The following is a 131,438-nucleotide window of genomic DNA, read 5'->3' on the forward strand; positions in this document are numbered from 1 at the left end:
GTAAAATATTACCTGTGAACTATAGCTTCATCGGTGACGTCAGCAAACCATTGCAATGCTCAATTAGGCCAGGAGCTTTTGGGTGGTGCGATGCAAGATAGGACCAATAAACTCGATGATCCTGGATCTACTCCCATACCCCTTCCTGGGAAATTGGGGCCCCTGCTCTGGCATGACGTGCCAGTTCATCAAACTCTGTAAGTTCTCAGATAGCGGTGCTGGTGAAGCTTACAGACAGGAAGGGCAAACCCACACCTAAAATATGTGTCTAGTCCTATCAGAGCAAGTTGCTGGCTTTTCCCAAACCCAAGATACCAACTAGATTTGACTGCCCACCTGGTGATGGTTTGGTTCTCTCAGGGAATGCCTGCCATGTTGGGCACTCAGCATTGGTCTCTGTTACTGGAAGGCTGGGTACTTGGTGGCAACAGTGGCTAGATTAGCCTTGATAAGGAGGGGCCCAATTGGGTTGATGCCCCTGAGAACCCAAGACACATGTATCAAGGTCTCATTCTTTCCCAATCACAGCCCTACCCTGGGTAAAGAAGACCTGCCTTGGTTGGGAATTCAATCTTGGGAGCTGGACTACTCGGATGATGAAGTCCTGGGCCTGGGCCTCAGCTCTCTCTGCCATGCACTGCAGAGATGAGTCCTTCTTTGTGGTCTGCTGAGGAGGCCCTCTGGCTTTCACAACAGGCTTTCAATTGCCTGTTAATAACCCTTAGCCTTTTATTAATAGTCTCTTCTAGAGCTGTAATAGAGTTTAGCAATAGCCATCCCATTCCATTTCCTTGGGATTACTTCCTCCACATTTTTCAAATGCATAATATGTTATACCACATAGTGCATTCACTTCCATGGTTTTTTCAATGGAACGGAAACCTTGTGCCAGGTGTCTGGCTCAATGTAGACCATGTCTTAGTCCCTTTACCTTTTTATTTCATCCTGCCTGGAATGCAGTCATCACACTTGAAGGCAACCAACTTGTGACAAGCCAGTTACAAGCATACAGTACATGACTAAGCAGAAAGACAAAGGAATCTAGTCCCAAGTGGCATTGTGGGGCTATATAACCACCCTGGACAGCCAGCCATTGAGCTTATCATTACACGAGAAAAATAAAACCTGCTTAAAGCTACTAGATTTTGCATTTCTGTTATAGGCAAATGTAATTCTGAACTGTACGGTTACAAAAATGTTATGTTAATAAATTTGGAAATTAAATGACATGAACAAATTTATAATAAAAACTACTTGCCAAAGATATCAAAACCAACTTATGGAAAGAAATTTAATCTATAGTTAAAATTTGTTTAACTTTTTTTCATAGCAAAAAGAAATTTTTTTTCATAGCACACAAAAATCTCAAAAGGTTTTAATCACCAAATCTTATCAATCACTTAAGGAATAGATAATTTCAAGGTTACATATATTTTTCCAGAGAAAAGAAGGCAAGTGTTTACTCTCTACTTCATTTTTTTAAGTTGCTAAACCTTGATTGCAAAAGCAGGCAACAAGAATAGAGTAAGAAAACTGGCAAGCCAATCTTGCTCATGGGTTTCATAAACTCAATCTGCAGTAGTCGATACTATTGTTTTTTAAAAAGAATGATAGATTATGACCCAATTGGATTAATCCCAACAACACAAAGTTAGTTTAACATTAAATAATTTATTAATGTTAATTTTACCAAATCACAGATTAGTGAAGAAAAACCATATGATCATCACAGATATGGGAAAGCATTCAGTGAAATTTAATATTCATTCATGATAAAACTCTTCATAAACTAGGAATAGAAGAAGAGAGTTTTTCTTTTTGTTTTAAGTAATCTCTACCCCCAACATGAGGCTTCAACTCACCAACCTGAAGATCAAGAGTCACATACTCCACCAACTGAGCCAGCCAGGTGCCCTAGAAGGAGAGTTTTTAACCTGATAAAAAATATCTTCAATAACCCTATAGTGAATATCACATTTATAAGAGAAATGTTACAGTATCTCTTTTAAAATCAAAAGTCAGGGCAGCCTGGGTGGCTCAGTGGTTTAGCACTGCCTTCAGCCCAGGGTGTGATCCTGGAGACCCAGGATCAAGTCCCACATCAGGCTCCCTGCATGGAATGGAGCCTGCTTCTCCCTCTGCCTGTGTCTGTCTGTCTGTCTGTCTGTCTATCTCATGAATAAATAAATTAAATCTTTAAAAAAAGTAAATAAATAATAAATAAAATCAAAAAGTCATGAATGCCTGCTATTACCTCTTTTACATAACATTGTTCTTAAGATCCTAGTCATAATGATTAGAAAAAAAGAAAATTTGACTGTCTACATGCAAAATTCAAAACAACTTACAGGTAAATCATTAGAGTTAATGTATGTTTAATAATGTTGCTACATATATATAGCAATAATTGTGTTTTATGGTAATAACAAGAAATGTAAATTTTATTTATTTATTTTTTAAATTTTATTTATTTATGATAGTCACATAGAGAGAGAGAGAGAGAGAGGCAGAGACATAGGCAGAGGGAGAAGCAGGCTCCATGCACCGGGAGCCTGACGTGGGATTCAATCCGGGGTCTCCAGGATCGCGCCCTGGGCCAAAGGCAGGCGCCAAACCGCTGCGCCACCCAGGGATCCCAAGAAATGTAAATTTTAAATAATACTTTGACAATAGCAACAATGAGAAACAATCAATACTGAACCTAGAGCTCAGAAAATATGGAGAAAATGATAAAACTCTTTTGGAAAACCATTAAAGAAGTCCCAAGTAATTGGAGAGAAACAACATATTGTAGGCAGGAAAACCTAGTAGTAGAATCATACCAACTGCCTCCAATAGACCCATGGGTTCTATACAATTTTAACCTCAACAGCATTTTTCTTAGAATTTAATTAAAATAATTGCAAAATGCACATAGTAAAACAAAGGACCAGAATAACATTGACACTTGCAAAGAAGGATACAGAGACATTATTATGAGGTTAGAATACTTAAGACAATTGTTATTGGTACAAGAATACACAACTGGAATAATGAAACACAAGACAGAGCCCAGACACAGACACATCCCTCATGGAAACTTGATGGTATCAGAGATAGCTTTGCAGATCCTTGGGAACTGGGTGGACCACTGAACATGGTACCTGTTCAGGGTTATCCATCTGAAAAATTATGAAACTGGATGTTTTTATCCAATTAGTGGATACCTTATATCATACTTATACCAAAAAAATTCATTTCAGTTGGAATAGACTTAAATGTGAGTCTTCTTAAAGCATTAAGAAGAAAATGCAGGAGAAAGTCTTTACAAACTAGTGGGAGTAAAATATTTTCTTAAGCAAGACACCAAAAGTGCACATTATACAGGAAATGATTGATAAATTAGACTACATTAAACTTTTAAATCTCTTTTCCTTAAAATACTTCAAAAAGAATGAAAAGATCATCCAAAAACTAGAAGAATAAATTTACAACACACATAACTGACAAGGTATAATATCAGAATAGATAAAGAACTCCTGTGAATCAATCAAAGACTAACCCAATAAAAACCTGGACAAGAGTCATATAAATAAGCAATGCACAGGAGAATAAAACCTAACATGCAAGAAGTATGTGAAATAATGTTCATCTTAGAAATAATTAGGAAACTGCAAGTAAAAATCACAAGATAGGGGCCCCGAAGTGGCTCAGTGGGTTAAGTGTCTGCCTTTCACTCAGGTCATGATCCCGGCTGGGGTCCTGGGATAGAGCCCCATGTTGGGCTCCCTGCTCAGCCTGCTTCTCCTTCACTCTCTGCCCCTCTTCCACCCCACTCATGCTCACTCTCTCTCTCTCTCTCTGTCTCTCAAATAAATAAAATCTTAAAAAAAAATCACAAGATGTCATTTTACAACCATTAAAAAGGCAAAAATGAGTAAATCAGATCATTTCAAGTGAATGTAAACAAAGGAATTTTTTTTTTTTTTTTTTTTTTTTAGGAATTCTTATACACTCTAGCTGAGGACATGACATGGTACCATAATTTTGGGGAGAAAAATTGCACTATATATAGAGTTGAAGATGGTTGCACTATATAAGTTGGAAAGTCCACTCCTCGGCGTATAACCCATAGAAATCCTGACTCACGTGTTCCAAGACTCATGCAAAAGAATGTTCATTGGAGCCTGGTTGCAATAGCAAAACACTGAAAACATTCTAAGTGTCCCAGGATAGGAGAACAGAGAAATGCACATCAGTGAAAATGAGTGAGCCATGTGACCAACAGGGCTCCATCTCAGGAACTTAATTTTGAATCACAGAAGCAAATCACAGAAGCATATATATGGTACAATTCTGTTGACATAAAGTTCAAAAACCTGCAAAGTCGGGGCCCCTGGGTGGCTCAGTGGGTTAAGTGTATGCCCTCTGCTCAGGTCACGATCCCGGGATCCTGGGATGGAGCCCTGTGTCGGGCTCCCTGCTCAGCGGGGAGCCTGCTTCTCCCTCTCCCTGCCCCCCCACCCCTGCTCATGCTCTCTCTCAATATCTCACTCTCTCAAAGAAATATATAAAATCTTTAGGAAAAAACCCTGCGACGTCAACAAAATTTGCTTAGGTAAACTTAGATGTGGTAAAAATCAAACCATTTTCTCAAGCAATGTCATGACAAAAACTCTGGGTAGAGGTTACGTCCAGCAGGAGGAAGGGGTTTGGGTGGGATGGGGAAAGGCACACAGGAGGCTTTGAAGGAAACAAGGCTTCCTCGAGCAGCTGCTGGGTCAGATGATTTTCACAGGTTTTCTCATCTATCACTGCAAAACAAATTACCGCAAAATTTAGTAACTTAAAGCAACAAATATTTATCATCTCCGTTTCTACGGGTCTGAATCCTCCACCTGGGGGATGCTCAGAGGCTGCAAGGTGTCAGCTGGGGCTGCAATCAGCCCCAGGCTCACCCACACGATTGCTGGCAAGATCCACGTTCCCGCTGGTCTGTGGACGGAGCGCCTTCGACCCTTGACAGCTGTTGGCCGGAGCCCACCCTGGGCTCCTCGGCACCTGGGCCTCTCCCTAGGGCGGCAGCTGGCTTCCCCAGAGGGAGAGGAGCGAGAGGTGAGCGGGAAGGAGGCCGGTCTTTCTAAACGAACCTCAGAAGTGACAGCCCACTCTTTGCCATGTCCTCGTCATCGCCCTGTTGTACACCTGTGCCAGGCACGGGGCAGCCGCCTGGAGGGGAGTGTGCAAGACTGTGACCCTCAGGAGGCAGGAGCCACCGACGGCCACGTAAAAAGCTACTGACAACACACATGGGGGGAGGGGTGTTCTCTATTAAATACCCTGTAATAGGCGGATCCCAGGGTGGCTCAGCGGTTGAGCACCTGCCTTCAGCCCAGAGCATGATCCTGGGGTCAGGGGATCGAGTCCCCCATCCGGCTCCCCACAGGGAGCCTGCCTCTCCCTCTGCCTCTCTCTCTTTCTCTCTCTCTCTGGCTGTCATGAATAAATAACTACTTTAAAAAAGAAAAAGACAAGAATGATTGGCTTGGGTTTCTCAAACCCACCGTGCTATCAGGTCTCTGAGCCTTCGCCACGCTTCTCCCACTCAGGTGTCTTCCTCGTGGACTTTCTCTACTCACTTACCAACGTGCCCCACTTCCTGCCAGAGCCCATCTCTGCTCTGGCTCTCCTCCAGGCCCAAGTGGGGTTCTGCTGATCTCACTGCAGCACAGCTCGGGATCGCCCCATTGTCTCTGGGCCCTCAGAGGGCAGTGCCCTGGCCAGCCCACCAGGCACCCTGGAGAAACAGTGGGGACAGAGTGAAGGGACACTGAGGAGCAGTCACAGCAAGGGGTGAATAGACGCTGTGAAGAGCCTCATTACAGTTCAGGTGAGGCTTTGGAGCCATAGGAATTATGAAAATACTGTCAGTTTTCAGAACTTTTACATTTCAGATAAAGGATTGTGGGTTTGTGTTTCCTTGAAATACCAGGCACTTTTAAAAAATATTTTATTTATTTATTCATTAGAGACACACAGAGAGAGAGAGGCAGACACAGGCAGAGGGAGAAGCAGGCTCCATGCAGGGAGCCCGATGCGGGACTCGATCCAGGGACTCCAGGGTCATGCCCTGAGCCAAAGGCAGACGCTCAACTGCCTAGCCACCCAGGCGTCCCATATCAGGCACTTTTATAAGTTGGGGGTTTTTTTTAATTAATTTTTTTATTTTGAAAAAAATTTCAAACCCACTAAAAGTTGCAAGAGTATTGCAATTAACTTCCATATACTCTTCATTTATTGTTGTCTTGTTAACATCTTAACACATTTGCTTGCTTTCTCATTGTGTGTGTGTGTATTAGTCAGAATAATGGCCCCGAAGATGTCCACGTTCTAATTCTTGGAACCCATGAACATATACACAGCAAGGAGTAATTAAGGTTGAAAACGAAATTAAAATTGCAAAATCAGCTGACTTTAAAATAAAGAGATGAACCTGAGTTATCCAAGTGGGCCCAATGCAATCACAGCAGTTCTTTTTTTTTTTTTTTTTTTAAGATTTTATTTATTCATGAGAGACAGAGAGAGAGAGAGAGAGAGAGAGGCAGAGACACAGGCAGAGGGAGAAGCAGGCCCCACACAGGGAGCCCGATGTGGGACTCGATCCCCAGTCCCCAGGATCACACCCTAGGCTGAAGGTGACGCTAAACCACTGAGCCACCCGGGCTGCCCCACAGCAGTTCTTATAAAAGGGGAAAAGGAAGGCCAAAGAGTCAGAACCAAAAAGATGTCATGAGGATTAAAGACCCGACCAGCCATCCAGCGCTTTGAAGAAGGAAGGGTGGAGCCAAGGAGTGTGGGCAACTTCTAGAAGCTGAAAGAGGCAAGAAAACACAGTCTCCCCTAAATTCTCCAAAAAACAAGACAGCCCTGCAGACACCTTGACATTAGCCCAGTAAGACATACTTCAGACTTCGGACTTCCAGAACAGTAAGATAATACATTTGTGTTATTTAAAGCCACTAAGTTTGCGGTAATTTGTTAAAGCAGCAGTAGGAAACTAGTATAATGTGTATATCACATACACATGCTCATTCCATTTTTTTGTTTAGTTTTTATTTTTCCAGTTAAGTTTCAGAGATCAAGGACATTCTCATACAATGGAGTACAATGATCAAATTTGGTAAAAATAATATTTACACAATACAACTTTTTTAACGTACAAGCACATGCTCAGACATTGCTAGCTGCCCCATTAGTGTGATTTATTTTATTTTTATTTTTATTTTTTTTATTTATGATAGTCACACAGAGAGAGAGAGAGAGAGGCAGAGACACAGGCAGAGAGAGAAGCAGGCTCCATGCACCGGGAGCCTGACGTGGGATTCGATCCCGGGTCTCCAGGTTCACGCCCTAGGCCAAAGGCAGGCGCTAAACCGCTGTGCCACCCAGGGATCCCCATTAGTGCCGTTTATAGCAAAAAGCTCCAGTTCAAGCGTCACACCTTGCATGTGGCTGTCAAGTCTCTTTGGACTCTTTTGCTCTGAAGCAGTTCTCACCTTTTCACTCAAGACCCAAGTATTTTTCAAAGTACAGCCCAATTCTTTTGTAGGATGATTCATACTTTGACTTTGTCTTTTTTTTTTTTTTAAGATTTTATTTATTTATTCATGAGAGACACAGAGAGAGAGAGAGAGAGAGGCAGAGACACAGGCAGAGGGAGAAGCAGGCCCCATGCAGGGAGCCCGATGTGGGACTCGATCCAGGGTCTCCAGGATCAGGGCCTGGGCTGAAGGCGGCACTAAACCGCTGAGCCACCCAGGGATCCCTGACTTTGTCTTAATTTATCCTTAATGATTACATTCAGTTTCTGTATACTTTGGGAAGGAAGACTGTACACACTGAAAGGGCTGACCATTCTATTCCTGAAGCAACTGGAAAATGATCACCAATGCCATCCACTTTTTAATTTACATGAAAAAATAGCTTAGGGAAAAAAAATCCGCTCCAACATTCCTCTCAATCCAAACTTTTCCTAATTGAAAGGCTTTAGGAATAGAATTAGTGTAAGACTTGCAAGGAAATGAGGCTTTTTACCCCTTCGGAAGCCCTAGGGGGCGCCCGGCAGCTGCTGTGGGGCCTGCAGCCGGCCTGTCTCCCATCGGAGCCCAGGAGCTGGCGTCCAGAACCCTCGAACTTGGAAACAGCATCCACCCACAGAGGCGTACCCCTGAAAGTTCGTTATATTAATAATTTAGGAAAGTCTGGGAGATGCCGAAGGGCCTGATAAATTACAAACATTAAAACACGGAGAGAAATAAAGAATGGTTTTATTGTCTTCTGTGATGATAGAAGGCAAATTAAACGTAATTTGAATATATTCACCATTAGGTATTTGTCCTCTAAAATACTATTTGGTACTGGTGTGTATGTGCAAACGTGGGTTGCATATTAATAATTTTATGGTTTAATGGGATAATTTAGCCAGGATGAGATTATGAAGTTGCAAACAGCAGCTGGGTGCTCCCACATTCTCTGTCCCATAGGGGAAGAGCCTGCAAAATATTGACATCGTAGCTTTAACACAGCCCGGCCCTGATTCTAATTGCACTGGTGGCAAATGCGCTCTTTTATCTTCCTCTAGCCCCTCTCCCTTTTGGGGATGGGATTTCACTTTGCCCTCGGTGGGCATTTAAATACTTGGTTATGCCACACAGGAAACCAAGGATTTAAAGTCATATTGTGTTTATTGGTGCAATTTCCTCTTGGTTCCCAGAGGGTTTCACTTTAAAGCAGGTGGGCAGCAGGGGAGCGTCTACGCGGACCCACGGGCCCTGGGCTGTCCCAGCCCCACCTTCTGTCTCCCCCGGGAGTGTGTTCTCAGCCTGCGGAAGCACAGAATCCGCTCATCAGTTTTCTTGTTTATTCGTTTGTTCATATTCAGCAAATGCTTACTGAGTTCCAGAGAAATCCTGGCACCGCTCGCTGGAATTTAGAACCTCCTTCAACAGCTCTTCATTGTGTACAGTGAAACCAATATAATTGTCCTTTCTATTCGTGGGAGAGAGAACTGGAAGGAGAGCGAGCTGCTTTCCAGAGGACTTTGTAGGTAGAACCTGAATTCTCAATTGCACACCTGGATCTTCAGGTTTGGGGACTGAGGCAGATTCCAAGGGCAGAAGGTCCGGCTCACCGTGCCCGTGATTCTGCCCAAGGGGGCAGTGAACACCCTGCCTGCGCGGGAGGGAAAGTTTGTTTGAACAGGTGATTATCACAGGATGTCATAGAATCTCCATGGGTTCCTGGTTCACGCAGATCTGGGTTCAAATCCTGAGTCTGGCACCTGCTCTGGGAAGTTGAGCAAATCATCGTCTCTGATTTTTCCCATCTATAAAATGAGAATCATGATACCTACCCCAGCAGGGCAGGCTGCTTGGAGCATTACACTTGGTAAACACTTGTGAAAGTCCCGGGCACTAAAGGCCAGAACGTGCAGTATCTGTTGGGCCCTCGTGTCTCACAGTCAGAGGAGATCGGTCAGCTGCACTTCCATTTAGACCTGTGCTGTGTCTGACCTATGCTTCGAGAAATTTCTGCCAGCTTAAATCTGCACTGTTTCTAGGCGCGGGGGTGGGGTGGGGGGGGGGCAGCCAAAACTTATGTTGCAAAGGGAAGAATTGGATAAAGAAAGCATCTTTCCTTCTTTTTTTTTTTAAGATTGTATTTATTTATTCATGAGACCCAGAGAAAGAGAGGCAGAGACATAGGCAGAGGGAGAAGCAGGCTCCCTGTGGGAAGCCCAATGGGGGACTCAATCCCAGGACCCCAGGATCACACCCTGAGCCAAAGGCAGATACTCAACCAGTGAATGACCCACGTGCCCCTTTCTTTATTTCAAAATGAAAAAAAAATATGAAAGCAACAAGAAGGGAATATGTCAGTAAACAGAGTGTTCACCCACCCAGTGCCTACTGACAGGAGAGAAATCACGATGTAGAGGCACCAGGTGCAAAGTTCTGTGAAATGAAGCTGGGGTTGGAAGAGAAAAAAAAGTTGGTCAACTTTTTTGTACAGGAAACATGAATTTTTGTGTATTTCATATTGATACTTCTCATGTCATTGTTTTTGGGAACTGCTATAATAAGTTCCCTCTTGCAACTGAGTATCAGCCAAGGGCTGGCTCTAGGACTGCATCTAAAGGGAGATCCCGCTCATTCACGTTGCCTTTCAGGCCGAATGGCTGTAAAAATGTGCCACAAAAGCGTTTTCTCTCTATTCTTATGATGCCAGCAGAGCATCCTTACATTATAATCTCGTATCATCCAAGGACTAATTAATCAACCCAAGTTTAAGTGGCAAGTGTCTTAGAAGAAAAATGTGCAGTATTGGCTAAGTGTTTGTTCATAAAACAGGAAGAGTTGTCTCTGTGGGGACGCCTGGGTGGCTCAGTGGTTGAGAGTCTGCCTTTGGCTCAGGTCATGATCCCAGGGTCCTGGGATCGAGTCCCACATGGGGTTCCCTGCAGGGAGCCTGCTTCTCCCTCTGCCTATGTCTCTGCCTCTCTCTGTGTGTCTCTCATGAATAAATAAATTTTAAAAATCTTTTTTTAAAAAAGAAAGAGCTGTATCAATAATTGTATTTCCTTATTCTTAGATCTCTTAACAATTTGGAATTTAAGTCATTGGGGGGCTCAAGGCGCAACCCTTTTAGTGCTAGTAATTTCTTCACGTCTTCTGCTTACTCATCTGATGAATGGGGACAATGATACCCATGCTCCAGAGTCGCCCCTGGAATCCAGAAGGATCATGAATTAGAAGGCACCACTGTCATTGTGGTGACTTTGCCCTCCTTCTGGAGCTACAGAGTAGATGCCTGCCTTTCAGGGAGCTGCATCCCACCAGCAGTTTCCAGCCAGGACAGTCCCGCTCACTAGGGGCACGGAGGAAGCCTGAGCCATGCTCAGTGCTTGGGTTGACTGGAGAGGAGTGATGGTGGATGTGGCTCCAGGTGCATCGTCCCCTTGGGTGGGACAGCCCCACCTACAACAGAGCTGTCTACACCCCACACAAATTCTCAGTGTCCTACCAGAAATTGATGTAGAGGAAAACGCTGTTTGTAATTAGCTCACCCAAGAACTCCTGTTTTATTTATAAAGTACTTTTGTGTGGTTTTAATATTGTGTTTTCTGGAAATGCATCTAACTATGTAAATCAGGGTAAGATTAGGCTTTGTTTCATTATTATTGAAACCTTACCTAGAGATGTTTGCCATTTTAGAAAGTCTCAACAGCAACGACAACTCCATTCCTGTATTTGAGTCACAAAGAAAACACTCAGGTTAACCCACATTGGAAGCCACCACACCCGTGATTTTACATCAGGTGCTGGCACCTGACCACCTCATTGTGTCTGCTGGTGTAAGTGCGCCCACACATTTATATATGGAAATACATGTTTTTACAAATTTCTTTTCATTTCTCCTTTATATTAGAATTGGAACATTATATTGTTTGGATATATTACATGTGATTTTTAATTCAAAATGATAAAGGGGACTTTGCAAAATATTTGTCATGGAAAGAGGAAGTTTTATCCAGAGGCTTGGAGCCTCCAATCTGAAAATCCAGATGGTGCACTGCTTCTGCTTTCAATGTTGTTGTTTGCGCTAGGTGGATGAGGCTTATCTGCCTTGAACAAAATGCCCAAATAAATGGCTTCAACAAGACAGAACTCTATGTCTCTGTCCCCTAAATGAATTCCAAAGATAAGTGTCAAAGAAAAAAATTACTGTTTTTTTAAAGATTTTATTTATGTATTCATGAGAGACACGGAGAGAGGCAGAGACACAGAAGAGAAGCAGGCTCCATGCAGGGAGCCCAACGTGGGACTTGATCCCGGGACTCCAGGGTCACACCCTGGGCGGAAGGCAGGCGCTAAACCACTGAGCCACTCAGGGATCCCCCCAAAATTACTTTTGATGCCCTAGTTAAAGATGGTAAGGAGGACTTTATTGAAGGAAGGGTGGCAGGGGGAGGGGGATTACTGCAATGGGATCTTGTTGTGGGGGAGAAAGACCAGGCCCAGCTCTGAATGCAATGAGGACAAGTGGGCCTTTCCAGCCAAGGAGCGAGGTGGCGGTCAGTGGATGGGAAACTGCTACGAGCACACATCGAGGGTGAGGAGGACTCTGCTTACACTGGCCTAACAGGATTCTGGCTGAAGGCAGGCCAGGGTGACCCGACGGGGGGGGGGGGTGGGAATGAGGAAGCTGATCAGATATTGAGGATGGGGGGGTGGGGGTTGGGTTCAGCCAAACTGACTTAGGATCCTTGCTAAAATTGGAGGATGCTGAGATGAACACGGGAGCTCGAAAGTCAGGGCCTGGTTGGAAAGAGCACAGGGCTTAGCGATTAGTGTCAGAGCCAGGAGAGAATTGTGGTTGCAGGCAGGCAGGCTGGCAATTTCGCAGCCCTGAGGGACCCAGTCTCCTGTCCTTCTGTTCCTTTATCGTTGGTGCCAGCCTTCCATTTTCAGACCTGTTCTATGATCCGAGATGACACCAGAGCTCCAGTCGTCTTGGCCACAGCATAGGCAGGGAGCTAGGAATGAGACCAAGGCAGTGGGGTACCCCCAAAGAAGCCTGTTCCCTGACAAGGAGCACCCAGAAGGGCCATCAGACAACTTCTGCTTCCATCTCATGGGCTGCCCCCAGCTGTGGGGCCCTGGGGAGCTGGGAAACATAGTCTTCCAGCTGTGTGTGCATCATTCTCCAGAATAAAACCGAGAATTCTGATAGAAAGAAAAAGAGAATGGACCTCGGCGTGGCATTTAGCAACTTCCTTTGCTGCTGCTGCTAGTGATTTTGACTGTAGGAGGTACCTCCCTCCCCAGGCTTAGAGAGCTTCACTACTGTAAAGTCCAAGACACTTGGTTTTGTGCCGTGTGTCCACTTATTGTGCGGTGACCTTAGCCGAGTGACTTAACCTCTACAGGCCTCATTTTCCTCATCTGTACAATGGGGACACAAATGGTACTGAGCTCCTTGGGTAGTCGTGAGGCTTAAATTGTTTGTGAAAACCTTACCAAAAGCCCATAGGACCGACCAACTCTCTTCTTCCTCCTCCTCCTCCTCCCCACACTGCCCAGCCACACACCAAGCAGTAGCAGCAGGGGAGGAAGCCGGCACACACTTCTCTCCAGATACTCGCTTGGTCAGCAGAGGACCCAGGTCTCAGGAAAACAGTCGCCTCCCACCTGCCAGCTCTTGGCCAGTTGCTCTGCGGGAAGGATGCGAAGACAGCTGGGCTGGGTTTTTCTGGGCTTTTCTCCATGGTCCTTTCCGGCAGGGCCAGCCAGAGGCCAAAGTCTTGAATGCAGTGAGGTTGCTGTGCAGCATCTGTCTCTCCTGGCTGCTCCAGAAAAGATCTGACCAGTGATTATGGGAACTGCTTGTCTGCTTCACTTCCACAGGGAAGGGCTTTTTAAATGATTGTGTTCTTTTAAGCACCATTTACCACCAAAGGATCCAAGGATCCTTGGAGAAATGACTGACTCCAGGGCTGTGGCTCTGGATCTGGGCAAGATAAGCTTGGGACATCTTGTAACTAAAAAGCGAGGAAGCTGTCAGGGCTACCAGGTCTCGTGGAAAGGAAATGGAGTCCAATTTGAAGGGACTCGCTGTGACCAAAGAGGAGACTGTTTAAGCATCAAACAGAAGAATGGTTACAATTCTTTGACATACCACATATATTTTAAATCCCCTTTAAACGAAACTCATGAAAATTTTATTTATTTTTTTTATTTATTTTTTTTTAATTTTATTTATTTATGATAGGCACACAGCGAGAGAGAGAGAGAGAGAGAGAGAGAGAGGCAGAGACACAGGCAGAGGGAGAAGCAGGCTCCATGCAGGGAGCCCGACGTGGGATTCGATCCCAGGTCTCCAGGATCGCGCCCTGGGCCAAAGGCAGGCGCTAAACCACTGCGCCACCCAGGGATCCCTCATGAAAATTTTATTGTGGGTTTTTGTTTGTTTGGTAGGGAATAAATCATTATTCTGAAAACTGATAAATAAGAGGAGAGAAATAACCATCTGTCTGTCTTTACTGGATAGACTATGGTTCAGAGTGATCAAATAGTTGATGGAGAAAAGTTTATCTTTCTAGAAGAATCGTGGCTAATAAAAGCAAGAAACGTGATTGAAATAAAAAAACCGCCATTTCCCAACCTAGACTGGGATTGTGGATCTAAGCCATAGTCATCAATGCTGCTAAAACTATAAAGTGGATAAGTCAGGTTGATACCTGAGCCCCCAGATTGACTTTAACATCACCCAAAGTGCAGCACCCACAGGTGATGTGCCTCCAGGTGTGGTGCCGTAGAAAATACACGTGCCTCTCTGAAGTATGCTTGTCCCCCCAAATTCACCCTGAATCAAACCACGCCTGGAGATCTTCCAGCTACCTGACAGAAAACCAAAGGATAGAAGAACGTATTAAGAAACACGGCGAGGGACATCTGGGTGGCTCAGTGGTTGAGCATCTGCCTTCGGCTCAGGGTGTGATGATCCTGGGGTCTTGGGATCGAGTCCCACATTGGGCTCCCTGCAGGGAGCCTGCTTCTCTCTCTGTTTCTGCCTCTCTCTGTGTGTCTCTCATGAATAAATAAATAAAACTTTAAATAAAAGAAAGAAACAGTGTGAGGGGCGCCTGGGTGGCTCAGCCAGTGAGGGGTCTGACTTTGGCTCAGGTCATGATCTCAGGGTCCTGGGATCCACCTCATGTTGGCTGCATTGCATCAGGCTCGGTGCTCAGCAGGGAGTCTCTCCCTCTCCCTCTCTCTCCTTCTTCCTCTGCCCCTACCCCTGCTCATTCTGTCTCTCCAATAAATAAAATAAAATCTTAGAAGAAGAAGAAGAAGAAGAAGAAGAAGAAGAAGAAGAAGAAGAAGAAGAAGAAGAAGAAGAAGAAGAAGAAGAAGAAGAAGAAGAAGAAGAAGAAGAAGAAGAAGAAGAAGAAGAAGAAAGAAACACTGTGAGGATATAATCCACCAAAACCAGAATGTTGGAAATTCTACTGGATAAGTGACTCGGTTTCTCCAGTAAATGATGTGGGATAAAGAATGAAAGAATAAAATAAAATTAAAAGACATTAAGAGACATGAGCCATATGCAAAAGGAACATAACTGGATTCTGATTTGGACAAAGCAACTATAAAAAGACATCTGAACGTAACTGAGAAAACATGAGCATGGACTGGGTATTACATGAGTCTAAGGAATGACTCTCATTTTTGTGCGTGTGATAATGGTATTGTGGTAATGTTTTTAAAACTCCTTACCTGAGGGCAAAATGATAAGATGGCTAGAATTTAATTTAGAATGATGGAAGGCGGGGGAAAAGGTGAGTGGATAAAGATAGGACAGGAGAAAGAAGCATGGCCAGAACTCAGTCACATGCTCTACCCACTGCAAGGAGGCTGGGAAGTACGTCTTCCCAAGTGCCCATCCTCTGCCCCCCGGGGCTGTCCAGTGACTGATGACCATGGGTTATGACTGAGGAGGGTAATTAGCCCCACCATCTGTACTTGAGGTTAAGAAGAAGAGCAAGAGAGCTAAGGAAGTAAAGGGAAATAAGCAGGAAAAGAAAACCAATGGGCTTGGTCAAAATTGGTGTTGCTTTGCTCCCATCCCTGAAAGGCTTCGGGCAACAATTCTGAGGCCCATGCGGCTGGATCTCGCTCACGTGCTGCGACTCTGGATGGTTCAGTCTCTGGAAGGCTCTTATTTCACAGGATGCCCGTGACCTCTTAAGGCCAACTACCCACCCAACTTTTCTGCCATTCCAGCGGACAGAGGACTCTGCTTGTCCACGAGGCCAATAGAACCCCCTGGACTGAATCTCCTTGGCTGACTCGGGTCCCCTGCACACCCCTGAGCCAGTCACCGCGTCCTAGGGATTGAACACAGTGAGGGGCCTGGCTAAATCAGGTGCGCATCCTGGGAGCCCAGCAGCCTCACCCGAATCCCAGTAGACTGCGAGTGGGCAAGGGGAAACTGGGTTGCTATAGCCAGAAGGGGGACATGACCCTTGGCAGGGAACACCATACAGATATCCCTTCATCACGTCACCATCTCCAGCCTCCATTGGTCACCCGTAGAACAGAGCTGATGCTGCCCACCCGGGGAGTCAGTGAGCTCGGCACAGTCCGACACTCAGTAATACAGGACAAATGCCATTGTTCTCCTCTCTACTAATGGACCCCTCTACTCTGAGGGGTCCATTTCCACTCCTTTCCATGGAGACAGAGTGACAGGCACCCCTTCAGTCACCATGTGTGTGCTGAATGACAGCCGCCTTGTGTCTTCATCCATCCTTCTCGGTGGTACTAGGGAGCCCTAGAATTTTGCCTAGAATTAGCAAAACCCCTGGGGAGGAGCACCTCATGGCAATGGGTCAGGCCACCTTTACATGGTTGCATGATATGTTTCATGGGGCCAGTAGTTGTTCAGACTGGTTGTGCTTCAGCACAACTGTGTGTGGTCCGAAACTCTCCTTTTAAAAAACAATTGTTCTAAACATCTTGAAAACACACACTTCTTGTGATACGAATGTCTCTAAGTCAAGCAATCTGGCAGCTTGGTTCATTTGCCCCCACTGGGAATTCTGATGTTTCCTGGGTTTTGAGAACACAGGTTAAGGAATTTTCAGTGTTTTGTCTTTGGGATCTTGGAGAGAAGCTGCGTGCAGAAGGCCAAGAGCACAAAATTCACCATACAGAGAGAATCGGTGAAGAAGATCAAAAGTACAGGCTTGGGAAACAGACTGCTTGGTTGGAATCCTGCTGTGTGACCTCAGACAAGCCTCCCTTAGACCCAGTTTCCTCATCTGTAAACCGGGAGTTAGAATTTGGCTGTGAAATTGAAATGAGGAAACTGGTTTGTTACCAGCTCCCACAGGCAAGTGCAAAAGGCACCCCCAGCCCCTCCTCTCCGCTGTGTCGAACCCGTTTGAGGTCCAGGCCCTGGGTGGAGACCGCCCTGGTGCCTTTGCATCTTTTGTGTGACCACCCCCCCCTTTGGCCATCTGTCTGGACAGGGGGTGCCGCCTGCCATCTGAGCCCAGCCTGCTCCCCTTCCTCCCAGCCCCTCCCCGGCCCCAGGGCCTCTCTCAGAACAATGCAGGGACACCTTCTGGGCCCCAGGTCAGGCCCCTGCTTTGTGTCTGCCTGGCAGCCTCTCTCCCTCCCAGCCCAGCCCAGATGGGCCTGGGGCCAGGCCCCTACAGAGGACATTGAAGGGGGTGGGGGGCTGTAGGGACCGGACTGGGGCGGGGAGGAAAGAGGACAGGATGGCCATAGGGACTTGCAGCCTCCTAAACTCCCTCGCTGTTCACTCGGGCCTTGGCAGTGTTTCCTCAACAGGGTGAGTTCTGAGTTTGTGGGAGAGCCGACCAGGCCAAGAGGCACAAGTGCTTCCAGGTTTATGAGAACTTTATGCAAAGCTAATTCTGTCTCCTGTGAATTATTCTCCTTCTTTCTCCTTTGTGGACATCAGTCTGTGTAATACACTTAGGTGGCCTTTGTTAATCAAGTTCTCTTGGATAGAATTTTCTTGTGATGACTCCATGGATTTCTTCTTTTTTCCTCAGCTTTATTGAGTTTTGTGGGTTTTTTTTTAAGATTTTATTTATTCATGAGAGATACACAGAGAGAGAGGCAGAGACATAGGCAGAGGGAGAGGCAGGCTCCCTGCCGGGAGCCCGACGCGGGACTCGATCCCGGGACCCTGAGATCAGGAGATCACGACCTGAGCTGCAGGCAGATGCTCAACCGCTGAGCCACCCAGGTGACCCAGTTTTACTGAGATATTGACAAGAAAGCAATACCAAGTTTCAGGTGTACGATGTGATGATTTGATACACTTGTATATTCAAAATGATTTCACAATAAGCTTAGTTAACACCTCTATCCTTTCACGATTGCCATATTTTGTGGGTGGTGATAACATTTAAAATCTACTCTCTTAACAATTACCCATCATACAACACGTCACTGTTCATTACAGCCGCCCTGCCGTGCATTATATCCCTGGAACTAACTCTCTTATACAGCTGGGCGTTTGTACCCTTGGACCAACATACCCCCATTTCCCCCACCCCCAGCCCCTGATAACTACCAGCCTACTCCCTATTTTATGTGAGTTCAGCTTTATAAATTTTTTCTAATTTTAATTTTTACACTGAAGCCTCATAAACATACAGTGTTATCTTAGTTTCAGGTGTACAGTACAGTGACTTAACATTACTCAGTGCTCATCACCATGGTGTACTCTTAATCCCAACCCTCCCCATGAGCTTTTTTATATTCCACATAGAAATGAGATCATACACTATTGTCTTTCTCTATCTGACTTGATACTCAGCATAATGATCTCAAGGTTCATCCATGTTGCAAATGACAGGATTTCCTTCTTTGGCTGAATAGTATTCCATTGTGTGCTTATACACCACATTTTCTTTATTCACCTGTTGATGGACACTTAGGTTGTTTCTATGTCTTGTAAATCATGCTGCAATGAAGACAGGGGGTGCAGGGATCTTTGATATAGTGTCTTCTCTCCCTTTGGATAAATATCCAGAGGTGGAGTTGGTGGGTTGTATGGTAGTTCTATTGTTAATTTTTTGAGGAACCTCCATGCTGTTGTCCTAGTGGCTGCTCCAATTTGCATCCCCCCACAGGGTACCAGCGTTCCCTTCTGCGGATTCTTCCCAGTTAGACTCAACCATGGGGAGAACTCATGGACTGAGGGTGGGTGGTCATAGAGGAAGGAAAGCAGGAAAAATGGAGGAGGAGGAGAATAGTTTTAAATAATTGGGAAGAAATAGTTCTATTTGTATTTATTATATACATAACACGAGGCTTTGAATATTCAGGTTTTAATGTTTCAAAATAAAATGAGGAAAGATATTCAGAAAGAAAAATCACCAATAGGCAGATCTGTCTTCACAGCTAAAGAAATCAAATGAGTTCCTTGTAGAAGAATTTTACCTTTGTTGTGCATTTGATCATCATTAATAACCCTGGGAGGCAGGAAATATTATCATAGCAGGGCCCAGGAAATGCAAGCTCAGAGAAGGCAAGTGATTTGCCTACAGTCACACAGCTGGCAAGTGGCAAAGGCCAACTCACCAGTCTCCTGTGAGACATCAAGGGTCCTGTGAGCAAGGTGCTGTCTTTCTTGCTCGCTGAAGGGCAGTGGGGAAGGCCCTCTGGGCCCAAGTGTCCTTCCCTATGAAGGGGGGATACCACACATGCCATTGTACAGGTGGTGCTAGGCCTTCAGTGAGAGACGAGGTAGGGAGGAATTGTTCAAAGTGGCAAGAGGAGCTGGTCTCTGCACAGGTAGGTGCTGCTGTTTAGCCTCAGCCTGGGGGCCCGGTTACATGTTTTAATTGGGCATGCCCCACCGTTGCCCTGGGATCTCCCACACAGAGAAGGGGAGAGAACTGTGACCAAATGTGACCACTCTGGTGGAGAGCTGGTGGCTGACCATGATGGCTCTGCAGAGGAGGAAGAGGAAGAGGTAAGATGCATTGGCTGAGGTAGCCACAGACAAGGGCAGAAGTGTCTCGCACCCTGAGGCAGAGCCAGGGAAGAGACCTGAGAGAGGAAGGGGAAACAGACACATGGGGAAAGCCAGCCACAGCAAAGACGCTTTCTCAGCATCTTGACCTTCCCACAACTCTGGATGCCCCACAACACACACACACACACACACACACGCACGCACGCACACACACACACACACGGTGCTCCCACCTAACCTACAGCCCATTGCTTTTCCCAGCCCACCCCCCAAAACAATTTATAGCAAATGTTCTTCTGGTCTAGGATCCAGTCCAGGCTCTTATATTACACTTAGTTGTCAGGTCTCTGTAGCTCTGTAGTCTCCTTTAATCTAGAACAATTTCTCATCCTTTCTTTTTCTTTCATAACTTTGGCATTTTGAAGAGTACAGTCATGCCAGTTGTTTTATAGAATGTCCCTCAGTTTGGGTTTGATATTTCCTCATTAATCGCTTTAGACGATACTTTTGGCCACAATGCCACGAAGTGATGTTGTGTTCTTCTCAGGGCAACATATCAGGAGGCAATGATATTGATTTGTCCCATTACTGGTGAAGTTAACATTGATCATTGTATTAAAATGGTGCCTGCCAAGTTTCTATCTTCCTTTTCTAATTAATAATTATTTTTGTGGAGAGATTTGTTGAGACTGTAAATATCTTGATCCTCAAGAGACTTTCAATCACATGGTTTTATAATCCTTAATGACTCTTGCCGGGCTCCATTATAGGATGGTGATCTGCATTTATGTTGTATGTTGGCATTCTACAGTAAGGAAGAGCTGTCCTGGGCAGCCTGGGTAGCTCAGCGGTTTAGCGCTGCCTTCAGCCCAGGGTGTGATCCTGGAGACCCAGGATCAAGTCCCACATCGGGCTGCCTGCATGGGGCCTGCTTCTCCCTCTGCCTGTGTCTCTACCTCTCCCTGTTTCTCATGAATAAATAAAATCTTAAAAAAAAAAAAAAAAAAAAAAAAAAAGAAGGAAGAGCTGCCTTTGGGTATGGATGTGTATGTTTGTATCGACTTATGGATTTTCATTCTACTCAGCTGATTATAACCCATAATTGGCATCTATTTGGAGGCTTCAGGGGTTTCCTGTGTACTTTTGATATATTCTTATTATTTCTTATTCTGTCACTGTCCAATTTCCAGACTCATCTTGCACTTGCCCTGGCCCTCAAATCAGCTATTTCTTCAAGGATTTCTGGTTCCTTTTAGCAGAGAATGCTTTTTAGGAACCAAAAATATGTACTATGGTATGCTCATTGCCAACTGCGTTGGTGTTTCTAGGCCTTTTCCATGGACAGAGCTAGAAATGCTGGTGTCTCTAATTCCAATGTGACTCTGTAGGGTTTGCTTGCTTTGCTCCATTTCATGGTTGTTTCTCCTTTCTTGGAGGGTGAGAACTCTGATTCCCAACATTAGTATATCCACTTATTTGTTTGGACTTAAAACGTAGAAAGTAGCTCCAAAAGACTTATACTCACACTACTACAGAAAACCAAATCTGTTAAGTAAAATATAAGACTTATGTATTTATTTATGCAGTTGCCAGGAGTGGCTAAAACCTGTCAGGATTTGTCTCTGAGGCTGGATATATTGCCACTGAATGAAAATTACTGTAATATAAATCTAAAAAGGACAGGGAAGGCATTTTGGTGAGCAACCAATAATAATTACTAGTAGTCACTCTGGGTGTTGTTTGGTGAACACCGTGGGAAGGGAGTGAGGTGAGGGAGAGGAAACTGGACTGTCAAGATCCAGGGGAGAGATAATAAAGGCCTGAACCAGGGAAGCCTACTAGGGGCATGTTGCGCATGAAATCCGCTGAGCCCTTCTAGAATCTTACATACTCTAGTCTGTACCAGCTCCCTGGGTAATACATATCAAATGTGCACTCTCCAGTGTCAGGAGAGTACTAGCTGTGTGATCCTGGACAAGTTATTAACCTATCTGAGCCTCACACAGGTCACCTTGGCTCTTGGAGAAACAGTGTGAGCCTGTCCATGAGGTTGCTCAGAAAATGTTTCCAAATTTACTTCTAATCAATGGTTTTGGCCAATAGCATGCTTTTCTTTAATTGGCAATTACATGTTCCTTTTAACACTACAGGAATCCCAAATCCTTTTAATAGATGGCATTGTAATTGCAGTTTTCATCTTAAACCACTTTATTTTCAGAGGGAATGAGAGACTATGCCAAGAACACAATAAGATAATTCAATGAAAAAGATCAAATGCTTGACTACTACCCAGGTAATAGCTGATAAAACCAAAAAACAAAAACTTCAAGCAGCACTATAGATCAGGTAATGTGGAGTAGGCATCTTTCAGCAGGGTAGGCGGGATATATTCTAAGTTATTAATTCGTCATGTGCTCAGGGCTAGCCATCCTCAGTGATGGCCTGACCTAGCTTCCACTCAGCAGAAGGGGTGCTCTTCATGTTAGTAGTGGGGGGTAGTGGCACCAACCAGGGCTTTGGAGTCACCCACACCTGTATTCAAGTTTCAGCTTTGTTGTTTCTTTCTTTTTTTTTTTTTAAGATTTTGTTTATTTATTTATTCATGAGAGAGAGAGAGAGAGAGAGAGAGAGAGAGGCAGAGACACGGGCAGAGGGAGAAGCAGGCTCCATGCAGGGAGCTCAATGTGGGACTTGATCCCAGGACTCCAGGACCACACCCTGGGCCGAAGGCAGGTGCTAAACCACTGAACCACCCAAGGATCTCCTCTTTTGTTTATTTCTGCATAAGGCTGGGCTGTAAACATAAGAAATCCTGGGAATAGACGATATTATACACCTTTGATAAGATAGCAAGTAATGAAAGCTGTGCACACAGACACACAGTGAGAGTTCCCTTTGCAGCTTTCACGGGTTTACTTTTGTGCCCCAGCAAAGCCCTATTTAACCACCATTATCCTCACGGCCACACAGTGGCCTCAGCCTAGTGTACCAACAGCCAGCTTTGAGCATTAGACACCAGAGAAATGAGAGCCCAGAGGACCCATGAAGAGTAAATATTGGCCAAATCCTTCTAAATGTTACCTCCCTTAGCGTGTACAACTCTCTGTGTTAGTTATTATTGTCCCATTTTATATAAGAATAAATGAGGATTGTAGAAATCAGTTAAAAAGCTTAAAGTTCTGTGATGTGACCCTGCTGTGATCTGCCTTCTATCCCACCACCTCATCCCAGTGTACCAAGATGCTTTATGATGATGGAACTCTCTAGATCTCTGGTGCAGGTGTGCATTTATGTGTGTGTGTGTGTGTGTGTGTGTGTGTGTGTCCTTATTATCTTGTCCTGCACCAAGTTCAGTGTTCATTGGATAGGTTTGGCATGTCTGTCACTAAGTATCACCTTTTCTTACAGTAACTCAGGTGTGTTCCAGAGTGTCTTGGGTGCTGAGACCTCTGGGCCCCACTAGTTCTAATTATCTAAGAAGTAAAGGGCAATAGGATGCAGCATGGAATGGCCTGGGATCTGTAGCTATGTCAGTATGCAAATCATCTATTTCTATGCAAATTAGTCCAAGGAAATGGTGTTTGGGATCCTGGGATGAATCTTTTTCTCCTGTACATGATATAAAATATTTCTAGTGCATGTGACCCTCTGCAGCTAGATTGAAACAGTTTTTGAAAAATTAGACTTCACTTTTTAGAGCAGTTTTAGGGATACAGCAAAATTGAGCAGATTTTGCCTGTACCCTCTGCTCCAACACATGCATACCTTCCCTCATTGTTGACATCCCCCACTGAGGGGTGCATTTGTTGCAACTGATAAACCTACATTGACACAGCAGTGTCACCCAAAGTCCAGTTTCCCCTAGGGTCATTCTTGCTGATGTTCCAAGTAAGATGAACTTAAAGAGATCTACATGAAGACGCATTATAATTTAAATGTCAGAAGTTAAAAACAAGGAGAGAATATTGAAAGTAGCAAGAGAAAAACAATTTGTAATGTGCAAAGGAACCTCCATAAAACTATCAGGAGATTATTCAGAAATTTTGCAGGGCAGAAAGAAGTGGTCTGCAATATATTCAAAGCACTGAAAGAAAAACTTCCAACCAAGAATACTCCATCTGATAAAGTTATCAGTAATTGTACTGCTGGGAATTTACCCCAAAGATACAGATGCAGTGAAACGCCAGGACACCTGCACCCCGATGTTTCTAGCAGCGATGTCCACAATAGCCAAGCTGTGGAAGGAGTCTCGGTGTCCATCGAAAGATGAATGGATAAAGAAGCTGTGGTTTATGTATACAATGGAATATTCCTCAGCCATTAGAAACGACAAATACCCACCATTTGCTTCAACGTGGATGGAACTGGAGGGTATTATGCTGAGTGAAATAAGTCAATCGGAGAAGGACAATCATTATATGGTCTCATTCATTTGGGGAATATAAAAAATAGTGAAAGGGAATAAAGGGGAAAGGAGAAAAAATGAGTGGGAAATATCAGAAAGGGAGACAGAACATGAGAGACTCCTAACTCTGGGAAATGAACAAGGGGTAGTGGAAAGGGAGGTGGGTGGGGGTTGGGGGTGACTGGGTGACGGGCACTGAGGGGGGCACTTGATGGGATGAGCACTGGGTGTTATTCTATATGTTGGCAAATTGAACACCAATAAAAAAAAGAACCATGGGAAAGAAACAAAAAAAGAATTGGAGGAAAGAATGAGTTTCTTCAGACAAACAGAAGATAAAAGAGTTCATAGTCACTAGGCTGGCCTTTTAAGAAATGTTGAAGGGACTTCTTTCAACTGGAAAGAAAGGGTACTAATTAGTCACAAGTAAATATAGGAAAGAATAAATCTCACTGGAAAGATACGTATATAGTAAAGGTAGTGGATTAACCACTTACAATGCTAATATGAAAGTTACATTCAAAAGTATTAAAAATAACTATATAATAATTAGTTAAGGGGTACACAAGATAAAAAGATGTAAAATGTGACATCAAAAACATAAAATGGGGGGAGTCAAAATGTTGAGCTTTAGAAAGGGATCAGACTTAAGTTATTATGAACTTAAAATAGACTTTTACAGATAGAAGCTGTAAGCTTTTATAACTTACATATAACTTACATATAACTGCTTTTACATATAAGCAGTTATATGTAAGCCTCATGGTAACAACAAAGCAAAACCTATACTAAATATACAGAAGGTAAAGAGAAAGAATTATAAGCATACCACTAAAGAAAGTCATCAAACCACAAAGGAAGAGAACAAGAGAAGAAAGAAGCTGAGAGGAACTAGAAAGAAAATTGATAAACAATTAACAATATGGCAATCACTACATACCTGTCAATAATTATTTTAAATATAAGTGGACTAAATTTTCCAAACAAAAGATGTATAGTTGCTGAATGGATAAAAACCAAGACTCATCTATATCCTGCCTACCAGATATACACTATAGATGCAAGGACACACATGGAATGAAAGTGAAGGGATGGGAAAAGGCATCCTATGCAGATGGAAACCAAAAGAAAGTTGGAGTAGCTACACTTAAATCAGACAAAATAGCCTTTAAAACAAAAGTTTAATAAGAGACAAAGATGGGTGTCACATAACGATGAAGGGGTCAAACCAACAATATTTACAACCAACATTTGTAAATATTTATGTACCCAACATAGGCGCACCTAAATATATGAGGTGAATATTATCAGACCTAAAAGGAGAGCTAGACAGCAACCCAATAATAGTAGAGGGTTTTAATATCCTACTTACACCAATGGGTAGATCACTCAGCCAGAAAATCAATTAGGAAACATTAGCTTTAAATGACATGTAGGACCAGATGGACTGGCAGACAATATACAGAACTTTGCATCCAAAAAAACACAAAATACACATTCTTAAGTGCAAATGAAACGTTTTCCTAGATAGATTATATGTTAGGGCACAAAACAAGTCTTAATGCATTTAAAAGGACTGAAATCATAGGAAGCAATTTTTACCACAATGGTATGAAATAAAATAATTATGTGACGAAAACTGGAAAATTCATAAATATGCTGAGATTAAACACAAGTTACTGAAAAATCAATGGGTCAAAGAAGAAACCAAAAGAGAAAGAAAAAATATCTTAAGACAAATAAATATAGAAATATACCAAAATCTGTGGGATGTAGCAAAAGCAGTTCTAAGAGGGAAGTTCATAGTGATAAATGCCTACCTCAAAAAAAGAAAAGTCTTTTTTTTTTTAAGATTTTAAAAATTATTTATTTGATAGAAAAAAGAGCATACAACTAGGGGAGGGGCAGAGGGAGAGAGAGAAACAGACTCCTCAGTGAGTGGAGAGCCAGAGGCAGGGCTCAATCCCAGGGCCCTCAGTTCAGGACCCAAGCTGAAATCAAGAGTTGGACACTCAACCAACTCAGCCACCCAGGCACCCCTAGAAAAAATAAAAGTTTTAAATAACCTAACTTTGTACCTCAAGGGACTAGAAAAATAAGAATAAATTAAGCCAAAAGTTAGTAGGAGGGAAATAACAAGATTAGAGCAGAAATAAATGAAAGAGAGACTAAGAAGACAATAGAAAAGATCAGTGAAACTAAGCTGGTTATTTGAAAAGATAAACAAAATTGATTAGCATATAGCTGGACTCACCAAGAAAAAAAAGAAAGAGGACTCAAATAAGCAAAATCAGATTTGAAAGAGAAGATGTTACAACTGATACCACAGAAATACAAAGTTCGTAATTATATGCTAACAAATTGGGTAATCTAGAAGAAATGGATAAATTCCTAGAAACATACAACCTAGCAAGACTGAATCATGATGAAATAAAAAAATTGGGGCAGACCAATTACTAACACGGAAATTGAATCAGTAATCAAAAGCCTTCCAACAAATAAAAGCCCAGCCGCAGATGGATTCACTGGCAAATTCTACCAAACATTCAGAACATTCTCAAACTCTTTCAAAAACAGACCGACTCTTGATTTTGGCTTGGGTCATGATCTCAGGGTCATGAGATCTAGACCTGTGGGGGCTCTGTGCTGGGCATTGAACCTGCTTAAGATTCTGTATCTCCCTCTCCCTTTGCCCTCCCCTCCTCCTCTCGCGTACTCAATCTGTCTCTAAAAAATAAAAACACAAAAAGCACAAAAAACAACCAACAACAACAAAAGAAGAGGCGAGAACTCTTCTAAATTTATTTTATGAGGCCAGCATTATCTTGATAACAAAACCAGACATGACACCACAAGAAAAGAAAATTATAGGCCAATATCCCTGATGAACATAGATGCAAAAATCCTTGACAAAATATTAGCAAACTGAATTCAATAATACATTAAAAGGACCATACATCATCATCAAGTGGGATTTGTTTCCGGGAGATGAGGATATGAGTTGTGATGCACCACATTAACAAAATGAAAGACGAAAACCATATGATCATCTTAATAGATGCAGAAAAAAATCATTTGACAAAATTCAAGATCCATTTTTTAAAAAGATTTTATCTATTTATTTGAGAGAGACTGAGAGCATGAGCCAGGAAGGAGGGGCAGAGAAAGAAGGAGAAACTGACTCCCAGGACCCTGAGATTATGACCTGAGCCAAAGACAGATGCTTAACCAGCTGAGCCACCCAGGTGCCCCTCAACATCTATTTATGATAAAAATTCTTAACCAAGAGTAGGTATAGAAGGAACATACCTCGACATAATAAAGGCCATATATGATAAACAGCTTCACACTCAGTGATAAAAAGTTGAAAGCTTTTCCTCTAAGATCAGTAACAAGACAAGGATGCCCACTCTTGACACTTTTATTCAATGTAGTATTGGAAGTCCTAGCTACAGCAAATAGGCAAGAAAAAAAAAAGGCACCCAAATTGGAAAAGAAAAAATAAAACTGTCACTATTTGCAAATGACATATTATATAGAGAAAATCCTAAAGACTGCATAAAAAAGCTGTTAGAACTGATAAGTGAACTCAGTATAGTTGCAGGATACAAAAGCAATATACAAAAATCTATTACATTTCTATACACTAATAAACCATCAGAGAAGTTAAGAAAAATTCAATTACAATTGCATCAAAAAGAATGAGATACCTAGGAATAAATTTAACCAAAGAGATGAAAGACCTATATATTGAAAACTTTAAGACATTAATGAAAGAAAATGAAGAAGACACAAATAAATGGAAAGATATTCTGTGCTCCTGGACGGGAGAAATCAATATTGGTAAAAAGCAATCTAAAGATTTAATGCAATCTCTACCAAAATTCCAATGGCATTTTTCACAGAAATAGAACAAATGATCCTAAAATGTGTAAGGAACCACAAAAGATCCTGAAAAGCCAAAGCAATCTTGAGAAAGAAAAACAAAGCTAGAGGTATCACACTCCCTGATTTCAAACTATATTACAAAGCTATAGTAATTAAAGCAGTATGGTATTGGCGTAAAAACAGACACCTAAATTAAAAGAACAGAATAGAGTGCCAAGAAGTAGACCGATGCATATATGGTCAATTAATTTACAACAAAGGAGCCAAAAATACACAATGGGGAAAGGACAGTCTCTTTAATAAATGGTGCTGGGAAAACTGGACAGCCACATGTAAAGGAATGAAACTTGATCACTATCTTACAGTATACACACAAAAATCACTCAAAATGGATTAATGACTTGAATGTAAGACATGAAACCATAAAACTCCTAGAAGAGAATATAGGCAGTAAGCTCCTCAACATACATCTTGGTGGTGATTTTCTGAATCTGACATCAAAAAGTAAAAGCAACAAAAGTAAATTAAATATGTGGGAATCATACTAGAAATCATGCCTAGCAATGGAAACCACTGACAAAATGAAAAGGCAACCTACAGAGTGGGAGATAATATTGACAAATCCTGTATTTGTTAAAGGGCTAATTTCAAAATCTATAAAGAATTCATTCAACTCAACAGCAAAAACCAATCCTATTTAAAAATAGGCAGGAGTTAAAAAAAAATCTTAAAAATTAAAAAAAAATAGCTAGAAGATCTGGATAGACATTTCCCTCAAAGAAGACAAACAGATGGCCAACAGGCATGTGAGAAGATGCTCAACATCACTAATAATCAGGGAAATGCAAACCAAAATCACAATGAGGTATCTCCTCACACCTGTTAGAATGCCTAGAATTAAAAAGATAAGAGATAGGTATTCATTGGCGATAATGTTGATAAAAGGGAACCCTTGTGCAATGTTCATGGGATATAAATTGGTGCAGCCACAACAGAAAACAGTACGGAGGTTCTTCAAAAAATTAAAAATAGGAGTACCACATGATCCAGGAATTCCAATTCTGGGTATTTATCTGAAGAAAATGAAAACACTCAAAAAGATAGCTGCACCCCATATTCACAGCAGCATTATCTGCAATAGTCAAGATATGGAAATAACCCATGCCCACTGATGAATGAATAAAGAAATTGTGATTTATTTATATATATATATATATATGTATGTATATATCTGTATATATATACAGAATGGGAAATTATTCAGCCATAAAAAAATGAAATCTTGCAATTTATGACAACATGGATGGACGTAAAGGGCATTCTGCTAAGTGAAATAAGTCAAAGACGAATACCCTATGATCGTTTTTAAACATGGAACCTAAAAAATAAGAACAAAAATAAAACAAGCTCTAGAAAGAGAGAGGTGGTTGCCAGAAGTGGTGGTTGCCAGAAGTGGTGGATGGGGGTGGAAGAAACAGGTGAAAGGGGTAAAAAAGAGAGAAAAATAGATTTCCAGCCAAGGACAGTGCCCATGTTCTATTTTACTACTTTTAATATTAAATCTACCATTGTATCCTCAGTACATGAGCGTATATTTTCCAAGTTGTCTAAACTCCAATATGTAGTAACCAAAATAAATATATATATTTTTGTGCATAGCGTACACACCATAGACTGATAGTCAATATAAAATAGTACTTTAGGTCATTTCTGAGGTCCCCAAAAGGCTCATCATTAAATACACTGGATTGGGCTCTGTAGGAATCATGTTATTGAGTCTGAAAAAAAAATGTTGTAATGGAATGTGGTAGATGTAGTGTAGTCCCTTAAATCAGTTATTAAAAAAATACTTTTTAAAAACAGATGCTTTGAAACTAGTAGAAATTATTGGTGCTGAGAATACATTTGATTTAAAAAATCCTGTTTTCAATGCAAAGCTAAACTTCTAAACAGATACTATTTTCACAGACTCTGAGTTATGATTAAATATATAGTTGGGCTGACACAGTGTAGCAGTTGAAATAGAATCTGGGAAGGTAGGAAGGAAGGCAGGAAAGAAGGGAGGGAAGGAGGGGAAAAAAGAAAGAAAATGAATGAATTAATTAATTTTGCTAAGTCAGTGAAAAATCTCCCACTCCAGTATCTGACCACCTTCAATATCTGAACTAATTCCCCATCCCTCACCCTGGTCTGCCTTCAGCAAGAACTCTGTGGAGTCTGTCCAGGAAGAATCCTCCTCACCCCTGATGTGTGCTCTTAGTAATTTTCTACCCACTGCCCCCGACCCAGCTCCTTGGCTATAAATTCCCCCTTGTCCATGTATTCAGAGTTGAGCCTAATCTCTCTCCCCTACAACAAACTCCCCTTGTAGTAGCCCCCCCAGGACAAAGTCTTCCTTACCGTCTTTAACAGGTGTCAAGATTATTTTTTTAACATTGTGTTTGTTCACCCAATGAATTATCATAAGCCGTGAAAATGAAGGAACTATAATTGCATGTCGATGCAGATGAATCTTGTTGATTCTAAAGAGCAAGTTGTAGAAAACATGATACAGGGGCAGCCCAGGTGGCTCAGCGGTTTAGCCCTTGCCTTTGGCCCAGGGTGTGATCCTGGAGTCTTGGGATCAAGTCCCACATCGGGCTCCATGCATGGGGCCTGCTTCTCCCTCTGCCTCTTTCTTTCTCTAGCTCTCAAGAATAAATAAATAAAATCTTAAAAAACAACAACAACAAGATATAGTATAGCATTAACAAAGTTCCAAAAACAAGAACATAAAACTAAACAAAATAATGACAATGTTTAGGTATATATAATAAAACTTTTTTCAAATGTCTGCATGTGTGTGTTTATACACACACACATATATATTATATATATATTATATATATATTATATATATATTTCATATATATTGTATATATATACACACACACACATATATTATTATATATATATATTTCCTTGGAAATTATATTATATATATATTATATATATATTATAATTATATTATTATATATATTATAATATATATATAATTTCCAAGGAAATGATAAACCTTAACAATCAGGAAAGTGGTTTTATGTGATGCAGAGGCAAAAGGATGTGCTAGGAAAGGAGCACATGGGGAGATGTAGGTGCCTGGGGTTGGATGGCGGGATCATGGGTGTTTATTATATTGTGAATAAATACAGAAATAAATTTAGGATGCCAGGAAGACTCCCTGGAGCAGATGGTGGGGAGTACAGGCAGAGAGCTGAAGGGTGAATCCGAGTTACCTGGGGTCAGGCTGTACCAAGGACAAAGGTCAGTGTGTGCAAAGGCCTGTGTCTGGGAGAGAGAGCTTGACTTGCTGGAGCTGCCTCGGGGTGGGGTGGGGGGGTGGGTGTCCCAGTGAGGCCGGGTCCACAGCAAAGCTGCAGAAGAGTGAGACTAAAGGACGGGAGTCCTAGTGAGGTAGGAAGTGGGAAGCGATCCCGATCCCGTAGGCCAGGCAGTCCCCTGAAGGGGTGGAGGAGGGAGCCGTCATGCTGGTTTTATGAAGACACCTCTGGCAGGCAGTGCAGGGGAAGTAAGTGGGCCGCCCCCAAGCAGCCTAACCACTGTCTGTGCCGCCAGCTTGGTCACCACCTTGGGCTCCACTCCAGTCCAGTGGGCTGGGCCCTGTGCTGGGGTAGCTACCTAGCCAGGCGACCATCCTGCCCCAGGGGCTAACTGGCCTAACCACCTCCACCTGGAGTCATTCCCAGACATGCCCTTCCCCGTCCGGGAAGGGAGCCCCAGAACCTCCATCCAAACATTTCCCTCCCCGGTTTGAGTTGTCTTCACCAGTCTGTGTCCTTGGCGACCCGGGCGCTCTGCATTTAGGCTCCTAGGCGCCTGGCCCCGAGAGGAGAGGCCCGGGGACAGACCCAGTGATTGTGGAATGGGACTGAAGTCAACCCCGGGAGCGCGCGCGGACACCCGGACCCGGGACTTTTGATTTCCCAGAGGAGGCCCAGAAGCTTCGAAGCAACCTCCCGGGGGCCCCCCTACCCCAGCCCAGCCCACCCCACCCACCCCACCCCCGCTCTGGCCACGCCCTCTTCCTTCCCTCGGGCTGGGGCGGGCCACCCAGCGCCCGCCGTCCGCTCCGGGAGCCCGCGGAGCCGAGACCCACCTCCCCGCGCCTCGGGCGGGCGGGAAGGCCCCGTGAAGCAGGTGCAGTATGAAATTGGAATTTGAAAGATGAGTTGGAGCCTGCTCTTTAAAAATAAAGTGTGGACACGTGTCCAAGGAAGAGGCTATTAAACCATCCTCTCTCCCCGGCGGCTGGCTTCCCACGTGCGTTGGGAAGAAGCCCCAGAGCCGCCGAGTGACCGTGGGTGTCTCCTCCCCCGCGGGGCACCCCCCCCGGCTCCCCGCGCGCCTGAATGAAGGGGGGAGCACCCGTGCGCATGAATGGGTGCGGGGGGAGGGAGCGCGGCGAGCGCGCGGGTGAATGGCGACCGGCGCAGGGGCGCGGGCGCGGGCTCCACTTCCCTCTCCCGCCAGCTGGTGGCCTCGGGAAGGTGGCGGCGCCGGCGGCCCGGGCTGGGACGGGCCGGGGCGCGGGATGGCGGGGGAAGGGGCGTTCCCGGCGGCCGCGCCTTCCGCGGCTATTGGATTAGTGGCCTTCGGGGATGAGCTCAGCCGGATCGGCTTTCAGCTGCAGCCTCCGGGCCGGCGGGGCAGGCGGGGAGCGGGCGGCGCAGGGGGAGGCGGCGGCTGCAGCATCCAGGGCTGGCCGCGGCGGCCGGCGCGCCCCGCGCACAAAGGCGCGCAGCCCCCGGGGAGGGCGATGAGCGCCCCGCCGCGCGGGCCCGGACCCCGGCTCCAACTACCGCTGCGCGCGCCCGGGGCGCCGGGGGCGGGGGCCGGGGGCCGAGGCGCGGCCCGCGAGCCCTGAGCCCGGGACTCGCCGCCCTCCGGGGCCGGCGCGGAGCTTCGGCACGGCGGGAGCGCGGGCCTCGGCGCGCCCCGGGACCCGCGCGGGGAGGCGCTGCCCCGCTCGCCGCCGACCCCTCGCCCTCCCGCCGTGCCCGCGCGCCAACTTCCCCAAGAACGCCCAACTCCAGGCCGCCGTGCCGGGCGCCGGCGGGGAGGACGCGCCCCTGGCCCCGCGGAGCCGGCCGGCATCTCCGGGGTGGCTCGGGCGCCCCTGAGCGGGCGGCGGCGGCCCCGCGACCCCCCCGGCAGCCGCTCGCCCTCTCTTTTATGGTGAGTATCGTCCGGCTCCTGGCGAGGGGCGCCCTCGGGCGCGCGGGAGCTCCGGGCGCGGGTCCTGCCCGGGTTCCCGGGAATTCCTGTCCGCGGGCTGTGGCCGTGCGGACCCGCTGGTTTGCGTCCAGGCTTGGGGCATTCGGGGCTTTGGGGCTGGCCCCCGATGCCGTAGGTTCGAAGCTTGTGCTTCTCGGGGTGATGGAGACGGCACGGAAAACTGCTCCCCGAGCCTCCCAGCCCGGGTCTGGGCGCAAGATCCGTCATCCATTTGCGGGGTGACCTTGGGCCAGGCGCCAAACCTCAGTTTCCTCATCTGTGGGATGGGGCTGATCATGGTACCCGCTTTATAGGGGCATTGGCAGATGTATGAGGTGATGCTCCTAGCGTACGTAGAGCTGTGCCTGGCACATAGGAAGTGCTCGGCCAGACGCTAGCCGGCATTATTATTAGCGGTGCGAGCCCAAGCGTGTCACAACTTTCCGGAGCTGTAGCCGCTCCCTCGTCTGTATAATGGGGACCGAGTAAATTCCGGGGGTCTGTTCGTCGGGGTGCGTGTGGGGGGAGGGGATTCCGAGCTCTGGAAATCAAGGGCCTGGCACGCAGGAGGCTGTGATGAAGGGTGGCTGTGGTTACCGGTTACTCTAGACGCCGGCGTGGGGAGGCTGGTGGCCCGGCCTGAGCGCCGCCGGGGCCAGTTTCTGGCCTCGCTTGGAGACAAACTTGGTGATGCTCCGGAAGGGAGGGGTCGCGAGCTCCGCGAGCCACGGGCAGGGGTAGGAGGTGGGGTCCGGGGAGGAGGGAGGAGGGCAGAGCCTGGAGCGCGGCAGGGGTGTCCGCCGGGGGTGGGGGGTGCGCAGGACGCGCCACCGGCTCGCAGCCAGGAGGGGACACCGAGCCCAGGACCTCACCGGGCTGGGGTAAACTGAGGAAGCGCCCCCCCCCCCCCCCAGCCTCCCTAAGGGCTGAGCGTGGACGATTGCGGACTGGAAGGGAGGGGAGGGCACCTCGGTGCCGCTGTCACCAGGAGGTGGAGAGCTCTGGGCTCTGGAGTCAGGCTAGAGTTCGAATTCTGCCTCCTCCGGCAGCCCTCGCTGTGACCTTGGGCCGGTACTCTAATCTGTCCCAGCTCGGTTTCCTCCTCTGCCCTATCTTCCCCAGGCGGGGGGGGGAGGGGGGCTGCGGGGTGAAGATAGGAGTTCTCTCCTCTCTAGGAATCCGAGCCCCCATTCCTCCACCCACCTTCTGGCCCTCCCCGCAATCTGATGAGCCTAAATCTGGAAGACGTGAAATGTTATGCTTGAGCCTCAGGGAAACGCTATTAAAAGGAGACTCCGGGATCTGCCCACCCTCTTCCCCGCCGGTCAGGCACCATCAGAAGAGATCAGAGCACTGACTCTCTCCCAGTCTCTCCACCTTCTCCCCTCTAGCCTCCAACCAAATCCTGCAGCTTCTGTCGCTCAGGCTGGTAGGGGACTCCCCCCCCCCCCCAACCTTCATCTGTTTCTAAAGGTCTGCAGATTAATGGAGTTCGTAGAAAGACAAAAGTGTCAATAGCATGCTATAAGCATGCTTTACACGAGGGCCTATCCCTCTGAAGTACATACCCTCCAACTGATTCAATTTTTAAAACTTCCTTAAAAAAGTAGTCCTAAAAAGAATTTAAACTACATCTGGCAAACAACAACGTTCAACCTGCTGGCCATGTCACTCCAGTATCTCTCAAATGTCTTGTATTTCTGTTTCCTTTCAAAGACTGATACATTCGATTATATAAAAAGAAAATCTACAGGGAAAAGAAACCACCAGCAATAGTCAAGAGACATAGGACAGACTGGGGGTAGAATTGTCACTCCTATCACAAAGGGCTCGTTTCTTTCATATGTAAAAGGTTCCTCAAGTCAATAAGCAGAAGGTCAAAACTGGACAAAGACCATAAACAGTCCACACAAGACGAAATTGAAATGATACTTAAACGTATGACAGGATGCTCTACCTCCCTCAATAAGAAGAGTGCAAGTTAAAACTACAATAAGATACATTTTTTTTCACGTATCAGATTAGCAGGCAGTAGCAATAAGCATTTATCAGAAACATCTTTTATTTATTTATTTTTAAAGATTTTATTTATTTATTCATGAGAAGGAGAGACATAGGCAGAGGGAGAAGCAGGCTCCTCACAGGGAGCCCAATGTGGGACTTGTTCCTGGACCCTGGGATCACACCCTGGGCTGAAGGTGGCGCTAAACCGCTGAGCCACCGGGGCTGCCCCCCAGCAACATCTTTTAAAAATATAAGTGCACTGGGGCACCTGAGTGGCTTAGTTGGGTTAAGCATCGGAGCCTTGATCTCAGGTCAGGTCTTGATTTCAGGGTTGTGCATTCAAGCCCCACACTGGGCTCCAATCTGGCCTACCTGAAAAAAAATCCATCAGTCAAAGCCCTCTCTATCTTAGAACCTCCTCAAGGCTGCCCTGCACTAGGATCAATGGACTCCAGGGTCTTCCAGGCCTGGTTACTGTCCCCTTCTCCCTTTGTCATCATTTTCTTCTCTCATTGCCTTCCACCCCCTGGCCTGTCTGGTTTTGCTGTTCTCCCTGCCTTGACTACTTTTTCTCTTTCTCCTCATCTATTTTGCTTGCTTGCTTCCTTCCCCCCCTCCTTTTTCTTTTGAGAGAGAGAGAGAGAGAAAGAGTGTGAGTGGGTAGGGGGTGGAGACGGAGAGAGAGATACTCTCAAGTAGACTCTGCAGCGGAGCCCAACACAGGGCTTGATCTCACAACCCCGAGATCACAACCTGAGCCAAAATCAATCACCACCTTGGGCTCACACTTCACTTAAGACTCGCTTCTTCTGACTTGGGTAGGCCTGTCCTTGGGGGACTTTACTCTTCTCCCAGAGTTTCTCATTCCTTTGTGAAGAGACTCAGTTTAACTTACCATATGGGGGCTACTTAATTCCCCCTGAGTTGCCTGGCCTGTTGTCCCATAGCTCCTGAAAGGTCTCTTCTCTGTTGATATAAGAATGAAGGGTCTCCGGCAACTCCCTGGCTAGACTCGGGTCATTTGTGTGGAAAATCAGGGCGGTGGTGGGACCTGGAGTGAAGTGATCCGAAGTTTCTGCTTCACAGTCATTAAAAAAAAGTAAGTACATAAGGACTCCTGAGTGACTCAGTTGGTTGAGCTTCCAACTTGGTTTTGGCTCGGGTTGTGATCTCGAGGTTGTGGGATTGAGCCCCATGTGGGGCTCTGTGCTCAGCATGGAGTCTGCTTGAGATTCTCTCTCTCTCTCTCCCTCTCTCCCTCTGCCCTTCCCCCTGCTGGCTCTCTAAATCACACTCTCTCCCTCAAATAAATAAGTAGAATCTTAAAAAAAAAAATAGGTACATAAATGTGTGCACTTATGTAAACATAACCATACATATTTGGTAAAGAAGATCAATAGCAAAAAATACATAAGATATCAACACATATTAAAATAAAACACGGTTCCTAAATAAGTCAGCTAGTTTATCTGCTGCTGCTCAGCTCAGGAAATAAGAATCTGGAGGCTGTGAGAAAAACACTTGTCTGTGCTGAACCCTTTGGGAAAGAGGATGGTGAACCCAAATCAGGTATCGTGGGCCCTGTGGGCCTTTCCAGGGCAGTGTTGACAACATGTGATTTTTGCTTCACATTATTGAGTTTAGAACTTAATCCCCATTGAAGATGTGTACTTTAATTATGAGAAAAAAATGTTTGTTGTTAAAAATCCAAACTACACAAGAGATGTGGAGTAGATATTCCTTCTTCAGCCCCACTAGTAGTTTCTCACCTAGCCAGAGGTAGCAGGTGCTAGCTAGATGCTGGCAGGAGGTAGAGGAGAGCTGGGTGCTGGGTGCTGGCTCTGCCAACAAGAAATGCAGCATGTGGTGCAGAAGACAACAAGGACGAGGATGCAGGGAGATGGAGGGCTGGCACAGAGGCTGCCCGGCCTGCTTGCAGGGAGAAATCAGCCAGCCAAGGGAAAGTGGGAAGGCACCCAGAGAACGTATGGACGAGATGTAGTGCTCCAGGGAGTCTGACATGGCTGCTCTGAGCTGGGCCATGCTGGGAGGCAGTGTGGGAGAAACAAATGTGAGCAGACCTTGGGGACTGTTGTGCCAAGCTCTGGGGTGCAGCTTCCCCCTGAGAAGGCACCTGGAGAGATGAATGACAAGATGGATGATGGCTTGGTCAGACTGACCCCTTGGCAGCATGGGACGGGGGTTAGGAGACACAGACTGGAGTCAAGGAGCCCCGTTAAGGAGACCATTGCCGTAACTGGAGCAACAGCAGAGCTAAGGGAGAGCTGAAGTTGCTGAGAGAGCTGGAGAGATGGAGGGACCCCCAGCAGAAACTAGGCTGTACAGAGAGGAACTTGGTATACTGGAGAGGGATGAAACTGTGGCTCAGCCCTGGACATGTAGGTTATGAGGTGCCAGTGGGTCCCCAGATGTCTGACATCTGGAGAGGGTGAGCATGCCCCCAACCCCCGGCGGGGAGGCTTATGGTAGAAAGAGGCCAGCTGGCTTTACAAGGTTGTTGGAAGGAGCACCTAATCTGGTGATGGTCAGAGGCTTCCAGAAAGAGGGATCTGGTGCTGAGGGGAGAAGGCAGGGCCGGAGACCCAGTTTGGAAGAATCAGCAAGAAGCCAGAAATGAGAGAGGAGGAGCAGAACCTGAAGATGTGACCTGGGGGGACCCCATTTGTTTATGGGGTAGGGAAGATGCATCCTAGAGCCCGGAGGTGACCGGAAGCTGCCCTGAGCTCTGTACCTACATGCGTGTGCAGAGAGAGAAGCCCAGAGCAGCTCCAGAGTCACCCACCTGGCTTAGTGCTGTGAAGGGTCATTGCTGGTGAACCCGGAGCCCTGCCTTCTCCAGGAAGGAGCTGAGATTGTTCCAGTCAGTCTGGCCACAGAGATGGCTCCCCTGTCAGCCATATACTATGAGATAAGTCAGTCACACAGATTCCTGGGGCCAAGGGCTCCCTCCCACCTGGCCCTCTTCTCCTCTCTCTGTCTCTCCTAGGTCTCTGTGTTTCTCTGCTTCCTCATAAGCCCCCTTTCCTCTCTCATACTCTCCCTGGTCTCTCAAAAATGCTCCTAGAGACACCTCAGGCTTCACAGAGGGACCTTCAGAAATCCCAGCAGGTGCCTATCGTGATCCCCTGGATCAAGCCCGAAGCATGAATAAATTTGCTTTTCTTTCAGGCATCCTGAGTTTTCCCACAACCAGTCACGCCAAATAAATGGGAGATAAATGAGGGGCTGGACATGAAGATTATTGTGTTTCCCTCACAGAATGTTCCCCAGGAGGGTCCCAATGTGTAGCACCCTCCCCCACCACTTTGCTCTAGCCTGAGCCACGCCAGGCCTCACAGAGGCCAGCTGCCCCCCGGAACAACCCGCATGTGCCTGCGGCCGCCCTCTGCACACAGGGGCAGCTGCAGGGTGACCAGGCCTGCCTGCCAGGGCTGCATGGGCCTTGCCGTAGGGCCTCTGGCCTCACTGCCTCAGAAGTGTGTCTCTTTCAAATGACCTTGTAGATAGAGCATGCTGGCCTGGTCTCTGACCGGCAACCTCCTTCATCCCATCCTCTGCTCCCCTTGCTGGCTGACAGCCTGAGCTTCTGCCTCGGGGGCTCCTGGCTCAGTCACGCGTGGGAGGATTCCCATGGAAACCCCACAAGAAGGAGAGGCTGGGGGAAGCCTCATTGATTTGCACTCTAGGAAGACAGGCGTGAGACGGTTCCACCTGGAACTGGACAGATGGCTCTCTTTGTGAGCGCTGGGGAAGAAAGGACTTGCCCAGCCAGTTGTAGTGTGAATTCCATGCATGTATATAGACGGGAAAAAGATAATGGGCGTCTGTGGATAAAACCCTGGAGGTTCTTTAGTTCATTCATCATTGGTGGTTTCATCCTGAATGAGCATCTTTTAATAAAACAGCCCCTCTACTTAATATTTGTGCTAAGAAAATCTTTAAAACATCCCCGTCAAACCAGGTTCAGCTAGGTATTATTGGCACCATTTGTTGTAAAAATGCAGGAATGGAGATGACAGATGAGCTCATGGAGCTCTGTACTTCCAGCTCATGCCTCTGTGGAGGTTCTTTTGCTCATTTGCTCAGGCCTGTACGTTGTGTAGATAGATGTTCACCTAGCACTTGCTCTGAGGCAGAGCCACTCGGAGTCCTGGGGCCTGCAATGAGGAGGCCCAGACCTGCTCTCAAATGGTTCCCTAGCTGGTGGGAGGGAGGCAGCTAAGGAGACTCATGGACAAGTCCAGGGGCTCTGCGGGTAGGGGCGGGGGCTCCCCAGAGGTGTTGATACCGAGCCGAACTACCCAGATGTATGCATGGTTGGGGGGGTGGTGTGCAGGGAGAGGGAAGGAAGGGAGGCAGCGGCGGGTTGGGACAGGGATGTGTGGGCTGCCGTGTGCCTGTTGGGAAGTTCGGCAGGGGGATGGGGGTGCAGTGGAGGGGTTTAGTGGAGGGGCACTTGGGGAGGTTAGGGTTAGGAGTCTGCACTTCATCCTGCCGTGAAAGACTGTAAGCAGGGGCATGATTAGATTAGCTTGGCTTTTTTTTTTTTTTTTTTTACAAATGCCATAGCAGATACTTGAAAGCAGTACGAGTCTGTTAAAGGAACTCGAATGGTATCCGAGCTCACTGTTTTTCATAGTCCTTGTCATAATTCAGACCTGTCACTGGGTGTGACCCCTTTGGGGCGAGCTCTCCCTAGAGGGAAGCCATCCGGTGTTAGACTTTCCTGTAGCCTCCCAGATCCCCAGGGAGGCAGCATTTTTGTTGGTTAAAAGCAGGAATGAAATCCATACTCACCCCTAAGTCTGAAGCCAAAGGCCGCCCTGAGGGCCTTTGCCAAGTCCTGCAGCGTGGGGCTCGTGGGGCTCGTGGGGCTCGTGGGGCTCGTGGGGCTCGTGGGGGCGCCGTGCCCGGGCGAGCCGGCGGACAGGCCTCTGACAGTGGCAGTTCTGGTCCTGTGCCTCTGGAGACTGCGTGTCACATCTGCAGACCGCTGCGGCTCCTTGAGCGTCGCGGCCTCCACGCTTCATGTTTCCTCATTTCTCTGTCAGGTTGCGACACCCACCAGGGTCCCGGGAGGGGCGACTGGCAGTTTGGGGTTTGTCTCCTCGCTCAGCATCATTGAAGGGCCGGGCGGAGCGTCCCGGGACGTCAGTAAGCAGCCCATGCAAGCAGCGACTAGGAAATGAAGTCTGGTTTGCGGGGAGTGCGGCAGAGGCGTCGCTAGGCCCCGTGCAGTGTGCCCTCTGCCGCCTGGGTTCAGAGGCGACCCGATTCCTAGCAGGAAGTTGGACTTTGTTGTAGCGCCTGTGTGCCTGGCCCAGGGCCAAGTTCTGTGGTGGAGACGAGAAGAGAAATGTGACAGGCGCCCGCTCCTTCTGGCTGAGGGGAGAAGGCAGGGACGGAGTCTGACGGGGCTACTGCTCTATCCCCGGCTCCCAGCACCACGGGGCCCGGCACGTGGCAGCTATCCTCCAAGTGTTTGTTGAGTGAATAAATGAGGACCGGGGCAGGAAGCGTGCCCCGGCTGTATCTAACAAAGGGCAGACTGGAGATGGCCAAGCGTCAGCTGCTCAGAGGAGATGACAGTGTTAGTGGCAGAATGAGGCCCCAAGTCCCCATCTCCTGACTACATCCTCTAAAAAGAGCAGAAAGCGAGACCCCCCTGAAGCTCAGTGTCACCTCCCCACACTCCTACGTGTACTCTACCCTGTGTTTGAAGCACGGTGCCTGTGTCTGTGCCCTGGGGAGCAGAGAAGCCCAGGTGAAAGCTTCCTGCCCTCAGAGGAACACTCCTGGAGTTAGAAAAAAAGAAAAGAAAAGAAAAGAAAAAGCAGATCAACAGGATCGGAGAGCCCAGGCTGGCTCTGGATGGACAGAGTTGCAGGGCAGGTGCCTGGAGGCCTGGTGGATCAGGGCAGGCTTCCTGGAGAAGGTGGAGCTGTCAGGCAGGACTGGGGAGATGAAGCAGGAAGGACTAGAAGCCCCACCCACCACTGACCTATAGCCGGGGTTTAGGATCTGGGACTCTGTTCCGAGCTTCCTTTCTCCCAGCTCTGACCTTGAGTCAGCCGGTCACCCTGTCCCTGGATTCTGGTCCTGACCATTGCCCTTGACAGTTTCCACAGGGCCAAAACCAAATGATTTAGCCCCTCTTTCCTGCATTCGTTATTCAGTTACCAGTTGCAGGAGGCCATAGGAGCTGGGACCTCCCTGGGGTGAGGACTGCTGAGGCAGGGAGTCCCGCTGGGGTGCAGGGTTGCTGAGAGCAGGATAGAGCCCCCACTGCAGCCGGGCATCTGGGCTGGAAGCTAAGACGTAATCCCCTGTTGCTGAGCGTGTGCACTGACGTCCGTTCTTTGCTCCTATGAACCATCCTGCCCTCTGCTCTTTAGCTGAATCCTAGCGCACTCCCGTGGTCGTTTCCTTAGGATACGTTCAGGCACCGAAATGGCAAGGTCGGAGAACGTACACACTTTGAAGGAGCTCTTCCCATTTCCTGGGCAGCTCCTGGGTGCCCTGTGCCGTTCCAGACTCTACAGACATCCTTGCAGAGGCAGGCAAGGTTAGCACTGAGTTAGCGGCACTTTGCAGGTGAGTGTCAGAGAGGTTACGTCCCGGCCTGGGGCCCAGTGGGCAGCCGGGCATTCAGACCTGCCCTTTGTTACGTTGCGAGGTCGCTAGTTTTCCAGGAGCAGATGGACCTGAGCACTCTGGTCAGGCCCTGCCCTGGGGGGCGCAGCAGAGGGGCTGACTGTCATACGTCTGCCTTGCCTCCCCGCCCGCCTTTGGGATCCCCACCTGCCACTGATGGGGCAGTGGCTTGAGGCCCTCAGTGACCCCACGGGAGTCTCCTCTGGGGATGTGGCTTGGCCATTGCTTTCGGACACACAGCAACAACTCCAAAGTTGGCCTGGTTGTGTACAGGGATAAAGTAGTTTCCTTAGACACGTCCTGTGCAGGCCACACAGCACTGATTACAGCTGGCATCGCGCACAGGCCCTTTCCTCACAGTGTAGAAGATGGAAGAGCACGGGCTTGTCCTACCGTGGCCCGCGGGTCCATCTCATTCCTGCCACTTGCCGGGAGCCTCTCTCAGCCTGTTTCTCCTTTTGAATAAAGGGGCACATGCCTTCCCGTGAAGCAGCTGTCATGCCACCTGTGAGTGCAGATGCTCACGGTCAGTGATGGAGACAGCGCCGAGGAGCACATGTAGTGGGGACTTTGGGTTCAGCGTGGGATCAGCTCTGCTGTGGTTTAGCCATGTCACTTTGCTCAGGCTGCTTCCTCTTGGCGCCTCAGTTTTCCGATCTGTTAGAATGGGACTATAAGGTGCCTTTAAGTGAATTATAAAAGGGGCAGATTCCAGCCCCCTCGCAGTCAGATGCGCTAGGCAGAGAGTATAGACTTAGGGAGGTGACCCTGGAGGAGTGTTGGTTCTATTAATTGAATCTCCCCTGAACCTTTCACGTGCAATTTTGCTTATTCCTCATAATCTGGTTGAGGCTCAAGGGCTGGGTGAAAGTTGCTATGAAGTTCCAAGATGACTAGAGAAAAGATAGAGAAAAAAGCAAGTTGTCTTGTTAACTGAACTACAGTGTCCAGTTTTCTTGTAGACACAACTGCTCTTCATTTCCATTTGGGCCCTTTGGGTTAAATACCCGCCTCACTCCTCTACTTCTGCCCTCTTCCTCCTCTCCCTTCCCTCCACAGTAAATGGCAGTGTACTGCACAGAATACTCTGCACTTTTGTTTCTGGAGCTTCATCTCTGTCGAATCTTCCATGTCAGTATGTTCTTTTCTCCAGCTGCATAGTATTCCATCATATGAATTATCACAATTTATTTAGCCTGTCTTTAGTTGTTTTTTTCCCCAATATTTTGCTATTACAAACAATGCTGCCTATGTGTATATGTAATATATATATTTGATTTACAAGTGTACTATACATAATACATATGTGTACATAATACATATCATGTGTATTATACATACGTATGTAGTTCTGCGTATTTAATACTAAATAAATAACTAGAAGTAGAACTGCTAGGTCAAGGGGAACACACATTTGCAATTCTGAGAGATGGTGCTAATTCGTCATCCACTGAGGTTACATACAGCATTTTACCTTTGGTTTAGCAATGTCTGAGCCTGTCTGCTTCTCCAAGAAGCTGTTATCCGGTTTTTTGAGCTTTGCTAATCTGATAAACAAAACTGGCATTTCATTGTAGTTCTAGCTTGTTTTTCTTTTATTATGCATTTGGTAGAGCATCTTTTCAAAAGAGCCATTTGTTTTTCTTTTTGTGTGAACTATTTGTTGTATCTTTCACATTCCGTGTGTGGGTTGGTCTTCTCACCAATTTACAGTAGTTTGTCATATATTTGTAATTTGTGTCATAAATGTTTCCCCACATTGAAACAACAAGCTAGTTTAACCTTTTTTATGAGTGCTTTTGGTTTTTTCTCATTTTCATTTCTTATTTCTTATGTTTGTGTCTTCTCCCTCCCTTAAATGATCAGATTAAGTGGTTGGTATATTTTATTGCTTATTTTAGTCATCAAAGCCCCACATTTAAAATATATTTAGTTATATGTGAAAATGTTAATTATTTAAGTGAAATAATGTGAATAAAAGTCTACGATGCCAATATTTAAAAAGAAAATTCACTAATATTTTGTAGATTAAAAAAAAGATAAAATTATATAATCCATATGCTAATAGTGTTTACATCTGGTTACCAAGACAGGTGGTGATTTTTACGTTTTGTGCATGTTTTTGAATTTTCTAGAATTTAAAAATTGATTTAATGTTTTCTAATTAATAGTCTTTAATTTTTAGAATAGTTTTAGAGTTATAGAAGAACTATGTAGAAAGTAGGTAGAGGGCAGCCCAGGTGGCTCAGCGGTTTAGCGCCGCCTTCAGCTCAGTGTGTGATCTTGGAGAACCGGGATCGAGTCCCATGTCGGGCTCCCTACATGGAGCCTGCTTCTCCCTCTGCCTGTGTCTCTGCCTCTTTCTTTCTCTCTCTCTCTCTGTGTTTCATGAATAAATAAATAATTAAAAAAAAAAAAAAGAAAGTAGGTAGAGTTCCCATATACTCACACCCAGTTCTCTCTATTATTAACATCTTACATTAGTATGGTACATTTATCACAGCTAATGAACCAGTATTGGTACATTGTTACCTGAAGGCCAGGCTTTATTCAGATTTCCTTAGTTTTCACTTGGTATTGTTTCTCTGTTCCAGGCCACCGTATTAAATTTAGTTATCATTGGGCTTCTCTTGGCTGTGACAGTTTCTCAGATGTTCCTTCTCTTCAATGGCCTTAACTGTGTTGAGGAGTATTGGTCAGGTATTTTGTAGGATGCCCCCTACTGGAATCTGTCCTATGTTTTTGGCATGATAAGACTGGGGTTATGGGTTTGTGGAAGACCATAGAGATAAAGTACTATTATGCATTACGTTACGTCATTTCATTACATACTATCAACATGATAATGATATAATAATAACATTATAATAGATAATATAATATGGTTTTATTGCTTTGGTTTTGTTTTAGTGGTATTTTTTCCCAAAGAACTAGTTCTCAGTTTTTTATTAGTTCTATTATTTTTCTATTTTATGATGCTTAATTCATGTATTTTAATTTTTTAATACTTATTAGTATAAGTACACCAGCTATGATTTCTACTTTAGTAGGATCCTACGGGCTTTAAGATATGGAATGTGTTTTGTTATTCTTACTCTCTCCATAGTCTGCAAATTCTATATAGATTTCTTTTTCTGAGTTGTTTAGAAGAGAGTTTTTAAAAATATCTAAGTGGTAGGGTTCTGTATCATAGTTTTGTGATGAGTTTTTAGTTTTTATTTTGTGTTGTTAGATTCTGTATTATCTCTGCTTTTTTTGCGTGGTTTATTTGCGGCCTAATAAATGGGAAATGACCTGTTTTATTAATTATGCAATTTTGTTTTTTTTTATGTCTTTGCTTAATTTGTTTTTTTTTTTTTTTTCTTTGCTTAATTTGGTTCATTGACCTGTCATAAGCTAAAAAAGGTAAAGTTAGCTGCCCCTACTGTGTATCTGTCTGTTCTTATGTTTACTGTAGCTTTTGTAGTGAATTTTGGGGCTATTACTTGGTATGTTAGATCTTTAATACTGTTGAGTCTCTTTGCTTTGGAGATGTCTCTTCTAAGTAGCATACAGTGAGAGTCTTGTCTTGATTTCCAATCTTAGATTTTTTTTTTTTTTTTTTTTTTTTGGTAGTTTACCATGGCCATTCATTGACATAGCTAGTGTTTCAGGCTTAGTTTTACTATCCTATTCAGGCTTAGTTTTACTATCCTATTTTATGTCTTTGTGTTATTGTTTCCATTGCTTCTTACAGCAAAATCTTTCACTGTGTGGTCTGTTTTATTTTGTGTTCTTTCTGACAATTTGGAAAGTTTGTATTTTATTTTCAGTTCTTCCGATGGTTGCCTTTATAACTATGTAAGATGCATTTTGTCTTTTTTTTTTTTTTAGACTGTGCTAATTGTCTCCCTTCTGAAATGAGTGATCACAAAATTAGTTTACACGTTTAATCACAATTTTCATATGCTTCACGGCAGCCTTTTTCTGGTGAATTTTCTTGGTTTGCCTTTTTTTTTTTTTTTTTTCTTTTCCTCCTTTATTTCTCCTGGAAGCATCTTTGACTCTATTGTGTGCTTGTTCCTCTCTGAAAGAGGCGAGGCTTCTCTAGGTCAACATTTTGCAATGGATTTATGTAGAGGAGAGGCCAGGAAGTATCCTAGGAGAGCAGGAGTGCTCCCTGGTCTGTTGTAATTTTGTTCCCAGGACCGTGGCCATGATTTCTTTTGGCCTTGCTTCTACCCAGGCAGCAGAGATCTGGAAGCCCTGGGCTCCCCCCCGCCCAGGCCCTCCTTTCGCTCTGCCTCAGTGACACACTGCTTCCTGTGATGATGGCGCCCTGGGTTTCCTTTGCCAGCCCTGCCCTCCTCTATCCTCAGGGTGTCCTAGGCAGCTCCTGCTGTTCTGTTTAGGAACCCTTGGTTTTTTCCATCAGGGACTGCCAGCTACTGGTCGGCTCTGCCAGCTTTTTCCGAGATCTGCGGCCACAGGTGCTCTCTCGCCCCCGTCGGATCTTCACTGTTTCTGGCAGCCCTTTACTGTTCTTGGCAGTCTTTCCTTTGAAGTTGTGGTTCGGGTTACAAATGTGTTCTAGTTTCGCTGAAGATAACATTTACATTTCTCTTTCTCTTTCTCCTTTATTTTAGGTGATTTGGGATAGGAAAAGGAGTAACTGTATTCTGCTATCTTAGAACTGTCTAGTGTTGCACATTTTTACGCGCTCTGGTTTCCACCAGATTAAACATTAGCCAGGGCTCTCGGGATAGGATTGGCATGTGCTGAAGCGGGGGTCTGCAAATAGAAAGGAAAGAAAATGGGAGTTGAGAGTAAAATAGGAGAGTTAAAAAGGAATCCATAGTCTACTTGCTATGCTGTGTGGCAGCGGAGTTCTCTTCTTTTCCACTTGGACTGTGGCTGGCTGTGTGCCACTGTTTGGGTGGGAGGTTGTGGCCAGGCAGGGCAGGGCATGAAAAATGCCTACCTCTTGGTCTGTCTCAGGGGAAGTTGTTTCAGCCCAGCAGCTCTTAGGCTGGAGGGGAGGGTACATGCCTCTGCTCTGAGCTAGTTGCAAGGCTCACTTCTCCATCTTTCCCCACATCCAAGCAGTCCAAGCATCCGGGATTCTGGCTGGCCTCCTCGAGATGGTAGCCAAGTCCTCCTCCCTGAAAACCAGGATCCTGCCTCAGAGGAGGTTGTCCGGGGTCAGTGTTGTTGACCTTGTCTATGTGCCCAAAGAAAGAACATGTCCATCCAAAGGGAAGGGGTACTTGTGGGATATCCAGAGGATAGAGCAGGAGAGGAAAATCTTGCCCATAGAGTCTCAGGTTTGGCCCTTTATATTATTGTCTCTCAGGTTACCACACTACCCAGAGGGTGCTATTTGTCCCCATTTTACAGATGAGGAAACTAGAATCTGAGAGAGGCTCAGAGACCTTTCTTTGGACACACGGCTTAGAGAGTAAGACAGGGATTTGGATGCAGTTCTATTTGGCTCCAGAGCCTGGACACTAGCCCCCTTATTCCCCTGCCTCCACTCACCCTCCCAAGACCTTCCCTTGTCTTCCCTGAGACACTACACATCCTCAGATAGTTGTCCTGTATCCATGTTCATGTCCCTGGGTGATTTTGTTGGATCCTCACTCTGTGTAGCCAGAAAAGAGCCTGGCTACATTTTAGATACAGGAAAGCCAGGCTTGAGAACCAATGCGCCACACCCTATATTTCTGCATCCCCTGTGTCTTGGCTCAGGCCTAGTCCCCTGGGACCAAATACACCTGGGCTCTTCTCTAGGCTCTGTGTGGTCTTGGGTCAGTCCCTTTACTCCTCTAGGCTCCGTCCTTACTTCTAAAATAAAATTGTCTGTGATCACTAGAAGAGCAGAACATGGACTCTGGAGCCAGATGATCTCAATGTGAATCTGAGCTCAGCACCTGTTCAGCCATGGGACGCCAGTTAATTAGTTACCCTTTCTGTAATCTAGTTTTCTCAACTATAAAAGGGGAATAATACCGTACACGTCTTACAGGGAGGGCCTAAGGATTAAATGGGCTCATAGATGTAAACTGTTCGGAACAGTGTCTGGCACATGGCAAGTACTAGATAAGTGCCAGATGATATTATGTTAATTGTTATGATTAATGCAGGCAAAGGGGCCCGGCCCCTGGGCACAGTGGCTGTCGTAACCCATGCCCTCTGCTTTCTTCCAGGAGCTTGGGCCCCTGCCCCAGCCCGGTAGAGGCTGCGGAGGTGTGCGGTCCAGAAGTCTGGTACCCAGCCCGGAGGCCCCCGCGAGGTAGCGGTGGCCCGCGGCGGCCCCCTCCCGGCAGCGCACCATGGGCCAGAAGCTGTCGGGGGGCCTCAAGTCGGTGGAGGTGCGCGAGCCGGCGCTGCGGCCGGCCAAGCGGGAGCTGCAGGGGCCGGAGCCGGGGCGGCCGGCGCGGCTGGACCAGCTGTTGGACATGCCCGCCGCGGGGCTGGCGGTGCAGCTGCGGCACGCCTGGAACCCCGAGGACCGCTCGCTCAACGTCTTCGTCAAGGACGACGACCGGCTCACCTTCCACCGGCACCCGGTGGCCCAGAGCACGGATGGCATCCGGGGCAAGGTGGGCCACGCGCGCGGCCTGCACGCCTGGCAGATCAACTGGCCGGCCCGGCAGCGTGGCACCCACGCCGTAGTCGGCGTGGCCACTGCTCGGGCACCTCTGCACTCGGTGGGCTACACGGCCCTGGTGGGCAGTGACGCCGAGTCGTGGGGCTGGGACCTGGGCCGCAGCCGCCTCTACCACGATGGGAAGAACAGGCCCGGAGTGGCCTACCCCGCCTTCCTGGGGCCCGAGGAGGCCTTCGCGCTGCCGGACTCGCTGCTCGTGGTGCTCGACATGGACGAGGGCACGCTCAGCTTCGTCGTGGATGGCCAGTACCTGGGCGTGGCCTTCCGCGGCCTCAAGGGCAAGAAGCTGTACCCGGTGGTCAGTGCCGTGTGGGGCCACTGCGAAGTCACCATGCGCTACATCAACGGCCTTGACCGTAAGTGCCCAGGGGGGCGGCGGGGGGTGGGGAGCGGAGGCTGCCTGGCGCTGGAGGCTTCCGGGAGGGTGGCGGGAGCAGGTGAGGTCCTGTCCTCCGTGGTCGCTTGGGATGACCCTGCCCGTGCAGAGGACACGGACTCTGGGATGCTCTCATTTACTGGCTTGGTGATCTTAGGCTGTGCCTCAGTTTCCCCACGTGCAAAAGTGGCCCAGGGATAGGAATCTGGGTCAGGGCTGTTGCCAGGGCTCGACTAAGATAATAATGTAGGCAGAGTGCTTAGAACAGTGAGTGGCACCTAATAAGGATTTCCTGTGCTGCTGCTAATCATGAATCTTGCTGCCTGCATAAGGGTCGTGCAAAATGATGTCTCCTGTGTGCCAGGCCTCAAGCCCGCAGCAGGGGGAGAGTGACAGTAGAAGATACAGTTCCTGTACTTGAATGCCATGCACTCTGAGTTACTGATAAGTAACAAGTAGTGATAATAACAACTATCATTTATTGACCGCCTGCTGAAGGCAGGGACCAAACACCCAATTTCCAGCTCTTGCTGGTGAATTGCCTGTTAAAAGGGGTCACCTGCCCCTCCTCTATAGCTGATCATTGCCTCCTAGGACCGAGCGCCAGAAGTTGTAGAGTCTTTTGATTTTTCCAAGAGGACCCAGGAATCTAGACTTGTGTGAAAGAGCCCAATTTTTGAAGTTGGCAGCTGTTGAAATCACCATGTTGGCAAACAAAACACCCTTGCAGGCTGCAGACAAGCCCCCAGGCTACTGGGGGGTGATCCTTGGCAGCTCTTCGGCCTCCTCTCATTTAACATGCACCATCATGCTGTGAAGCAGCTTAAAAATCATTGCAACAAAATTGGTTATGATGTTAGGAGGGAGTCACTCAGGGAGGCAGGGTGGCCTCTGCACAGAAGGCATGTGTGGCCGCCAGCTGAGTGGAGCCTTGCGGGCTTATACACTTCTCATCCACACATGACACTTCCTGCCGCAGCCCGGATGAAGCTCATGGAGGCAGGTGCTTGCAGCCAGAATTCCCGTTTATTCACATCAGATGAGAGCTGTAATTGCCCCCTTTTCAGAGATGAGAAAACTGAAGAGTAGAGCTATAGAGAATCAGGCCTTACGTAGGTCTATCGGCCTTCGAAGCCTATTCTTTTCCCCTGCTCCCCCCTCCCTTTCAGTTGAGGGACTGAGAATAAAATCCCAGAAAAGAAGTCAAGAAGAAGATTTTACTCAAGAAAAATTAGTATTTCCTTGAGTGTAGGGTAGGTTGACTGATTTCAAGGGGGGAGGGCCAACAGAAAGTGGCCAGCCAGTGTGCTCAGCTCTCTGGTGTAATAGGCGACATTCTTGCTCAGATTTCATTTTCACGGATGTTAGACAAAGATTACCATCGATGGCAAAGTGTTCTGTATTCTCTGATTAACTGGTTAGATCTAGGACCAGATGAATGTGTCCTGAGAAAGGCTAGTTTAGTCATCCCAGTGCCTTGTGGAGAATGTGGTAGACATGAGGACTGGCCAAACCCAGTACTGAGAAAACCAACAGCAACAACAAACACTCCTTTCAAGCAGAATTGGAAAACTTACTTGCCAGGATTTATCATGGGTGGAGGAGTGGACTTGGCATACAAGGCTTTGGAGTCTGACACGCTATAGTTCCAACTGCATCCCCAATGCTCAATGGTTTTGTGTCCCCGGTGAGCCATTCTAATGCCTTACAACTCATTCTGCTTATCAGTAGAATGGGACAGTATCAGGCCCCTTTCACAGCTGCTGTGAGGTTGGTATGGTGGTACCAATAATATGGTAGCTGAGATTAGGGGCTGACATGGATACCCAGTAGGAGCTCCCTGAGCCAATGGTTGGGCCCCCAAGGTGGGCTTCCTCTTGGGTATTAGTTCATGCTCAGCTATTTGTTGCTTCGTTTTCAGGTTCAAAGCTAAGGTGCTAATGAGGTTGTAGCCAGTGGCACGCCCATGCATGTTAGGCTCAGGAGCAGTCAAGCCACGATATCCTCCTTGGTGTAATGTTGGTGGGGAGCTGGATGAGAGAGGACAGCTGTTTGGGGGGCACTTTGAGCTCTTGGATCCTTCAGGTGGCTAGAGAAGCTTGGTGAGGCTGAAACTTGGTCTGTTCCATCCTCCTCCTCATTGACAGGGACTTTTGAGGTTGGCTGGAGCTGGAATGCTCATCAGAAGGCAAGGGAAGGCCAAGATGTCATGTGATGCAAACCTGTAGCATCTGTTGTCCCATGTCAGGATTGGCTTGTCTGCTATGACACTGGCCTGTTCTCCAGACAGGAGTGATATTCTCTCTTATGGGCAGGGTATGATGCAGAAAGGGGGAGCCTGAGCTGTTCTGGGCTTTGAAAGGCCATGGTCAGCCTAGGATAAGCCCTGACTATAGAACGGGCCATAGGACATGCTGCAGTGGAGTCTGATAGGGGCTGGTTGGGAGGGGACTGTGTGATGCCTGTAGCTGGTGACCTGAGCTGATGTCCACCAGGGGTAGCCCTGGATACCGGGAAGGATTTGGTTCTAGGGAGTCCCTGGACAGGGACGGTGACCCAAGGTGGGCTTTTGTACGTGAGAATTCTGAGCCAACATTGGTTGTGGACATGATGTCAAGTCCCCACACTCAGACCTGACGGGGAAAAGGGGGAGCACAGTCAGAGACAGGCTCTGGAGCAGAAAGGCAGGGCTGCTCTCTGGAGTGGCTTCCCCAGAAGATCATCGGGGAGAGAACTGTGCCCAGGGCCCCTCACAGACCATGATCAGCTCTGGCCTCATCACTCACCAGAAGGCTGGCCACAAGGATTACTTCCTCTCTCTGAACCTCAGTGTTCTCCATTGTAAAATGGACATGATAAAGCTTGTGGGCACAGAGCAGACACATAGCAATTGGTGCTCACTGCTTTCATTAACCAGGCGAGCTGAGCCAAGCCCTGGGATTCACCTATGGGTTACAACAAAAGTGGCCTTAATGGAAGCTTCACCTATGGGTTACAACAAAAGTGGCCTTAATGGAAGCTTCTCCTCTAATGTGATGGAAGTAAGTTGATGGATATCCTTTTCTCAGTTTTTGAATTTTTATGCCTATGAAAGCAAGACTTAAAAAGGACTAACCACGTTTAACTCTGAAGCACTGGGGCCAGAGCTCCTAGAAGCATGCTGTCCTGTCTTAAATGCATTCTTCAGCCACGGCATGGAGCGAAGCAGCTCTGCATCTCAGGGTTTACTGTAAAGAGCTTCAGGACGCCCAGGGCCCTGCCATATGAGCGAAGCATGGATCCGAGGCTGGGCAACTGGGCAAGCTGTCTCCGGATGATGAGGTCCACAGCCCAAATGATAACAGCAGTAATAACACACCACCAATAACTACCTCTTATGTAGCACTTAGCCTGGGCTGGCCTCCTATTCACAAATTTTAACTCATTTAATCCTTGTAGCTAGTCTTTCAGCTGATGCCTTTATTATCTCATTTTACAATGAAGAGATGGAATCACAGAGAACCTGAGTAAGCTGCTCGAGGTCACACAGCCAGTAACTAGGAGAACCAGGACATTCAAACCGAGGCACACTGGCCCCGTGGGCCCCTTGTGGAGATGTTGGCAAAGGGGGCAGGATGAGAAGGAAAAGGAGAGGCTGCTCCACCGGGCGGGGTGGCCACGCAGCCAACTGGTCCTTTCTTCCTGCGGTGGGTCCGGGTGAGACCGTGAGACGCTGTCCCGGCTGTTCTCCTCCCTCTTGCCTTCATCTCCAGCCCTCAAAGCTCTTGGCTCAGCACAGAGCTCCACGGGGTGTTCTGAAAAGTTAGCTGCATCAAGACAGCCCCAGCGGTGTCTGGGAATCAGGCCTGCTTTGGTCGCTAACGGGAGAATGTCACTGAAAATGTCCCAACTGCTGTGAGGTTTGGCCCAACTGCTGCGAGGTGGGCCAGGCCTTTGGAATCGGCTCCAGGCTGGTTTCCAGAACTGCTCCTCTGCTCCCTGGCTCCTCCTGCCACATGTTGGAGGCCAGGAAGGTTGACAGAACAGCTTTGTCTCCTGCCCTGGAGGTCTTGGGTGGTGAGTGGTGTGTGAGCGCCACAGGAAGTGGAGAGGGGCCCCAGACAGGGACAGGTGGGCTTGGAGCCCCGTGCCGCTTTGACAGGGGACTCATAACGGTCAGACTTTTTAAAATACCACCCCTGTTTTGTGCTCCGGGCCAAGTGTCCTCTATCTTTCTTAACCCATACAGTAAACGTTGGGGCAATGTTGCCATTATTTCCATCTCGTAGATGGGAAAATGGAATCTTGGAAAGTAAAGAATTTGTGCACTTGCTCAAGGCCAAGCAGGTAGCCAGCAGCAGAGCTGTGCTTAAACCCAGGCCGGAAGAGTCGCGTGCCCTGCCCCCTGCCGCCTGGGCCAGCCCCGACCCCATTCTGCCCACCGCGTAGGGCCCGGTTCCGCAGAGCAGGTGTTGGTGCCAGGGTGTCTTTCCTGGGGGGTGGAGAGGAGGAAACGGAGGATCTCAGGCCTAACTGGCAGGGAGGTCTTGTCCACCTGCATCGAACCGGGGAAACTGTATTTCCAGACGCTGTTCCTAGATGGTTTAATTGACCTGCCAACAAGTATTTATTGGCGCAGCAGCTCAGGGGAAGAGGCTGGCAGCCGGCCAAGGCTTCTGGTATTGATGAAGGCCAGAGAGACTTTTCTACTGGGCTGAGTACAAGGGCACCATCCCCTTGCCAGAGTCAGTCTGCACTGAACTCCCCACCTTCCTGCTCGACTCCCATGTGTCTACAGGGTGCCACAGTCCTCCCAGCCTCCTCTGCCCTCTCCACCCAGGCCTGGTCTCCCCTCGCTCCTCTGCCCTCTCCACCCAGGCCTGGTCTCCCCTCGCTCCTCTGCCCTCTCCACCCAGGCCTGGTCTCCCCTCGCTCCTCTGCCCTCTCCACCCAGGCCTGGCCTCCCCTCGCTCCTCTGCCCTCTGCACCCAGACCTGGTCTCCCCTCACTCCTCTGCCCTCTCCACCCAGGCCTGGTCTCCCCTCACTCCTCTGCCCTCTCCACCCAGGCCTGGTTTGCCCTTGCTCCTCTGCCCTCTGCACCCAGGCCTGGTCTCCCCTCGCTCCTCTGCCCTCTCCACCCAGGCCTGGTCAGCCCTTGCTCCTCTGCCCTCTCCACCCAGGCCTGGTCTCCCCTTCACTTCTCTGCCCTATTCTTCTGCCCTGATCCCAACTCATCCTCAGCCCAGGGCTCTGCCCCCTGCACCCTCATTTAGCACCGAGTGCCCCCCATCTGCCCCATTCACTTACTTTTCCACATGTGTACCTTCTTTCCCCAAGTGGATATGGAGTAAGTTTCCGTAGGACGAGCGGTGTTGACCCAGGAGGCGCGTGTGCGGAAGTCAATACAGTAGGGACTTAAAAATATCTATGCATATACTTTTGAAAGGCAAGCTGTGCACATAGCAACACATTTTTTTTTTGAGATTTTATTTGTTTATTTAGCAGAAAGAGAGAGAGAGAGACACAGAGCTCCAGTAGGCAGAGCAGCAGGCAGCAGGAGAAGCAGGCTCCCCACGGAGCAGGGAGCCCTACGTGGGGCTGGATCCCAGGTCCCTGAGATCATGACCTGAGCCGAAGGCAGATGCTTAACCCCCTGAGTCACCCAGGCACCCCCATAGCAACAAATTTAAATATTACAATGAAATACCCCCCTGGCTATTAGCTCCCCAGCTCCCCTCCCTGCTGGCAACCACCATTAATAGTTTCTCATGTGTCCTTCCAGAATTTTATGACAGAGAAATTTTACATGAATGTGATCATGCTGTAAACATTGGTCTGCCTCTCCCTTCCCCTTTAACAGAGCTTGGCGATTATTTAATATGATTGCCAGAGAGTTGCCTCATTCTTTATTAATAGCTGCATGGGTTTGCTTGGTATGGTTGTATCATCCTTTATTTTATTCAGACCCCCATTTTTTTTTTTTTTTTTTGACATCTAGGCAGTTTCCAATCTTTGCGAGTAAACATTTGATTCCAATTTAAATTTCATTTCTGCCCCCTTCTGGCTAACTAACATCCTCGAACCTTCGTTTTTCTCCCATCTGTGCAGTGGGAATAATTATGTGTGCCTTGCATAGCTGCTGTATGAGGAATGAGGCAGAAATGAAGCATGGTCCAGCACGTGGCTCATGGGGGGGGCGGGTGCTGGAGGGCGCTGTGGGTCTTACTGTGCTTACCCGGCATTACTGACTGTACCATGTCCAGGGCCTAGGTCATCCTGGCCACTTGACGAATCTTGTGAATGATTTGCTTTGTAGTTTACAATACAGTAGAATCACATTAATTTGCTGTTCAGGAGGCTTCAAACACAGTGCTAGACTCGGACTATTGGAGTTGTGTAATCTGGTCAGTCCTTATGTAGGTGAATGTCAGTGCGCTAAGTCACCTGTACGGGGCAGAGCCAGATGGGTGTGGGTTGCTGTGTTGTTGCTGCTGTTGCCACTGCTGACGGTGGCAGCCGTTGGAGGCAGGGACTCCCTCCGTGACACCCTCGGAACTGGGCACCTAGTAGGTGCTGAGTTAAGTACATGTGACTATACTGGCCTCCCGCCACCTGTAGAGCTTTTCTATTCTGGAGCAGGACCCGAGTCACAGATGGCTGGAACAGAGGGAGGCTGGCCCTGAGAGGCCGCCCCCTTGAAGCGTGACCCCAGAGTGACCCATTCCCACCTCGCATTGTGTGTGGAGCACAGCACATCTGTCCCCACACCCGGGCCAGGCGGAGGCGGCACGATGGGCTGGGCAATTCAATTCAGAATCTGGACACTCAGAAACTGGCCTCTACCCTTTGTTTTCTACAAAAAGGCACAGGCTTGCAGCTGAAAACCGTTCATGCTCGGACACAGTGGCCCTGCTCTGGGGGGGGAGGGGTCACATTTGAACAGTCGTGAGTAGGTTCACTCTTGGAAGTCCCGCCTGCAGGAAGGGGGCTTTGGAACACGGGCTCAGTCAAGAGAGCGTCGCTCGCTCGTGGGCCGCCGTGGAGTCATACGCAGGGCCACTGGAAACCATCTGCGCCTGCCCTCCCCCTCTCAGAGGGGCTTCGTGGGAAGAGCTGGGGCTCACTCCTGACTGGGCTGCTCATGAGCCATGACACTGAGCAAGGCAGTTCACCCTGGAGCCTCAGTTTCCTCATCTGTAATGATAATAGAAACATACTGTGCCACAGGCATTGGGATTGTGGGTGATCTACAGAAAGTGATGGGGCGCATGCCTGGCACATAGTAGGCCCTGGGAAAATGTAGGTTTAAAAATATCCGGTTATGACAATCGCAGCTCCCACAGATGGGTAAAATTACTGTCAATGTTATTCAATGTGGAAATAATTGTCGTTAGTATATTTTGGTCCACGTTGTGAAATCTGAGGGGTTTCGTGTAAGGGAATATGTTGGTTTGGGGAGGTTTTGGTCTCTTTTCTCTTTAAGATACTTGATGGAGGGGCACCTGGGTGGCTCTGTGGTTGAGCCTCTGCCTTTGGCTCAGGTCGTGATCCTGGGGGGTCCTGGGATCTAGTCCCCGTAGGGAGCCTGCTTCTCCCTCTGCCTGTATCTCTGCTTCTCTCTCTCTGTATTTCTCATGAATAAATAAATAAAATCTTAAAAAAAAAAAAAAGATACTTAATGGAAATACCACCTGAGGTTCAAAGACCACTGTGAGTCTATCACAAATGAGCTGAGAGTGTCGAGCCTTCCCCATGAGCAGTTTCAAAGGTTTCCAGCTAAGTGTCTGGTTTAAGTGTTTTGTGGTTCCTGGGGGCGACTTGCTTGGTGAACGTGTGTTCAGCAAGGAGATCCAAATAAGCGGCCTACTGACCAGCTGTGGCCCGCATATGTATTCAGTGGGGACGAGCTGCCGAAGTGCTGGGCCTGAGGGGCAGCCTCTGCCTCTGAACAGATGGTCACTAGGCCCGGCTGTGGGGGAGCCCCATGTCGGGCCTTTGGAGGGAAGGGGAGACGAGGTGGCCGGGAGGAGCTGGCAGGAGGGTGAAGCAGGCCCTAGGCACTGGAATGAGACAAGTACCATCTGGTAGCCAATGCCAGACCCCCATTTTACAGGTAGGAACTGACTGGACCAGAGAAATGGGAAGACTTGTCCAAGGTCACTGGCTAATTAGCAGCAGAACCAGACCTAAAACCCAGGCCTCCAGTCCCCCTTGAAAGTGCAGAAACAAAAGAGTGAGAATCCAATGTGGTTCATGAGCCTGTATTGAGAAACCCTGACATAGATGAGAGAGGACATGTCAGAGTTCAGGAGGAGAATGACGCCTTCCTAGGAAGTGGCCTTGGCAGCCTGGGCAGCACTGAGACCCTCTGTGGCTCCCCCGAGCCTCCCGCATGTCTGAGACCCTGTCCCGACCCTGCTCAGACCATAGAGCAGGGAGTTCAGCACAATCAGAGACCAGGGATCACCAGTCCCCCCATGTCCTACCCGGATGGGCTAGGCCTAAGTTTCCTCAGCATTCTTGTCTGTAAAGTGGATTTGATGATTGGACTCACCCCATAGACTTGGTGTCAGTAGTGCTTCTCACACCCTGTTGGGCATTCAGGTCAGCTGGGATGTTGTTAAATGAGGTTCTGACCTAGGAGGTATGTGTAGGGCCCAAGAATCTGCATTTCCGACAAGCCCCTGGGTGAGTCTCATGCTGCTGCAATGTTGAGGGAAGGGCACCGGGCGAGGCTTCCACATGCATGGCTTGTCCACTACTCCCACCGTCCACCTCTCTAACCCCCAGTCTGGTCCTGCAGCCAAACCAGTCTGCTTATTCCTCCCTGCCTTGGTCTGTGCCGACCTCTTTGTTGGATATGGCCTGTTTCCTCCCCACCCCCCAACAAGGCCTAGTGTTACCAAGCCTGGCTCTACCCACCACCCCTCCTGCTTGGTGGACAGGAGGGTAGTTCCTGTGCCCTGCCCTCCCCCCACTCCCCACTCTTCCACTGTCCAGCTGTGTCTTCTACACTTCCTCCCTTTCCTACCCAGCCCCATTTCCCTCTTGTTCTCATCCTCCCTCAACCACTGTGTGACTCAGTTTACCTGTACTGGAACCCAAATTTGCACAATTACCAGCAAGGTATATACAAGGAAATCTGTGACTTTCCCATGAAGCCAACTTTGTTTGGGAAAGGATTACTGCAAATAGAAATGGCTCTTTGTTCAACAGTCATTGATCGAGCACCTACAAAAGGCCAAACACCGCTTGGTGCTGCTCATGCATCCCATCGTCTTATTTAAACCCCCATAGCCCTGTACGAATGCTAGTAAGGGCCCCATGCATGTTAGCTCGTTTAGTGCCCACAGAAGAGGAGAAGGTACTGGTACCCCACTGCCCACACGAAGAGCCTGAGGCCAAGGGGATGAAGAGCCCACTCACAGCACAAACTCGGAGGCAGCCATCTGCACCGGGATCCGGATGGCCGGCTCAGCACCCCCCCCCCCCCCAAAAACCTCCAGGCCACACAGGGTCACCGTGAGCCTTGCTTCAGCTTTCCTGGTGGTCTCGGGCCTTAGCAGAAGGGTTTACTGGAGCTGGCGTCAGCAATCCCACTGGCACAGCATTTAAACCCCCTAAGGACAGGACAGCCACGCTGTGTTCATTCTCACCTGGGTGCACGGGAGCCGCGCGGAGGCAGAGTGGGTGCTGCAGGGGTAGCAATGAACGGGGTAAGCAAATCTGCAGGATGGTGTAGAAACGACTGGGGAGAGCCAACAGCCTCCCAGGCTGGCAGCAGCATTTGTTTGCTGCGGTCAGGAAGCCAGCCGATCCTCCCAGTCGTGTCCCTTGGTTAAGGCAAGGGGGCAGTTAGCATAAGTTACAGCCCAGCCCAGACACTAATAAGGCTGCTTGTCTGAGGCCTTCCATAATTCAAGTTAAGGCTGTACCGTTTAATGGCCCTTCTTCATCAGATCTTCCAAGACTCGGTGCCTCCTTAATGATTTATTTGCTTGGGATGAAATTAAGCCGAGACAGCGTGAGCTTGGAAAATACTGCCGTGCTGGTTCTTCCTAGTTCTTCATCCGTAGTGGTGGCGTTTCTATAAATAGAGCTGTGAGCCCTGCTTCGGGACCCTCCTGCTGGGAGCCCCGGTGGGCACAGGCCGCCCGTCATGATGCTCTTGGACCACACCTGACGAGGCACCTGGTGCTCCTCACCTTTCCCCACCTCCGAGGCCGGTGACCCCGCTGGGGAACAGCAAGGGGCCAGAGCCACCCGCAAAGATATTGTCGCCTTGGCTTTGGAGCCATTTAAGTGCAAATGTTTGGGGTGATCCATTTGGGGCTACAGCCACGTTCCAGATCTTGTCCCTGTTGATGTTTCTCCCTCAAAATGCATTTCACGAGGGTATCCCAGGGTGAAGGCAGGTTTGCTTCTGGTGTTCAGTGAGGTGGATGACAGCTGTCTGTCTGGTGCCGAGGCCTGGCTAGGGAGAGCGTGTGGGATCCTGTTCATCTTCCTAAGCGTGGCCGCCTCTGGGGTGAGGAGCCAGAGTCACAGCTGAGGGCCACTTGGAGGGCTCACCTGGAGGCCAGGTGCCGAGTGGGGGTGGTATGGCTAGTCCAGCACCTCTGGGGTTCAGGAGACTCCAGAAGTCTCAGGGAAGGAATGAGTGTCATGGTGTGTGAGGACTGAGAGGTCCAGGAATGTGTGCTGCTTCTGCACCTTTGGGATGGCGGAGGTGCAGTATTGAGACCTCCGGAGTTACTGTTTTTCTCCCTGCTGGCAGAGGCGATGTCATCCCATCTGTCCTGGTGAGCATCTGGCACATGGTGAGTTCTCGGTGAACATCTATCGAATGAATGACTGGATAGCTCAGAGTCCACGTGGCAGGGTGAAAACCACCGCAGGTTCAGGTGGAGGACGAGGCTCAGAGACAAGAGCACTTTCTTCCTACAGCATCTGCACAAAAGAGTCTACAAGCTTCCCATTGAAACGGCGGCAAAGGGAATCCTCAGAAGTTTCCAATTAGCCAGGAATAGTAAATGGAAATTAGTTGCACTCTGCCCATAGCCACTAATTTGATCTTCGTATAAATAAGCCATTGCTCTTCCCTCAACCACAAACGGTCCTGCGTGGGCCAGTCTATTCTGCGGTTATAAGGAGGTGATTTATCCCTTCACTTGGTGTTTATGAAAAGCCTGACCTGTGCTGACCGGGGGCAGGAGCTGGGCTGCAGCGGGGAGCGAAGCAGGCCCCCTTTCCACTCTCCATGGAGCCACAGTCAGCTGGAGAGCCATGGTCACAGTGAGAGAGGCTTTCTATCACTCAGCCGATCGGTCAATGGCTATTTTTTTTAAACATCTCCGATGTACCAGGCACTGGGGGTATTGTGATGACAATTTAGGAGGAGAGACAGAAGCAGAAAAAAACAAATCTATGATAATTCTAGATAGAAATGTGGCTAAATGAGCAACACAGGAGACCATGATGGGGGGGGGGGGGGTCCTCCAGGCTGCTGCCAGGGAGGGGAATTGGAGACCCAGATGGTAAGTGGAGGCAGCCCTGGGAGGATCTGGGGAAAACGGGGTTGGTGAGCACAAGGCGACAAGTCTATGGCCGAGGGGAGCCAGCCAGGGCTGTGGGAATTAGGGAATAGCAAAGGCTGGACTTGGGGGCCTGCAGGCTGTGGCATTTTCTTTCATCCTACAGACTCAGGTGATTCACTGTTTTTTAAAAAGTTGTCATGACGGACGCCATGGCTCAGTGGTTGAACGTCTGCCTTCGGCTCAGGGTGTGATCCCGGGGTCCTGGGATCGAGTCCCACATCAGGCTTCCCGCAGGGAGCCTGCTTCTCCCTCTGCCTAGGTCTCTGCCTCTCTCTGTGTGTCTCTCATGAATAAATAAATAAAATCTTAAAAAAAAAAAAAGTCAATGACCTTGTTTTAAAGAAGCAGCATTTAAAGTTCCTTCTCTATTGGTGCGTGCCTCCCGGTTCTACCGAATGAACTTTGGTGAAGGTGGCCTTTGACTGAGGTGGATATCGCCATTTCCATTTTATAGATAAGTTGATTGAGGCCCAGAAAGTTTGGCAGCCTTGCCCTGGTTGCGCAGTGAGTGGGAGAGCTGATTTGAACCCCATCTGTTATTTCTCCACCTTGTCACTGTTCCAGAAGCTGATTCTAGGGGTGTGTGTGTGAACACAATAGGGCTCCATGGGTCTACTAAGAGCCATCTGGCAGTCCAGCCAAGAGAAGGGGCCTCTACGGAGCAAGGAAGCCCATGTGGGCCTGGGCAGGTCTCTGCCCTTCACTGATCTTTTGTTCCTTCGGGTTGTCCAGTGAGCCTGAGTGAGCCGTGGCTGGGGATTTGTGGCTCACAGTCTTCCCTATCTGGGTGGTGGGTAGGTGACCCAGGGCCTGGAGCCTACCCCACCACCATGGCCAAGGTCTGGGCCAGCCACTGTCTACTGTGCTTCGTTCTTCATATTCTTGGCTGCACCTCGGGGAGTGGGACAGCTGGGTGGGTTCTGGATGGTGGATTTTGCCCTGTGTTCTGTCCCCTGGTGTTGGGGAGCTCCAGGGCTCTGATAGGCATGTCTGTTGGCTCGGGCGCTTGTCACTTCAGGCTGGGTGAGCCACTCAGGAGGTACACAGCAGGTGCAGGGCTGTTTCCTTTTTGGTTGGCACCGTCAGCTTCCCTCAGCTATTCAAAGTGTTGTGGCAAAATGGAGTATTCCGATGTTTGAGAGTTGAAAAAGCATTCTCAAGCTGAACTAAACTTCATTTACCCGGAATCTGGTGTTGGGTGGCAAAGAGGGAAGAAGGGGTTAGGTCCTGGAAAAAAATGCTAGATTTGGAGCCAGGTAAGCTGGCTCAGCCCCATTTCAGCTTAGCCGCCGGCTATGTGTGACCTTGGGCAAGTCACCTCCCCTCTCTATGCCTTTGTGCCTCCACTGCAGGAAGGAGGGGATCGGACAAGATGACCTCAGAGGATCTCCGTTATTCTGTGCTATCTAATATTCGGAGACTATCTGCACGGCTGATATTTTGGATGACAGACATTTTACACGGCTGTGCTATCCAGTACAGCAGCCACTAGCCACAGCCGGCTTCTTGCATTTGAGTTTAAATTTATTCAAGTTAGGGATCCCTGGGTGGCTCAGCAGTTGAGCGTCTGCCTTCGGCTCAGGACGTTATCCTGGGGTCCCAGGATCGAGTCCCGCATCAGGCTCCTTGTGGGGAGCCTGCTTCTCCCTCTGCTTATGTCTCTGCGCGCCCCCCTCCCTCATGAATAAGTAAATCTTTAAAAAAAATAATAAATTCATTAAAGTGAGATAAAACTTCAGCTTCTCAGTTGCACCGGCCACATTCATGTGCTCCATAGCAACTTGCGGCTGATGGCTACCATGTTGGGCGGGAAGATGCAGAGCGTCTCCATCGTTGCACAAAGCTCTGGAGGCCAGCACTGCTTCAGAGCCCCTGGGGAGGACCAGGGAGCATAACGGAGGGGTGTGGGCCCCTGTTCCCATCACCCTGGAGTCAGTGCCGGGAGAGGAGGGTCGGGTCTCCTGGGGGCCTGGCTTGAGCAGGGTGGGTGTGGGAAGAAGATTTGGCACAGATGCCCTTCCAGGGAGTGTTGGGCACAACCAGGAAACCTTGGAGAATGTCAAAGGTCCTGGGCGGGGAGAGCCAGTGGGGCGGTGACAGGAGGTATGCCTGGAATGCCGAAGAGGAGGGCCTGGGGACCACAGGGGCCAGGAGCCCCATCTGGGGAGGGGCAGCTGCTGCAAGGAAGCCAAAGCCCAGGCCACCCGGGATTCAGGCTGGGTTGGGGTGGGGAGCAGCCTGCCCCTTGCTAGATCTGTGTCCTTGGGCCAGTTCCTGAGCCCACGGGGCCTCCACCTGCTCGTGGGTAAAAGGGGAGACCAAAGAAAAGGTTTTTACTGAATGCACTAAGATCAGGCTCTGGAAGGCCCACCGTAAATGGTACAGCCAAGTCACGCCTGAGACAGTGTCCCAGAGCACTGCTGACTCTTCACGTTGACCTGCAACCATAGCCTGGGCTGAGGGGTGAGTTTAAGGTTCTGGGGCGTCCGCCCTGCCTTTCCAAATGGGCTCTTTGGAGAAGGGGACCAGCACATTCTCCCTGCGTCCCCTCGGCTCCGAACACGCAGGCGCTTGCCCCATGCGGGTGAACAGAAGGGTGCTGGTGGCCACCGTGCAGGGGCCGCGCAGGCTTGGCCGCTCTGCTCCTGACCCAGCAGCCTTCCAGACGCTTCCAGAGTCGTCGGACGCTCTCCTTGTCCCTGACACATAGGCACATCTGGCCAGGCCTGCTGGTCTTTTTCTGACCCCACAGCACCGCTCAGGCTCTGACCCCAGCCCCACGGTGTGTAAACAAATCCAGGGCAGAGGGCAGAGGCCAGAGCTGGGCTTCCCGGCACCTCACAGAGTGCCCTGGGCAGGAAGTAGCCTGGTGTCTAGTTTCCCCATGCGGCCCCCTCCCCACGCAGAAAGCAGCTTCTCATCTGCGAGTCTAGCGGCGAGGTGACGGGCTGGCTGGCTGGTGGAGGGCGGATGGCCCACTACACACCAGCCTTGGGTGGGTTCGTCACTCAGGCTGCCTCTGGCTTTTCCTGAGGTCTGCACCATGGACGTGCAGGACCCAGAGGTGAGCCCGAGCCCGAGCCCAGCCCCCGCCACCTTTCCTGCCACAGACCTGGTGTGCTTCCCGAAGAATGGCAGTGAGGACAAGTCAGAGATAAACCATTTGATAAACATCTCCCTGCCCCAGTGTTCTTAACATATACATACATATATCAATACACACACACACACACACACACACACACACACATGCATTCAGTCCTTTCGGCCCCGTGTGGGTCATATTAACGTCCCCATTTCACGGATGAGGAAACTTAAGGCTGTGAGAAGCTGAAAGGTCTCAGGGCCAGAACAGGAGTTGGAGCCTTACCCGTCTAACTCCAAGTTTGAAGGCTCCCTTTCAGGATGTCCCAAAGGCCTCCTTTCTTGCTCCTGGTATCTTTCCTCTGATCACGACGAGCTGTAGCAGGGTTCTTAAACCAGCTACTAGGCCCTATTGCGTCCCTGTTTTCCTTGCTTAGCCTCAGCTTAACGATCAGAACTTCTCTAGATGTGTGTTTAAGGCCAGGTTTTGCAGAGCTGTGTGACCTGGGCCAGCCACAGGACACTCTCAACCCCCTCCGCCCAAGCCTCAGGTGTCTTCACTGGACAGTGGGGACACCTTGTATATCCAAGGAGCTAGAGGGGTGGCTTCCTCCAGCTAGTTTTCAGGGCCCATGGAAACCGTGCTCTCTGGTTTCTCCGTTGTCCCTGTGCTACCCACCCCTCACACCCCAAATAGAACCCTGGGTGGAACCCCTCTTAGTTCAGGACATGTCCTGCAGAGGACATGGACCAAGCATGGGCCCCATGTTCTCAGCCTCCTGCCGGGAGGGAGGCTCCAGCTGGCTCTTCCCTGGGGAGAGGGGGTCTTAGGAGTGTCCCTTTCTCTAGGCCAAGCCAAGGAGATGTGTCCTGCGGGTGGCTTCCCTCAGCAGGGCTCAGAACCTCCAGCACAGGAGTGTGGCCTCCAGTCCTCAGACCATCATTTACATCTCACCAGGCATATTTCAGCCCTGCACTTTTTTTTTTTTTTTAAAGAGATCTTATTTATTCATGATAGAGAGAGAGAGAGAGAGAGAGAGAGAGGCAGAGACAGGCAGAGGGAGAAGCAGGCTCCATACCGGAAGCCTGACGTGGGACTCGATCCCGGGACTCCAGGATCACACTCTGGGCTGAAGGCAGGCGCTAAACCGCTGAGCCACCCAGGGATCCCCCAGCCCTGCACCTTTGTTTACGCTGTGCCCCCTGCCTGGATGCCAGCCTCACTTCTCCATCTGCCTTTCTCAAGGCTCAGAGAGATGCCAACTTCGTTTTTAAAGTCCTCTTTGTGGGGACACCTGGGTGGCTCAGCGGTGGAGCGTCTGCCTTTGGCTCAGGGCATGATCCCAAGGTCCCGGGATTGAGTCCAGCATTGGGCTCCTTGCAGGGAGCCTGCTTCTGTCTCTGCCTCTCTCTCTGTGTCTCGAATGAATGAATGAATGAATGAATGAATAAAATGAATAAAATCTCTTTTAAAAAATACATAAAGTCCTCTTCGGGGGTCTCGGTCCATAGTCGCAACTCCATTCTGTGCTCCTGGAGCACGTTTGGGTGGATAGAGGGAGTCCACAGGGCTCTGTAACCCAGAAAAGATGAGGGCACCACCACCTTCTTAGAGACTAATCCTCAGATGTCTTTCTCTGTGGCTCCTCCTTGCTGGACTCTGGGCCCTGTGTCCTCTCCCTCCACTAGCTCCAGAACCTTCTGAAGGCTCTTCAGGGCAGAGGGGAAAGGCTCTGAATTGGGCAGAAAGCCCGAGTTTGAATCCTACCTATGCCATTCCAGGCTGTGGGACTCTGCACTTTTGCTTTGTTGTCACCATCTGTAAGATGGCTAACAATGGCTCTGCTGCAGGGTGGCACAGAGAGGCCAGTGAGCCTGCCAACGTGAAAAGCCAAGCACAGCTCCCAAGGCCTGGCGTCGGGGACAGAGCTCGTGTGGATTTGTTTCTTCTCCCTGACAGCAGCAGCATGTCATAGAGTCCCAGGTAGATAGTGGGCACACAGTAAAGACTTCTTGTTTTTTTTCAGTACTTTCTTTTGTAATGTTTCTCCATTAAATGCAACCTGAAGCGCCCCATGGCCCAGAGCAGAAGCACCACGCTTGCTCAGCCTTTGAGGGGGCCTCTGCCTGGCCCTTGCCTCCTCCTCCCCCCACACACCCCTTCCCTGGCCTCTCTGTGCCCTCCCTTCCATGCCGCCCGGGCCACCGCACTGGCCTATAAATCAAACCTGTCCCTGGAGACCTCTGACCCGAACCAGATGGCCATACAACGCCAGCGCAGAGTAAGCTCAGCTTCTAACAATGCTTGACCCCTCCCCTGCCTGACCCAGGGCCCTGGAGCTCCTTTACACAGCTGCCCTGTCAATCACTCCCAATCCGTGATCCAGGCTCTAGCTGGGGGGCCGTGACCTCTCAGAGACACTTAGGGACTGTCTTGGAGACATTCCATTAAGCCATATAAAGATCTCTGGAGAGTTCGTGGTGCCTACTTTCTCTACCACAGGCAGTAGCTTGGCCAGAGCTGGTGTGCTCTGTGCCATTGTCTCCCCCTCCTCCAGGAAGCCTTCCCTGGCTACAGCAGCTACTATAGCTTTTTTGCATGGAATGTCTGACCCCTCCAGGCAATCATTCATATATTGTTCATTCATTTGACATTTACCATGCTTCCTCTGCCTGGGCCCGCTGGGAAGCTGGGAAGCTGGGACATTGCCCTTACACCATCAGGAGCACCCAGAGACAGCTTTCGATATAATTACGGGACAGGGGGTTAGGGGCTACAGTTGAGCGTGAGACCCAGAGCACTGTGAGAAACTCAGAAGGTGGATGTGCTGTAACCGTGGAACTCAAGCTGAGTTTTCAACATTTTTAAAAGATTTTATTTATTCATGAGAGACATGCAGAGAGAGGCAGAGACACACGCAGAGGGAGAAGCAGGCTCCCTGCGAGGAGCCCGATGCAGGCTCTATCCCGGGACCCCGGGATCACACCCTGAGCTGAAGGCAGACGCTCAACCACTGAGCCACCCAGGCATCCCTCAAGCTGAGTTTTGAAGGATGAGTTGGTATTTGCCAAATGAAGAGGATGTGTGTTTCAGAGGAGTAGCACATGGCAGGGACAGGCATGAGGTATGAAGCAAGCTTCATAGATTCAGGGGCCGACAATTTGGAGAGCATGCTGGAAGTACACCTGGGGGAGGACCTGGGGGCTGGATGTGTATTAATATGAATCAGGCCTGGTTGTCTGGGACCAAAAAATCCCAATACTGTAGGCTTAAACAAGAATAGGGGTTCACTTCTCTCGTTTAAGAGAAGCCAAGAAGCAGACAGTCCAGTGATGTTGTGAGGCTCTGCGAGGTGATCATGCTCCAGGTTCCTTCTGTCTGCTACCTTACCTTCCCAGCTTGTGACTTCCATTCCCAAAGGTACCTTCATGGTCCAGAATGGTTGCCAGAGCTCCAGCTTTTGCACCCACACTTCAGGCAGTAGGACAGAAGAAGAGGATGAAGGAGGGCGCACTGTTTCCCTTAAAAAGTTGTTTCAAAATCACCACACCATGCTTCCCCTTATAGCTCAGTGGTCAAAATGTGATCACATACCGTTCTTCGCCTCAAGAAAGATGAGAACTGCAGTTCTTATCAGTAGGTACTGCTTTCTGTAAAGGATCCTGAGGCCCTACCCTGCCTCCGTGGGAAAGAACACTGCTCAGTTAGCAGGGCCTCCCTTTGCTTGGGCATGGAGCCAACAGCATGCATCCCCGTGCTTGTCTTGCTGGTCAAGGCCAGAAGCTCCTCTCCCCCAAAGGGTCCCCAAGGTGTTTGGTGTGGTTCCTGCAAACAGAGCCGGGCACATGATCAGTCCTTCTCCAAAGCCCCAAAGCTCAGCAGAATTCTAGGCGTGGGGTTCCTTGGTGCTCTGGAGTCTGATTTTGTTTCTGATCTACCGCCTCCTTAAGGTACCCGTTGCCCTCCCGCAAGCCTAGAGTCTGCACAGAATGGTCTGTGCAGTTAGAGCACGGACCAGGAGGACAAGAAAGAAACGCGCCATCCCTAACTCGCTGCAGCCTCATGCCTCCGGGAGAGGTCTTCCAGAATGCAACGATGCCTCCTGCATCCGAGGAAAGTTTTGAGCCATTTCGTTTTCACAGCCGGAAATGCCTTGTCTCCTGGTTTAATTTCACACCTGCTGTGTGTCAGAGTCCCACCCCCTATCTCGAGGGGTGGTTGGGAGAGTCACATGGGAGACGGGAGGGCAAAGTAGGGAAGAGACGCAGAGGATAGCGGTTAGGAGCACAGGCTCTGGCCTCCGCCTGCCTGGGTTCCAATCTGGCTCCGCGGTGGTCACCGTGTGACCTTGCATATTGATTTGACTTCTCTGTGCCTTGGTTTCCTTAGGTGAAATGGGGACGAGAACAGTAGTTCCTACCCTGTAGAGCCATTGTGAGGCTCACACATGTGATAAATGTACGTGAAGGGCTTGGAGCCCAGCACGTGGTGTGCGCGTGTAAGAGGTTATCGCTCGGAAGAGCCCAACTTTGGTATCGGGCAGGCCGGGGCTTTGATTCTGGGTAAATTACTCCTCTTTGCTCTTTCCTCATTTGTAACAAAACAAGGATAGCCTGACCTACCCTGTGGCCCGAGGATTAGTGACATGATAGCTGTACAGCAACACATAGAACAGCAGACAAGCCAGAACTACAGAGAAGATTAGAGGAACCACACCGTGTCCCAGGCTCCATCAACAGCTCCTTTAACCTAAAAACACTTGAGAATTGGGCTGCTATTAACATTACTCCTGAGACAACTGGGGCCTAAGGACTTGCCCACGGTCATACATCCGGTGGGAAATGAAGTCAAGGTGTGACTTCTTGGGTGAACTGATCCAGAGTCTATACCGTCCTGTTTGGGAACGTAAAGAGGAGCAGGCACTGATTTTAAGAGGAGAAGAGAGCCTGGGGCTGGGGGTGGAGAGGGCCCGGAGCTTCAGGGACAGCTGCCCCTGAGGTGACACACAGCAGAGGACCAGGGCTCCTGAGCCGTGGTAGTTGGATTGGCACACAGGACCTTGACCCCAGCTCAGAGGACGAGCTCCCTGGGCCCACCTCAGAGGAGGGCTATCCTTGCAGGCCTCATGTGGCCGGCAGTGCGGACAGCAGTGTGGACAGCAGTGTGGCTGCGGCAGGGTGACAGGCAGGGAAGGTGATGGATGGGGCTAGGCTGAGGCAGGCCTGGACCTCTCAGCTGCATTTAGACTTTAGCTAAACAGGAGGAGCTAGAGAAGCGTGAAGAAAGCCACATTTTTGGAAGCTTCGCGGTACGCGGAGGGGTGGCAGGCACTGCGGACTCTGTGCAGACAAGATTGCAGAGGACAGCGGAGGATGGGGCAGGCCACGTGGGGAGGTAACCCAGGAGGACAGACCCGGCAGGAGGAGAGAAGTCAGGGTGGCCGCAGTCTCTGGGTCCCAACAGTGTCAGGGCCCATGACAGCAGCTTTGTAGGATGGTCTTGTCTGATCCTCAGATGGTCCTGGGAAGTCAGTGGGACATACCCATTTCCCAGATGAGGAAGCAGAGGCTCAGGCGGTGAACTGGGGTGCCTGAGGTTGCAGGGCCAGGGAGCAGCAGAGCCTGGTACCGCGGGCTGGGCCCTGTGCACCCCCTCGCCCAGCAAGGCTGCTGTGGGGACGGGGGAGAGGCGGAGTGGGACAAGTGAGGAGTTGTTACCTGGTCTGTGAGGGGGCGTGGGGGTGGGGGGACGCTTCTGTGTTTACCACCTTAAGGAATAGGCTTTTCTTTAGGAAGCAAAAGTTTGGTTGTGCTCAGTGAGCAGGAAAATGGAAGTGACCCTGGAGCAGAGATTTAGAGCCCTGTTGGCCATTTAGGCGGCATCATGTTTAATAGCTTGGGACCCCAGCAGCATAGTGGTAAATCCACTCTGCGCCGTGGGGTGGGGAGCCGGGCCTCTGGGGTCTCCCTGCTTTCTGAGTTCCGTCGGGACCCACAACAACTTGCAGCCTGTCTCGGAAGTGGACCCGCAGCTGGCCACCCCGCTCCCCTGGACTGCAGAGGCTGTTAGCAGCAGCCTCAAAGGAAGGCCCTGCCAGCATTACGCGGGGGACACACACAGGGCGCAGAGTTACGCTCCCGTCAGTCCGCAAGCACCAAATACATATGTGTGAATCCACACCAAGAAATAATGCTGGAGGGCTGTCCTCCAAGCAGGTCATCAAAGGTTTCTCGTAGGTGGCAGGCGGAGAGGCGAGTTTCCTGCTTCTATATGCTGAATATACGTTACAAATCAGCATATACACGAGGATATAAAAAGTGTTCCCCATCCATCCCCGTTTTCTGGCAGGTTCTTGGGGTGCCCGTGCCTCATCCCCCTAAGCCCCCTGGGTTTCAGAGCCGCTGTGGTGGGCGTCCCCAGGCCGGTTGTTTTGGCCCTGTGGTGGCATGTGCCTAGGCTCTGTCCTGAGCGGCAGGCAGCCACTCGGCTGGATGCAGCTACAACTTGGGGGTACCCCTCAACTGTTGCAGGGAGAGGGGTCTGTGGATAAAGGCCCCCATCTGTGTCAGTTCATCAACATACCCACACTTGTCTTCCTCCCATCCCTGTTGTGCTCTGCACTCCCTCTCATACTTTCAGAGATCATCTCCCCCTAAAAGCTATCTGCTCCCAAAGCATCATCTCAGGGGAGCCCCCATTAAGCCAAGCCCACTCTGACCAGTGTCTTATAGGGCTCCTCAGACACGTTCTAGGGTATATACAAGCACATCTGCATCCGTATCTAAATACGAATGTGTGCTTTTCACAAAGTGCAAATGAGACCAGACTGTACTTACCATTCCGCTGCTTGCTTCCTTGGTGACTCAGTGCCACACTGCAGTGGGGAATTCAGGCGCGGGTTCGTGCACCTGGCAGCCCTTCCTGGCGGCCTTGATCCTGCTCGCTGTGGGCGCCCACGGCCCCCAAGGATGGGACTGATCCCAGCTGGAGGAGACTGATCCTCAAGGAAGGGGAGTGTGTCACAAATCCCCGTCCTCATCCAGCAGGTCAGTCCAGACACTGGCTGAGCCTTCTCCACCTCCCCCAGGCCAGCTCTGAGCTGGGCTTTGCAGCTACAAAGACGGGCCGACATGACCCAGCTCATTTGTCGAGCAGAAGCAGAACAGTCCAGTAAGGGCTGCAGGTGCCCATAGACCACAGAAAACAGAGAAAGGGGACACACGGCACAGATGGCAGATAAAGGAGAGCTCTGCAGAGGAAGGGACCTCTGCGGCCTGAAACCTGGGCGTTTGCCAAGTGGGACAGAGCCCGAAGGGGTGAGGCAGGCCAAGGTGTGGAGGCAAGGGGGGGAGGGGAGGGAGGACAGGGAGCAGATGTGGTGTTCCTCCTGACTCAGCCTATCATTTTCCTCGGCTGCGATGGATTCTTTTATCGCGACTTTCACAAGCAGGCCTGTGTCTGGCAGCAGCCTTAGGGTCAGGAACAGAGGAGATGATGGACGCGTTTGGACAGAGGCCCTTACTTCGTTCTTTGGGGAATTTGTCAAAAGCCGGTTATCTTTGAAAAACCAATTTTCAGGGATTTCACAGAAATCATTCCAGAATTTGTGAACGTTGACAGCTCTGCCCCTAATCAGCTGGGTAACCTTGGGAAAGTCACTTTAGAGCCTGCTTTGGGATTGTTCTTTTTTGCTTGTTTGAAAGCAGCTGACCAAATCTGAGTGGATCCATTTGGGGGTGGGGAGATGGGGACATTCATGAATACCTCCACCCCTTGTTTCAGGTCCTGCCTCCTTCTAGACTGCTTATAAATTAAGGGATAAGCAGAAGGATTCTCTCTCTCTCTCTCTCTCTCTGACCCCTTGCCCCTCAGATTGGAAATACACAGTATGGTCAGCCCAAAACATAAACCCTAACTCTACCACCATGTGACCCTGCGCAAGCCATTTTTTTAAAAATTCACTCATTCTGCACATTAATTGAGCACCTACTAAGTAATAATCACTGGTAGGCACTTGAGATACGAATGGCAGAGGCAAAACAGACAAAAACCTCTGTCTTCATGAAGCTTATATTTTAGTAGATGGAAATAGACAATCAGGCAATAAGTGACTAAAATGTTAGCTAGTGATGAGTACTATGGAGAAAAGTAGAGAAAGGGCTAGAGTGTGTTGGCCGAGGCCTTGTTGAGAAAGAGACATTTGAGGGACGCCTGGGTGGGTCAGCGGTTGAGCGTCTGCCTTCAGCTCAGAGCATGATCCCAGGGTCCAGGATCGAGTCCCGCATTGAGCTCCTTGCAGGGAGCCTGCTTCTCCCTCTGCTTGTGCCTCTGCCTCTCTCTCTATCTCTCCTGAATAAATAAATACAATATTTTTAAAAAAGAGAGAGAGAGAGAAAGAGAGAGAGACATTTGAGCCAAGGACTTGAAACAGGAGTAGCAGTGAGTCATGTGGGTACATCTGGGAAGGGCCATCCAGGCAGCAGTAACAGCAGGTGCGAAGGCCCTGAGACACATGTGCTGTGCAGGGTATGAAGCCAGAGAGGAGGTAGGCACAGGGATAGACAGATCAGGTATGGCATGTAGCTTTTTCTCTGAGTGAGGTGGGGAGTCACTACAGACTCTTGGGAAGAGGAGCGACATGCTCTGCCTTAGGTATTAGTGGGATCTCTCTAATCTCTCTAACTGTGGTCTTCAACAGATTGCAGCGTGGCCAGGGTAGATGCATGGAGGCCCCTTCGGAGGCTACTTCAATACAAGGGCTGGTGGCCCGGATCAGGAGGTAAATCATATATTTTAAAAATTCCAACAGCATTTGCTGGAGTGGGTGAGAGAAAGACAAGGGGGTCAAGGAGTCAGGGATGACCCCACACACACACACCCCCACCCCAGATTTTGGGGCCGAGCAACTGGAAGAGTGGAGATGCCATTAAGTGAGATGAGGAAGACCGCAGGTTGGGGTGGCCATCAGGAGCCTGACCTTGGGCACGAGGGTGGGGGTGGGGTGGGGTAAGAGGCCCATAGGGCATTCGGGAGGAGGTGCTCCGGAGGCAGGCGCGTAGAGGGTGCAGGGGACAGGCCCAGCATCTATAAAAGATAGATGGCTTTTATAGCCACGACACAGTGTGAAGTCCCCTGGGGAATGAGCGTAGCAACTGAAGGGAAGAGGTGCCAGGACCAAGCCCTTAGGCACTGTAATGCTTAGAAACCAAGCCTCAGTTTCTCCTCCTGCAAAATGGGAATCGAAACCAGAATCACCTCCTAACAGCTGTTGGCAAGATCATATGAGACGCTGTGTGTATTATGCATATTTTAACCATCTAATGACAAAGGGCATGGGTGAGGGTGCCATAAACACGAACCGTTATTAGGGATAGAAAGAGTTGTTCTCAGTGAGAAAGTGTGGCCTCCACCAGCCCGTGGCCTCTTATCAGTGCCGTTTAACTCTTGAATCCAGTCTCTGTTATCTTTGACCATCAGAGGTGTCCTGAGCAATAAGACGGGACATAATTCCCCCCACGTGGTAAGAGACAAATCGGGGGCCCAGGGAGGTTACGGGAGATGTGCAGCTTTTCACCACATCAGCGACAGAGCCGGGGCTTGAGGGGACACCCCGACCCACGCCGCCCCGACTCCTGCTTCTCTCACGTTCCTGCCCCGGCCCGTACAGGCCGCAGAGGGCTCGGTTGGGTGGCACCGGGGCTGCTGGCCCGTGAGCGTGGGGATGGCAGCTTTCCTCGGGACCCGCCACGACGGCTGTGCTCACCACCGACGGTCCCCGGGCCCAGGTTCACGCTGCGTGGCCGGGGACACGGGCTGCAGCCCCAGGGAGGTGGTGACAGCGCAGGGGGACTTCCCTTTGTCAGGCAACTTCCTTTCCCTGAGCAGCAGAGCAGCAGCGAGGTAGCGGAGCTCATTCACATACTAGCTCTGCTCAGCAACGCCTGCGTGAGCCCCGGTGCTGCCGTTCTCCGCAGTCAGCGCCTCTCCCCCCCCCCCCCCCCTGCACAGCCACCGAGCTCTAGAAGGATCCTGCCAACCCGCGTGGGACGTTGGCGCAGAGGCCTGGGCCGGCCTGGAGTCAAGCTAAGCTGGGTTCCGATCTCCGCTTCCTTTGCCCCCAGCTGGGGACCTGGTGCAAGCTGTTTTACCTCTTTGAGCTTCTGCACTCTCTCTTCTGTACAGGGGATGGGGGGGGGCACCCTTGGTTCCCAGCGTGATTATGGACTTGAAATAACTCACAGAGTGTGTGGCACGAAACGGCCTCATAAGTCGCAGGTGAGGGGATGGGTGTGACGACGGACGATCAGCATTAACATTACCAGCAAACAAAATGAAAACTCTCAGGGTGAAATCAGCCAAAGCCTTTCTCCCTCACTAGCCACATCTACTGCTCTCCACCTTCGAAGCCTCTGGCTTTGCCCGTGTCCTGCCCATGAGCTGGCCCTCTGGGGGAATGACCGGCTGCGGGAGCTCAGTCTCCTGCACCCAGGGCCCCCCAAGCTTGCTGATGGCAGGGGAGTGGGCCTCCAGGCCTCGGCACCCTAATGCAGGGAGAGCAGGGAGGGAAGCTAAGGAGGGACGCAGCCTGGGCACCGTCTCAAGACAAGGAGGGAGAAGAGGCATTGCCTCCAGCCTCTGGAAGGGACCCCGTCCCGCGTCCAGTGGGTGCTAGATATCCCACAGACTCCTTCATCCCTGCTCCACTGTACAGAGGGGCTGCTCTCCCCATTGTAAGAGGCTCAGAGAGGAAGCAACTTGCCCATGGTCACATAGTCTGATGCTTGGACTCCTGCTCCTTCTCTCTGCCTCCCTCCCTCTGTCCTCAGAGGAGGGCTGTGGGCCACACCGTGGCTGCAGGGCAGGTGTCAGCACTGGGCCTGGGCAGGGGGCAGTGGTCGGGGCTGAGTCTGACCTGCTTGGAGATGAAAGGTGCCAGGATCCCTACTCCGAGAGGAAGAGGAAGCAGAAGGCGGGGCAGCCCTGGTGACGTGGGAGCATTGGCAGAGGTCATGCAGGGAGCAGCAGCGTTGTTTTTCTCATGATAGAGTCGGCAGGGAGAAATCAAGGCTTCTTGGAACTTAAACCTAACAATGCCAGCTGGCCATAATGACAACAGTAATAAAATACGTAGTAATGCCGTATATTGCGGCAGGCACTTTTCATATTGTCAGTCTTCCCAGCAGATCTGCCCCGTAGACGTTACTTCCTCTTCTATTTTGTAGATGAGGTCACTGGGGCTCAGAGAGGTCACTAAATTTGCCCAAGGTCACTCAGCTAACAAGTGGCAGAGCCAGCATCCAAACCCGGTCTGTCTCATTTCAAAACCATGCTCGTTCTGTTGTACTAACTGAGCATAATTTAATTCATCAGAATGTTTGATCTTAAGTGACAAAGAGGAGGCCCAGAGAGGTTAAGCTGGGCATGAGGCCCACAGTGGATTAGTCACAGCTGGGGAAGCTTCCGGACCTCCAGAGCCACCTTACCACCATGCACTGTTGGAGGAGGGCTGTGTGCCAGCCGCCAGGGCCTGGCTGGTCTCCCCTCTTCCCTCCTTCCACATGCATATTTATCACACACACTTATATATATTTTTATGAGCAGCTCAACCTCTGCAAGAGACGCAAACTGGAAGCCGATTGTCTTCCTTACCAACTGGGTATGGAGAGCCATCTGCCCATTCCCTGAACTCCCGCCAAACGGCCTCCCCCTCTGACACCACATAAACATTCTATATGACCTTGGGCAAGTCATTGCCACGTTCTGGGCCTCAGTTTCCTTTTCTAGGAAATAGGTGCCAGTGGCATCTCCCTCTGGGATGGCAGGGTGCTTTATAGTGGGGTGGTGTCTATAAAAAAAGTCAGCCAGGTGCCTGGTTTACATTTAACAGTCAACATTTAACAAATGCCACCCAGGCCTGGCCTGGTTCTCTTTGGCGCCCGGTAGCTGGCTTTGCTTATTCTGTGTCTAGAACAATATTTGCAGCAGTCTTGCTGCCTGGGGCCAGTTGGGGTACAGTGGTCCCGCTCTGTAGCCAAGGAAGCTCGTGTCCATCCTCCTCTTCCTCCAGTGGCTCCTCTAGCAGCCCCTGTTCCTCTGCCTCGGCTCCCTCTGCCCGACCGGGCATTGTCCACCCCCACTCCCTCCTCCACAGCATGGCCTGCACGGTAGGTGCTTGGGAACTTGGTGAGTGCTCGACTTCATGCGGGCTCTATGCAGATCTGTGCTGACTACCACAGGGCATCCCAAGGAGCCACTGAGCCAGCCTCACCCTTGGGGTGGCTCCCTGCCTGCACACCCACCTCGTGGGGGCAGCTAAGCTGAGCAGCTAGCCACTCCTTCCACAAAATTCTGTGCCCTGAAAAGAGAAGGCCTCTCGGAGGAGGCAATTTTTTTTTAAGATTTTTTAAAATTTATTAATGAGAGATAGAGAGAGGCAGGCTCCATGCAGGGAGCGCGACATAGGACTCAATCCCGGGTCTCCAGGATCACGCCCTGGGCTGAAGGCGGGCGCCAAACCACTGACCCACCCAGGCGTCCCAAGAGGAGGCAATTTTTGAGTTGACCTGAAGAGAACACAGGTTAGATCTTTTGCTTCTTCTTGGCCTTTTTCTTTTTCCTTTCCTTTCTTTTCCTTTTCCTTTTCTTTTCTTTTCTTTTTTCTTTTCTTTCCTTTTCTTTCCTTTCCTTTCCTTTCCTCTCCTCTCCTCTCCTCTCCTCTCCTCTCCTCTCCTCTCCTCTCCTCTTCCCTTTTCCTTTTCCTTTCCTTTCCTTTTCCTTTTCCTTTTTCTTTTCCTTTTCCTTTTCCTTTTCCTTTTCCTTTTTCTTTTCCTTTTCCTTTTTTTCTTTTTCTTTTTCTTTTTCTTTTTCTTTTTTAGCTGATCCCAAAAGTCCTGTAACAAAAGGCTTTCAAGTGGAAACCCCTTTACTGTGCCCTGAGGAGGAAGCTGTCACGGGCTAGGACCGAGGCTCTAGTGGAGGACCTGTCATCCCTCCCGGGGCCTGAGCTGCCTGGCCGGTGCCCTCCGCGCCCCCTGGCCTGGCCTCAGTGTCCCCACCGGCGCTGAGGGCGTCGCCCGCTGTGGGAGCTGGCTGTGCCACCCCATTGCTCCGGGGAGCAGCCCTCCGTCACGGTGTGGAGCTGCTGTACCGCCTCCTGTCCTCGGGATCGCCCTGGGTGCGCCTTCTGGAAGGCCGCCTGCGTTGCGCCCCGTCCCGCTGCAAGCCGCTGAAGAACACCTCCTGCCTCAGTGTCCCTGCCGTCCTGCCCGGGCTTCCCTTGTCCCCCAAGCTACCCGTTTTCTCTGTGGCTGCACTTTCCACCTCAGAGAACAAGAGGGGTGCAAGGTGGGCACTCAGAAGTGCCTCAGGGGCACCAAGGAAGCACTTGATGAGGAAAGGCCTGAGCAATGCAGCCGCGGACCCTGCTCGCGTCCGGGTGAGGACGAGGGGGCGCGGGGTGAGGGGGCAGCCTGCGGAGTCCCGGGGACCGTTGCCGCGGGCCGGGCTGCCGAGGGCATGTTCAGGAAGGGATTTCCGGGCTACTCGGAGGCGGAAAATTTGAGACTGTAAGCGCCTCAACAGCTGTGTGCTCTGTGCTGTCTGGGCCGCTGCCTGGAGCGCGGCTACGGGATGAATACAAGTGCGTGATGGAAGAGGCTGTCCTGGGGCTCAGAACAGGCTTATTCATCCCTCGCTCCCCCACCTGCTCCCTGCCCGGCTCCCCTGAGACTTCTCTGGGACTTGATGTTGTCAAAACTCATATACATCCCAGTGTCATCTGGCCCTGTTGTCGGCAAGGCCCCAGACATCAGGGGGAAAGAGGGAATTCTCGCTTTTTTCCCTAAGTGAGGGAATCGATGGGGGAGGGGGGCCCGGATCCGCCCAAACCTTCCTGGGAAGCAGCTGGGGCCTGGAACGCACACACGGACGGACGGACGGACGGACGGCTAGGGATCCCTGGTGTCCCATCCCCCAGGGCATTTGAGGTCATCCGCTTCAGTGCCTTCTGCTTTGGAGGCTGGGCCGGGGGCTAACCAGGTGGAGCTGGCGCTGTGGGTGGAGGGACTCTCCCAAGATGATGGAGATCTTGGGTCCAAACTGTGACACCCGCGAGACCCCTGTGACAGAGCCTGGGCTCGGAGTCTGGGCCTGGATTTGGAAAAACCATAAGAAGAGCATAGAAGGAGTAGGAAATTACACCTGACACAGAAGTGACAGCACCACGTATGCTTCCCTCTGGAAGAGGAGCCAAATCTGGGAGGTGATGACGACCTAGGGCTATAGGTAAATGAGCCAAATAGGTTCATAAGACAGCAAATGAGGTAGATGCAAAGAGCAAAGGAGGTAGATGGTCTGGTAGATAGTCAGGGCTCTCCAACACGGGGTATAGTGGAACCTCACCTCCTTTCATCTGGACCACATACTTCTTTTGATGTAGCCTCTGTTAGTCTCAGCTAACTAAGCAGCCAGCTCACATTGTCTAGTCTCAAGAAGTGTATGACTCTTATTTCACAGAATATACTGTCAGGCCGGTTCTCCTTGTCCTGCCAGCTGGATTTATCTCCAAGGCTTAAAAACAGGACTTTATAGGAAACCCTGACGGGACCCATCTTACTGCACTATGCCAAATTTCCTAGAGTGTGCAGATCATTTGGGTTTCTTTTTTTTTTTTTTTTTAAGATTTTATTTATTTATTCATGATAGACATAGAGAGTGAGACAGAGGGAGAAGCAGGCTCCATGCCGGGAACCTGACTCGGGACTCGATCCCGGGACTCCAGGACCATGCCCTGGGCCAAAGGCAGGCACTAAACCACTGAGCCACCCAGGGATCCCCTCATTTGGGTTTCTAATTCCAAACTGGGTGTCATCTATCATTTCTGGCTTATGCTTCTTACGTATTTGGAAACATCATAGCAGACACGTTAAAACATACAACCTCCTTCGTTTGACGTAATGAAGGTGTGACGGTGAGTTGAGTTGTGCTGTACTACACTTGGCTTCCTGACATAATGCCCTTTTTCTAGGGCAGATATTTAAAACGTAAATGTATTAACTTTAATTTTGCTGCCTTCTTTCAAGTAAGTTTACCAGCAAACCAGCCAATAAATTTACCCCAACCTCCAGCGCATTTTAAGGATCCAGGAAGATTTATAATGTAGAGCCGTGTGCCTGGAGCGCTGCGTGGCTGCAACAGGCCTGTCATTTGCGCCCGCTCTTTCCAGGTCAGCCACATCAGCATCCTGCCTGAACTTCCTGTCTCTGGGCTCCCTGTCCTCAACCGCGTGCGTGCCTTTTATACGTGCCTTCCAGACTCATCATCCTGAAATACCATTCTTTTTTGTTCCATTCTTTCTTGACAGTCTGGGTTGGAGCTGGAAGCAGGCCAGGCCCGCCTGGGCCTTTCCATCACTAGCTCCCAGCCCCGGAGTGACCTAAGGTCCCCGTGCCCTAATGCAGGCCATCCCTGACATCAGGCCAGGGCCTCCATCGGCCGTTGGGCCCACCACACTGCCTGCTCCAGGCCCCCGGCCTCTCCCAGCCTGGGAATGGGAAGATCTTCAATAATACCATCCTGGGCCCCCAACAGAGGCTTTCCAACAGTAGACACTGTTTCCGAGGCTGCTCATGTTTCTCTCCAAAGACTTACATCTCCTATAGTCTCAATCTTTTCATGGGATTATCCCCTAAGGCCTCCGCTTTGACTTTCTGCTGGTCTCCCAAAGGAGAGAGAGAGACTGGTCTCCTCGTTGTTAAAGGCAGAGGGACGGATTCAGGGACGTGCAGGTAGCCATCCCCGGGACGGAGGACTGGATGGTGCTAGGACGTGGCTGGTGTAGCAGGTCGGAGGGCTGGTGAGCCTCAGACTGGGTGGCAATGTGGTCATATCCGGAAGATAAATTCAATAACTTCAAATAATTAATATAATCCAATCTTTAATTGTATTTTTTTTAACATTTATTTATTTGAGAGATCGAGAGAGAGAGAGAGAGAGAGAGAGAGAGACAAAGTGCCTACAAGCAGGTGGGGGGGGGGGGAGAGGGAGAGAATCTCAGACAGACTCTCCTCCGCTGAGTGCAGAGCCTGACATGGGGCTTGATCCCAGGACCCTGAGAGCATGACCTGAGCGGAAATCAAGAGCCAGAGGCTTAACTGACTGAGCCACCCAGGTACCCCTAACCATTAAAATTATTTTAAAATAAAAAAGAATAAATTACTAGTAATAATAGTGGCCCATCAGTGTGTCCCCATGGCATTTGAGCCCCCTTACTCTGAGTTCCCATTACTGTGAGTTCTCCCCATACTCGCATGAACCGGTAGGCTTGGAGGAGGTACTGCAGGCGTCCGGGCCACACAGGCTGGGACGACAGCCCGGTCCATCTGTGTGTCAGATCCCTGTCCTCGTTTCCCCAGGCAACCACCTTCTCACCCCGCAGCAGGGATTCACCGATTGCTGGAGAAGTGCAGCATTTCACTGTCACGCTGCCTAGGCCTTGCGCAGTGCCGAATGGTTTTCATTACTGCGGTGCAAGGATTAAAAATCTGTTTTAGGGACACCTGGGCAGCTCAGTGGTTGAGCATCAACCTTCAGCGCAGGTCGTGATCCCAGGGTCCTGGAATCTAGTCCTGCATCGGGATCCCCGCGGGGAGCCTGCTTCTCCCTCTGCCTATGTCTCTGCCTCTCTCTCAGTGTCTCTTATGAACGAATAAAATATTTTTTTAAATCTGTTTTAATAGCCCCAAGGACAGCTCCTGCCACATTATTTTTTATTTTAGTATTTTTCTGTTTCTTCTTTTGTGTTCACTTTTCCAGATAAACTTTAGTTAATCATTCTGGCAAGTTCCCCCCAAATCCCATTGGTGCTTTAATTGAGATCATACAACACTTTCGGGTTATTTTAGGGGACAGCTGACATCTTTGAGTTATCGAGGACTGCGGCCCAAACATAAAATAGGTCTCTCCATTTATTTCCAGTTTCTGTTATGTCCTTTCTTGTGATTCACGTTTTTTCTCTTACAAGCCTCACACATTTCCTGATGTGTTTATCCTCAAGTATTTTATCTTTTTTGTTGTTATCATGAAAGGAATCCTACCTTCCATTGTATTTCCCAACTTGTTATATGTCTACAGGGAAGCTGTTGATTTGTTGATGACCAGTAATTTTCTGCCTCACTGAATTCTTATTTCTCTCCAAGGTTCTCTTTTGGTTCTCCTGGGTGTTATAGGTATACAAGCAAACCATCTGCAGAAAATGACAACTTTGCCTTCTTCCTTTTATCTAATTGTTTGGCTAGTACTCCAGAACAGTGATAAGTGGTGGTGGTGGTGGTGGTGGTGGTGGTGGTGGTGGTGGGATGGTATAATTTTTAATAACTAAATGGTTCGTGACCAAGTAATTATATCATAATTTAATTAACTGCTCACTATTATATACATTTAGGTTATTTCCAACTTTTCCCTCTTATAAGTAACAATGCAGTCGAATGCTTTTGCACCTGCTGGTCTTTTTATTTATATCAGCATGATAGATCGGTAGGAGTAAAAATAATAGGTCAAGGAGTATGAACTGTTTCTGAAATTGCTGATACTCAGTGCCAAACTGATTTTCCAGAAAGGGTTTCTCTAATTAATTAAACATGTATATGTGAAAGCTTCAAATAGTGGCTGGTGCCTTGCAGAATCTCAGGATTGGGGCACCATTTCCTCAGAGAGGATGTATTATTAAGTGAGCTTGGTGGTCAGTCTTGTCGGGAGAGTGTTTTCTAGTCAACTCAGACCTGGTTCAGAACAAGAGATTGTGGCATCATAAGGGGCTAGTGCTGAGGCCAAGTCTTGGGGTCCCCTGAGCTGCAGTCCAGCAGAGCCTGTGTTTACCTTCTTCTGAGAATCCCCTCTGCTGGGGACTGTGGTAAACTACGCTACCATTGGGCATGTGTCCAGGATTGTCCTGACTGGTCTTGCCCAGGCCCGAGAAGCCACTCGTCTGTGGCAGGGGTCATTGGGTGGCTCTCTCCCTCTGTGCTGTCTCACTCTTCCTCTCCTGGCTCTGCAGAGGGGCCAGCTGCTGGGCTGGTCTTGTTCTTCCCTCGTAGCCCTCGTCTTTCCTTGCATAAAGGAAACAGGGTGGTATGGGCTTAATTGTGTTCCCCTAATATTCTCATGTTGAAGTCCTAACCCCCAGAATCTCAGAACATGACCTTATTTGGAAATGAGATACAGTAAGATGTGGTAAGATGACATCACTAGTGTGGGTTCTAATCTAATATGACGGAGATCCTTATAAAAAGGGAAATAGAGACACAGACACTGAGGGAAGGTCACATGAACAGGAAGGCAGAGATTGGGGCGCATATCTCCAACCCGAGAACCACCAAAGACTGCCAGCAAACCACCAGAAGCTAGGGGAGAGGCCTAGAACAGATGTGAGGCCCTCACAGCCCCTGAAGGAACCCACCCTGATGACATTCTGATCTTGGACTTGTGGCCTCCAGAACTGTGAGACCATAAATTTCTGTTGCTTAAGCCCCTCTAGTCTGTGGCACTGTATTAGGGCAGACAGAGCAGTCGAACTCATAGGGCAAAGGCTCCTCTGCTCAACCAACGTGAAGCAAAGGCCTCTGTGCTCAGAAAGATGGGTCAAGATGGCTTCCACAGGTGAGGCCAAGGGTGAAGAGGGGCATGGGAGGAGCACAGCCTGTAGAGTGAGCATTCGGGATCCCAGGACTTAGCAGCCCTGGTGTGGGCCTAGAGCCTAGAAAGAGAGACGAGGATGGCCTGGGTGCCCAGGGAGCTAACCACATGGCGGCTCCCTGGGGAATGTTTGTTGCACAAACCCAACAGAGTCCTTGGTCAGAGGCCTCCGCTCTCCAGGCCCAAGCCCTGTAGCTATCCCACTAGTGTTGGATGACCACACAGGGGATGTCACTGCAAGGAGGCAGAGGACTGGCTTCTCGTGAAGCCTACAACTCTGCAGGTGTAGACAGACAGGTGGAGGTTGTCACGGGTGAATGATACGGTCCCTAAAACCTGCTATCCAGACCTTCCAAGGCTGGCAGTAGAGGGGGGCCCTGTGGAGAAGGGTGGGGGACCTCAGAGCATAGCTGCTTGGGGACTGCCACAGCCCCCAGCAGGCTGGCCCAAGCTCTGTAGCAGCCCGCCCTTCCCTTCCTCCCTCACCACTGCAGACACCCAGGCTGGGTCACTGGGGGAAACCCAACTAAAGACTTGGTGAAACAGACCTTGCCAGACCAGAGGCCGGGGACCTTGTTTCCATGGCAACGCCGCATCTTCAGCTTGGGGGAGGCCACCCCGAGACCCCTGCCCAGAATCTCATTCTGCAGCTGGGCAGAGACTTTGGAGTCCAGCCCAGCCAGCTCTGCCACAACTGGTTCCATAATCGTGGCTGAGCTCCTCAACCTCTCTGAACCTCTGTCTTCTCATCTGTAAAATGGAGATAGATCCCACCTGTCACAATTCTCCTGAGGACTAAGTAATATAACAGATACATACTGCCCAGCACGGCACTGGCACATAGAAGTGACCACTGCAGGGGAGCTCTTATCATTACCTGCATATTACTCCCCAAATGATGGACACCTAGGTTCTGTCCACCTTACAAATATTTTTCCTTTCCCTTAAGCTGAGCAGCAGACCGCTCACAACACGAGAGGCATCAATGATGCACACTCATCTTAAATTAATCATAATAGGTTCTGCACTATTCATTTCCACTCACTAGCCCTTGCTCACCAGAGACATTTTAGGATTTCCCGAAAGCATTTTCAGGGATGCTTGTAAATTCATTCTGCTTTGTTACAGGCAATACTCCCACTCCAGGCTCTTTCCTCCGTGAATGCTTCTCCAGCCACACGTTCAGAGCCTCCCCAGGGCAGTGGAGGCCTTCACGATCCCCATATAAATGAACTGAAATCCTAATAGTTTGTTCGTTTGTTCATGCTTTCATTGATTCACTCCTTCCTTCATCAAAGAGCAGGAATTACTTAGGTGAGAAAGGTGTATCCAGGAAGAAAGAGCAAGAAGTCACAGTTATAAAAGGGCTCTGGGTGTGGGGGCTGCTCAGCTTGGCTGGGGTTAGAGGGGAGGATGGTAGTGATTGATTAAATATTTACTGACCATGTCCTAGGTACCAGGTCCTGTGCAAAATGCTGATAAGACAGTGAACAGGGGAGCCAGGGAGCCTGCCTTGGAACTTTGAACTCAGCAGGAGACATGTCACAGCCAATTACAGAAGTTATCCTGTGGTTGCTGTGGTGTTGGGGTGGCACACAGGGGAAGCAGAGGGTGCTGGGAGAGTGCTTGAGGGGGCTCTGGTCTGCCTTTGGGGGGGGTGTCAGAAAAGGCCAATCTCGGGGACCTCTTAAGTTTAGAGGGGAATTAACGAGTCAAGTGTCTGTTCCACGGTGGGAGTGAAGAAAAAGGTATTCCAGGCAGAAGGAGGAGCATATGCAAAGGCCCTGAGGAGAGAAGGAGGCTGGTATAATTTAGGAGCTGCATTCACAAGTTGCATGCATGGAGCAAGGCAAAAAACAAGGCTGAAGGGACACGTGGGGTCCCACAAAGGTTAAAGGGAGCAAGCAGGAAGTAAAGCTTTGTGTAGATAAGACTTTCAGGTTAGGATAATTTGGGGAGTGAGGAGATTTACAAAGTCACAAACAGGGGTCAAGGGCAGGTGGCCAAGTGGCACCCTTGAGATGCCTTATGTTCCATGCGACTGCCGGAGGAAAGCAGCGCCAGGGAGGAGAACGCTGCCCGGCAGGACTCCCCAAGCCTCAGGGCCGCCAGGCATCCTGCCTGTGGGTGAGAGGCCGCACCTCTGCCTCCACCTCCCACCTGGGCTCCAAGGGCCTCCTAGGCCCTTTCTTCCTACCGTCCCTGAATCCTAGAGGTGCAGTCACCGCCATGCGCAGCCTGCCCTTTGTCCAGCATCTCTATTCGCAGGCCTTAAAAAAGGATTTCCTGCAGCCTAAGCTAGCCGTGGTAACTTAGAGGACACGAAATGGCTCCGAAGTGGCCATGCCGGGCCTGTGTGCTGCAGAGGTGTCTGTGCATCTTGGTTTTCCAAGAACCGGAGATCAGACCCAACAACCAGCTCCAGCAGGATTTAGACTTTGTCACCTGTCCCAAATGTGCATCCTCGGGAGCCAGCAGCCGCCAGCGACCCGGAGCCACGGCCCCTCTGAGGCATCGACGAGGCTGAGCCGGCCTGCCCTTCCAGGACGCAGTTAGTTCTACAGGGAGAGCTGAGAACGGTGCCGTGGGGTGGCCACAGGCCGGTCACACAAGGCCCAGAGCAAGTCTGCTGGGTCTTATCACCGAGCCACTTGGGGTCAAGCAGAGTGTGGGCACAGCAGAGCCTGCTTGTCACCCGAGGGGCACAGCCACAGGGGAACAGCACGTTTGATTGGCATCCTCAGCTCCACGCCACCTCGGCCCTGAGGATGAATGGAAAGACTCAGGGCCTCGAAAGGAACCCAGCTTCTGTTTTGAAGTTTAGCAAAAGATCTTAGACGCTATTTTCGATTCCTCTACACCTTCCTAGCATGTCCAACGGCCTGCTCCTCTGCCTCCCCCTCCCTTCACCGGTAGAAGCAGCAGCGAGAGTGGGCAGCGGGGCCGGAGCAGGCATGCGGGTGTGGACCCTCAGTGGGGACCGCCGTCCCCACCCCGGTGGCCAAGCCCAACAAAGTCACAGGCAGGGGACCAACAGTGGCTGTTTTCTTTTCGAACTGAATCCTTGAAATGGATTCCATGATGTTTAGGGTGGCTGGCTTCAGGTGGGGGCCTAACATCCTTCCACAGGGTGCGCGTAGATTAGATCGTTGGGGTTCACCAGAAGCCTGTACAGGGTTAGATGTTAATTACATGTCAGTAAAACTGGAAAACAATTTTAAAGAGGAAGGCATAATGCATTTTAGAAAAATTCCCACCCAAACTAAAAGTAGGGTGGTACTTAAAGGGATATTTGAGGGCAGCCCGGGTGGCTCAGCGGTTTAGCACCACCTTCAGCCCAGAGCGTGATCCTGGAGGCCCGGGATCAAGTCCCACATCGGGCTCCCTGCATGGAGCCTGCTTCTCCCTCTGCCTGTGTCTCTGCCTCTCTCTCTCGCTCTCTCTCTCTCTCTCTCGAATAAATAAATAAAATCTTAAAAAAAAAAAAAGGATAATTGATCAGAAAAATTCACTGATGTTGAAAAAGCTCTTTCCCTGTTTCAGATCAATGAGGTGTCAGTGAAATAATGCCAGCATTAAATAATAAAGGCACCCCCGGAAGGGTGTGATTAATTATCTAATGAGGGTGCAAGCAATGAGTGCTGTCAGCTTGTGGAAAGGCATGGCCCCTGGGGGGCAGAGCTACAGAGGGATGGACCTCTGGGAGGAGGACCTTGTGCAGGGCTGGCACATAGTAGGAATGGGCTCAAGGGAGAGGGCCAGAGAGGCGTTTCAGGCAGGCGGGATGGCAGGAGCAGAGGCAGGGAGGCTGGAAAGCACTGGAGTCTGCAGGCGGGAAGTTTGTGGGTGGGTTCCTTGAGGGGAGCCTGCTGGGGCCAGACTGTGACCCGGACACAGCGCAGACATCTCCCGGTGGCTGCTGCTGACCAGTCCACAGAAGCTTCTTTGAGGGCCTCCCAGGCATGCCCCTGAGGATGCCCGGTGCACGGCTAATGGCTGGCGTTGTTTTTGGCAGCTTGGGGTCGGGAAGTGCGTGGGAGGAGATGGCCTGGTGGGGCTGAGAGCCTGCCAGGCCTCATGGTCTGCACACAGGTGGCCAGTGTCAGGCGGGCAGTGGTGTCTGCGGACCTCACTGCCCAGATGGGCAGGGCCTCCCATCACAAGTGAGCCTTTGTGGCCCGGGTTTACGAAACCAGCCAAATATTTTCCCTTGTCACTTTATGAGGTGCTAGCTCTGCCCATTCAAGCTGGGAAAAATAAAGCATCACATAATTTGCTCCATTAGAGTTGAGGAGGTTTGAAGTTAAGGGAATTCTGCACCCCTGGGAAGGCCTGTCAGCCCGAGGGGGAGGGGTGTTCCCAGGACCCCACCTCTGGAGGGGATGTGGGCACCATCCAAGTCAGCTGCAGGTTTTGCAGACGGAGAGAATGAGGCCATGAGCCTGGAAAATCAGCCCCAGAGATGGCGTTAGATGAAGAGAGCCAGTTCCCTGAGAATCTTCTTTTAGCTCCGTACTTTAAGGGACTGTTTATCCCCTTATTCACAGGCGAGGCCAGGGAGGGCACAGAGACATTCTCCTGCAGAATTTGCCCACAAGGCACAGAGGTTTCCAGAAGGGTTTCAGAGCCGAGGTACCTGGTGGGAGGGAACGTTGTGCAGTGAGGTTAAAAAGCATCAGCCTTAAGTAGTGAGCGAGTGGGGAGCCACTGCCACACCATGATTTCTAGCTTCCCGGTGAGTTCTTATATTCCCTACAAGGCCTCCTTTCTTACTGACCATGGCCTATGATTTTATTGGTAGACCTACTTCCCTTTTTGCCTCTAGTAATGAGTGTCATTGGGTACTTGCTATTCTCCGCCAAGCACTTCATTAGGTTCCACGTCCTTTCCTTCAAGGAGGTTCACTGAAACCCTACTCTATACAGGCCCCTGAGAATGCAGCGATGAAACTCTCCTTTACAAGTGGCTTATTTAGGGCAGCCCCGGTGGCACAGCAGTTTAGCACCGCCTGCGGCCCGGGGTTTGATCCTGGGGACCCTGGATTGAGTCCCACATCAGGCTCCCTGCATGGAGCCTGCTTCTCCCTCTGCCTGTGCCTCTCTCTCTCTCTCTGTGTGTCTCTATGAATAAATAAATAAAATCTTTTTTAAAAAAGTGGCTTATTTATAGTAGCAACGAACCCATTGCTACAGATGAATAAGTTGAGCTCATAGAGAAATGACCTGCCAAAGACATGAAGCTACTCTATCTATGGCAGAGCTGCATTTTTTTTAAAAGATTTATTTATTTATTCATGAGAGACACAGAGAGAGAGAGAGATGCAGGCAGAGGGAGGAGCAGGCTCCATGCAAGGAGCCCAATGTGGAACTCGATCCTGGTTCTCTAGGATCGCGCCCCAGACTGAAGGTGGCGCTAAACCACTGAGGCACTGGGGCTGCCCGCAGAGCTACATTTTAAAGCCAGGCCGGGGACAGCCCAGGTGGCTCAGGGGTTTAGCACCTGCCTTCAGCCCAGGGCATGATCCTGGAGTCCCGGGATCGAGTCCCACGTCGGGCTCCTGCATGGAGCCTGCTTCTCCCTCTGCCTGTGTGTGTGTGTCTCTCTCTGTCTCTCATGAATAAATAAATAAAATCTCAAAAAAAAAAAAAAAAAAAAGCCAGGCCTGTCTGACCTCAATGCCTGGCTTCTCTCTTCTCACTGGCCAGGTTAGAAAGAGGCAAATAATTAGTAGAGAAGAGACAATGTAGGTAGCCCCAGTTATAATTCTTTGGTTTGCCTTCGGAGTTATACTCAAATTAATCATAGTTTTGTATGCTAATTACCTTTAAAGATGAATAAAGATCTATTTTCTTGAAAGCAAACCCATGATGGCCACTGACCTCAATTCCACCAAATATGCGGTGACTCCGCATCGCCACCTGGTGGCCGAGCTCTCACATAGCAGAGGAGGGAGAGTGAGAAGAGCAAAGACTTAGCTAGACAGCAGCTGTGGGTCAGTGGAAGGGACACCATGGCTCAGGGGTCCTGGCCTGTGACCTGCCCTGGCCTGGCCACGTGGGCACTGAGTCAGCCACTTCAGCTCTCTGGGACCAGCAGATCCTTGATTGTGCAGTGCCTGGTGGACTGGTATCCCTGGAGATCCTTCTAACTTGTACATTCCCTGACTCTCTTGTCTTTCTAACGTTGCATTGAACTTGAGGGAAGAAGGCTCGAGTGGATCTTGAGGCACCAGTGGAAAAACTAGTGTCAGGCAAGGAGAGCTTTCCAGAGCTCTCCTCTAAGTGTGTGGTGTGCCCCACCATGAGTTTCTTACCTCTCTAGAATCTTCTCTGACTCCAGGACTCTTAAGGTCCTTTCTCACCCCCTGCCTTTCTTCACTGGACTGGAGATCCTTTTCCACCCATGATGGTGTCTCCATCAGGAATTCCCTCCAATCATAATCCAAGAACTCAAGTCCAGGGGGTTAGAGAAGGCCTAACCCAGGAAGGGTGGTTTATTAGTTGTATTCTCTTATAAGGAACAGCAAATCTGACCCAAAGTACCTTATGTTAGTAAACGGAATGTGTATGGTTTTATCACTGACTAGTACTTGGATAAATCTGGCTTCAGCTTCACCTACATCCAGGGTTCAAACACCAGTGCCAGAATCAGGTTTCCCTCTCTCTACTTCCTAGCTCTTCTTCCTTTGCGCCTAGTGGTGCCTTCGAGGTATTTCGTGGGGCTTTAGGTTCTCATACTACACGAAATGACACCATCTAAATAAGGACAGTGATTCCCCACTGATCCCTAGATCTCCCATCCCACAGATCACCACTCTCAAGCCCCTTCTACACACGCATTCTGGAGGCCCCATGATTAGGGTCTTCCTTCTCGAGTCCCAGGATGACTGCAAGGAGCCACTGGGGCCACCTTTTGGCTCCTTCTCTTGCAGAGCCAGCATGTTTGTATCCACCTTGCCTGGCGCAAGTCCTGGAATGCATACTAATTGGCCTTGCTTACATCATATGCCCACTCACGAACCAATCACTGTGATCACTGTGATCACTGAGTTGGAATGTGCTGACTGGCTGAGCCCTAGTCAGTCTCCCCTGGGGGAGCTGGGATGGGGCAAAGTCTTGGGAACGCACGGTCTTCAAGGGAATCTGAAGAGGAGAGAAAAGATGCTGGAGGCAAGCCTACCAAAAATCCATTAGTAACGAACATAAGGATTAATTGAATGAAAGTTTATAAATGATTGATCATTCGAATGAATCAGAGTGAAAATCAAGCGTATCCTTCTGATAACTTCGCTTGGTTGCCTCTGGCGTTTCATTCAATAGCAGCTGGATTCTTTGCTCCCCACGCTGCCTTCCACAGGGGGCAGTCTGGGTGAAGACACATTTTTTTTTCCTGATTTTATCTCTTTATTCATGAGAGACACAGAGAGAGAGAGAAAGAGAGAGAGAGACACAGGCAGAGGGAGAAGCAGGCTCCATGCAGGGAGCCTGACGTGGGACCCGATCCCGGGTCTCCAGGATCAGGCCCTGGGCTGAAGGCGGCGCTAAACCGCTGAGCCACCCGGGCTGCCCCTGAAGACACATTTCAATGATGACTTCAATCAGAGACCTGGAGAAATGAAGGTATTTCTTTAGATTTCTGGGTTTACCCACAGGAGTGTGTCTTGCATGTGATATCCTCCTGTAACTATTGGGACAGCCTTACATCCCCTCCTCTGGTCTCTGATGTTTGCTCAGAGATCTTATTTGTCTAGAGTGGGTTTCACTCACGGTGCTGCCCTTCCTGGACTGATGTTTAAAATTCCAGACAGAGACTTCAAATGGACAGAGCCTCAGGGACCCTGATCCAAGCCCCCGTGCTGTGGATGGGGACCAGTGAGAGTCAGGGGTTTGCCAAGGCCACTCAACCAGTTAAGTTGCAGAGCCAAGACCCTCTACCTGGCAGCCCCTTTCTGTGGCTCATTACCATGGGATTCCTCAGTAGGCAGGCAGGAAGGCAGCGGAGGTGAAGGCCCAGATGACACCTTTGCCTTGAATAGTCCACAAAATCATTTTTCTTTAGTCAGGCGAAAGAGTGGGGCAGGCCCCTCGCTGTGTGTGTTGCAGGGTTCATCTATTGTGATTATTTCTGGCTGCGGGGCATCCCTTCCTAATTGTATTTTGCTCAGACTAATGTTAAAAATTAACTTTCCCAGCACATTCAAATGAGGCCAAGGGAGGGGGTGGAGTGAAAGCAGAGACTTGATTTTCAGCAAATAAACCCCAGGGAATCATCTGGAATGGATGCCCTGTGTGCATTTGATCCCTCAGAGATGCAAAGCCTTGTACTGAGCAGCATTCTGTGCTAGGGCCTGGGATAACACTCTGAAACCAGACACAGACCCAGCCTCAAAAAGCTCCTGGTTTATTGGAGCAGCCACACAGATCCTGATAATTCGGTGAGATAAGATTAATCAAGTGCTCTAGGAAGTGCAGTGATGAGAGTGACAGATGCTTGGGGAAGCGGTGGCATCTAGGAAGTGCTCACAAAGGAGGGATATCAGAGTTGAGATTTAAAGATGTTACTATGGCACGGTTGGTTGGAATGCAAGCGTGTGCAGCCACTCTAGAAAACCGTGTGGAGGTTCCTCAAGAAGTTAAAAATAGAGCTACCCTCGGCCCAGCAATTGCACTACTGGATTTTTACCCCAAAGATACAGATGTAGTGAAAAGCCGGGACACCTGCACCCCAATGTTCATAGCAGCAAGTGTCCACAATAGCTAAACTGTGGAAGGAGCCACGATGCCCTTTGACAGATGAATGGATAAAGAAGATGTGGTCTCTATATACAACGGACTATTACTCAGCCATATACCGGAGGGTATTATGCTGAGTGAAATAAGTCAGTCGAAGAAAGACAATTATCATGTGGTTTCACTCCTATGTGGTATATAAGAAATAGTGAAAGGGACCATAAGGGAAGGGGGAGGAAACTGAATGGAGAAAAATTAGAGAGGAAGACAAACCATGAGAGACTCCTAACTCTGGGAAATAAACAAAGGGTTGCAGAAGGGAAAGTGGGTGGGGGATGGGGTAACTGGGTGATGGGCATTAAGGAGGGCATGTGATGAGATGAGCACTGGGTGTTATACTATATGTTGGCAAATTGAATTTAAATAAAATATTTTTTAAAGTATATTTTAGTATGTGTGCTGCCGAAGCGAGCACAAATATTTTTTAGAAGTACAGAGAACTGATGGTTACCAGAGGGGAGGTAGTTGGGGGATGGGTGAAATAGGCGATGGGGGTTAAGGAGAGCACTTGCTATGATGAGCACCGGGTGATGTATGGAACTGTTGAATCACTGTATCGTACACCTGAAACTAACATAACACTGTATAGTGGCTGGAATTAAAATAAAAATTAAAAAATTAAAAAAAAATTAAGATGTTACTAGATGGAAAGGCTGAGAAAGGCATTTCAGGGGTGAGTACAGCTCGTGCAAAGGCCCAGATGCTTAACAACTGAGCCACCCAGGTGCCCCTTCACTTCATATGTCTTGGAGGTGACTCAGCACATTGGGGGCTTCTTCATTCTTTCTGACACGTGGGAGTTCAGCTGTAGAGCTTAGAGACCTTCTCATCTGGTCCCTGGTTGCTGGTGGCAAAGACTGGAGACCCAGAGAAGTAGGAAGCCCGCTCAAGGTCTCCCAGCTGTTTGATGACCGAACCAGAACTCAAACTCAAGTTTTCTGCTTCTCATATCTACCCAAGGCCAGCCAGGCCCACTTCCTTGCCTCAGTGGTCCTCACTGTCAGACCATCATTGGAAAAGGCGATGGCTGAGCTTGCCAGTTGTTATAGTCATTGGGACAGTAGGCTGCTAGAGCCACTGGCTTCTTGATGTGTGTTCCAGACTACCATAGTAACCTTTGTCAGTGCGTCCTCCCCTCTCCCTCCCCTCCCCTCCCCTCCCTCCTCCTCCTTAGCCTTCTCTACCTTTGCCTCAGCAGCCCTGTATCAAGCCTCTGGCCCATCCCTAGCCCAGCAACTGGTCACTATGACAACAAGGGCTTTCCATCAAAAAGTGGCCTTCCAGGTATTTTATTTTGAGCTCCAATTAAGCAGGGCAGGCTGCAGGCTGGGAGCAGTGCAGGGAAGTGTGTTTTATGGCCTGTGAGAGAGCCCAGGTGCTATTTATAGCTCCTTAATCGGTGTTGCTAAATGGGGTCTTAATGCAAGTCCCGTGGCAACTGCACATTTCCATCACAGAGAATCTCCTCCCCGCAGCCTCACTCCCTCCATCTGTCGGCCTGAGTGGGCTCCCGGCAGCCCCTCCTGGGGGAGATGGTGCCTTCTCTGCGCTCAGCAGCTGTCGGCAGGCTGCCTGGCCTTCCTGACCTCCTCCTGACACACACAGGCCCTTTGCAGCCCGGTCTCTGGGGATATTTGATCCCCAGCTGTCACTTCCATCAGGAACCCGGAGTCCTCCGGTGGCCGTTTGTGTCAGGGCTGGGATTGTGCCCCCAACCTCCCTCCCCAACCCCATCAAAGCCAGAGTGGGGTGAGGGACATGGATGGCTGGATACGTAAGTAAGCGCCCACAAAATCCTTCCCATTAATCCCTCATGGTATTAACAAGCAGTTTTCCTCACGGAAACAGAGCAGGGGAACTCTTACACCCCGCTCCCTACAGCTGGGGAAGTCAGCCCGAGGAGGGGAGAGGACCCAGCTGATGTTCATTGCCCCGGCGCTGGCCCTGGGGCTCCCCGTGTGCCACCTCCTTCAGGCCTCCCGTCACTTGGTTTATAGAGAGAAGGAGCCTATTTCAGCCCGGGAGGCCAGATCTTGCTGCGCTAATAGACAACCCCAAATCGTTGACTTCAAACAACCGGGGTTTGACTTTTGCCCTTGCTGAGTGCCCGTCGCTGGTCAGCCAGAGGCTCTATTCTGCAAAGTTTGCGTCCTTCGGGTCCAGGGCAAAAGGGCTAACCCCTAAGTCACCGATGCAAAGGAGAAGGCAGCAGTGAACATGTTGGCTCCTGAAGCTTCCCCTGGGAAGTGATACACAGCACGTCCGCTGACCACTCATTGGCCAAAGTAGGTGCACGGCCACACCTAACTTCAGATGAGTAGGGAAGGGGAAAGCTGGTCCTGTGCCTGGAAGGGGACAGCTGGGATATTTGAAAACAGCCCTGGGGCTCCTGGGTGGCTCAGTGGTTGGGTGTCTGCCTTTGGCTCAGGTTGGGATCCTGGGATCCTGGGATCCCCCATCGGGCTCCCCACAGGGAGCCTGCTGCTTCTTCTGCCTATGTCTCTGCCTCTCTTTCACGCTCTCTCTGTCTCTCATGAATAAATAAAAATCTTGGGGATCCTTGGGTGGCTCAGTGGTTTAGCGCCTGCCTTCGGCCCAGGGCGTGGTCCTGGCGTCCCAGGATCAAGTCCCACATCGGGCTCCCTGTGTGGGCCCTGCTTCTCCCTCTGTCTGTGTCTCTGCTTCTCTCTCTCCATCTCTCATGAATAAATAAATGAAATATTGTAAAAATAAAATAAAATAAAAATCTTTAAAAAACCAGCCCTTGACCTCACAGAAGCTCAAGGTCAATGGTGAATGATTTCCCCAGATCCCACAGTTCCTAAAGCCAAAGCAGGGATTTGAACATTCAGCTGTTGCTCCCAGAGATCTGTGCTCTTTCCCCATGTCACAAAGTGGCTCTAGACATGGGTGCTAAAGACTGACTTCTGGCTCATATTCTATCTCCGGTATTCACAGGCCATGTTACCCCAGGTAGCAAGTCATGTAGCCTCTCAGAGCCTCATTTCTCTATAAAATAAAGATCCTCATGCAGGACTATGGCCTGAACACCAAAACTTTATTCCTAAGTTGGGGGCAAGCTCATTTGGCAGCCAGACTCCATCTGAACGGGTGTGAGCCTATTTATAGTCATCCCTTATTTCACTCAGTGTGAATATTCAGAGGGTTCACTATAGAAATATTAATGTATTTGATTGCAGGCACTGCCCCAGACCACAGGGATGTTATGCAACGCATGGCACATGCAACTTAATTACTAAACTCTGGAACTCTCTCAATTTTGAATGCCTGGGCCCAGGGTTTGGATAAGGGACCGTGAATCTGTAGCACTTCCTCCAAGGGGTCGTAGCAAGGATTAAGGGAGATGCTGTGTCACAGATTCTGAGCACTAGGCCCAGCGTATAGTAAGTGCCCAATAATTGGTGATTATTCTAGGTCTCAAGATCGAACTGACAAGACAGGAAAGGGGCTCCAGTTTGCACTTCCCTGAAATCGGATCTCCCCGGTTCCTGAAAATTCTATCCTAGGAAACAGACGTCCTTTAGGGCCTCATAAATCGTTGAGTGTGATTTTGGGATGATTCACCCTGATAGCAAATAGGGTGTTTATGAAGGTCCTCAGAGAAGAGACAACATACTGTGTAAGACATATCAACTAATACACGACTGGGCAGAAATCTGAGGTTTTGTTTTATTGTTCACGTCTCAGAATCGTGGATCCTGGAAGAGAGTTCCAAAACCCTGTTCCTCTGAAGTGCTCAAGACCCTGTCTCAAGGGCGGAAACTGAGAGCCCACCCTTCACTGTCAACTTCCCTTCTGTCCTCTGCTAAATAGACTGGGGTTCTAGAACAGAACTAAACATGCGTTTGGCAGAAAGCTTCCGCTGCTGGGCCCAGAGCCCTGCCCTCTGGCCTCACACAGGCTGAGCACTGCAGCCCAGAGAGGCACGGTGTGTGGTGCTTAGAACCTTGGTTAACACTGCCAGGGTTGCAATCCCTCCTCAACCACTCACTAGCTGCGTGTCTTTGGGCAGGTTGTGACCTCCGTGTGACGTACTGTCCTCATCGGTAAAGGGGGATATCGGTGGTTGTTGTGAGGATTAAATGAGCTAATTTTTGGAAAGTCCTTAAAAGAGTGCCTGGTGCAGCACACACACTAGAAATGCGGGCTGCTCCTAATAGGGTGAATTTGGGGCAGAGCTGACACCTGGGTCTTCTGTCTCTCACTCCAGGAATCTTGTCCAACTAAATTCACATTTTTAAAAATAAGCGTTGACAAGGATATGGGGGAAATTGCCAATGGGAATATAAATTGATGCAGCCACTGTGGAAAACAGTTTGGTGGCGCCTCAAAAAGTTAAACATAAAATCAACATATGACCCAGCAATTCTACTCCTTGTTACATACTCAAGAGAAATGAAAATAGGGGGACACCTTGGTGGCTCAGTGGTTGAGCGTCTGCCTTTGGCTCAGGTTGTGATCCTGGGGTTCTGGGATCGAGCCCCACATCAGGCTCCTCATGGGGAGCCTGCTTCTCCCTCTGCCTGTGTCTCTTCCTCTCGTGTCTCTCATGAATAAATAAAATCTTCAAAAAAAAATGAAAATCAGTCTTCAAACAAAAACTTGTCCCCAAATATACATAGACACAGTATTCACAACAGTCAGAAGGTAGAAACCACCGAAAATGTCCATTAGTGGATGAATAAACAAAATGTGGTGCATGAAGACAATGAAATATTATTTAGCCATAAAAGGGAATGGAGTTCTGACACCTGCTAGAACATGAGGAGCCCCAAGGACACTGTGCTAAGTGAAAGAAAGCAGATACAAGAGGCCATATGTTGTATGATTCCATTTATATGGAATATCCAAAATAGATAAATTCATGGAGATTGAAAGCCAATTAGTAGTTGGCAGAGGCTGGAGGAAGGAGGAATTCAGAAGCAGTAACTGTATAATGGGTGCAGGATCTCCTTTGGGTGGAGGGTGATAAAAAGGGTTAGGAATTGATAGGGGTGATGGTTGTACAACACTGTGGATGTTTGAAATGCTATTGAATTATAGATTTTAAAACAGTTAATTTTATGTTATGTAAAGCTCACTTCAAATAAAAAATAAATTGATTGCAAGGAAGCTGTCACCAGACTTCAGTCAACAGGGCAGTTGTGCTCATGCAGAAGGTATTCCCCGGGTGAACTCACTCACCCCGAGCACGACCCGTGGGGAGCTCCCTTCATCCCCCACAACCCCCAGGAAACTATGTGCTCTCCAAACTGAGGGTGCCGGATTCATTTCCGATCCCCTGGCACCTGGCTTTGCACACAGCGGGTCCTCAAGAACCATGGTTCCCCGGGGAGTAACTGATAAAAGCGCAGTGAATACACAGCGGGGCTGTCCCCCACTTGCTGGCTCTGCACTATTGTGCCAGCAGCTTAGCCTCGGTGCTTGTTCTCCTCACTGGGAAAACATTTGTCTCCAGATGCAGGACCCAGCAGAGGGCAGTTGCTCGCCTTAGGTAGTGGTAGTGGTGTGCATTATTATTACTTTAATTGGGAAACAAGCCCCCCCCCAGCTTTATTGAGATATAATTGCCATATAACATTGTGTAAGTTTAAGGCGCACCACACGTTTTTTTTTTTTTTTTTTTAAGGCGCACCACACGTTGATTTGAGACCCCAACATATCCGAAAGTGATTACCTCTGCAGGGTAAGCCACCACCTCCATCACTAGTTACCTTTCCTTTTCCCTGGTGGGACCATTTAAGATCTAGTCTCTTGGCAACTTGCAAGATCGGTCAAGAGGATTCTCAACCTAAGTTCCTTTAGGGAACTGGTTTTGCCACAACCCGAACTGAGATATTTTCCTGCCTTTTTCCAGCTCACGCTAACAAAAAAGTTACTTTTGTCCATCATTTTTCTCTACTAATCTGTTTGTTCATAAATCCTCCACCATCTGCTATCCCTTGTCTGGAGTAAAATAAGAAATAGGAAGGTGTCTGATTTTATGGCAAAATAGATATGGGCATTTTACACCAAATATATCAGTCTTCTGGGGATTGAATAGTGTCTTGTGGGGAACACACTCTGGAGCAGACAGCTCTGCCCTTTACTTCTGGGTGACCTTGGGCATCACATGTCCTCTCTATGCCTGAGATTCTCGGCTCTAAAATGAGGATAAGCATGGTACCTGCCTCATAGGATGCTATCAGGACTGAAGGAGTTGCCAAAGGGCAAGTGACTGGCACTTGGGGTGAGCTCTGTATCCACATTGTTATCAGTGGCGGGGTAGTGGTGGTGGTGCTATTACTGTTACTCTGTGGTGGTCCCTGCAGTGCCCCCTGACTCCCAGGTGTCCTGACCCCTCACGGTGGATTATACATTTCACCAACCTGGTATCTACACAAAGAAAACTGGGTGAGAAGAAGGAGTGGATGCCTTTTGGCGTCCAAGCGAGTGAGATCTTTCCAATCTGGATACTCACAATCCATGCTAAGAGACCATGAAGAGTGGGATTGGGTTTTCATGCAGTTCGGATTTCTTACATGTGATTATGGATAGTATAGCTAGAGACATCCTCACCACGGAAGAACAGTGAGCAAGGCACTGGATCCCATTTAGTTTGTGCCTCCGCGGTTGGATCAGACCTTCTAGCAGTTTATGAGGATGGGCTGCCCCTCACGTGGTAAATTCTGACAAGGTGGTCAGGGAGCTTCACTGCTAGCCTGGGTCTGTGTCTGGGCCAAGAAATATTTTGTTTGGCCATACTAAGATAACACAGAACTGTCCCATAAAAATCTGGGTTTCAGGGTTAGTTTTTGTTTTTAAGAGCAGGAAATCTGGAATACCAGGCCCGCCTTCCTGCCTGGAGCCAAAGCTAGAGCTTATGTGTGTCCTCTGGTGTCCACAGGCCCCCATGTTCCATACCCACTGCTTACACCTGCTCCTGCCAGTCATTTAGGTACCCCCTGTCCCCTAGGCATCAGAGTTTGCAGCCTCTGCTCTAAAATCCTAACATATCTGTGATAATGCAAGTGGTTTTCACCCAGGCACTGATCATTAACTTTTTAAAAATTTACCTAAAGCAAGAAGCCATTTGCCTTGAAATGAGAAACAGCAATAGGGCAGCCATTTCTAAATTTGTTAGCTCTTAGGCCATATCATGGCTCTTTCCACGCAGAAAATATTTACAGATCTCATCACTTACCACTTTTCATTGGACACTTCTTCTCTTCCCAGGCTCTCCCCTAAATACGGGGCTCCTCTTGAGCTCCTTGGATCCTCTCACTAAAGGAGCAGGGAGCCAGGCTGAGAAAACTAGGCAGGCTCCATCCAAGAATTCAGTTTATTCATCAGTTTTGCTTAACTTTAGAAAAACAAGCTTCCACCACCCTCCTCTGGGCCTGTTTCTGAGCTCACACTTGGAAAGGTCAAATAAACACAGTATGTCCATTAGAAGGCCTTCATATGAAACCCCGGGGGTTCGTGCTGTTTAGCAAGATGCTGGAGTGATGACGTTTCCCAAGTGGAAGGAAGTTGGCCTGACCTTGGCTATTTGCTAGAAAACAGGAGCCCACTCTGCCAGTGAGCCCCAATGGTTGCAGGGCCTCCTCAAGAGGGGATGCTGGTGCTGCTGCTTGTTGCTCCCAGAGAGGAGAGGCCCCCTCATGCAGTCGGCTTTGGCTTCCTTCTTTCCAAATTCCTAAGGCCAAATCCCAGGTGGGATCCGGTGATTGGATGACCCATTAGTAGCTGTCCCCTGCTGGGCGGAGTCCTTTGTCTGTGCCACATGTCCCCGCTTGCCTGCCAACCACGGCTGGGCTTGTTGGGCCAGGGGCTCGCCTCCAGTCCATTCAGGGATCTCCATGCATGGAGACAAGACAGCAAGACTTAGAGCATCTCCTGACAGGAGAAGTGCCGCGTACGTCCTCGCCACGACTGTTTGCATTTTTGCTATTACTATTGCCAGAAATCCAGCCAAAGAGCCCAGCAGAACACCAAGGCAGGCTTTGAAAATAAATAGATCAGCACTCATGGCTTTCCTCATGCTTCTGCTTCTGATGAAAAAAATTGGAAGGAACATACCCAAAATAGAAGGGGCTGATGGACGGGGCCGGAGTGTGGGATTCTGGGGAGCGAGCGTCGCACCCAGGCTTCCTGGTGCAGGAGCTGCTGTGGCCTCCTCCAACCTCTGGTCAGAATTGTCTGTGGTCCTTGACGTGGAGGCATCCTTCAGGGGTGTCTGTCCTGCTCTCCACGCCAGCTGCCAGCTGCCTGCTTTCCCTTTGTTCTAAAGGAGCAACTGAGGGACGCCTGGGTGGCTCGGTGGTTGAGCGTCTGCCTTCGGCTCAGGGCGTGATCCCAGGGTCCTGGGATCGAGTCCCGCATCGGCCTCCCTGCACAGAGCCTGCTTCTCCCTCTGCCTAGGTCTCTGCCTCTCTCTGTGTGTCTCTCATGAATAAATAAATAAAACCTTAAAAAAAAAATAAAGGAGCAAGAGAAACAAGAGGAGCTGTCACACGTGATCGCCCAGCTACACCAGGGCCTGAGCCTGTGCCCCTCGCCTCACACCCTGTGCCCCCCACGCCCCGAGGCAGGCATCGTCCCCTTCCACGGAGGAAGCAGCTGGCCACTTAGAGCCAGAAGTCGGCTCCAGGCCTGGGCCGTCTGTCCTTCCAGCTGTGCCTTCCCCCAAGCGCTGCTGAGTTCTCGGCAGGCAAGAGTGACTCCATTATCACTCATCAGCTCGCGTTCAAGTGTAACTCGTCTTCTGGCCAAGCCTCTGGCCAGAGAGAGGTCGATCCGTGACTTCTCTCTCTCACTTTTGCTCTCTCTTTTTTGGCTCTTAACGGAACCTCTGATACACAGAATTGGATTAAACGTGATCCTTACTTGTAATACACCATCATTGCTCCCATGCAAAGCCCCTTTCATTCTAACATGCTTATTTAGGTATTTACTTCTTTATACCTTAATGCTGCCGTGAATCCATCCCCTGAGCCAAGGACCGGAGCATCCGCAGTTGGGCACCTCCGTCTCCATCCCTGTTCATCCCTGCCAACCTTCCCTTCTCTGAATTTTATGCATATTGTTCCTTATGGATTTTTCACTTAGAGACATATGTCTAAACAATGACTTATTTATAGTTGTTCTTGAACTTTCTAGTTTGTTCCAATACCACACTGTATTCACTGCTATGGCTTTAGGTAAGTCTTGCCATCTGGTCGGGAAGTGCTGCTGTACCCACGCTCCTTATTCTTCTTTACAAGGGGATGCATCATGAGGAGAGGGATCCATCCCTGAGGACCCCAACACTGCCCTGGATGGGGCATCCACCAGCTGTCCCAGAAGGACCATTCTGTTCCCTTCTGTGGTCGCCCCCCTGTAGGATGTGTTTTTTCCAGTATCTGTAGGGGCAGCCAGGTTGTTCTCAGGACTGCAGTAGCAGAGAAAACTTCTGGGGACATTGGGATGATCCATGGTGCAGGGTGGATAACAGCCAGAGGCCTCGCCCTCACCCCCACCACCTCCCCAAGGCTCTCCCCGCATGACCAGGGGCTGTCCTCAGCCAAAGCCAGGATGTCCAGCCATCGTGCAGCTCCCCAGGGCGAGCTCCAAGTTGAAAACAGTCAGATTTTCTGGGAAATTTTTCAGCTGAGTCAGGAACATCCCTCTACCAGACTGAGGAACTGGCGCAGTGTGTTACTAATTCTGTCTGCCTGTGGGGACCTTGCTGGAGGGTTCTTCAGCTGGCTTAGGGCAAAGTAAAAGGGCTACCTTTTTTTTTTTTTTTTTTTTTTTTTTTTTCATTCCTTGTACCAAAAGAACTGGGCTGCAGTTTCCTTTGTAAAGATGAGGCTTATTGCAGCTGCGTCCTCTCTTCCAGACACCGGCCTGGTCATTCCCACAGACCAAGTGCCTGTGGTGTCCAGAGCAGAGCCATAAGGGCTGGGTGGCAAGGACAAGAGCCGGTCCCTACCTGTGGGAGCCCACAGACTAAGGAGTGAAGATAGCACCAACAACAGAAATGATTCTAGAACAATTCAGGGTGGTCCAGGATTCATCACAGGTTGAGGGGTAGGGAAACCACATTCCCCAAACTGAAAATTAGACAATGACATCTGGCAGTGGGACAGAGCATTTCCAACAGGGGCTGTCCCATAAACTCCTCAGGTGAGTCACCATAACTACGAGAACCGCTCAGAGGCCTCTGCGGGGGAGGGCTATTTGGGAGGCAGGAGGAAGTCTCACCCAGCACCGTGGGGGAGCCGTGCTGGCTGGGGAGAGGGCAGAGGCCGGGAGACCCTCAGGAGGCTGCTTTTCATGGTGGAGTCAGAGGGCTGGTGGTGAAGATAGAAAGGCAGGGTGGATCAGAGATGTTTAGAAGGTAGGCATGGAAGGGCTTGCTGCTAGGGCCAATTTGGAGGGCAGAGGAGAATTTAGGAGCCTAAGACATGGCCCCCAGGACAGGGACCCACCAGAGAAGCACAGTGGTAAGGATGATGGGCCGGGATAAGTATTTGGTTTCTCTGCTGGGTGTTGGGATATATTTGGGGCAAACCCATGGAGCAGACCTTTTGGAATCACTGGGGATCTGGTGAAATGGCTGATTTTGATGCAGTTGTTCTGGGCTTGAGATCCCCCATTACCAACAGGCTCCCAGGTGAACCTGATGCTGCTGGTCTGTGGATGGCTCACTAGGGTCCCAGACTGGACCTGGGGTAAAGGTGGAGTGACACTGTCCCTGACTCAGGTAATAGCAGGTGCTAAGTGCCTGTTGAGTTGAGGTACGTAGTCATTCTAGTTCTCCTCCAAAATGAAAATGTCTCAGGCTTCAGGAATACCAATATTGATCATTCTGGTCAGAATTCACGGACATGAAACTGGAAGGGGTTATGTGCCTTTTTGGAAATGCTTTCATCAGAAGAGTGAGGCACATACCATTTTACAGTGTGCTTTCATCCCTGGGACATGCCTGGTCACCCACATGGACACTGGCTAAAATCCAGGGTGCAGCCTCTATACCCAGTGAGGTGAGGACACTTTTTATTCTAACAGACTAGATTTTCTTCAACCACTGATTATTGTTCCCTCAAATTGTCATTTGAGAAAACTGATCTTTTCCCAACGTTACATAAATGATATTCTTTGAACACATCTAAGAGGTCCACCTTTGGGAGCCAATAAGCATCCTCACTCAACAGTAGAGCTCTTATTCATCTTCTAAAACTTCTCTTACCTGCAGCCTTCTCCAGGAAGCCATCCCAGATACCCCCAGGCTGGGTTAGATGCACCTCTTCCTGGCTCTCACAATGCCCCATGCAATTCCTGCTATTAAACACAAGCCTGTCTGGGCTGCCACCATTTATTCCAGTCTCTTCTCTGTAGCCCCGTGAGCCCCAGTGTGCCCAGCCACCTACTCAGGTCTTGCAAAGCAAGTTTGTAAGTAGAAGTATGATGAATGCATGCATGTGATTCATCATCACACCAGAGGGACAAGACTTTATCCTAAAAGTCCACAAAGTGACACTGGGACTCTGGTATCCCTCCAAGCCCTTCTTAAGAAGACTTGGATTAAAACACTGATGCTCTCATGCTTTGGTTTCCCCCATCTGCAGAATGGGCCAATGAAGATATCTTCATCGTTCAGGGATATTTCAACTTTGCTGTCAATAGAGACCAGCCTTAGCCTTGTACTAGGGTAAAAGCTGAGCTAGGATTTCTCCCCAGGCTCTGAGTCTGGGCAAGTGATGGGACTTCTTCCCATCACTTGCCCCAGTGCTCCCCAACCTAAACACAAAGAGCTTTGTCGTGGCTGAGGAGGCCCAACAGGAGCTGAGGCCACAAATCCCCAGGGAGGCCTGAGTCCTCCCCGCCCCACACTCCCCCCCACACCCATCCTCCAGTGTCTGCCTAGAGCCAATCATTCTTCCTACAGCTGGGTGAGGGCAATAGCTAACAACCACCCACTGGCTTTGGCAGGACCAGGGCAGAGCGGAAAGTAAGCAGACAGGCAGCCCCAGCTCTGCTGAGATCGTGGCCAAGAGGACAGAGAACACCATTGGATCGAAGGCCCTCAGATGAAGGATTCAGATCATCAGATTCTTCATTCCTTCGACACTTGCTCATGTGAGCCTGTGGCTAAAATCAGCCTCACTTGGTAAACCTGAGTATGCCTCTGAGCAGCCCGCCCTGCCTTTGATAATACAGCAGGTATGGCCAGCCAGCACCTCTGGGCCTGGCTCACCTCCACCTCCCGCAGGAAGCCCACCTGGCTTCTGCCAGCAGCTTGGGAACCACAGCCCTAGGTCTCCAAGCCTCATCTAACATTTATTTCACAGGATTTGCTGGCCTTACTATTCCCTTTTACATGTACACTTAAGCCTAATTTGATTGGGTTCAGTTAGGGTCCTTTCACTGCAAGGATTAGATATGATTTCTCTTCAGCTCTGGAAGGGACTCAGAGCCTTCTTGCCAAACCACTTGCCACACTGGTAGGGGCTGAAGGCCCCAGGGAGGAAGGCGAAGCCACTCTGCCAGCTGGTGGTCAAGGCCAGCTGGAGCCCAGGGCTGCCAGCTGCTCAGCTGCTTTGCACCCAGCTGCACGGCAGGGTCGGGGTGAGGAGACCCTGAAGTGGAACTGAACAGAGATGAACTGAGCTCCCTCTTCTGGTGCATTCTCTGCCTGCAGCCACTCACCAGCTACCCATCTCGCCGGCCTCCATACCCTTTGTCTCTGGGGATGGTGAATCATTCAGCTGGGTGAGGAGGAAGGTGAAGGAAAGGAATCCTGATGGGTTGGGGCCAAAACGAGAGTGTCCTGTGGCCTAGAGTTTTCTCTGAGAGGAAATGACAGCCACAGTGGAGATGGTTGATCGAGTGGTCAGAGACTGGGGTGCTGGGATGGGCATTTAGAGATGTGGCCAAGCTCCATGGCATGGCCCAGGGGTAGGCAGCGGGGTGGAAGAGCATGTTCTGAGCACGAGGCAGTCCAGAGCCAGGAGCCTGGATGATGAGAGGTTGTGCCCGTGGAAGCTTCCATCAGAGGTTGGGGGGCCGCAGGTGCGGGTGCAGTGGGGACCTGGGAGGCCAGGCCAGAGCCCTGACAAACAAGGGGTCAGAGTCAGTAGATGACAGCAACAAGGATCCGAGCCAAGCAGTATGAGCCCCAGAGACTTCTCACAAGCAGATGGCAGGTGCAAAGCGAATGTGGCAAGAAGGAGCAAAAAATCCTGCCCTACCTCCTGGGCCTGAGGGCACAGACAGCCCCCAGGGAAGGCTGAGGGCAGTGGAGTCTGGGGGAGGAAGCTGGGGGGCCTTTCAGAGAAGTCAAGGGTGCAACTTTCTGTGTGTACAGCTGCGGTTCCAGGGAGCACGGTGGGAGACTCGCTGCAGGCTGGGGTCAGAGGTGAGGGGCACAGAGCATGATGGGGGCATGGCACTTGAGAGGACCGATGGTCATAGACAGGAGATCTAACGGCTCTTCACGTCCATCACTCTACCCTCCTTCATGTCCTCTCCTCTTTTCCTGGAAGCTCGTGGCGTCCTGTTACTTGGGTTCCTTCTTCATTGCTGGAGTACATCCCCGTGTAATGTTCAGACTGGGTGGGCAGAGGCTCTTCTCTAGAGTCTGAAATGGGGTTGCTCTTTGCCCTGCAGTGCAGTTCCCCTGTGCCCCAGGGGTGCCGTGGGGTCTTCTAGTGAGGCCTCTGTGCTGGGCCCACCTTCCCGCAGGGATACTGGGCGGGGACCGGTGGGTGGGCCATGCCCACAGGGACTCCATCCGGATAGAAGCACCTTCCCACCGGCCACTGTGCCCTCTGCGGTGGAGAAGGCTTGGCTCGTGCTCCTCTGGGCATCTCTTCAGCCGCAGCGCCGGCCAGGAGCTTCCTCAGAGGTGTCTACCTCCCGCAGACAGCAAGCCCAGACTTCAGCTGCCCCCCAGGCCGAGTTTAGGGTTCTCCAAGGGGTTACCCCAGTGTTTGCTCCAGGCCCGGTCGGCCCTTTGTTGCTGGAGCCTGGGGGCTTCTCTCTCTAGGGCTCCCTTGGTGAGAGCCACATCCACCCCTGGCACACAGGACTGCCAGTTCTCTGCTTGATTTTTCCCCCATCCTGCCCCACCTGCCTACGTCTTCCCAGAATTTACCCAAACATCTAGGCTGCTGACTGTCTTTCTTGCTTTCCAGGACTGTTGTCAGGTCCTTTAAACACATGCATGCACACACGTGCACATCTCTTCTACCCTTTTGGAGAGACACGGCTGGGACAGGACAGGTATAAACATGTGGCCCAGGCTGCCGGCTGCCCCTTAAGCCCAGTCCCACGCAGTTCGGGTGGCATTTTCTAGCACTCTTTGTTCTGGGTCCTCCCCTTTGGAGGTTTCCCACGTCCTCACTCTGCAGTGTTGCCAGGGAAGGCCATGCATTATTTAGGACCATTCTGCTGTGCAGCACTCTTATGCGCATAAAGGGACTTGCTCACTCACTATCCCAGGGAAAAATGTGGGCCTGCGCTGTGGAGCCCATCTGTGCCAGTGACGCTTGTTGGCACAGAGTTCATCAGAAAACACTGCTCATGTCCCAGCTGCAGTCACAACCCTTCTTGCTGGGGAAACAGAGAAGCATCCAGATTCTAAATGCTTTCTAGATGTGAGCTGAGGTCGCTCTTGACCATGACAGGGCCAATTGGGTCCACGGATGCTATATATTTTGGAAGTGAGTGGGTAATGATATATTTGTCTGTTTGTGTGATTAACTAAGTGGAGTGACACCTGACAGATGAAGATGCAGAGGGCAAGGACCCAAGTCACTGGGGAGGAGGTGACACTTGGCTTGGTTCCTATAAAGGAGGCAAGCTTCTGGAAGGTGGTGCAGCTGGTCTTCCAGCTGAAGGAGCAGCATGAGGGAAGGCCCAGAGGCATGCAGGCCATTCTCTGAGTCTTCCGACACCAAAACCACAGTCTATGGATAAGTGATTAGCACAGTGTATGGCACACAGAACGTGTGTGCACTTGTCCATATGCATGTCTTCTCCTTTCTTTTCCTGAAAACCTAGGTACCCAGGTCTACTAGAATCCAGATTTCAGGCCTGTCACTCAAACCTTCCCCCATCTGCTGACCATTGTCTAAAACTGTTGCAAAAGAATTTCACCAATGGACCTTAAAATGTTGATCTTTCTTCAAAATATAAAGTAGAGTATGGAGGTGGAGTAGAGTGTAGTGACTCATGTCTTAATATCTCCCGCCGCAGGCAGAGGAGATGTCAAAGGGCCCAGGAAAGCTGCTTCAGCCACCAGTCCCTGTGTGAAATCTCCACCATTCACATTTCCATCACAGACATAGACTGTCTAAGCCAGATGATCTAACTTCCCCCATTTTATTGATGGCAAAACAGAGTCACTGAGAAGTTCCATGGTGTACATGGGCTTGTACAGGGAGTTCGTGGTGGAGAATTATGGAAAATTCAGGTCACTGTAGAACCTTGCAGATGATTGCCTTGTGATATTTTTAGCATGGAACCAGACATTCAGCCCCGGCTCCAATAAATCTTCATCAAGAGCACAGTGTTGTTGTCAATTAGGACGATGCACTGAGGCATTTTTAGAACCACAATAAGTAAATCATTACTATTTTTAAAGGTACCTCTTGGGCTGCAGGCCTGACATAAGACCTACTGTAGAGAGAATGCCTCTCAGGCAAGGAGCATGTTTGTCATACCATCATCACAACACGTGGTGGAGGCGTTGCTGTCCCCACTTCTCAGGGCGGAAAAATGTGGCCCCAGGAAGCTGAGCCAACTCTCTGGCTCACTGGTGATGGGAGCAGGAGCATAAGTTCCAAGCCAGCCTCTTTTCCCCACTTTACCCCATCGGGGTTGGGGGAAGATGCCTGACTCGTGTTGTATCCACACCCACCCACCAGGGAGTGGAGACCCTCCTAACTCAGCCAGTGACTTTTTTTTTTTTTTTTTTTTTTTTTTTTTTTATGATAGTCACGTACAGAGAGAGAGAAAGAGAGAGGCAGAGACACAGGCAGAGGGAGAAGCAGGCTCCATGCAGGGAGCCCGACGTGGGACTCGATCCCGGGTCTCCAGGATCACACCCTGGGCCAAAGGCAGGCGTCAAACCTCTGAGCCACCCAGGGATCCCAGTCCTGGACTTTTTATTTTTATTAATGTAAATGTGTTTTTGAAGTATAAATAGGCAGAAAGTACTCAAATCTCAGGTGACTAAGCTTGAGGGTTTTTACAAACTGAACACACCTGTACGCCAGAACTCAAAGAGCAGAGTAACACCTACACACACACACACACACACACACACACACACACACACACACACACCCGTCCAGGAGCTTCCTCCTGCCCAGTAGCAACACCGCCCTAACTTCGTCATCCTGTTTTTGGAACTTTATAAGTGAAGTCACACAAACTATACTTTCCCTTCACTCAAAATTATGTTTGTGATTCATCCATGTGTTTGCCCGTAATTGTGGGTCCTTCCTTTTCATGGCTGATCGGTGTTCTACTATGCGAAGATACACAATTTATGTTTACCGTCCACTGTTGGTGGACAGAAGTGTTGTTTCCAGATTGGGGCTTTTACAAATAATGCTTCTGTGAGCATTCGTGTACGTGCATGTGGCCCCCTTGTGTGCACCAGGAGTGAAGCCGCAGGCCGGGTTCAGCGGCAGGTTTCCGGGGGGCCTGTGCCAATTTGCACGCTCTCCGCATCAGGGGAGTTCCAGTGGCACCACATCCCTGTCTGCACTTGCTATCGTCTTGTTTCCATTTTGGCCGTTCTGGTGGGCATGTAGGACAGTCACATTATGACATTAATTTGCACTCCTCTGATGATTCATAAAATTAAACACTTTTTCATATACTTACTGGCCACTTGGATATCCACTTTTGGGAACAAGGATTCCTTTCTCAATTTTTGTTTTAGTTGGAAAACATCTCAGAAAATGGCTCCTGTGCTGAAAGATTCTGTGTTTCTCTTCCCACCTGGTCGATCATTTCTAAGCCTCAGCATCTGGCAGTTCTAAGAAGGGTTCCAAAGCCAAGGGGAGTCAGAAAAGAGGAGTCAGGGGTGGGCCCAGCCGACACTGGGCATCCCTGGAGCTTTGGAAATTCCACAGCTGCAGCGACGACTTGCTCTGTGCACCTTGGCATTGCTGTGCAGCTGTCAGTTTAAAGGGCCCTCCGAACCGAAGAGAGAGGATTTATATCACGCTTAGAGCAAAGACGTGCCCTGAACTCCAGCACCCTGCACCCCTTTCTCACTTCCTTTAGAGTTGGGCTCTGGATTGATTTCTGTGACTGCAGAGGAATAATGATAAACAGTTCTTCCCTTCTCCCCAGCCCCTAATGGGGCAGGGAACACATGGGGAATTGGGTTTTAGCATTTGGGGGCACTGAGGACCTAATGTGTGCCTAGGGCTTTAAAATATTGAAGAAAGCTCTCCCGCTCTGGCAGTGATTATCAGCTCAAAATTTTCCTGACGCCAAGTGCAAGCCCATCTCCTCTCACTCAGAGAAGGAACTGTTGGTCTCCCAGCCAGACCGCACCTCGTTACCAGCCCTCCCCAGGCTCAGCCTCATAAAGGGCAACCGAACAAATGCCCGGATGGGAAGGGGATAGCTAGAAGTGGTGTACAGTGAACACCCACTACGTGCTGGTCACGGTGCTAAGTGTGTCACACTTTCTAGCTGTCACTGAATCCTCACCACAAGCCTCCTGATGATCAAAACCTGCCCTTTTCTCAGGGGACCTACAGGTGCGTGGGCAGCTAAGATGGAAATGCTGCCAGGTAAGATTAATTTATTCCAATTGCTTGACACATCTATAGAAGACATGCCCCGAAGCAGAACATCAGCTCGTTCTTTTAACAGGCAATTTCTGGGCCACCTGCCTGTGATGGGCGCAGACTGAGGGCTGTAGGTCCTAAGACAGGTAAGTCAGGGTCACGTCCTGTAAGAGGTCTGCAGTTTCCCTGTGACCATTCATTGTTAAGTGAACAGTGTTGAAAACCCCTGCCACATTTGTGTAAGCAGAGGGAGAGCCCACTTCCAGTCAGTACACCTTGTGTACGGTGCCCACCTGTGTTCCACCAACATGCCACAAGTGGGGACCAGCACCTTGTGGCACTCACCAGCTGTGTGTCCTTGGGTTCAGTTCCCTCCTCTTCAAAATGGGGATAATAGTAATAGTCATAATAATAATCCTACCCCGGAGGGCTGTTGTGATATGAGTTTGATACATACATGCATGTGAACAGCTGCAAATAAAGAGCTTAGGACAGCACCTGACCACATGCTAAGTCTTCTTCTTCTTCTTCTTTTTTTTTTTTTTAGAGATTTTATTTGTTTGAGAGAGACAGAATGAGTACAAGCAGGGGAGGGATAAGCAGATTCCCTGGCTGAGTACAGAACCTGCTGCAGGACTCGATCCCAGGACCCTGGGATCATGACCTGAGCCGAAGTCAGACGCTTAACTGCCTGAGCCACCCAGGCGCCCCCATAAAAAGTCTTCAATATACATTAACTACAATGAGCCAGAAACGAACGTAACATTGTGTGTCAGCAGTACTCAAATTTATTTTATTTTTTTAAATTAACGGGTTTTATTTATTTATTTATTTATTAGATTTTTATTTATTTATGATAGTCACAGAGAGAGAGAGAGAGAGAGAGAGGCAGCGACATAGGCAGAGGGAGAAAGAGGCTCCATGCACTGGGAGCCTGACGTGGGATTCGATCCCGGGTCTCCAGGATCGCGCCCTCGGCCAAAAGCAGGCGCTAAACCGCTGCGCCACCCAGGGATCCCAGTACTCAAATTTAAAAATATATAAATAAGTAAAAATTGAAAAGTAATTACAATTAGGCAGGAGGATTTGGGTTTGGGAGGGGGCTGCTCACAGAGGCATGCTTTGGGGAGCAGTGCAAAGCTTGAATCAGAACCAGGCCGGGGACAGGGAGAAAGAGAGCTGGGTACAGGGGTGTAGCTGGGGGAACCTCAAGAGGGGTGTCAAGTGTTGGCCTAGGCAAGGTGTGCGGCCGTGTGCCTGGCGGTGAGTGATCTGCTCTCTAGGCCTATAAAACAGGATGCCCAGTCCTCCCTAAGCCTCATCCAAACTGTGAGGGTTTGTATGAGGGTCAAAGAGGATATGGAGGCGAGAGTGTCTAAAGCCACAATACTCCACACAGCCTCACCTCCAGAGAAGGAGAGCTGGATACGCTCTGGTACATGACCTCCAGGCACCAGCCAAGCCCTGCTTTAGTTGTAATGGCTCTCCATATTAACCCTGAGCTCCAATAAATGAAAATCTCCATAAAACATACTCTTGACCACTTTCCCATTCCTTATGATATTATTCCTGTGACAACTCTCATGTTAGTATTTACTACCTATGGTTTGATTGCATCTTAGTACATTATAGAATGCTTTTATTTATTTTTTTTAAGATTTTATGTATTTATTCATGAGACACACATGCACACAGAGGCAGAGACACAGGCAGAGGCAGAGACACAGGCAGAGGGAGAAGCAGATTCCATGCAGGGAGCCCGACGTCGGACTCGATCCGGGGTCTCCAGGATCATGCCCTGGGCTGAAGGCGGGGCTAAACCCCTGAGCACCCTGGGCTGCCCTATAGAATGCTTTTAAACCCTCACTTGTTCTGTTACCAAAAAGTAAGTGTGAAGATGCAGCTTCAGGTTTCTAGGACATTCCTGTATTCTTGGGGAACATGTACAAGCCATATGAGATGTGTAACCACCACGATCTTCATTCTTGATCCAGCAGACCAGCACCCCTCCTCTCCCTCCAGGCCTCCCAGCCTGTCCTGTCCTATGCCTCTTTGCCTTCACCTGTTCTCTTGGCCTAGAACATGCCCTTCCCTAACATCACATCAAACTCCTATTCACCCTTCAAACCCTCATTCAATTATCCTCTCTTTGAAGCTTTTAACCAATCCTTCCACAGAAACTGCCCAGTTTCTGTCCCGTGTGCATTTAGGAATTATCATGTATATTATACCTTATTACAATGATTCACCAGTTAGAGAGAGAATACTTCAAGGGATGCCTCTGGTCTTGGCTTAGTTATCTCTGCATCTCATCTCGGGATCCAATCAGAAGGCCTGGAAGAGAGTAAGGGCTTAATAAACATGTCGACAGCAAAACTAAACCTGGTGCTACATCCAGAGATTCTATGGCTTATGGATTTTAATTCATAAATTTTTTCACAACTGGATAGTAGAAGAAAATGTATCCCTCTGCCGATCATCAAAAGATACTACAGGAGAAGTTTGAGGGTTCACAGGAATTTCAAACAGCCTCCCCAAGCCCAGCCAGCTTCTAAGAGAAAGCCCACTGCAGATCCCTTCCCAGGTCAGAGGCTTTCATTTTTATCTTGACCTGCAGCGAGAAGTATTTTTTCCACTGAGACATACTGAACACTTCCTTACATCAGAGACAAAGCTTTCACGGAGTGATACTCACCCGTGCTCTGTTCATTGCTCTCCATTTTCTCTTTCTTTCTTTCTTTCTTTCTTTCTTTCTTTCTTTCTTTCTTTCTTTCTTCTTTCTTTCTTTCTTCTTTCTCTTTCTTTCTTTCTTTCCCTCTCTTTTTTTTCTTTCTTTTTTCCTTCCTTCCTTCCTTCCTTCCTTCCTTCCTTCCTTCCTTCCTTCCTTCCATTGCTGGTCACCATCCAATAAATTGATTTCATGATTCTTTAGCCTAACCAGTCTAAAAAAAACACTGCTTTAAGCCCCCAGCTAATATAACCAGAGGCTTCTTGGAGGAGGAGCCCCCCAGGCCCTGAAGGTCAGCTCAGAGGAGCAGGGGTGCCACCAGTGGGCAGAGGGTAGGCAGGGGCAAGTAGGTGTGGAGGGCACCAGCAAGACTAATCCACTCGCCCCTCTCGTTGCAGCCGAGCCCCTGCCGCTGATGGACCTGTGCCGGAGATCCATCCGCTTGGCCCTGGGCCGCCAGCGCCTACAGGACATCGGCGCCCTGCCCCTGCCTCAGTCTCTCAAAAACTATCTGCAGTACCAGTGAGGCTGCGGAGCAGCAGTGGGTACCCACAGCCAGCAGGGCCTGTCATTCGTGGTCACGCAGTACCTTCAGGAAGGAGCACCAGGACACACAGTTCTTTGAAAGGACCAGGACGCCTTTCCCAACCTGGAGAACGAAACATCTCTTGCCAACAGTATTTGCGGCCTTGGTAAGTCAGGCACCTCCTTGGTGGCCGTGATGAGCCCGGAGCCTGCGCCCAGCCGACATCCCGCCCGCCCACCGAGACCCAGCAGGCACCAGTATTGCTCAGAGAGCCTGTCTCCTTCTTGGAGAGAATGAATAGAACATCTGGGCAGGAGGCACTTCTATTGCGTGCCCTGGTGCAGACAGGGCCGGGGAAGCTGGCCGGCTCGGGGAGAAAATTGCCTCTGAATAATGAATGACGAAAGCAGCTTGATGCGGGTGCCCCCCCGGGCCCCCACCCCTCGACACTTTAGGACTCTGTGCCCCTTTGCAAGGCTATTCCCCAGGGATGCCCAACTGCAGCATTGGCAAGTGGACAACGCAGTGTTTGGACCCCTTGCAGCTTACCTCTCTGAACATTGTTTACTCTCCCCTTCAGCACCCTCTGTCCCCCCCGCTGACCCGCAGCTCTCGGGCTCCCCCAGGCACCTCTATTCAGGGAAGCTGAGTCTAACTCACCCCAGGGACAGAGAGTATCCTTAGTAGTAGTAGTAGTAGTATCTTAAGTCACGCTGCATTGTAAAAGAGGAACGTGGTGAGGGCAGTACTTAGTCCAAAGGTGCTAAAGGGGGAATTTGGGGCACTGTGCCGCCCAAGTGGATGATGTCCTCAGGCTGGGGGGCCTTCCTGGGGTGCTGGGAGGGTCTCTAGGCAGCCGTCTGTTCTGGAGGTGCCTGGCTGCCGCAAAGCTTTATCGGAGCGAATTATTTTTTCACTTTAGGAGACATGTACAAGTTTCTGTTTCAAGTGTGTGTGTGATGTGCTGTTTATTTATCAGCTGGGGGCCCCAGGGGCAGCCCTGTAACCGGGAGGGTGGACGCGGGCGGCCCCTTCTCTGCCTGCCCTGAGCCTGGCCCCCTCCCGGGGACGCTGCTGCTGCTGCCGCTGCAGCCACCGTTGGGCATCTCTCGTGTGTTCCTGAAGCTCTCTGCCCAGACCCATTTTTAACTGGAAATTGCCACAGCAGTGGGATTCCAGAGCCCCAGACGGCACTGCCTCCCCCCACCTTAATGTGAATTTGACTGATGAATGAGGAGCGTTTCTAATAAAGTTTGTCGTTCAGTCCTCCGGCTGTTTATTAGATGCTGTGTGGGGAGGGCGGGCGGGTGTCTTGCATCAGCCTAGCTGGTGACCCCAGGCGCGCAGAAGGCGGGGATGCGGACCCCTCTCCAGGCCCTTCTTGCCTCTTCGGTCTTGTTGCCACGTGAGCCCGAACCCGGCTCATTTTACAAAGGCCTGCCCTGCCCTGGGTGAACGAATGTGCCTGGGTCCTGGCTCCGCACAAAGCTAGTCATGGTGGTGGAAACACAGGCTGACCTCCTGGTGCCAGGGTGAGGGTGCCCAAGGGGTGGCTCTGCAGGGGGCGTCCGCAGGGTGAACCCTATGGGATAACAATCTCAAACCAGACCCCAAGGTGGGGCCAGATGCAACTTTGGAAGCACATGTCATCATCAAGGAGTAGTGCAAATTGCTGACGGGTGAGTGTGCAGCCTAGGCAGGCTTGGGGCTGTAAGCAAGTCGGGGTCAGGACTGGCACAGCAGGCACTCAGCCATACAGGCCACCAACATGCCCTTTGCCAACGTCTGAGGACCCAGGGCCAGGCAGATCTGTCCCTCCAAGGGAGACGTTTATAGATGTTACAGACCAATAAAGTGAGAGGGAGGGCCTGAAGGGGGTGTAGGAAGATAGGGCCTGAAGGGAAGGCTCCCTGGGGAAGGAGGCCCTCTTCCTTCCTCTCTGCTTTGGGAGCAAAGACAACCTTGGTAAGGACAGACCAAAAGCATCAGACTTGCCAAACCTACCACCAAAGACAGTGTTTTTTCCCTCTCTCTCATCTCGGGGCTGGAGGCTGGGCTCAGCTTCGGAGTCAGGAGGCCGGGGTTTGGGTCCCAGCCTTGTCCCTTATATGTTGTGACCTTGGGTGCATCACTTCCTTCTCTACACACCGTAGGGGCCGGAGCAGGTGGCCAGTGGATGAGGACCTCTCCGCTCCCAACTCGAGGGTCCGTTTCAGCACCAGCCTTCCTGTGTAAAGGCATCCGTCTTGTCCACACCTTGCTCATGCCATTTCCTTCACCCCAGCAATGTTCTCCCCATCCTCATGTTAGAACCTTCTCCGGGATTGGCTTAGATTGACCCTCCTCCAGGGAGCCACCCATCAACCTTTGCTCTGGGAGTCCACTCCTCACCTCCTGTCTTGAGGAGGCCTCTCCTGATGTCCAGGGCCCTCAACCAAGTGCTTGGGCTAGAGCCCCTCCCGTCCCCATGGGCTGGGAGTCTTGGGATGCTAGAGCCTGGGCCTGTTGTTTCCAAACTGTGGTGGATGAGCCACATGGCCTCACCAAAGACCAGTGAGGTGGAGGTGAGTGTGGAAGTCCCCTCTTATAGCTGGGATGTCCATGGAACCTGCAGGGCAAGTCCTGGAGGGATGGGGAGGGATTCCTGCTGGAGCCAAGAACCTGGCCAGGGGGCCCCTGGGGCCTAGGCCCTTTCACTCCCCTCACCATTCCGCAGATACTGGCGGGCATTGTTGGGAGTCGGGGTGCACCCGCGCTGCTGGAGCAGGAAGGCAGGAATGTGACCTGGCCCTGATGGAGGTCACACTGTAAGGGGAGACAGGGAACATGAAGCAAAGCCACGGAATGACATCAGAGGGAAGACAGGAGCCGGGCAGGGCTGGAGGGCAGGGAGTGGAAGGCGCCCAGGGCTGACAGGAGTCAAGGAAAACCAGTACAGAGATGCAGAGTTGGGAAGAAGTGAGAGGAGCCATACATATAAAGTGGAGGGGTGGGGGGTCCCTGAGTCAGGGAACTTCCTGCTGTCCCATCCTCCTCGAGGTGGGAGCTCCTGTGCCCTGGTGAGCTGGGCTGAGGGGAAGAGCCTTCACTCTGCCTTGAGCTGCAGGTCAGTCCACCCTGGGGTGTGTATGGGTGGGGGGGGGTGTCAGTCTTCCCGGCAGGCAGCCTGGGAGCCTTACTACCACTCCCCAGAGCCAGTGCCCAGCATAACTCAGTCCCCAGCCTCCCCTCATCCTTGGCATGTTCTCTGGGGTTTGGTCTTTCTCTCCATGACCTGTTTCTGATGGAGGCACTTGCTGAGACAGGCCCACTAACTGCTTTCTAATTGTCTAAGAATAGAGCATGAGGGGGCCCCAGTCCCCCAGAGAGCCGAGCCCTGCTGAGGTCCCTGGTCCATGCTTTACCCCCATTTAACATTGCCACTTTCTGGACAAAAGCCATCCTCGCTGCCTGTCTCTGCCTCTCTCTGTGTGACTCTCATGAATAAATAAATAAAAATTTTTAATAATAAATAAATAACTAAATAAAGAAATAAAAGGAGAGGGGTGTATTCCCTCAAAAGTTACTTCCTTCTCACTGGAAATGCTTTGGATTTAATGCAGTATTACCCTTGACAGTAATTAGTATAGTGATTGCATCTGAGAAGGGAGAGGGTTCCGAAGGAGGAGGAGGAAAAAGGAGAAGAGGAAGAAGAGAGAAGGAGGAGGAGGAGGAGGAAAAAGGAGAAGGGATAAAGAAGGCTGGGGGATTTGAAGGTTTTGAAGAATAAAGTATCCCATTGTCTCAGGAAAACACTTCCAGAGAGCCGAGGTCCTCGAAGCACTCCCAGGAGTGCAACATCTGTTCAGGGATTTCCCATTCCGAGTGGCCTCCTATAAAGCAAGTGCGGATGCCCTTATGAGCCCAATTGCACACAGGGGAGAGGTTTCACGTTTCCATCTAAAAAAGCACATTTCTTCCCTGGGTAACGGTCATGTTACACAACAGCCCCTGGGACTGTCACATAGAGCCTAATAGGATATCACTGCCCACTAGTTACAGAAAAATCAGCTTTTTTTTTTTTTTCTTTTTGTAAACAGAGAAGAGAAGACAAGCCTTTTTCCTTATCTTGAAAAAAATATCTTGGCCAGTAAATCACTTCTCCTTTATCAGTGTGTGGGCAGTTCTACATTCCTCCCAAACTCCTCCAAGATTTTCAGATGAAGTTGCCAGGACTGGTTCTGAATTCTTAGAAATTTAAAACGGAGACTGAAAATAATCTCTTTTGGTGGAAATACAAACAAATAGTTCCAGATGGACCGGCAGGCATGATGTTGGGGCTGGAGTCACAGGGAATGGATGGGGATTGTATGGATGAAACAAAATAGGCAACAAGTTGAAAATTGTTGGAGCTGAGTAATGGGAACATGAGAGTTTATTATACTGTCCATTCTATTCTTAGTGTTTGAACTTATCCATAATAATAATATAAAGGAACCAGATTCTCTGCAGATGAATTGATTTGGAAGGATGAGCATTTACAGCTGGTCACACGGATTAATAATCAGGAAGATTCTGACCATTGGAATCCACTTGCCACTTCTCATCCACATTTGAAAATGAATAAAACATTTCCTGATTTGCCCTCCAGGTCACTAATAATTTTCTATCATCAATGTGTCCTTCGTTAACTGGAGCCGAAGTTTGGAGTTGAATAGCTTGATCACTCAGATATATTTGGTTTGTATGTGCTTTTTTTAATCTGGATTCTTTCACTCGGCACAATTACTTTAAAATGCATCCATTGTTTTATGGGTAGCAATAGTTCACTCCTTTTTCCTGCTGAGTAGCATTCCATTGGATAAATACATCACAACTATCCATTCACCATCGATGGACATTTGCATGGCCTCTGGACTGGGACGAATACAAATAAAGCTTCTGCTTCAGATCATTGCTACCTGGTGTACAGAAATACAACTGATTTTTGTATATAGATCTATATCCTGTAACATTGCTACACTCACTCTTTAGTTCCAGTGTCTTCTGTAAATTTCATTGAACTTTCTACATAATGGACCTTGCTGTCTGCAAATAAAGACCCCATTCTCGGGATCCCTGGATGGCTCAGCGGTTTAGCGCCTACCTTTGGCCCAGGGCGTGATCCTGCAGTCCCGGGATCGAGTCCCACGTCAGGCTCCCGACATGGAGCCTGCACTCTGCCTCTCTCTCTCTCTCTCTCTATCATAAATAAATAAATTTTTTAAAAAAATTAAAAAAAAGACCCCATTCTCTACTTCTTAATTACTAATCTGGATGCCTTTTATTTATATCCTTTGACTTACTGCATAGGCTAGGCCCTCCAGTATAAGGTTGAATAGAAGCAGTGAGAATAGATATTTTTGTTTTGATACTTAAGGGCATAAGTATTCAGTTTTTCACTTTTAACTAAGATGTTAGCTAAAGGTTTTTCATAAATGTTCTTTAACACCTTGAAAACGTTCCCTCAAAAAGAATTGCTATATGCTGTGAGTTTTTATGTGGAGTGGATATTAGATTTTGTCAAACATTTTTGCACAAGTAGTGAGATAATTATATGGTTTTTCTTTTTTAGTTTATTAATATGGTTAATTGCATTGATCAGTTGACACATGTTAAACCAGCCTTGCATTCCTGGGATAAACTCACCAGTAATATATTCTTCCTTTTAAATTATTTTTGAGGGATGCCTGGGTGGCTCAGTGGTTGAGCATCTGCCTTCGACTCAGGGCAAGATCCTGGGGTCCTGGGATTGTGTCCTGCATCGGGCTCCTTGCATGGAGTCTGCTTCCCTTCCCTCTGCCTATGTCTCTGCGTCTCTTTCTCTCTGGGTCCCTCATGAATAAATAAATAAAATCTTTTAAAAAATAAATTATTTTTGATTTTGATTTACTAACATTAAAATTTTTGCTTTCATTTTGTGAGGGGTATAGTCTGTATCTTTTTTTTTCCCCCTTGTAATGTCTTTTCTCTAGTTTTGGTGTCAGGATAATAATGACCTCATAGAATGAGTTGGAAAGGATTCTTTCCTTTTCACTTTTCTAGAAAAATTTATATAGAATTGATTTTATTTCTTCCTTAAATGTCTCATAAAATTTATCAGTGAATTTGTCTATGCCTGGATTCTTTTTTGTGAGTAAAAAAGCAAGTCCAACTTTAAACATTATACTGCCTACAAGAAATATGTGTTGCCTTTTTTTTTTTTTAAAGGAAGTTCATGTTCCATCTGTTCTTTATTCCCTTTTTCTTCTTTTTTCTGCCTTCTTTTGGGTGACTTGATTATTGTTTATGCTTCATCTTATCTCCCCTTTTTTTTGGCTTATAAACTATAGCTTTTTGTTTTGTTATGTTAGTGGTTGCTCTAAGGTTTACACATTTTTAACTTATGCTCTACCTCCAAGTGATATTTTACCAATGCTTATATTGCATGAGAACCTTGCAATCATATTCTTTCATTTCACCCAACCTAGGCTTTGTGTTTTTGTTATCATAGATTTTATTTATACACATATTATAAACCCCACAAACCATTGTGCTTTGTGGTTATTGTTGTTGTTGTTGTTGTTTAGATCATTATCTTTTCAATGAGATTTAAATAAGAAAAAATCGTATATATTTACCATTTTAGTTGCCATTTACAGTTTTCTTCATAAAGATATATATCTGCATATCTGAATTAGGATTGCATATTTTCATACTGACCATCTGTTAGCAAATCCCATTTCTATCTTTCATTCTTTCTATTGTTTGTTACTTTGCAAGCATTGAACATCTTGAGGCTCCTTCCATCTGTGATGTGTCATGTCCCTCTCTGATTTCTATAAGAACACCATTTAATTCAAGTATGCTTTAGAATGTTTTAGAAAGATAGCCCATTCTCCCCTCTGTATGACAGAAAATGTGCCAGGAGCCTACTGCTGATAAAATTAATAAAGGGGGTGTAACAATTTGGTGCAAATGAATTGACATCTGAACAGAAATTCAAAGGGATCATGGATGCCTGGGAAACTTCTGTTTCCTAAAGAGAGACCATTTCCATGACTTCTGCAGGAAAGAGAAAAATCCTAAGCCTGGGGAAAATTATAGAGAGATGTTTGGAACCTAGATCCTGACCAGATGGTAAGACAGGATACTACTCCCTCAGTGATTCGCTCATAGTAGACACTCAGTAAATATCCACATGCTTCTTTAATAGAGAAATCAAAAATTACTATTAGCCCTCACACATTTGAGTTCATGTGTTCCTCTTCCCAGAAGTTTCAGAGTTTTAAATCTTATTGGTTGTTAGGAGATAGTCCACTTTGTTCCTGAGAGGAAATTGTCATTCTTTCTGGCCATCTAGCCCCTTTGAGCTGAGTTTTGGAGATCTTCCATTGTATGGGCCAGGGCCTCTTGACTAGAAGAGCTAGGGGGCCCTCTTTTCCAGCTTCCCTTGAAACAAGGAACCAGCCTGACCCCCACTCTTGTCAGTCAGCAGCCCCATACCAGACTGAAACTGAGTTCATGAAGCGAAGAAACAGGCCCCATGCAATCCACTCAGCAAGGGTAGCAGCAACAGGAGACTCAGCGACAGAGTGCAGGGCTCAGTGCCAGTGTTCCCATGGGGGGGTGGGGAGGGAGGCAGTTGCTGTCCATAGTGCCTATGCCTATTCCCCAGTGTGATTCCTCTGACCATGAAGCTGACTTGTCTGGTTTTCCAGTTCACCTGGAAATTCTGTGAGCTATTAATGTTTTCTAAGTTTTGGTCCTCTCTGTATGACCCATGGACCAGCAGCACAGGCATCACCTGGGAACTTATTAAAAATGCAGACTCTTGGGCCCTACCTCAGACCTACTGAGACAGTGTGTATTTTAACAAGATCCCCAGTGGCCTGGTTTTGGATTAAATTTATGAAGCACTAACAGATTTCTCAACTATCCATAGAAATTTTCCATCATTTGCAATAAAGAATCTGCTGATGAGAGGCATCTATGTGGCTCAGTCAGTTAAGCGTCTGCCTTCAGCTCAGGTCATGATCTCAGGGTCTGGGATCAAGCCCCACATTGGGCTCCCTGTTCAGTGGGGAGTCTGCTTCTCCCTTTCTGTCTGCCCCGCCCGCCATTCATGTACGCACTCTCTCTCTCTCTCTTTCTCATAAGTAAATAATCTTTTTTTTTTTTTTTAAGAATCTGCTAAAAAAAATAAAAAATAAAAAAAAAAAAGAATCTGCTGATGGGGCACATTTCTGTGCCCCAGTATATTCATCCATATATCAGGGAGGTTGGACTCAATGCTTTCTGAGGCCTCTTCCCCTCTGACATCCTGTGGTCCTTGAGTTTTAGAAGTCCCCCACCATCCACTTAAGGGACTCACTCCTCTGGATTTGGCCCTGCCAATCCATTCACCTAAATCTCATTTTGTTACTTCCCCCTACCTACAGGATTAAGTACAAGCTATTTAAAATGACTTGTAGATAGTGTCACCATATGTTCTGATTTTCCCTGTCTAGTTGTGGTTTATTCCCATTATTCCTATTTGCTCTCAATGTGTTTTGTTTGGATCTAAGACTAGGTGAAGAGTTTTTAGACTTGACACCAAAAGCATGATCCATAAAAGGAAAAAAATAACAAACTGGATTTAAGCAAGATTTAAAACTTTGGCTCCATGAGAAACTCCGAAAAGAGGATAAAAAGACAAGCTACAGAGTGAGAGAACTATTTGCAAGTGGCATAGCAGCAAAGGACTAATATTTAGAATATATGAAGAACCCTTAAAACTCAACAGTTAAAAAAAACAACAATCTAGCTAGAAAATGGCAAAACATATACACAGACATTTTACTGAAGCAGGTATATAATTGGCAAGTAAGCACATGAGAAGATGTTCAACGTTATTGGCCATTAGGGAAGTACAAATTGAAACCTACCAGAGTGACTAAAATAAATATTAGGGACAACACCACTGTCGAGGATATGGAGCAAAGGGGACTCTTGCGCACTGTTAATGGAATCATAAAATGGCCCAATCGCTATGGAGAAGAATAGGAGGTTCCTCAAAAAATTAAAAATAGAAGTACCATAGAATCCAGTAACCTCACTTCTTGACATATATTCAAAGCATTTGAAAACAAGTCATCAAAAAGATATCTGTACTCTACATGTTAATTGTAGCATTATTCACAATAGCCACAATATGGAAACAACCGAAATGTCCATTAATGGATGAATAGATAAAGAGGATGTGATATATGTATGTGTGTGTATTTGGAATATATATATTTATTATATATTATAATATATATATAAAAAATACTATTCAACCATAAGAAAAAGAGAAATCTTGCCATTTGCAACAAGATGGATGTACCTTGAAGACATTATGCTAGGTGAGAGAAGTCAGATAGAAAAGACAAATACTGCATGATATTCATTATATGTGGAATCTTAAAAAAAAAAATGCAAAAATTTGAAAGAGCAGAGAGTGAAATGGTAGTTACCAGGGGCTGGGATTGGAGGAATTGACGAGGTGTCATGTAAGGGTACTTACTTGCAGCTAGTAGATAAATAAGTCCTGGAGATCTAATACACAGTATAGTGATTATAGACAATAACTCTATTATAAACCTTAAATTTGCTAAGGGACAAGATCTTAATTGTTCCCACCATTAGAAGAAATGATACTTATGTGACCTCATGAAGGTGTTAGCTAACACTACGATGGCAATCATGTTACAATGTAAATGGATCTGGACACCTGGGTGGCTCAGCGGTTGAGCATATGCCTTTGGCTCAGGGTGTGATCCCGGAGTCCTGGGATCGAGTCCCACGTCAGGCTCCCTGCATGGAGCCTGCTTCTCCCTCTGCCTGTGTCTCTGCCTCTCTCTCTCTCTCTCTCTCTCTCCCTCCCTGTCTCTCATGAGTAAATAAATAAAATCTTTTTAAAAAAAACAATATAAATGGATCATATCAATGTATTTTACACACTAGACTTCTACAATGTTATATGTCAATAAAACCTTTCTCATTAAAAAAAAAAAAAAAGGGCAACACCAAATACTGGTGAAGATGCAGAAGGACTAGATCACTCACATGACATTGGGAATGGAAAATAGTCCAGAGTTCCTTGAACTCTGGAAAACAGTTTAGGCAGTTTCTCAATACTAGGCATGCAATCTCCATAAGATTTGATACTTAGGCTCCTAGGTATATGTAATCCAGAGAAATAAAGACTCATGTTCACCTAAAAACCTGTACACAATTATTTATGGCAGTTATGGTCATAATAGTGCATCCCTGTGCAACTCCACTGGACAAGTACACCTGGAAATTTGTGTCTGGTTTCTCCTGGGCACTGCCCCATGAACCTTTCTCCTTTGCTGACTTTAATCTGTATCCTTTTCCTTTCATAAGAAAAAAGACCTGGAAACCATCAAGATGTTCTTTTTTTTTTTTTTTTTAATTTTAATTTTTTTTTTTTATTTATGATAGTCACAGAGAGAGAGAGAGAGGGGGGCAGAGACACAGGCAGAGGGAGAAGCAGGCTCCATGCACCGGGAGCCCGACGTGGGATTCGATCCCGGGTCTCCAGGATCGCGCCCTGGGCCAAAGACAGGCGCTAAACCGCTGCGCCACACAGGGATCCCATGTTCTTTTTTTTTTTAAGATTTTATTTATTTATTCATAAGAGACACAGAGATTAAGGCAGAGACACAGGCAGAGGGAGAAGCAGGCTCCGTGTAGAGAGCCTGACATGGGACTCGATCCCGGGTCTCCAGGATCACGCCCTGGGCTGAAGACAGCGCTAAACTGCTGAGCCACCCGGGCTGCCCCAATCCAGATGTTCTTCAACGGGTGAATGGGTAAACAACCTGGCACACCCATACCATTGAATACTACTCAGCAGTAAATAAGAATGAACAGCTGAAACCTGTGACAACCTGGATGAATCACCAGAGAATGATGCTGAGTGCAAAAAGCCAATTCTAAAAGTCACACACTGTACGACTCTTGAAATGACAAAATTACAGAAATAGAGAACAAATTGATAGTTGTCAGAGGTGAAAGAGACTGTCGGTGGAAGGGAACCAGATGTAGCCATAAAGGACAGTATTGCAGATCCTTGTGGTGATGGGAACACTCTGAGCTTCACTGCCCCAGTCTATATCCTGTCTGCAATGTTGCACTACAGTTTTGCAAAACATTATCATTAGGAGAAACTGAGTAAAGGGTACACAGGACCTCCCTGGATTATCTCTTACGACTGCGTATAAATCTATAATTACCTCAAAATTAAAAATGTAATTTTTTAAGCATGTATTTTATTTTATTTTATTTTTTATTTTTGTTTTTTTTAATAATAAATTTTTTTTATTGGTGTTCAATTTGCCAACATACAGAATAACACCCAGTGCTCATCCCGTCAAGTGCCCCCCTCAATGTAAAACTGTAATTTTTAAAAAGCATCCCAATTGAAAGAATAGTATGGTCATCATACTATAGGGCCCGTCGTGATCTGACCTTTGTTTCATGTCCCCAGCATCATCTCCGGAACATTCAACTTGCACCTCCAGCCACACAGAGCTGCTTGTGTTTCCCGGGCCCCCCCAGCACGCCCCCACCTGCTCCTAGAGATCTCCTCTGCTCCCCCTGTGCCTCTGCTGGAAGCATGGATGCCTTCCAGACCCTGCTTCCATACAGACACCTCTGTCGTCCAGGGGTTATAACTATTATCTCAGGGCTGGCCTGAGACATGGTCTCAGAGAGGCTGACAAATAGAGGCTGCTTTGACAGTTTAACAGTATTTGTTGTACATGTAGTAGGTGGATGGCCTCTATGGGTATTTTTAATTTCCCCTCCAATGTTCTGTGGGCCCCAACCAAACCAGGACCGTGGTCCATTTTGTCAAGTGGGGACATCTGAGTTTACTGGTATCATATTTTCAATTTATTCCACTGACATCTAGCATGGAGATGGAGTGGGCACTCTACAGATTGGTACCCGGGGCCCACGGGCCTGCCCTTCCCCGTGGCTCTGCTGGCTGCGGTGGTTTTCCTGCGAAGATCAGGAAAGTCCTCAATCAGGCACGGTTAGGTTAAACTTTCAGTCCCTCAAGGCACATGCCTGCCTTTGTCAATTTTGTGTATTCCTCTAGCACTTCTTAAACCTGTCTCCATTTCCAGCCTGGGCTTTCTCTCAAAGTGACGGGCTGCCTTTGGGGAAACAGGATGTCCTGCTTTGGGTTTTAAAGTCCCCCTGAGTGTCTAGACTTTGTCATAAGATCCAAGTCCTATTCTTCATCTCCTCCATGACTTCACACCCTTCGTGAGTCTTTTTTTTTTTTTTTTTTTTACTTCTTGAGTCTTTAAGGATGAAGGGGCACTTTCTTTTTTGTCTCTGTCACGGAAAAATCACTTTGCCGTGTGCCCTAGCCTCGGGATGCTCTTTCACTTGCTGCAGAGGGGACCTTTCTTTCTGCGTGTCGCTGCTGGACGCACAGCATTTAACTACAATTGTTCACCCTTGAGGTTACCGCCCCACAACTCAGGCTCCTCTCCCATCTGATTTCTAAACTTTATTCACTGCAACCACTGAAATGGGTTTGCATGTGCTCCACGACCCTCGAGAAAAAGACACATGACTTCTCTTTTCCTAATTCAAGTTCAGTCTGAATCTCAGCCCCCACTTACCAGGGCAGTGAGATGTCCAATATAACCTAGTATTGGGGGTACTCTCTCTTCTCCAGGGTCACCCGAGAAGCCGGTGGAGCTTGCAGAGTCCTGAAAGCTTGAGAAAGCCATCTCTGGTCCTCAGGCCATCACAGTCTCCAATGAGATTCTCATTGCCCGTGTTATTTATCACCTACTTATTTGTTTATTTATATGAGAAGAGGAGAGAGAGAGAGAGCAGGGGAAGGCGCATAGGGAGAGAATATCCAAACAGACTCCTGCTCAGTGCAGAGCCCAATGCAAGGCTCAGTCTCGTGAACCATGAGATCAGGACCTGAGCGGAAACCAAAAGTCAGATGTTGAACTGACTTAGCCACCTGGGTTGCCCCTCCATGTTGCCCATTTTAAATGGGCGGTGTTACCTCCTCTCCAGCTTGGACACAGGGTTTGTTCACTGCTGTTCCCTGGAGCCATATCCCTTAGCGCCCAGTACCAGACATGGCATCCCTCAGAGGCCCTGCTATGAAGTGAGGTGTCATTCTCATCTTGCATGGACTCAACTTTTTCCCCCTCCATCCCCAGAAGTCACCCAAAGCCCCAGGCTCTAACCTCTATTTCTTCCCCTCAGGGAGAACCAACCTTAACCCCCTCCAAGTGGAGGAGCCGTCTTCTAGGTATCAGATGTAGCTGTCACTGTAGGTACACTGTCCCTAATCCCGAACTCACCTTTCTGGAGAAGCCAACAGAGTCTCCTTGCAGGCCCCGACGCTCTGCTTCAGGACTTCTCCAGCTGCAGGAGTATACCTGGCCCAAGGTGAAGTCCAGAAGCACCCAGAAGCTCATGCCCTTGGAGCAACTTCAACCAGTGATGAAGGCACTTGGTGGATAAATACACTAGCTCTGGGCCGCAAGGGTGGGACAGTACATGTCTGTTTCCCACAATCTCCCAGATGTCCAGGTAGGATGGAGCCCAGGAGCCCCTAGTGGTAACCTGCTCTTTAACACCTACCAAAGTAAATAACACCTACTTTGGCTCCCTTTCCCTCCACTCCCTTACTTGTGACTCATGGGATCACCTCCCAGATTGCTTGCAAATCCTTGTCTTGGAGTCTACTTCTGGGGACCACAGCTTAAGGCTCCTGGTAGCTTCTATTCTGGGCTCTAAAACTCAAAAACTATCAACACCTCCAGAGGCAAAGGAGTCCAGACCCAGTTTGCCCTTATCTGTTAAGAGAAGCAAGAGAAGAGAGAAAAATGACTTCTTCCTTGAGAGAGTCTCCTATCGCAAGGAGAATATGAGAAATGAACACTGCAATATGTTTTCCTGCCACAGCACAATCACATAGTGAACACCGCCTGCATGTCCAGCCTGAGCCACGGCCATGGAGTTGGCGTGGATAAAGAAGAAAAATAAGAAGGTACTGATGACCCAGATCTCAGGAGAAGAAAATCAGCATTCAAGGAGTGGGAACGAGCAACTGGGGAGGACACCTGGGTGGCTCAGTGGTGGAGCATCTGCCTTTGGCTCAGGTCGTGATCCCGGGGTCTTGGCATTGAGTCCTGTGTTAGGTTTCCCACAGGGAGCCTGCTTCTCCCTCTGCCTATGTCTCTGCCTTCTTCTCTGTGTTTCTCATGAATACATAAATACAATCTTAAAAAAAAAAAAAAGAACAACTAGGGAGTACCTAGTTTGAGTCATGAGTCGTATGCTCACAGACACAAGTATTTATTGGGGAAATTAGAGCCCAGAGGAATGCAGTAACTTCCTCCAGCTGAAGGTCATGTGATCCAACCTTGGTGTGACTAGACCTTGGCCAACAGAGCCTACTGCCCTGTTATGGGGGGATCTAGGCCACTAGGAGAGGACGTTGGCAAGAGTAGGCTCCACGTTCGACAAGGCTTCTCTGCCTTGACTGAGCTTTCTAAAACCATGTACTCTAGCCCACCTACTCCTTCCTGGAGGGAGGGTGTGGTGTGGGGAAGATAAAATGAATGCTTATGAAATTAGTGAACAGCATTGTGGGGAACATCCGGTTCACCGCTCACCTGAGTGACCCAGGGGTTCCTAGGGGTCACACAGAGCAGAGAAAATTGGTGGACTCTGTATTTAAGTCAACAGGGTGAAAGTCACTGCAATTCAGGTCCCAAATGCCTCCCAGAGCCCTGATTGGTGACTGTCACCTATCCTGGCCTCCTCGCCTGTAACTTGTACTAGAGAGCCTGGCGTGGTTGGGAAGTCATTGCTGAGACAAAGCACAAGCTGTGTTTGTTTGCACGGTGGGCACCCTTCTCAAAGACACAGTCTGTTTGGGGCTCGGTTTCCCTGGCTTTCCTCTTCTAAAGGCCAAGAGCTTGCAAACACTGCAATGTGAACGATGCATTAAAATTTTATACACTAATATATATTTTACTGAACTTTTTAATAACCCAGAGAGAAATGGCCTTAAATAATTCAATATGGTGTTGGCCCCAAGCTGAACTATGCTACAAGTAACCATGTATAAAATATGACACTAATATTGCATACCTTAATATAATAAATGTTTATCTTGATAATAAGCCATTTGAATTCTAGTAATGTGGGAGTTACGGTTGCCATGGCATGGTCTTGTTAAGTTTTTAAATGAGACGTCAACAGCAACGGCCACGTAAATGCACGCGTTCACCTACTTGCTGTTTATAAATGAACCAACTGGACAGTGAATAGCTTATTCATCAATAAAAGTTTTAAATGCTATTTATGAAGCAATTGAATGACTGGAGGAAGTGTGTTGCCAGTAATGTATGTTCCTTCTCAGAGCCAGCTTTGAGATTTTACAGAAAGTCCGGCACGAGGACAGAGGTCACCCTCCCTGCCCAACAAGGAGGCCATTGTCAGGAGAAGGTGCCACTGGCACTTAGTAGGTGCTTGACAAATCCTTGTTGGACAAACTTTTAAATGGCTGCCTCAGGAAAAAGAATTTGAGAATCTGAGTGGTTTCCAAACCTGGCTGTGTATCAAAACCACCTGGACATTGCATTAAAAATACAGACTTAAAAGCCCCACCCAGACACAGAGTCAGAATCTCCAGATATACAGCCCATGACTCCCACCCCAAGTCTATGGTAAATTTGCCTTTCATTAAATCTCTACAAGATTTTTAGGCAGAGGATCTTAGAGTTGGAAGAACCCCTGGAGATGACCTAATTCAGCCCTCAGAATCACATAGCAAGTTTGTGGGAAAGCGAAGACCCAAATCCAGTCTTCTGGCTCCCATGCCAAAGCTCTGAAATTCTTTCCAATAGGCCTGGCCTCTAAACTGGAGCATGTTCCCACTAGTTGAATTAGAACTCTTTTAGCTACAACTGAAAGAAACCTAATGCAAACCAGTTTAACAAAAAATTACATGGCTTCAGGTATAGCTAGATCCAGGGACTTCACAGCCCATTGGGACTTGGCCTCTTTCCATTGTCTCAGCTCTGTTTTCCTTTGGTTTGGTTCATTCCCAGGCAGCTTTTCTCTCCTAGGTGGCCTCAGACCTTCTAGGCTGTCTCCCAGGAATTTAGCCATCCCGGCTGAAAGAGGTCTTCCCTGTCCCAGCAACGGCAGCCGAAGTGCCCAGGGAGATGCTCACTGGTTCACCATGTGCCACAGGCTCACTCCCAGAGCAATCACCACGCTCAGAGGAATGTAACCTAAAGGATGATCCACCCTGCGAGAGAGAGCAGAGTCTGTAGAGGGTGAATGAGGGGGACAGTTCCCCCAAAGGGAAACTGAGACACTGGCACCAGAAGAGAATGGAGGCGGGGCAGGAAAAACAACAGGACAGCTGTCTCCCCACCAAGACTGTGCCGACAGGAAGCGAAGCCACGGGGAAACTCCAGCATCTCTCTGCAGCTCCTATTTTACTCACGAAGAGTGATTTCACACACCATGTTACATTAAAACAAGCCCAGAAGTAGAGTGCAAAATTCTCATGAATTTTTAAGATGAAACAGGTAATTTCAAAGAGCCTTCGAGCTTGTAGCAGGCGGCTCAGGCTCACCCCAGACTCCCAGGGGCCCCAGGCAGGAGCTCAGTGGACACGCTCACTGGTAGAGTCTGGACAGCTTAAACACAGGTCTGGCCCTGAAATGATCTGCAGGTTTGAATTATTCATTATTTGTTCTCGTGATGGATCTAATATCTCCGCACCCCGGCTGTAACTCCTCGATGGCCATGCCTGTCCCTTTCCCCTCCTTGGCTGTGGAGAGCAGATCTTCCTTTGGGTAGAAGGACCTGAAAAGGCCCACTCCCACCTCTGGCCTCAAGTACTTTGCTGAAACTGGGTCCCACTGGAGGGCAGAGATGCCATAGTCCAGTTGCTTTGAGCCCAAGTGGGAGAGAGCTAGAGGCTGAAACAAGTTTAGCCTCGCCCCACCAGGCAGGCTATGCAGTGTGGCTCCTGAATCCTTTTCCCTAACTCTGGCAGTAGAGCTGGAGGCTACAAGTGTGAGGCCATCTGCTCATCCCACTGAGTGGCAGGCCCTGTTCCTGGACACTGGGTGTCAGAGATGAATATGATAGTGTCTTTGCTCTCAAGGCACCCCCACCCCCACCATCTGAGCAGAGAACAGGGCAGGTTCTTAACCACCAGGATGATCATGTATGGTTGTGCAGGTTGAGCACTGCGCAAAGGCACCTGAGGGGTGAGAGAGGCTGAAGCCCAGTCAGCACTCTGCTTGCTTATCTGTGACCCCTGGCACAGGGCTGTGTCTTCCCAGAGGAGGAAGCACAAAACCAATAGGTGCACTCGTGGCAACCAGGAGGGGTACCATGTTCCCAAGACCTGAGTCAGACCTGCAGAGGAGGCTGGGAAACAGGATTGTGGGGTGAGGGGGGTCTGAAGTGCTAGCCCCAAAACAGGATCTCCAAATCCAGCTGCAGAGAGAGGAGAGAGCAACTGTGTGTCAGAGAAGAAACTAAAAGCCTTGGTCAGAAAGAACCTGGAAGGCAAGAGAGACAAGGGGACGTCGGAGGGAGCCGGTGGTGGAGCAAGGCCTGGAGCACTGTGTCTGGGGGGGCGGGTAAGCTCACAATCTCTCTCTGACCTATGCCCTGGCCTTCACCTGCCCTGCTGCCCTGCTCCCCTGCTCTGTGTTGTGGGACCCCCAGGCCCCTTGCCCTCTGGCTGCTGGATGGTGTGGTCCTGGCAGCAGGCCACAGGCCACTCGGTCACCTAGATTACTCTTCTCCACTGGCTGAACTTCTTCAGAACTCAACCCAGGGGTGGCCTCCTCTAGGGAAGCACTTCCTTTTGCACAGAGGGGATTGTACACCTCTCTGCTGCCTCCCACGGCCCCGTGCTACCCTGGAGTCACAGACGTGCTGTACTGTGGTAACTCAGCCCAGAAAGTCCAGTTTCCTCCTAGGGCTCTGAACTCTCAGAGCGCAGTGTGGGCTCCCTGGTTCCACATCCCCACGTCTGGGTACTGGCCTCACAGGGAGGCTCATCGTTTGTAAAAGGATTTGCATACCTTCTCATTGACTGATCAACGCTCCCCATGTGGCAGAAAGCGTCATTATCATTCTCATTCCACAGATGAGGCTAAGTGACTTGCCCAAAGTCGCCCCTCTTAAACAGTGGTTCTCGAATCCACATCCCCTCCCGCCCTGTCCTCAGCTCTTTCCAGCTCCAGCTCCTGGACAGCTTCTCCTGCTGAAATGTTTTTCTAAGACCTTCTAGGATAAGCACAAGATATCCCAGATGGACAACATCACTGTTAACTCAGTCTTGGGACCGAAGAGTTTTCTGGAGTCAGATTGCCTGGCTTCAAATCCCAGGTCAGCCCCAGTAACCTTAGGCAAGTTGCTCGATCTCTCTGAACTTAGCTTCTTCATCTGTAAAATGGGTTTGATAGGGTCTCTACCTTGTCAAGTTGTGTGAAAGTTAATAAGATCAGACATGCAAAGTCAGCACACAGCCTGGATCACAGGAAGGATTTTTTTTTAATACCAGCTGGTAGTAATAGGCTCAGTTAATTTATCCGATGGTGTATTCTAACTTGATGCTTCTCAATGCTCATATGCATGTGAATCACTTGAGCGTTTTTTTATTCTTTCTTTTTTTTTTTTTACAATGTATTTATTTTAGAGAGAGAGGGAGCTGAGGGAGAGTCTCCTCAAGCAGACTCCTCGCTGATCGCTGATCGCAGAGCCGTACGCGGGGCTTGATCTTGCAAACCATGAGATCATGACCTGAGCTGAAATCAAGAGTTGGACCCTCAACCAACTGAGCCAACCAGGTGCCCTTACTTGGGGGTTTTCTTAAAAATGCAGATTCTGATGGAGGGAGTCTGGAATGGAGCTCAAGATGCTGGATTTCCTTTGTTTTCTTAAAGAGTTTATTTATTTATTCATTAGAGACAGAGAGAGAGGCAGAGACATAGGCAGAGGGAGGAGCAGAGTCCCAGTGGGGAACCCCATGAAGGACTCAATCCCAGGACCCCAGGATCATGACTGGAGCGAAGGCAGATGCTCAACCACTGAGCCACCCAGGTGCCCCAGATACTGCATTTCCAATGAGCTCCCTGGAGAGGCCTGTGCGGCTGGAGCAGGACCTTGAGAGCTGGGTTTTGACTGAGGAGTAGTGGTGTATTATGTTGGAATCCATGGCTCTGCCCGAGGTGGAAGGAATCTGGGGATCTGTGTGGGATCTGTACTGGGCAGAAAGGGGAGTAGTGGAAGGGGCAGGAGGGTGCCCTGTGGACTGGTATCCTCAGCTCT

The 131,438-nt window shown here is 49.0% G+C and overlaps 1 protein-coding gene across 4 annotated transcripts; it reads left to right on the plus strand.

Annotated features, from left to right (window-relative positions):
- The first annotated feature begins 31,975 nt into the window (after positions 1-31,975).
- On the plus strand, positions 31,976-113,297 carry SPSB4 (splA/ryanodine receptor domain and SOCS box containing 4). Of its 4 annotated transcripts, none has more exons than XM_038571059.1 (4): positions 31,976-32,050; positions 47,992-48,811; positions 72,193-72,273; positions 111,904-113,297. In XM_038571059.1, exons 2-4 carry the CDS (start codon positions 48,118-48,120, stop codon positions 112,029-112,031), a joined length of 903 nt encoding a protein of 300 aa, XP_038426987.1. In that variant the 5' UTR covers positions 31,976-32,050; positions 47,992-48,117; the 3' UTR covers positions 112,032-113,297. The 4 variants fall into 4 exon arrangements, with proteins under 4 accessions (XP_038426987.1, XP_038426988.1, XP_038426989.1 ...); XM_038571060.1 differs by lacking the exon at positions 31,976-32,050 and adding an exon at positions 32,986-33,088; XM_038571061.1 differs by lacking the exons at positions 31,976-32,050; positions 111,904-113,297 and adding an exon at positions 83,313-83,425 and having other exon boundaries at positions 47,810-48,811.
- Positions 113,298-131,438: the final 18,141 nt, after the last annotated feature.

This window comes from Canis lupus, chromosome 23 (genome assembly GCF_011100685.1).
Source record: "Canis lupus familiaris isolate Mischka breed German Shepherd chromosome 23, alternate assembly UU_Cfam_GSD_1.0, whole genome shotgun sequence".
NCBI classification, from domain to species: domain Eukaryota; kingdom Metazoa; phylum Chordata; class Mammalia; order Carnivora; family Canidae; genus Canis; species Canis lupus.

Coding starts and splice junctions, on each gene's coding strand:
- SPSB4 (XM_038571059.1), top strand. CDS start 48,118: ATGGGCCAGAAGCTGTCGGGGGGCCTCAAGTCGGTGGAGGTGCGCGAG. Junction 48,812..72,192: donor CTACATCAACGGCCTTGACC/GTAAGTGCCCAG, acceptor GGTCTTCAACAG/ATTGCAGCGTGGCCAGGGTA. Junction 72,274..111,903: donor CTGGTGGCCCGGATCAGGAG/GTAAATCATATA, acceptor CTCTCGTTGCAG/CCGAGCCCCTGCCGCTGATG.